Source organism: Ovis canadensis, chromosome 5 (assembly GCF_042477335.2).
Source record: "Ovis canadensis isolate MfBH-ARS-UI-01 breed Bighorn chromosome 5, ARS-UI_OviCan_v2, whole genome shotgun sequence".
NCBI lineage: Eukaryota > Metazoa > Chordata > Mammalia > Artiodactyla > Bovidae > Ovis > Ovis canadensis.
In genome coordinates this window covers 17,916,304-18,059,825 of record NC_091249.1, presented here as the reverse complement: position 1 = coordinate 18,059,825, position 143,522 = coordinate 17,916,304, and the positions used below count along the sequence as shown (strand labels likewise).

Here is a 143,522-nt window from a genome sequence, read left to right as displayed (position 1 = left end):
ACCAGATGTGATGATCTTCATTTTTGAACACTGAGTTTTAAGCCAACTTTTCCACTCTCCTCTTTCAACTTCATCAAGAGGCTGTTTAGTTCCTCTCCACTTTCTGCCATAAGAGTGATGTCATCGGCATATCTGAAGTTATTGGTATTTTTCCCGGCAATCTTGATTCCAGCTTGTGCTTCATCCAACTGGGCATTTCACATAATGTACTCTGCATAGAAGTTAAATAAGCAGGGTGACGATATACAGCCTTGACATACTCCTTTCCCAATTTGGAACCAGTCTGTTGTTCTATGTCCAGTTATAACTGTTGCTTGTTGACCCGCATAGAGTTTTCTCAGGAGGCAGGTAAAGTATTCCTATCTCTTAAGAACTTTCCATAATTTGTTGTGATCCACATAGTCAAAGGCTTTAGTGAGTCAATGAGGCAGAAGTAAATGCTTTTCTGGAACTCCTGTAGTTTCTCCATGACTCAGCCAAAGTTGGCAATTTAATCTCTGGTTCCTCTGCCTCTTTGAAAACCAACTTGCACATCTGGACATTCTTGGTTCACATACTGCTATCAGTTCAGTTCAGTTCAGTTCATTTTAGTCACTCAGTCGTGTCCGACTCTTTGCGACCCCATGAATCGCAGCATGCCAGGCCTCCCTGTCCATCACCAACTCCCGGATTTCACTCAGACTCACGTCCATCGAGTCAGTGATGCCATTCAGCCATCTCATCCTCTGTCGTCCCCTTCTCCTCCTGCCTCCAATCCCTCCCAGCATCAGAATCTTTTCCAATGAGTCAACTCTTCGCATGAGGTGGTCAAAGTACTGGAGTTTCAGCTTTAGCATCATTCCTTCCAAAGAAATCCCAGGGCTGATCTCCTTCAGAATGGATTGGTTGGATCTCCTTGCAGTCCAAGGGACTCTCAAGAACCTTTGCCAACACCACAGTTGAAAAGTATCATTCTTCGGCGCTCAGCTTTCTTCACAGTCCAACTCTCACATCCGTACATAACCACTGGAAAAACCATAGCCTTGACTAGATGGACCTTTGTTGGCAAAGTAATGTCTCTGCTTTTGAGTATGCTATCTAGGTTGGTCATAACTTCTTGCAAGAAGTAAGCGTCTTTTAATTTCATGGCTGCACTCACAACCTGCAGTGATTTTGGAGCCCCCCAAAATAAAGTCTGACACTGTTTCTACAGTTTCCCCATCTATTTCCCATGAAGTGATGGGACCAGATGCCATAGCCTGACTCAAAAAATTTTGAGCATAACCTAGCTAGCATGTGAAATGAGTGCAATTGCAGGTAGTTTGAACATTCTTTGGCATTGCCTTTCTTTGGGATTGGGATGAAAACTGACTTTTCTCAGTTCTGTGGCCACTCATGAGTTTTCCAAATTTGCTGACATATTGAGTACAGCAGTTTCACAGCATCATCTTTTAGGATTTGAAATAGCTCAGCTGGAATTCCATCACCTCCACTAGCTTTGCTCATTGTAATGCTTCCTAAGGCCCACTTGACTTCACAGCCCAGGATGTTTGGCTCTAGGTGAGTGAGCCAAGTCATTGAGACCTTTCCTGTATAGTTCTGTGTATTCTTGCCACCTTGTCTTAATCTCATCTGCTTCTCTTAGGTCCTTACCTTTTCTGTCCTTTATTGTGCCCATCCTTGCATGAAATGTTTCCTTGATATCTCCAATTTTCTCAAAGGCATCCCTAGTCTTCCCCATTCTATTGTTTTCCTCCGTGTCCTTTTTTTTTTTTTTAAATTTTTTGGTTTATAACTACCTTTTTATTTTATTTTATTTATTTATTTTCTTGTATTGGTTTTCCCATACATCACCATGTATCTGTCACAGGTATACACGTGTTCCCATCCTGAACCCCCCTCCCTCCTCCCTCCCTGTACCATCCCTCTGGGTCATCCCAGTGCACCAGCCCCAAGCATTATTCATTTAAAAAGGCTTTTTATCTCCCCTGCTATTCTCTGGAATTTTGCATTCAGTTGGGTATATCTTCTCCTTTCTCCCTTGCCTTTTGCTTCTCAGCTATTTGTAAAGCCTCCTCAGATAACTACTTTGCATTCTTGCATTTCTTTTTCTTGGGGATGGTTTCCATCACCAACTCCTATGCAATGTTAGGAGTCGCTGTCCATAGTTCTTCAGGCACTCTGTCTACCATAACTAATCACTTGAATCTATTTGTCACTTCTGCTGTATAATCACAAGAGATTTGATTTAGGTCAGACCTGAATGGCCTAGTGGTTTTCCCTATTTTCTTCCATTTAAGCTTGAATTTTGAAATAAGGAGTTCATGACCTGAGCCATAGTCAACTTCAGGTCTTGTTTTTGCTAACTGTATAGAGCTTCTCCATTTTTGGCTGCAAAGGACATAATCAATCTGATATTCATATTGACAATCTGGTGATGTCCATGTGTAGAGTCTTCTCTTGGATTGTTGGAAAAGGGTGTTTGCTATGACCAGTGTGTTCTCTTGACAAAACTCTGCTAGCCTTTGCCCTGCATCATTTTGTACTCCAAGACCACACTTCCCTGTTACTCCAGGTATCTCTTGACTTCCTACTTTTGTATTCCAGTCCCCTGTAATGAAAAAGACATCTTTTTTGGTGTTAGTTCTAGGAGGTCTTGTATGTCTTTGTAGAATTGGTCAGCTTCATCTTCAGCATCAGTGTTTAGGACATAGATTTTCATTACTGTGATGTTGAATGGTTTGCCTTGGAAACGAACTGAGATCATTCTCTCATTTCTGAGACTGTATCCAAGTACTTCATTGTGGACTCTTTGGTTGACTATGAGGGCTACTCCATTTCCTGTGGCGGGTTCTTGCCCATGGTAGTAGATATAATGGTTATCTGAATTAAATTCACTAATTCCTGTCCATTTTAGTTCACTGATTCCAAACATGTCAATGTTCACTCTTGCCATTTCCTGCTTGACTATGTTCAATTCATCTTGATTCATGGACCTAACAATCCAGGTTTCTACGCAATATTGTTCTTTACAGCATTGGACTTTACTTTCACCACCAGACACATCCACAACTGCATGTTGTTTCCTGTCTGGCCTTGCTGCTTCATTCTTTCTGGAGCTGTTAGTAACTGCCTCTGCTCTTTCGCAGTAGTACACTGGACACCTTCTGAGCTGTGGGGCCCATTTTCTGGTGTCATATCTTTTTTCCTTTTCATACTGGTCATGGGGTTGTCTTGGCAAGAGTACTGGAGTGGGTTGCCATGTCCTCCTCCAGTGGACCATGTTTTGTCAGAACTTTCCACTATGACCCATTGGTCTTGAGTGGCCCTGCCCAGCATGGCTCATAGCTTCACTGAATTATGCAAGCCCCTTTGCCATTACAAGAGTGTAATAGATTAAGGGGTGACTGCAATTAGCCTTGGCAAATCAGTACATTTAAAAGCAGCTGAGAAAGCAACACAAGGCTCAACCGAGATTCATGTGCACAGGAGACATAAAAGGATCTTAAGTTTTCACCTCCATCTGATTCCTAGGCTGAGAGCAAGCCAGATTATTAGTAAAGGACTTCCCTATCACAGATCCAGTCTGTAAAGACTGGGACTGGTGACTAATTTCTTGTTTTTCTCCGTTTTTTTTTTCTTTTCCCAAGGGTAATTGCTTTACAAAGTTGTGGTGGTCTCTATTGTATATCAATAAGAATCGGTTATAATTTTATCAAAGGGCAGACACACTGAATCCATAATCACAGAAAGCTAGCCAGTCTGATCACATGGACCACAGCCTTGTCCAACTCAATGAAACCAAGCCATGCCATGTGGGGCCACCCAAGACGGATGGGTCATGGTGGAGAGGTCTGGCAGAATGTGGGCCACTGGAGAAGGGAATGGCAAAGCACTTCAGTGTTCTTGCCTTGAGAACCCCATGAACAGTATGAAAAGGCAAAATGAGAGGATACTGAAAGAGGAACTCCCCAGGTCAGTAGGTGCCCAACATGCTACTGGAGATCAGTGAGGAAGGAATCAAGGGAAGGAGCCAAAGCAAAAACAGCACCCAGTTGTGGATTGACTGGTGATAGAAGCAAGGTCCGATGCTGTAAAGAGCAATATTGCATAGGAACCTGGAATGTCAGGTCCATGAATCAAGGCAAATTGGAAATGGTGAAACAGGAGATGGCAAGAGTGAATGTCGACATTCTAGGAATCAGCAAACTAAGATGGACTGGAATGGGTGAATTTAACTCAGATGACCATTATATCTACTACTGTGGGCAAGAATCCCTTAGAAGAAATGGGGTAACCATCATAGTCAACAAAAAAGTCTGAAATGCAGTACTTGGATGCAATCTCCAAAACGACAGAATGATCTCAGTTCGTTTCCAAGGCAAACCATTCAATATCACGGTGATCCAAGCCTATGCCCCAACCAGTAACACTGAAGGAGCTGAAGCTGAATGGTTCTATGAAGACCTACAAGACCTTTTAAAACTAACACCCCTGAAAGATGTCCTTTTCATTATGGGGGACTGGAATGCAAAAGTAGGAAGTCAAGAAACACCCGAGTAATAGGCAAATTTGGCCTTGGAATATGGAATGAAGCAGGACAAAGGCTAATAGAGTTTTGCCAGGAAAACGCACTGGTCATAGCAAACACCCTCTTCCAACAACACAAGAGAAGACTCTATACATCACCAGATGGTCAACACTGAAATCAGATTGATTATATTCTTTCCAGCCAAAGATGGAGAAGCTCTATACAGTCAGCAAAAACAAGACTGGGAGCTGACTGTGGCTCAGATCATGAACTCCTTATTGCCAAGGAGTTTCTTTCTTCAAATTGAAGAAAGTAGGGAAAACCACGAGACTATTCAGGTATGACCTAAATCAAATCCCTATGGTTATACAGTGGAAGTGAGAAATAGATTTAAGGGCCTAGATCTGATAGATAGAGTGCCTGAGGAACTATGGATGGAGGTTCATGACATTGTACAGGAGACAGGGATCAAGACCATCCCCATGGAAAAGAAATGCAAAAAAGCAAAATGACAGTCTGGGGAGGCCTTGCAAATAGCTGTGAAAAGAAGAGAGGCGAAAAGCCAAGGAGAAAAGGAAAGCTATAAGCATCTGAATGCAGAGTTCCAAAGACTAGCAAGGAGAGATAAGAAAGCCTTCCTCAGTGACCAGTGCAAAGAAATAGAGGAAAAGAACAAAATGGGAAAGACTAGAGATCTCTTCAAGAACATTAGAGATACCACGGGAACATTTCATGCAAAGATGGGCTTGATAAAGGACAGAAATGGTATGGACTAACAGAAGCAGAAGATATTAAGAAGAGCTGGCAAGAATACACAGAAGAACTGTACAAAAAAGATCTTCATGACCAAGGTAATCACAATGGTGTGATCACTCACCTAGAGCCAGGCATCCTGGAATGTGAAGTCAAGTGGGCCTTAGAAATCATCACTACGAACAAAGCTAGTGGAGGTGATGGAATTCCAGTTGAGCTATTTCAAATCCCAAAAGATGATGCTGTGAAAGTGCTGCACTCAATATGCCAGCAAATGTGGAAAACTCAGCTGTGGCCACAGGACTGGAAAAGGCCAGTTTTCATTCCAATCCCAAAGAAAGGCAATGCCAAAGAATGTTCAAACTACCACACAATTGCACTCATCTCACATGCTAGTAAAGTAATGCTCAAAATTCTCCAAGCCAGGCTTCAGCAATATGTGAACCGTGAACTTCCTGATGTTCAAGCTGGTTTTAGAAAAGGCAGAGGAACCAGAGATCAAATTGCCAACATCTGCTGGATCATGGAAAAAGCAAGAGAGTTACAGAAAAACATCTATTTCTGCTTTATTGACTATGCCAAAGCCTTTGACTGTGTGGGTCACAATAAACTGTGAACAATTCTGAGAGAGATGGGAATACCAGACCACCTAACTTGTCTCTTGAGAAACCTATATGCAGGTCAGGAAGCAACAGTTAGAACTGGACATGGAACAACAGACTGGTTCCAAATAGAAAAAGGAGTACGTCAAGGCTGTGTATTGTCACCCTGCTTATTTAACTTCTATGCAGAGTACATCATGAGAAACGTTGGGCTGGAAGAAGCATAAAGTGGAATCAAGATTGCCGGGAGAAATATCAGTAACCTCAAATATGCTGATGACACCACCCTTATGGCAGAAAGTGAAGAGGAACTAAAAAGCCTCTTGATGAAAGTGAAAGAGGAGAGTGAAAAAGTTGGCTTAAAGCTCACCATTCAGAAAATGAAGATCATGGCATCTGGTCCCATCACTTCATGGGAAATAGATGGGGAAACTGTGGAAACAGTGTCAGACTTTACTTTGTGGGGCTCCAAAATCACTGCAGATGGTGACTGCAGCCATGAAATTAAAAGATGCTTACTGCTTGGATGGAAAGTTATGACCAACCTAGATAGCATATTAAAAAGTAGAGATATTACTTTGCTAACAAAGGTCTGCCTAGTCAAGGCTATGGTTTTTCCAATAGTCATGTATGGATGTGAGAGTTGGACTGTGAAGTAAGCTGAGTGCTGAAGAATTGATCCTTTTGACTGTGGTGCTGGAGAAGACTCTTGCAAGTCCCTTGGACTGCAAGGAGATCCAACAGTCCATCCTAAAGGATACCAGTCTTGGGTGTTCATTGGAAGGGCTGATGCTGAGGCTGAAACTCCCATACTTTGGCCACCTCATGCAAAGAGTTGATTCATTGGAAAAGACTCTGATGCTGGGAGGGTTTGGGGGCAGGTGGAGAAGGGTTCAACAAAGGATGAGATGACTGGATGGCATCACCTACTCAACGCACATGAGTTTGGGTGAACTCCGGGAGTTGGTGATGGACAAGGAGGCCTGGTGTGCTGCAATTCATGGGGTCACAAACAGTCAGACACTACTGAGTGACTGAACTGAACTGAACTGAATATATATAATATCCCTTCCCTCTTGAGCCTCCACCACCTGCCCCCCGATACCACCCCTCTCGACCATCACAGACTGACAACCTGGGCTCCCTGTGCTATACAGCAGCTTCCTGCTAGCTATCTACAGCTATCTGTTTCACACATTGTAGTGTATACCTGGCATCACTGACTCAATGGACGTGAACTGGAGCAAGCTGCAGGAGATGGTGAAGGACAGGAAAACCTTGTGTGCTGTAGTCCATGGGGTCACAAAGAGTCAGACACGACTGAGCGACTGAACAGCGACAATGACAAGTGTATGCACGTCAGTGCTACTCTCTCAATTTTTCTTATCCTCCTTCTCCCACTGTGTCCACCAGACCTCTGGTTTTTTTTTTTTTTAAGTTTTGAAAACAGACAAATAAATATTAAAGAGCAGTTTTAGGTTCACAGCAAGATTGGAAGGAAGATAGAATAATTTTTCACTTATTTTCTACACCAATGTATCATAGCTTCCCTCATTATCGATATCATTGGCCACAGTGGTATGTTTGTTACAAACTGATAAACCTACAGTGACATCCCACTTACTCAAATTCTGTAGTTTACTTTAGGGTTAACTCTTGGTTTTGTATATTCTATAGGTTTGAACAAATATATAATGAATGACATATCTATGGTTACAGAGCAGTTTCACAGCTTTAAACCCCCTGTGCTCTGCCTGTTTATCCCTCCTTATCCCCTAACTGGCAACCGCTGATATTTTTACTGTTTCCATAGTTTTGCCTTTTCTAGAATGTCATAGAGTTGGTATCACACAGTATGAAGCCATCTCAAACTGGCTCCTTTCACTTTGTAATATGCATTTATGTTTCCTCTGCATCTTTTTGTGACTTGATTTCATTATGACTTGATTTTGTTCACTGAGTTTTAAAGCTGAATGATATTCCATTGTCTGAATGTACCATATTTTTCTTGCCTTTTCACCTACTGAAGAGCATCTATATTGCTTACGAGTTTTGGCAATTATTAATACAGCTGCTCTAAATGGCCAAGTGCGAGTTTTTGTGTGGACATAGCTTTCAAATTCTCTTTTGAGCATGACTCTTTGGTCATATGAATAAGGAAATGGCAACCCACTCCAGTATTCTTGCCTGGGAAACACCATGGACAGAGGAGCCTGGCAGGCTACAGTCCACGGGGTCATGAAGAGTCAAGCATGACTGAATGACTAATACTTTCACACTTGGATCATATGGTAAGAGTATGTTTAGTTTTGTAAGAAACTACTAAACTGTCTTCTAAAATGGCTGTCCCGTTTTGCATTCCCTTCAGCAAAATATGAGACTTCCTCTTGCTCCACATCCTCGAAAGCATTTGGTATTGTCACTGTTCTGGATTTTGGCCATTCTAATAGGCATGTGAAGGAACCTCATTATTATTTTAATATACATTTCCTTAATGACATGTGATGTAGAGCATATGATGATCTTTTCACATGCGTATTTGCCATATATCTTCATATGCTTATTTGCCATAAAAGTCTTTGGCCCATTTTAAAAAATCTTATTATTTTCCTACTACTGAGCTTTAACGGTCTTTGTATATTTTGGATAATATCTGATAAGTCCTTTGTGAGGATTTCCTCCCATTCTATGACTTTTATTTTCATTAGATTGATGGTGGCTTTCACAGAACAGACATTAAAAAAAAATCATATTATTTTTGGCTATACTAGGTCTTCATTGCTGCACGCAGGCTTTCCCTAGGTGCAGCAAGCGAGGGCTACTCTTCATTGCAGTGTGTGGGCCTCTCATTGTGGTGGCTTCTCTTGGTGCAGAGCACAGACTCGAGGTATGCTTCGGTAGTTGCAGTACTCAGGGTCAGTAATTATGGCCCGTGGGCTATAGTTGCTCTGTGGAATGTGGAATCTTCCTGGGCCAGGGATTGAACCCATGTCTCCTGCACTGGCAGGTGAATTCTTATCCACTGTACCATCAGAGCAGACATTTTTAATTTGTGATGAAGTCCAACTTTACAATTATTTCTGTCATTGGTCATGTCTATGGTGTTGTATCTAAGGTCATTACCTTACCCAAGGTCGTCTAGGTTTTCTCCTATGTTATCTTTAAAAATTTTACATTTTGTGCTTTCATATAGGTTGATTTTGAGTTGATTTCTGTGAAGGATATAAGATCTGTGTCTGGATTCATTTTATTTGTGCATGTGTGGATGTTCAGTTCTTCAGCACCATTTGTTGAAGAGACTGTCATTATTCCATTGTATTTCCCTTGCTCTTTGTCAAACATCAATTGGCTGTATTTATGTCGGATTTCAAGAGTAAACATCAACATTTTAGAAATCAGTGAACTAAAATGGACTGGAATGGGTGAATTTAACACAGATGTCCATCATATCGACTACTGTGGGGAAGAATCCCTTAGAAGAAATGGAGTAGCCATCATAGTCAACAAGAGTCCAAAAAGCAGTACTTGGATGCAATGTCAAAAATGACAGAATGACCTCTGTTTGTTTCCAAGGCAAACCATTCAGTATCATAGTAATCCAAGTCTATGCCCCAACCAGGAATGCTGAAGAAGCTGAAGTTGAACAGTTCTGTGAAGACCTACAAGACCGTCTAGAACTAAGCCCCCAAAAAGATGCCCTCTTCATTATAGGGGACTGGAATGCAAAAGAAGGAAGTTAAGAGCCACCTGGAGTAACAGGCAAATTTGGCCTTGGAGTACAAACAAAGCAGGTCAAAGGCTAACAGCATTTTCCAAAGAGAACGCACCGATCATAGCAAACACCCTCTTCCAACAACACAAGAGAAGACTCTACACATGGGCATCACCAGATGGTCAATACTGCAATCAGATGGATTATATTCTTTGCAGCCAAACTTGGAGAAACTCTATACAGTCAGAAAAAACAAGGCTGGGAGCTGACTGTGGCTCAGATCATGAACTCCTTATTGGCAAATTCAGACTTCAATTGAGGAAAGTAGGGAAAACCACTAGACCGTTCAGGTATGACCTAAATCAAATCCCTTAAGAAGCAACAAATAGATTCAAGGGATTAGACCTGATAGAGCGTCTGAAGAACTATAGATGGAGGTTTGTGACATTGTACAGGAGGCAGTGATCAAAACCATTCCCAAGATAAAGAAATGTAAAAAGGCAAAATGGTTGTCTAATGAGGCCTTGCAAATAGATGAGAAAAGAAGAGAAACTAAAGGCAAAGGAGAAAAGGAAAGATACACCTATTTGAATGCAGAGTTCCAAAGGATAGCAAGGAGATATAAGAAAGCCTTCCTCAGCGATCAGTGCAAAGAAATACAGGAAAACAATAGAATGGGAAAGACTAGTGATCTCTTCAAGAATATTAGATATAATCAAGGAAACGTTTCATGTGAAAATGAGCACAATAAAGGACAGAAATGGTATGGACCAAACAGAAGCAGAAGATATTAAGAAGAGGTGGCAAGAATACACAGAAGAACCATTATATATTAAATAGTAGTAAAATAGGCAACGCCTTGCAATGCAGGAGACCCTGTTTTGATTCGTAGGTCAGGAAGATTCCCTGGGAAATCCTACGGACAGAAGAGCCTGCCAAGCTACAGTCCATGGGGTCCCAAGAGTCAGATACAACTTAGCAACTAAACTGACCAATCAAAATAAACAAAATAGATAATCAACATACCTTATAGCATAGGAAACTCTACTCAATACTTTGTAATAACCTAAATGGAAAGATAATCTGAAAGAGAATAAATATATGTATAAAGGAATCACTTTGCTGTACACCTGAAACTAACATCTCTTTTAGTCAATTATATTCAAATATAAAGTAAATTTTAAAAATATGCATATGTATTTGTAATAAATAAAATGTTTTTGAACAGTAAAAAAAAAAAAAAAAGAATACACAGAAGAACTGTACAAAAAAGATCTTAATAACCCAGATAACTGCGATGGTGTGATCATTCACCTAGAGCCAGGCATCTTGGAATGTGAAGTCAAGTGGGCCTTAGGAAACATCACTATGAACAAAGCTAGTGGAAGTGGTGGGACTCCAGTTGACCTATTTCAAATCCTAAAAGATGATGCTGTGAAAATGCTGCACTCAATGTGCCAGCAAATCTGGAAAATGCAGCAGTGGCCACAGGACTGGAAAAGGTCAGTTTTCCAGTCATTCCAAAGGTCATTCCAACCCTAAAGAAAGGCAATGCCAAAGAATGTTCAAACTGCTGCACAACTGCACTCATCTCACACGCTAGCAAACTAATGCTCAAAATTCTCCAAGCCAGACTTCAACAGTACTCAAACCGTGAACTTCCAGATGTTCAAGCTGGATTTAGAAAAGGTAGAGGAACCAGACATCAAATTGCAAACATCCACTGGATCATTGAGAAAGCAAGAGAGTTCCAGAAAAAACATCTACTTTTGCTGTATTAATGAGAGGGTAACAGGCAGGAAGGCCAGGATTCTCCAAACGGAGAAAATAGCCTGCAAATGTCAGACATTTTTATCTCTCTTAAGCGGGGGGAGGAAACAAACTAGCGATATTTTTCCTTCTCTATACAAATTTAAAAAGAGGTTTCTCTTAAAATACTGTGCTGCCATAATGACACCTGGTTTCATCTGAAGTTAACTTTTTTCAAACCTAGAGGTAACCAATGCCTTTTTCTTATGAAAATGTTTGTCTTAGGCTATGCCAATGTACTATGCATTTACCCCAAACTCTGTCTTCAAGTCGGTTCCGCCTTTTGGCTCAGAACCTACTTGACAAACCAGTATGTTATACTCAGATATTGTTCCTCTAACCTATGTAAATGAAACTATTTGTATGGTGATCTGCCCTTCTTCAAGATTCAAGTTAATCATTTTATGGCCCAGGATGAACCATTTGGTGCCAAGATTATCCCAAAATGCATCTTATGAGTGAGGGGCCTGGTGCCATTCTGAGTTTTAAGACATTCCTTTCCTTTCATTAACAGACTGCTAGTGACTATATTTCTGCTTTATTGACTATGCCAAAGCCTTTGGCTGTGTGGATCACAATAAACTGTGGAAAATTCTGAAAGAGATGGGAATACCAGACCACCTGACCTGTCTCTTGAGAAACCTATATGCAGGTCAGGAAGCAACAGTTAGAACTGGACATGGAACAACAGACTGGTTCCAAACAGGAAAAGGAATACGTCAAGGCAGTATATTGTCACCTGCTTATTTAACTTCTATGCAGAGTACATCATGAGAAACGCTGGACTGGAAGAAACACAAACTGGAATCAAGATTGCTGGGAGAAATATCAAGAACCTCAGATATGCAGGTGACACCACCCTTATGGCAGAAAGTGAAGAGGAACTAAAAAGTCTGTTGATGAAAGTGAAAGAGGAGAGTGAAAAAGTTGGCTTAAAGCTCAACATTCAGAAAATGAAGATCATGGCATCCAGTTCCATCACTTCATGGGAAACAGATGGGGGAAACAGTGGAAACAGTGTCAGACTTTATTTTTCTGGGCTCCAAAATCACTGCAGATGGTGACTGCAGCCATGAAATTAAAACATGCTTACTCCTTGGAAGGAAAGTTATGACCAACCTAGATAGCATATTCAAAAGTAGGGACATTACTTTGCCGACTAAGGTCTGTCTAGTCAAGGCTATGGTTTTTCCAGTAGTGATGTATGGATGTGAGAGTTGGACTGTGAAGAAGGCTGAGCGCCAAAGAATTGATGCTTTTGAACTGTGGTATTGGCGAAGACTCTTGAGAGTCCCTTGGACTGCAAGGAGATCCAACCAGTCCATTCTGAAGGAGATCAGGCCTGGGATTTCTTTGGAAGGAATGATGCTAAAGCTGAAACTCCAGTACTTTGGCCACCTCATGCGAAGAGTTGACTCACTGGAAAAGACTTTGATGCTGGGAGGGATTGGGGGCAGGAGGAGAAGGGGATGACAGAGGATGAGATGGCTGGATGGCATCACTGACTCGATGGACGTGAATCTGAGTGAACTCCCAGAGTTGGTGATGGACGGGGGGCCTGGCATGCTGTGATTCTAGGGGTCGCAAAGAGTCGGACACGACTGAGCGACTGAACTGAACTGAACTGAGTGACTATATAACATCCAGCTGAAGACTAGCAGGGGGGCACTCTTTCTGCCCCCTTCTGATGCTATGTCAGAAGATTTCTCTATCTCCTTTATACTTTAATAAAACTTTATTAGACAAAAGCTCTGAGCGATCAAGCCTCGTCTCTGGCCCCGGGTTGAATTCTTCTCCTCCGGGGGCCAAGAATCCCAGCGTCTTTGCGTGATTCAACAACAACCTTTCATTGACTACGTCAAATCCTTTGACTCTGTGGATCACAACAAACTCTGGAAAATTCTTCAAGATATGGGATTACCAGACCACTTGACCTGCCTCTTGAGAAATCCATATGCAAGTCAAGTAGCAACAGTGAGAACTGGACATGGAACAACAGACTGGTTCCAAATTGGGAAAGGAGTACATCAAGACTGTATATTGTCACCCAACTTATTTAACTTATATGCAGAGTACATCATGAGAAACGCTGGACTGGAAGAAGCACAAGCTGGAGTCAAGATTGCCAGGAAAAATATCAATAACCTCAGATACACAGATGACACCACGCTTATGGCACAAAGGAAAGAAGAACTAAAGAGCCTTTTGATGAAAGTGAAAGAGGAGAGTGAAAGAGTTGTTCAACATTCAGAAAACTAAGATCATGGAGTCCGGTCCCAACACTTCATGGCAAATAGATGGGGAAACAATGGAAACAGTGACAGACTTTATTTTTGGGGCTCCAAAATCACTGCAGATGGTGACTGAAGCCATGAAATTAAAAAGTGCTTGCTCCTTGGAAGAAAAGCTGTGACCAACCTAGATATCATATTAAAAAGCAGAGATACTCCTTTACCAACAAAGGTCTGTCTAGTCAAAGTTATGGTTTTTCAAGTAGTCATATATGGATGTGACAGTTGGACCATAAAGAAAGCTGAGCACCAAAGAATTGATGCTTTTGAACTGTGGTATTGGAGAAGAGTCTTGACAGTCCCAGTCAATCGTAAAAGAAATCAGTCGTGAATATTCATTGGAAGGTCTGATGCTGAAGCTGAAACTCCAATACTTTGGCCTCCTGATGCGAAAAAATGACTCAATGGAAAAGACCCTGATCCTGGACAAGATTGGAGGTGGGAGGAGAAGCGGATGACAGAAGATGAGATGGTTGAATGGACATCACTGGCACGATGGACATGAGTTTGAGTAGGCTCTGGGAGTTGGTGATGGACGGGGAAGCCTGGCGTGCTGCTGTCCATAGGGTCGCAGAGTCGGACACAACTGAGCGACTGAACTGAACTGATGTGAGATTTCTATCATATTTCATTGATTCCCTTCTTTCACTAAGATGATGCTATATGGTTACTGTAGTTTACACATGCACATCTTGCTTTATTGTGCTTTGAAAGTGAAAGTGAAGTCGCTTAGTCGTGTCTGACTCTTTGCAGCCCCATGGGCTGTAGCCTACCAGGCTTCTCAGTCCATGGGATTTTCCAGGCAAGAGTACTGGAGTGGGTTGCCATTCCCTTCTCCAGGGGATCTTCCCGACCCTGGGATCAAACCCGGATCTCCCACATTGTAGGCAGATGCTTTACCCTCTGAGACACCAGGGAAGCCCCCTACAAGAGAATGTACTTACCATCTAGTGAAAGTGAAAGTTGCTCAATCATGTCCGACTCTTTGTGACCTCATGGACTCTCCAGTCCGTGGAATTCTCCAGGCCAGAATACTGGAGTGGGTAGCCTTTCCCTTCTCCAGGGGATCTTCCCAACCCAGGGACTGAACCCAGGTCTCCTGCATTGCAGGAGGATCCTTTACCAGCTGAACCACAGGGGAAGCAGTTTATTGCAATTTGCAGATATTTTTATTTTTTACAAATTGAAGGTTTGTGGCAACACTGACTGAAGCAAGTCTATCAGTGGCATTTTTCCAACAGCATTTGCTCACTTTGGCTCTGTCACATTTTGGTAATTTTCACAGTATTTCAATTCATTATTAATTCACATATTCATTATGATTATATTTGTTATGGAGATCCCTGATTAGTGATATTTAATATTACCATTGCAAAAAGATTATGAATTATTGGAGGCCCAGATGATGATTAGCATTTTTTAGCAGTAAAGTATTTTTTACTTACATTATTTACATTTTTTAGACACAATGTTATTGCACACTTATAGACTACAGTATAATGTAAACATAACTTTTATGTACACTGGAAAACAATAAAAGTTCATGTGACTTACTTTATTGTAGTATTCAGTTTATTGCTAGGGTCTGTAATATCTGAGACATGCCTGTCGTAAGTCTTGAAGTCAGGTAGCATCAGTCTTCAAACTATTCTTCTCCTTCAACAGTCTGTTAGCTATTCTGGATCTTAAGCCTTTCCATACAAAGTTCAAAATCAGCTTATCAATATGCACAAAATAATCTGCAGTGAGATTGCATTGAATCTATAGATCAATCTGGGAAGGACTGACAACTTGACAGTATTCAATCTATCAATGAACTGAACAAGAAATATTTCTCCATGTATTTAGTTCTTCACTAATTTTGTTCATCAGATATTACACATATTTTGTTAGATTTATACCTTGGTATTTCGTTTTGGTCCGTGAGTTCATTGCTGGTATAGAGGCAAGCAATTGCCTTTTGTATATTAACCACACATCCTGTAATCCTGCTGCAGTTGCTTATTCCACGAGCTGTTTGTTATTTCTTCCAGATTTCCTACATAGATGGTCATGTTGGGGGACATCATCAAGAGGATGTGACTGCTAATTGACCTATGAACAGGAATCAGGTGATCAGAGGCTCCTTAACCTCTCCCCTGTCCTTGGAAGGTACGTTCCACCTACTATTTCCACACCAGCAGCCACTTCAAGGATGCAGCCTTGAGAGAGTAGTGTGTTGTTGAGACCATCTGAACTGGATGTGTGACTAGACCCTATTGTAGGACTTCTCTGGTGGTTCAGTGGTTAAAAATCCACCTGTCAATGCAGGGGACACTGGTTTGACTTCTGGTCCAGGAAGATTCTACGTGCCGTGGCACAACTGAGCCATCACACCACAACTACTGAAGCCAGACCATGTTAGAGCCTGTGCTCTGCAACGAGAAGCCGCCATAATGAGAAGCCTACTCAAGCAACTAGAGAGTAGCTCCCAATTGCCACAACTATAGAAAGCCCACGCAGAGCAACAGAGACCCAGCACAGCCAATAAATACATAAATAAATAATAATTTAAAGGCCTCTTTACAAATTTTTAAGATTGTGGCAGGAGGATGGAAAGACCTACTTGTCTTGAGACTGACAAAGACAAACCTTGTATGTAAGCCCCCTTATTTATTAAAACTGCTTCCTACTAGCCATCCAGCTGCTCAACATAGCTGGATGGCATGCCCGGTGCCCTGGTTGTCCCAATGCTGGTCCTTGTTGAGCGTGTAAACCTTCACTGGCCATGGGATGTCAGTCAATGTGCGGCTAGGGAACAAGGAAAAGACCCTGCTGGAGTGGCTGGGAAGGGGGTCTTGGAAAAGCTGGAGCTGATATTGGAGGACACCCAGGAGTGGAGGGCACCCTGGCCTTACCTCTGCCCACCCTGGAGCCATTCTGCCACCCAGGAGTTGATGTCTGCCCACGGAGCCGATCCGCCAGTGGTGGTGGCAGACCCACCACAGGGAGACCAACGCAGAGGAGAGGCCGGGGTACCGTCCACTCCTAGGTGGTGGATTGGCTCCAGGTTGGGCAGTTTGTAAGGCCAGGGTGCCCCCTCGGATGCTCCTGGCATCATCCAACACTGGCTCCAGCCTTCTCCAGACTTGCTTCCCAGCCACTCCAGTAGGGCCTTTTCTTGACCCCCAGGTACATGTCGACTGACACACTTCAGCCGTGAAGATTTTCACACTCAACAAGGACCAGCATTGGGACAACCAGGGCACTGGGCATGTCATCGAGCTACAATGAGTGGCTGAAAGGTATGTCCCTGTTCAGTTCAGTTCAGTTCAGTCACTCAGTAGAGTCTGACTCTTTGCGACCCCATGAATCAACATCTGTGGTGATTTTGGAGCCCCCCAAAATAAAGTCAGCTACAATGAGTGGCTGAAAGGTATGTCCCTGTTCAGTTCAGTTCAGTCACTCAGTAGAGTCCAACTCTTTGCAACCCCATGAATCACCATCTGCAGTGATTTTGGAGCCCAGAAAAATAAGTCAGCCACTGTTTCCACTGTTTCCCCATCTATTTCCCATGAAGTGATGGGACCAGATGCCATGATCTTTGTTTTCTGAATGTTGAGCTTTAAGCCAACTTTTTCACTCTCCTCTTTCACTTTCATCAAGAGGCTTTTTAGCTCCTCTTCACTTTCTGCCATAAGGGTGGTGTCATCTGCATATCTGAGGTTATTGATATTTCTCCCAGCAATCTTGATTCCAGTTTGTGCTTTTTCCAGCCCAGCATTTCTCATGATGTATTCTGCATATAAGTTTAATAAGCAGGGTGACAATACACAGCCTTGATGTACTCCTTTTCCTATTTGGAACCAGTCTGTTGTTCTGTGTCCAGTTCTAACTGTTGCTTCCTGACTTGCATATAGGTTTCTCAAGAGGCAGGTCAGGTGGTCTGGTATTCCCATCTCTTTCAGAATTTTCCACAGTTTATTGTGACCCACACAGTCAAAGGCATAGTCAATAAAACAGAAATAGATGTTTTTCTGGAACTCTTGCTTTTGCGATGATCCAGCGGATGTTGGCAATTTGATCTCTGGTTCCTCTGCCTTTTCTAAAACCAGCTTGAACATCTGGAAGTTCATGGTTCATGTACTGCTGAAGCCTGGCTTGGAGAATTTTGAGCATTACTTTACTAGCATGTGAGATGAGTGCAATTGTGCAGTAGTTTGAGCATTCTTTGGCATTGCCTTTCTTTGGGATTGGAATGAAAACTGACCTTTTCCAGTCCTGTGGCCACTGCTGAGTTTTCCACATTTGCTGGCATATTGAGTGCAGCACTTTCACAGCATCACCTTTTAGGATTTGAAATAGCTCAACCAGGATTCCATCACCTCCACTAGCTTTGTTTGTAGTGATGCTTTCTAAGGCCCACTTGACTTCACACTCCAGGATGACTCGCTCTATGTGAGTGATCACACCATAGTGATTATCTTGGTCGTGAAGATTTTTTTGTACAGTTCTGTGTATTCTTGCCAGTTCTTCTTAATATCTTCTTCTTCTGTTAGGTCCATACCATTTCTGTCCTTTATTGTGCCCATCTTTGCATGAAATGTTCCCTTGGTATCTTTAATTTTCTTGAAGATATTAGTCTGCTCCTGCTGCTAAGTCGCTTCAGTCATGTCCAACTCTGTGTGACCCCATGAAGTGACCCCCACCAGGCTCCCCCATCCCTGGGATTCTCCAGGCTAGAACACTGGAGTGGGTCACCATTTCCTTCTCCAATGCACAAAAATGAAAAGTGAAAGTGAAGTCACTCAGTCATGTCTGACTCTTAGTGACCCCATGGACTGCAGCCTACCAGGCTCCTCCTTCCATGGGATTTTCCAGGCAAGAGTACTGGAGTGGGGTGCCATCACCTTCTCCAAGATATTAGTCTAGGGTGTCCCAATTTCCCAGACTTGGCCTTGGTTGCTGGGATTTCAGGTTGACCACTTATCAGTCTTGGGGTATCATGAAACTTGGCCTTGCCCACCAGGTCTTGGGGTTCACCAGCTGTCAATCTCTGGCATCTTAGACTTGGCTTTGGATGGCAAGAGTATTGAGTTGACTAGCTTACTCTCCAGGGCATCCGAGAATTGGCTACCAGCATTGGGTTACTGACTCCATTGGCTGTCCATCCCAAACATTTCAGCCTTTTTATATTTGTTTTCCAGTGTCAGGTTGCTGTATCAACTAACTGTGTCCTAGGCATCTTGGTTGTCTCAGACTTGGCCATGAAGAGTGGGTTGCTTGGTAAACCAGCTATCTGTTCAGAGGATCCTGGATTTGGTTTCTCAGTGGGCTGCCAGGTCAACCAGCTGTCCATTTGGGGGTTCCCAAACATGTCATTGGGAGAAGGCAATGGCACCCCACTCCAGTACTTTTGCCTGGAAAATCCCATGGACGGAGGAGGCTGGTAGGCTGTAGTCCATGCGGTCTCGAAGAGTTGGACACGACTGAGCGACTTCACTGTCACTTTTCACTTTCATGCATTGGAGAAGGAAATGGCAACCCACTTCAGTGTTCTTGCTGGGAGAATCCCAGGGATGGGGGAGCCTGGTGGGCTGCCGTCTACGGGGTCGCATAGAGTTGGACACGACTGACGCGACTTAGCAGCAGCAGCAGCAGCAAACGTGGCATTTGGCATCTGCCTGCCAGGTCAACCAACTGTCTACACCTAGATGACTTGGCCTCTGACCATCTGTTCCTCCAGGATCCAAGACTTGGCCTCTAGCATTGGTGTGCCACATCATCCACCTATCTGACCCAGGATGTCATAGACTTAGCCTCATACATTAGGCTTCTGGGTCTACCTGCTGTTAATTTGTGGCATCTCAGACATGGCTTGCTGGGTCAAACAGCTGTCTGTTCAGGGTTTCCCAGGCTTGATCTTGAATGCCAGTGTGCTGGGGTGACCAACTGTTCATCTCAGGCATCCTTGACTTGTCCTATAGCATCAAGCTTGTGGGTTGAACATCTGTCCAACTTAGTGATGTCCATGCATCACTGACTGACCTCAAACACTGAGCTGCCAAGTCAACCTGCTGTCTATTTGTAAGGTCCCAGCCTTGGCCATTATTTTGGTCACCTGATGCAAACAGCTGTCTTATTGGAAAAGACTCTGATGCTGGGAAAGATTGAAGGAAGAAGAAGAGGGCATCAGAGGAGAGATGGCTGGATGGCATCACTGATGTAATGGACATGAACTTGGGCAAACTAGGAGATGGTGAGGGACAGGGAGTGCTGCAGTCCATGGAGTCACAAAGAGTTTGACCTAACTGGATAACTGAACAACAAGCCTTGGCTTAGGGTGTTGACGTACTATGTTGACAAGCTGTCCCTTACGGAGGTTCCTGATTTGATCTCCATGGTTGCAATGCTGGGTCAACTGACTGTCAGTCCAAGGTTTTCTGGACTATGCCTCAAGCACTGAGCTTCTGAGTTGACCAGCTGTCTGGGGTGGCCCAGAGTTGGCTTTGGTTGCCAGACTGCCTGACTGACAAGTTGTTTATTTCAGGCATTCCAGATGTCCCAGATTTAGTCTTAAGGCTCTAGGTTGCAGTCAATCAGCTGTTCTTTTCAGACATCCCAGATTTTGCCTTGGGTGCTGGGGTGACCAAATATTCATCCTAGAAGAGCCAGGCTTGACCTTGGGGGGGTGGTAGCCAAGTCAACTAGTTGTTCATTCAGGAACTTGGCACCAGGCTACTGAACTGTCCAATTATTCATCCCAGGTGACCTGAGCTTGGCCTTGGATTCCAAGCTTCCAGCTCAATTAAGTGTCCATTTCAGACTTTCCAGATTGACCTCTGGTGTCAGGCTGGCAGGCCCACCAACTCTTTGATCCAGGTATCCCAAAATTGGTCTCAGGTACCACTCTGCCAAGTAACTAGCTGTCTTGTTGGGCATCCTGGATTTGGCCTCAAGTGTCACGTTTCTAGATCAACCAAATATGAATCCCAGGCATCCCATGTCTAGTACTCAGACTTGGCCTAGCATACTAGACTGTCAAGTAAACCAGCTGACAATCCTAGGAATCCCCGACTTGACATCAGGCACTGGGCTGCTGGGTTGACTTGTTATTCATCTTGGATGTCTCATGTGTCTTGGAAGGTCCCAGACTTTGCCTTGGGCACTGAGCTGTCAGGTCAAGCTATCAGGTTTCCTGAACTTACCCTTGGACATTGTTGGTCAACCAGTGTCCTGGACTTGGCCTCTAGTGCCAGATTTCAGTTGATCATCTGTATGTCTTGGGCCTCTCAGACTTGATCTTGGGTGCTGGATCATCCAGCTCTTTGTCCTAGGTGTTCTAGACTTGGCCTTGGGCACTGAGCTGCTGTGCCTACCAATTGTTTTCCCCAGGCCTCCCAGACTTGGATTTGGGTGTCAGTCTTCTGGTTTGAAGAGCTGTTCATCCTGGGCACCCTAAACTTAGCCTTGGCCATCAGGTTGCTGGGTTGGCCAGCTCTTTCCAGGGTGTCCCAGACTTGGTCTTTTGTGTCAGGCTGCCATGTCAACAACCAATCTAAAGTCTCAGGCATCCTGAACTTGACCTCTAATACTAATGTGCCAGACCAGCTGTCCTTCACAGGAGTCCTGGAGTTGGCCTCAGGCATTAAGCTGCCGTGTTGACCTTTTTTCTGACCCGATCATCCTAGACTTGGCCTCAAGCACCTGGCTACTAGCTCAGTCACCTGTCTTTCTAAAGTGTTTCAGCCTTGGCCTTGGCCTAGGATGCCTACCTTCTGGGTTGACTAGCTGTCTGTCTGAGGTATCAGTGACTTGTCCTCAGGTTCTGAGTTGCCATTCAATTAACTTCTATAACAGTTGTCTCAGATTGACCTTGGCTGGAAATAAAGATGTTTATAACAAGCTACTTGCAAGGTGCCTTCAGTACACTGTTCTTTCAATGAATTAAATAATACCCATTTTGTAATGCATGTGGTGAAATGTTTGAGACTTGAAATGGTTTTTAAACAGTCACTGAAATCTGCAATCGGTATAGTGTTCCATCAGTAAATGGAAGTGTTATCCATTCTATAATGCCTGTAGTGAAGTATTTAAGGGACTTGAAATAAAGGTGTTTCTAGAAGCTACTTACAAGCTGTGTTCCAAAGAGTGTTTTGTTAATGGAAGTGATATTCTGTAATGTGTGAAGTGTTTATAGAGACTTGAAATTGTTTCTAAACCTAACCCTGACCCTAATTCAAATCCCTAACCCCCAATCCATCTGCAAATCTAAAATCTAATCCAAACTTTGACTCTTATCCTGATCCTAACCCTATGCTCAAAGCCAAAACCTGACCCTGACTTTGACCCTATTATTAATTCTGACCCTAACCTACATCCTGACCCTGACCCCCAACCCAATTACAAACTGAAACCCAAGCACAAACACAAACTCAAATCTTAATCTCAGATCTCAATCTTGATCCAAATTTCAAGACTGACCCTGACTCTAATATCCTACACTTGATCCCTAATCCCAACCTTAGGTCCAACTCTTATCCTGATACCCTTAATCAACCACTCCCATGGGTTATGTTTTAAGAATGAAATTCCATAGGAATCTGGTGGATCCCTGTTCACCCTCTCCTTAATGGGCCATATTCCTTCAAGTATCCTTCCAATACACACAGAGACTTCCAGGTGGGCACCATAAGTATGGGGGCAGAGGAAGGGTAGACACCTGAAGGTGGTAAGAGGAAAAAGAGGTTGGGGGAAGCTCTCTCATGGGGTAGGGACATTTAATCTCCTAGTAGCATGTCCACAGGCCCACAGCATGGGGAGGGGGAGTGATACCAGGCTGATAGGCAGAGGTCCCCCAGGGTTCTGGAATGGGACACTTGTAGAGCATCCTGGACAGGACAGTGCCTGGGGTCTTGTGTCTACTGATATAGGCACTTGGAACTCTTGTTGCTGGGGTCTTATGTCTACTGATATAGGCATCTGAGCAAAATCCCTTAGTGTGGAGGGGATACAGAAATCTTTAGTCTCCTCCTCTATAAGTTGGGTGCATGGAGTGACCCCAAGAGTTCCACTTCCAAGAGAAGTATCTTTTGGACTTGGTCCTTCATTGATGGTCCACTGTGCTGAGGACACTGGCAATCCTCCAAGCAGAATAGCTTGAGGGCATGGGTGGTTGAGGACCAGATGTAATTCATAACATAGTTAAGTCCAGAGACATGACCATCTTTGCTGGAGGCTTGGGGTCCTCATTTGGAAGTGGAGTTAGGTTTACCATCCAGGCTTGGTGAGGCGTCATGAGTGAACTGGACATCCAGGGCCAGAGGAAGCTAATACGGAGACAAGGGAGGACTGAGGTTCTCACCACTCCTGGAGTCTGTGAAGGGCCCAGGGAACCACTGTCTGATGACATCCAAAATTGTGTTCTGTTCTCTGGTTTCTTGTCTGGATTATAGTTAGGGCACTGACTTTACCAGTGGAATGGGCTGTACCCACTGCACTCAACAAAGCAACAGCAGCAGGGATGGGACACCCAGGGTCATTCTGGGTAACCCCAAACTTTGTTTCTGACTTTAGTTGAGTCTTCTCTACATTTTTCTTAGTCAATTTATCTAAATGTTTATCAATGTTTTCATTTCTCCAGAGAAACAAGTTTTAGTTTGTTGAGTTTTTCCATTGTTATGTTGTTTTCTTATTATATTCATCTCTGCTCTTAAGTTTTTAGCCTTACTTTGCTCTTTCTCTGGTTCACAAAGGGCATCTTCTGACTCCTGACACTAGCCAGCCTCAGGGTCACCCTCTCCAGAGTGAATTAAAAACTTCCAGACTGAAGTGGCCCAGTCAACCAGACACCGTGCTCCCAACCTGACAGCCCAAGCCACCTCCAGGCTTGTTTCACCACTGAACCTGTTTTCTGGCTGGGAAGTTCACAGGCTAACCTGGCTTCCCATGGGTTTTACTGCCTTAGGTGCCTTCTGCTCTCTGGGAACCAGAAGGCTAGTTAACTTGAGCTGAGCACTGCCAATGGGCACAGTGCCCTGCCTGCTGCCAGACACTGCCCTCTGTACAGTGCCCTTCACAGTACCACTCACTGCTAGCTGTGCCCACAGGCTGCCCAGAACCCCATTCACCCACTGGGTCAGACGACTGCAGTTCCCTCCTGTTTCACAGCACCTCCCTACGACCTTCCCAGGGATCCTGGTCCTACCTCCCTCCACTTTCTCAGGCTAGATGGAATCTCAGAGATTCTATCAAGGCCAACTGAGAGTGACAGTCTTACCCACTCCCCTTCCCCAGGAGAGGAGAGACCCCACTTCACATACCTTGCTCTTCATCTTCATCCTACTGATGTTGTCTGGTGCCACTGCAAGTGCCAAGCACCAAGGACTCACAAGACCACAGGAGAAGGGGTCAGTGGGAAGATTTCAGAGGAGGTGAGAGAGTAACTGGTTTTTTTTTTTTTTTGTATAAAAGGTGAAAAAAAAAAGTTTACTATTGTAAATAGCCAAAGCTGCACTTGAATATTGTACTAAAACCCCATTTTCTACTATAGCATAGGAGTTGTGATTCTTTTTTTTTTTTTTTTTTGTGATTAGAAAGAGACAGACACTCTCATTCCTCATTCAGTAAGTCTTGCAAGGCCATCAGTTTATTGTATGTGGAAGAAGAAAGAAGCAACAGTTATCCTTCTCTGAAGGACATGTCCACATCCATCTTTCACAGAGATGTTTGTTTCAGTATCATTAAACTGAACAAGGAGCTGAGAAAGCCCCTCAGAACTTGGGAAATTTGGAAGCTGAGGGTATTTTCACAGGCATACCAACAACCACTGAAATGTGGGCATCTTTAAAAGTTAACTCTTGCCAGGATCACTTCCTACCCCAGGACAATGGCTGATTTCTACACTATGGAGAGAGAGCTTTCTGCTTCTGTTATTGAGGTATCTTTTGACCACCAATTAGGAAACTGTTGGTCAAACTCTGCAATTCTGTAAGCCCTAAGCGGAGAAACTTGTGAAAAAGAGAAAACATACAACATGGAAAAGAAAAAGGCAGAGGAAGGTTATTAGCAAACTGAGGGCAGGCAAGATTTTCCATCACCTCACTTTCCCAAGGTCAGTATTTCAAAAAGGCAGAGGAAGGTTATTAGCAAACAAACTGAGGGCAGGCAAGATTTTCCATCACCCCACTTTCCCAAGGTCAGCATTTCACATAAACTGGAATACTCCTCTGACCTCAGGATTCCTTTCCCTGCTTATTTCTTTTCCAGGGAAAGATTTGTGACGTCATTCTACCAGCACTCCCGCTGCCTGTGTACGAGGATGCCCAGCATCCCTGCAAACTTTTAACGCAGAAACGTCCTAGATGGTTTCCAGTCCCATATCAGGCACATTAATGGCTGCTCTTCTCTGCCTGGGGCTTGGTTATATCATGGAGATGTCAACCTTTCCTGTAGGAAGGGCTCAAAGATGCAGCCTGATAGGCAGGGAGGAGGTATACCACCAGGACCAACAATCCATGGACAGCGCACACACAGCTCTACCAATTAAACACGACTGCTTCCAACCTGGATGGGAAACACACATTGCCCTGCACTCACCTGAGTCCCCTCCTGAGGCTTCTCCTAGGACTGGAAACTAAAGGGTTAATGTCGGGCACAGTAAAGGAGCCACTGGGACCCTACACAGCCTTCAGTCTACACTGTCACGGATTTTCAATACCCCCCTCTGAATATATAGGCTTTAAAGGCAAGAAACAGATGAATTGTGGGGCAATTCTGAGTTACCTTTTCCTTTCTGATGGTTCTGTCACTCAGACACACATTAGGGCTCACCTCTGGCAGGCCCTAAAGGATTTGTGTAAGTGACTGTTGAATGCAAGTGGGAGTGCAAGACACAGGATGAGCAAGATAGAGCTCATTCTATGTCTGACGGTTGAACTATACATAATGACCGTAACGGAGTTGATTATTGATGAATCTGGATGGTGCAGAATCAATGTGCAAGGAAAGACGAATACATTCACAGAAATGTGCGCAGTAGTTGTTTTGCAGTGAGTGTGCAAGCATTGTTAGATGGCACACAATGGCTGTGCAGGAGGGGAAGCTGGAAGAGTGAGGGGCATGAGGGGAAGTGGATAACCTGGCCCCAGTGTGTGTGCAGTCTTGCACAATGTGTGTGCAATAATTTTGTAGATGCACACAGTAGTGTGTGAGAATAGAAAAATTTGATGGTGAGCATGGGAGGAGGGTTGTTAGTGCTACAAGAGTGTGCTGGAGTAAAAGTGGGACGCGTGTGCACAGACTGGTGAACTGCACGTGGAGACTATGCAGTGACTCCAGATGGCAAACAGATGTGCAAAGTGACCTGGAAATGAGTCACTGGCTTTTTAATTACACAGTGAGTGTGCAAGGAGATACTGGTGAGTCTGGGTGGGCAGGTAAGAACTGGGCACTGGCTGAAGCAGAGTGACCAGTGAATATGTGAGGAGTGATTACAGTGGTCCATTTTATGTGCCAGTGTGGTTAGGTCATGGTGCAGTTATTTGGCTAAATGCCAGTGTCTGGATGTTGCTGTGAAGGCATTTTTAAACTGTGGTTAACATTCAACTCAAGAGATTTTAAGCACATGACCCTCCAAAATGTGGGTAGACCTCATTAAATCAGTTTAAGATCTTAACAGCAAAGGACCTTGGTTTCCCAAAATTCTGCCTCTAGATTGGATCACAGAAGCCCTGCCTGAGTTCCCAGCCTCTAGACTCAAGACTGCAGTGTCAGCTCTTCCCTGGGTCTGCAGCCTATCATGCAGATTTCACTCACCAGCCCTGGTTCCATTTCTCTGGAGAATCCTGAAACTGTGACTACTGCATATAATATAGGTGTGCAACAAGTGGAAACTGGATGGTACAGGCACATGTGAAAAGAGTGCAAGGATAAATTCTGGACAGGGCAGAATGAGCGCACAAAGAGTGGTTGCTCACTCAGTTTGCACAGTGACTTTAGATGGCCAACAGTGGGTGTGCAACGAGTTGAAGTTGGATGGTGTATGAGGTGTGGACGAGACCCAGGTTCCAGCTGGCCTTTGGGTCCTACCTGGCCCGCAGGGAGACCTCAGACAAGGCCTTCTCCCTCACTGGGTGTGCAGCTGCAAGGGTGGGCTCAGTCTCTGCAGGGGAAAGGTACTGCTGTAGCAAGCAGCAGGGGGACAGACTTCGCCTTGCCCTATTGCCAGGGCCCAAAGAGCACCCCAACGATGTACCTATGACATCTGGGAGACCTGCAGGAAGGATAGCACATGAGGCCTGGAGCTCTGACTAGCAGACATCTCAGGATCCTGCTGGGGAGAAGAGGGTCACAGGCCAGAAGAGGGAAGGGATGCTCTAAACAGTGATTCCAATGTGGGATGGAGACACAGGCCTTGGGTCTGCCTTGGGCCCCAGTCTCTGCCCTACACTGAGGGCCCTCTTCTAGTGGGAGATCTGTGGGCTCATGCAGGGATGTGGTGCTACTGCAGAGGGGGCCCTGCACTGCTGAGGGTGGGAGGCTGTCAGCATGGGTGCTAGCCTTTGCTGAGGGAAGGCTGGTGGGGGGAAGAAAACCTGGCCATATGCCACCCCCACCCCTCAGTCCCCAGCACATTCCTAACCTCCTTGCTCTGGGTCCAAATGACCAATACTTCCCCATGCACTCCCTCACAAGATCCAGTTCCCAGTCCTGGCTGAGCCTCACAAGGAAAAGAAGCCTGGACCTTCTGGACAGGCGTCAGGGCCCCAGGGATGCCAAAAGAGAGCCAGGACACACCAGACCCCTAAGAGCAGGAACTCTGCCTGAGACACTGAAGTGACAGTTCAACGGGGAGGTGACAGATCCCAGGCCACACAGGAGGGCAGAGCTTTATTTCCAGAAGGGATCCTGGAGCAGGCTGACCGCCTTCCGCACTGGAGCCTCCAGCGTCCCCCGAAGACGTGCTTCACCCAGTCCTCAGAGCATGCACTAAAGGCACGTGGTGGCAGCTACAGCCTCTTCCAGCTGCCGCAGTAGTACCTCTGGCCGTGGTGAGAATGTACTAGTATCCACCCTCTGGAAGTCAGGGTGGACCACCACGGACTCCAGCACCTCAGCTATGCGGCCAATGTCAAATGCGGCCTGCTGGGGGCCCAACCCAGTGTCCTCGCCACCCTCTACCTGGCCAGGGCGCATCCCCTTCGCAAGGAGGAGAAGCCTCCTTTCAGCAATGATCTTCAGGAAGTGATAAAATTCTTCGAAATTAATCCCAGAGCAGGACTTCATGATGACCTGGGTCAGAAAGAAACAGCCAGTGAGCTGCTGCTCACTCATAGCTCTGGGCAAGCTCTGCTGACCCTATACTGAGTCTAGGCTACAAAGGGCCCTGACACACAGTCCAGTCCTTGAGGATGTAGAGACACACCTGGGGGTCGGCCAGTGATCAAAGGCGTCTGAGTGCTGCAGCCTGGAAGCCCCAGACCCTCACTCACATAGGTAGGCCTAGCTGCCACTGGGCCCCTAAGACTGCAGCTCTGACCTCAGAGACCACACCTCCCTTTAGATTGCAGGCTGTCCCGGGGTTTTTTCCACACCTTTCCCTGACTGAGGCCTTGGCCTAGTGAGCATATTCTTGCCCCGACTGTGGCCCTACCCAACTCCTACTCCTACATAGCTGTGGCGAGCCTCACTCACCCCGTGCCCCCCTACTGCTCAGACTAGTTGTCCCACCTGGCAGTGGTGATGCCAGTCAGGCATGGTGTCCCTCCACTCAATGACCTCTTGCTGCACGGCACTGAGCTCCTGCTGCAGGAAGTGCCACATATTGGCCAGGTTACAGCCGTTGACCCAGTTGTGGTTGATGGAGATGGTGTCCTCCTGGAAGGGGCAGGGTGCAGGCTGTCCTCATGATCCCACAGGGGGCACGGTCCCCTCCCCCTGTCCTGAGATCTGCTCAGACTTCCTCAGCTGGGAAGAGCCACTCTTGTCTCCCAGTGGGAGCCAGCAGAGAAGAGGGAGCTGGGGCTGGGATCATTCTAATCCACAGTTACTAACCCATAGCGGGGCTCCCCAAAGGCTGGGACAACCCCATGTGTATGGATCCCTTGCCCACTGTCACCCAAGAAAGTAACATGTAAGGGAGGCAAAGAGGCTGGGAGCCGTCAGCAGCGCTGCGTGCAGGAACCAACATGGCTACATGCAGCACCCGTCTTGCCCATGGCCTGCCCCATCCCATACCCAGGCTCTCCCTGCCCACTCTGCAGGAACGCATTCAGGAAGGTGCTGAAGGCAAGGAGAGCTGCTGGGCAGGCCAAAGTGCCCAGCTCAGTGGGGTAAGAGTCCGCCCAGTGTAGTACCGTGGCCTGTTTCCCTGACCCGTCTGGCATAGGTCATGGGGTGTGGAGTGCCATCCTACCAGGTTGTGGACTTGGTGGTGCCACCCACTGGGCACAAATACCATCTCGCCTGCCTCCTGTGTGACCTCCAGTGGCGGGCCACAGCGATCTCGCATGGGGTGCAGGCGGCTATCCAGGAAGGTGGGGGAGGTCACGTCGTAGGGTAGGCCACCATGGCAATCCCGCAGGGCTTCTTCTTGCCCTGGTGGGAAGAAGAACCACTTTTTCCTCCCGCAGATGTTGACGGACCAGCTGAAGGAGCGGAAAATGTCGGCATGGAACGGCGACCTGTGCAAGAGCTCCTGTTGGTGCCATGTGGCTCGGGTGTGGGCTACGCTTCTTCTGAATAGACTGGCCAGGCTCAGAGGCCTCACGGGTCCCCAGTTCTCACACCTGGCCTGTTGAGCCAGGTGGGAGGACCAAACCTCCCCAACCCCAGAACATCACAAAGGAGGTGCAGGAGCTCTTTCCATTTGGCTAACAGGGACCTCTGAGAGGCTTTGGGCAAGAGCCAACAGACCAACAGGAAGGTTCAGGAGAGTGACTGGGGACGAGGTGTAGGACGGTGGATGGGAGCAGACAGGCAGTTACCAAGTGCCGGTGGGCCCCATGTAAACGAAGCGGTAGTCATCCACGTCTAGGGCATCCCAGTACTCGTTGAGCCAGTCAGATGAGAAGTATATGGGCAGGGTGAACACGCCTTCTGCCGAGAAGTCCCTTTAGAGAGTGGCATGAAGCTGCAGCGTAAGTGGCTACAAGCCAACCTCCCAGCACCCACATCCTGAGTACATGAAATACCATGAGAGTTTTGAAATTATGTGCATGACCCTGACCTGCCTTCTGGAGTCAGCACCAACCACCAGGAGTGGGGCCACCTCAGACCATCCAGCCATAGCCCAGCCATCAGATGACTACAGCCCCAAGTGACCCTAGCTGATCCCTACCCAAATGACTGAACCAGAGATGTAAGCAGACAAAATGGCTTTGGGGGTGCTCTGACAGAACCTAGACAACTTGTACAGGCCGTGACCTCGATGTCCAGGGCCCCTTCCACACCCATTCCAGGATTTCAGCCTCTGGCTGAGCTGGGGTTATAAATTCATCATTTGCATCACGGCAGCTACCCAAATTTGGGGGCTTCCACTTTTTTACCCACACCAGTGACCCTGACTATCAAGCAGATTCAAAGCCATAAGCCCAGACATGAGGACAGCTCAGGTACACCAAGGTCCTTTTTGCCTTGTTTCTCCATCCCTCAATCTCCTGGTTCACCCCCACAACCCAACCAATGGGATCCCAAATAAAGGAACATTCCAAACCAGCGCAAGGGAGAGTGCGCATCTATCTCCAGTCATACAACACTGTGGGTCAGAGGCCATGCTACGGAACAGCCTCAGTAGTACCAAACCACTGGTAGTTTCCCCACCACCATGCAGATTCCTCCACTGCCATGCCTCTGCACACTAACAGACGCCTGCTTACCCTTCAAAACCCTGCTCAGATATTATCTCCCCTGTGGCTACCCCTGCCTACATGATGCAGGTCTTCCTCTGCTCTTTTTATTTTTGGGTTGCCCAGGAAAACGCAAGACACTCTGTCAAAACTGAATTTCAAATAAACAGTGAATCAGCTTCTAGGATAAGTATGTAAAAACCACTCATTGCTAATCTGAAGCACAAATTCACAGGACATGAGTGTCTGAGTCTATGAATCCATCTGGGCTGCTGGAATATGAATCCCTGAGGCCAAGGCCAGAGTTTGGTTGCATCTTAGCTTCTGTCTGCCAAGTAAGAAACTGTGTGGCAGGTAGTACCAACGCAAGCTATGAGCAGGATGCTGCTGATGCTTTTCATGGGAATCACAAGGGCCTGAACTCATTTTTTTTGAGTCTTAATTCCTGTGTCAGTGAAACAAGAACTCAATTGTTCACTCATTTATTAAATGAGCACCTACTCTGTGCCAAGGCCCTGTGCCAGAGAGCGGGGGTCTGATTAGGACCCCTTCTCTGCTTGTGAAAAGCATAACCCTGGCGGGGAAAATGGCTACAAAACCCGAGGACCACCTCAGAGAATGGGAACACCACAGAAGGGGTGGGGTTGCCCACATGAGCAAGATGTTTCTGAGGACAACATCCTTCGAGCTCTCCAGGTGGAAGAAGATTGCGGTGGGTGGGGACAAACCTTGGAAGCCCTCATTAAACAGTTGCCACTGCTGGTTAGTGATGGAGATTTTTAAATGGGAGGGACACAGTCCTGCTGGAAAGCTCATTTGGACCTTAGTGAGCCTAGCAGTGGAGTGCAGGACTTGAGGCAGGGCAGTCTGGAGACTGGCAGCAACCAAGGTGAATGACAAGAGGCCCGACGTGGAGAAGTAGATTTGGACACGGGAAGCTAGTCCCAGGGGCGCCTGAGCAGACAGGCAAAGGCTGGGTGCTGCCAGTTAGATGGAGGTAAAGCTGACAAGGAAGGTTCTGGGCAAAACTGACAACGAAGAGGTGGGTAACCACAGCCATATGCACCTCTGCCAAGCCCACATTCTTCACAGCAGCCAAGCCTGTGATGGCATAGTGAGATGGCTATGACTGGAGAGAATGACACTTTCAACCAGGTTGAAGAGGTCACCTTAAATTCCTAAATGGGTTAAAGCCCAGTTCCTCTGTGTGCAGCCAGGGCTCACTCAGAACTGAGAAGCAGTGCTGTGGCCAGCATTCCAGGCCCCTTTACCTGCACAGATGCCAGTCTTTGAGATATAAACAGCCCCGTGAAGAGGAGTAGTTTCCCTGAATGTACTCTTTCCAGTAGCTGATGTAGTCTCTGAGGGGCATGTGTTCTTTGGGGTTGGAGTTGTATTCCTGGACCCCACAGTTTGCAACAGGTACAACCACGTCTCCTGAAAGGAAAGGTTCAGGCACAAGACTTTTCTGAGAGTCCTCCAGCCTGTCCATCCTCCCTGACCCTGTCCGCCCTCCAATTCACTGCTACACCGTCTCCAGTGAATTCTTCTCACGCCCTGCCTCCCTCAAGCCCTCTCTGGCTCTCCTCATCTGTGCCCTCACAGTCTGACTTAGGCCAGAGTCAAGGCCTGTGCTTGCACTCCAGGGTGTTCCTGCGCAGTCCTTACCATAGTTCTGAAGCAGATAATCGAAGTTGGGCTTTCCGCTGGGTGTCACCCAGAGCCTCCTGCTGCCCCAGTCCTCGGTGAAGGCGCTGGAAAAAACACAGGGCAAGTTGGGGAGCAGGTAGCCCTTGAAAAAGTCGGCGTAGGAAAAGGAGTCCGGCTTCTCGATGAAGTCCACGCGGTCCAGTTTTGGACAAACCCTGCTGGGGAGACGCCCCTCGAAGCCTCTGAAGTGGCTCTCGGCGAACACGCGCGTCTCCCTGTCCATCCCGGGCCAGGTTCTGCGGCCGTGGGATGCAGGGTAACCCGGGCTGGGAGTCTGCCGCGGGGGGACGGGGAGTCTGGAGGGCCGCTGGGAACGGGGCACGGCTCGGGGGATGTCGAAGGAGCAGCGGGGACAGAGGGGCTGGTGCGGACGATGGAAACAGCGCTGAAGCCTCCCGCCTGCGGACCCGCGAAGGGCGGAAGCCCGGAATCCCACTTGCGCATTCCCGTCTCTGCTCTCCAAACAGGGAAGAGAAAAAGGAAGTGTTTGCTAAAACTGCTTCCGGAGTGAACGCTCTAGGCGTCCGTGGCTCACAGCCCACAGCCGGCCAGAGAGAAACCGGCGAGGTACAGACAGCAAAGCCCGCGGCAGTCCCAGAGCAGTCAAGCGGAACCAAGAGTCTGCACTCGGAGTTCCTGCCGGAGCCTGAAATACGGCGAGCCAGGCCTTGCGCGCATGCTCGCTTCATGCTGCGGCCCGCACCCGGTACTGGAACGGCCTGTAGCGGCTTCGACCCAGCTTCGGGTACCCCAGGGCTTCAAAGGTTGTCGAACGGTGCTGGCCCCGAGTCTCGCTGTTTTCTCGTCTTCCCAGCGACTCAGGTAAGCGGTGTCTCTAGTCTGTAGCTGGGCTTGTGCCTTTCCGGCATAATCCCTCCTGACGCTACCAGCGAGGCAAGGACTCCTCTTCTTTCCTTCCTCAACCTTCGAGGACTGCGGAAGGTTGATGGGATGTGGGCAGGGCTAACAGAGAGGTACAAGGGCCAAAGGTGGGATCTGAGGGATGCTGGGGGTCTTTAAGGGATGCTGGGGACCTGGAGGGGATGGAGAGGCCCTGGCTAGGGAGATGGTGGAGGCCTAGGGAGATGATGGGGACTTGGAAGGAATGCTGTAATTTGCCGGTGATGGTGGAACCTGGTGGGGATGCTGGGGGTTAGGGGAGTGCTGAGGGCCTAGGGCGATGCTGGGAACATGGAGGGGATGTGTAGACCAAGATAGGATGATGGGACCTGGAGGGGTTGGTGGGAACCTGGGGGGGATGCTGGGGGAATAGCGAGGGTCTGAAGTGGAGGTGTGGGGGTTCAAGTGTGGCAATACGAGGCTGTGCACACCAGCAGACCTGAAATGAGGGACAAAAAAGGGGGACTTGAGTGGGGATGACACGTCAGGGTGTCAGCATGTTGGAGAAACATACGTCCTTCCAACTGAAATCTACCCTTATCAGTATGGAGAGAAGAAAACAGTTTCATTAGTGTGTGAGCAGATACATTTAAGGCATCTGCAAGAGAGTAGAGTTGGGCAGAACGCCACACATTTCACACACAAAAAGCAGAGAAAGAATCGTGAAGCCCTCTGTCATCGCCTTGAGGGAAAAATAGATGCATCTGTGTAGTCTGTGCCTGACGAGAGACTCCTGCCTGGGTTCTGGAGGTCCCTGTTTATTTACAGCTCTGAGTCAGCAGGTGGTGACTGTGCCCTGTAAAATCTGAACACTGAGTCTGTTTTATTCCTGACCAAAAGAAACACTCAAAGGGTAGAGAAGGGGCAGCTTCTTCCCCTTTATTGAACAGTGAAAATGTAATCTTGTTTATCCTTATAGGTGGCATGAGGGAAACTGGGGATATTGGGGCTCTGAGCTTTGGAGAGGGGTTTGGGGGTGGAGACTCTTCTCCAAGGGGTTTAAAGCTTATGCAGGAGAACAGCAAGGATCAGAAGTGGGGTAAGGCAGAGGGGAGGACTAGGAAGAAAGTGAGTTAGGGAGAGTCTGAAGTCCAGGTAGAGGAGGGGTCTAAAGTGGGAGCTGAGAGCACGGGTGAGATGGGACAGGTGGTGGAGAGTTTGTGGTGAGCAGAGCAGTGTGAGGGGTTGTGTGATTCTGCGCGCACTGTGCGCTCTTCCCAGTCTGTCTTACTGTGCCTCACATGGTCAAGCTGTGGAATTCTTCACGGGGCCAGAGTTGGGCAGAAAGTTAGAATGCCTTGGGAAGTTAAAGTGGAGAAAAAGAGTCACCCTTAATGCCATCCGGAGAAGAGCATTTTTTCGTTTCTTGATACGGAGTTATCCTTCCAGGCATGTACTCATTCATTCGTGTTTTTCCTCTATGTCCCTCTCTGTACACACACACACACACACACACACACACACACACACAGAGTCTTTCTTTTTATTTTACATATAAGTGAATGTACATATGTAAGCTTTTGCTGCTTTTAACTTTTTAAAAAAGATTAACAGTTGTCAGTTTTTTTTTTTTTTTTTGCCACGTATCGACTGGATGATCCTTAGTTATTTGATTTTAGTTGTGATAAGTGCAGATCATGGAAGGCAAATAGGAAAAATATGGGAAGCAGAATGTTCATAATTGTCTAAAGATTTGGGAAATATGGTTCAAAGTTTGCCTCATAAGGGAAATATGGAATTCAGAGAGACATTGCCTATGAAGAATTCCAGAATTTCAGCTTCTGAAGCTCTGTGGTTGCGACTAAGTTTTATAAGTAAGGGGACGCTTTAGGCCAGCAGGTCCCCATGCTTCCCAGGATTGCTGGGGCAACGAAACGAGTAGCTCAGGGTAGGAGAGAATGTCTCCTTTCTTGAGCATGTGCCCAGGGCCAGGCATTTTGTCCTGTATTTTCTCTAGTTTGTATGATGGCTCTAGTGTTGACCCTGTTACCACCACTGTATGCATGAGTTTCTGACATAGCTATTGAGAACAGGATTGGGACTGGAACACAGGTCTGTGCTCCTCCAAGGCCGCTAGACAACAGCCCTGGTATCACCTGGGCACTGGTAGGGAATGCACATTCCTGAGCCCCACCCAGACCGGCATCAGATCTGGGAGCATGGCATGCCTTATCACATCCCAGTGACACACCCCACAGAGGACCAGAGGAAAAATAGCAGGAGGGGAGTTTAAAAGTTAGCATTTGTAGGAAATGCAGTGGGAGTACATAAACTCCTAGTTCTAGGCTCTGAGAAGTTCTGAAGACGGTGCATGCCATGTGAATAGGCTGTGTTATTGCAACGAAACACCCCAAACCTCCCAGGTTGAAAGTGGGAGCCTCTGAGGAGTAGGAGGTGAAGGTAATGGAAAAGGCTGACTGCTGGTGCCTGGAGACACTGCTCCCACTGTTCTGACTCTAATCCTCCTTATGGCCAGGAGTTATTGGAAGGTGTGTAAAACGTTGCTTGGTCTGTTACATTGGAAATTAACTAAAAATAGGGTGTTTACTTGATACTGAGTCTGCTCCAGGACGCAGGTCTGATGGAAGTGCTAAAAGAGATCCATTATACTAACTGCAGTGTGCTGTAAGTTCAGCCCCTGTGACCACTCATTTCTTCCCCAAGAGCATCACTGTGTGGATTAGTCTCAGACACTCTTGAGGTGCCTTGGTGTGACCGCCCCTCCCTAATTCAACTCTATCCATAGGTCAGCAGGTGTGTTGTGTTTTCACTGGAGATGTGGGTTCCAGGCGAGGACCAAGTAAGGACTCCAGGAACTTAGCATAGAATGAGGACCTAATTTAGCATACAGAAAGAAGAAGACTGTGCCCAGTGGACACAGCTGGTGTTTTCACATCATATGATTTGTAGCTCACTGGTTCCTTTGACGCACCGGTGTTGTCCCCAAGGCACCCTCCTTGTAGTGTTTGCCTTCTCCAGTGTTTTGACCCAGCTGGTCAACATGTAAACACATTTACAGGCTCTTTGGAATTATCGTGAGTGCTGTGGTTGGTGAAGAGGCAAGGATGCCACTAGAACAGAGACCTGGAGAGGTGGAGTTGGCCATTCAGAGTCCAAAGAGCAGCAGGTGGGGAGCCCTGAGGAACAGAGCAGAGAGCGAGCGAGCCTGTCTCTACTGGGCCGGGTGCTGTGGCTGTAGTCACTAAAGCCTGCCTGACCTAGCTGGTGACTTTGCTCAGGGAACACGGGGAAGGGTTTCAGCAGAAGAGTGACGTTTTCTCGTTTTGGTTTATGGTTTTCACGTTGGCTGCTGGATAGAGAATGCGTGGTGGGGGCAGGATGAAACAAGGAGGTCGGTTGGGAAGTTGTCCGGGAGAGTAGTGACAGCACTGCCTAGTGGTGTGGCTGTGGGGGTGGGGAGTGCAGAGGGCAGGTGTGAGGTGCAGCTGCCAGGACATGGTGATGGACTGAGACGGATAAGGGAGAGGGCATCTATGAGAACTCACCTGGCACTGCCTTCCCTGAAATGCAGGAGCAGATGGAGGGGCTTGCTAAGTTGGAAATGTCTATTAGATGGTCAGGTGGAAATGCCCAGGCAGTACTCAAGTCATAAGAGAGTCTGGGCTGGACAGGAAAGTTTGCCAGGCAGCAGCTGGAAGGTGTATTTAATGCCATGAAACTGTGTTGACTCACTTAAGAACAGAGTACTGATTAAGAGGACCAAGGTTGTGACTGGTGATTCCAGCATTTGGCAGTCAGGTAGAAGAGGAAGAACCAGCAGAGCAGACTGAAAACAGGCTCTGGGGGTGGGGGACCGGGGGAGCTTGGTTCCCAAGAGTCCAAGACATGATGTCTCTCGGGAGGTGGGCAGACGTGTTGGACAGAGGTTAGAGCAGATGTGTGCATTAGATTTGGCCACCTGGAGGCCTGGGCTGAGAAGTGTCCGTGAGCAGCGGGGACAGGAGCCTGTCTGGAGGGGGAGATTCCTGGCTGGTGGCCAAGCACAGGGTCGCATTTGGAGTCTCTTGGAGGAACAGTGCGTAGACTGTGGGGATTGTCTGGCTACTTATAGTCTGCAACAGCAGAATAGTTTAACAGAGACAATGTGCTCACAAAGCTTAAAATATTTACTACTTGGCCCTTAGGGGGGAAAAAAAGCGTGCCCTCTCCTAGTGGTGAAGGGACAGAGAAGTTATTGCTGCTGGAGAGAGAGGGAGTTGGGATCAAGAGGAGTAGAACCTGATCTTTGAGGGAGTGGGGACACTGCTTCCCACAAACTGTGCATGGAGAGAGGAAGGGCAGGCACCCAGGGACAGGTGTGGGATCCGAGCCCTAGCTGAGGCAAAGGGAGGGTGTCTGTGGGGTCATTCTAATGCACACGGGAATGTTGTTCCTTTGGCTTTTCCCCTTATTCGTCATTTATTTTGGTCTGATTGGAAGGCTGCCATGGAAATCTGTTGTAGGAAAAGTTGTGGCCACAGGTTTCTCCTTTTGCTTTTTCCTTGGTATTTGTCAAACCTAAGTACTTTCCTCATATTTCTTCTATATACTACAGGAAAGAGAGGTGTTTTTGCTCTTCTCTTAAACTTTCTTTCCTCTTTTCTCTCTCTTTGAATTTTAGAATAGTTTAGAGCTGCTGTTGTCCTTGGGTCTTTTAGTGATTTTAATGGTTAACAGAGACCCAGAAGGTGAAATAACCTTTCCAGTCATTAAGTTTGTGATGGAGCTGGCATTGGAACTACAGCATGGTTCCTTGGATGCCGCAGTGCCAGACTCAATAATTCTTTGGGGGATTTGTGCATAATCTCAGTGTTCGAGGAATACCTCCCAGAGTACGTACTCAGGAATGACGGCTCAGGTCATAGCTTGTTAATGGGAACTCAGTTTTCATGCTGAATCAATCTCTTAAGAATGGGGAGGAGCAGTAAACATGCTCCAGCCCCTCATCAGCTCTCTTGGGGCTGATGGCGGGCACAGAGTGGCCAGGTGGCGGGAGGCTGTTTCCAGTCAGAAGGTCCAGGGTCCTGCCAGTTTCAGAGCTGGAGCCTGACCAGAGCTGTGAGCACACTTGGTGACTGAGGCCAGAGGCACCTTGTCTTGGACGTGGAAACACTGAAAAACATGGTTAAATTGTTGGGGTTAGTCGTCCCCTAATTCTCAGAGTAAAACTCTTTTCTCTCTTATTCATATCTGAATGACTGCCCAGTGGCTTCACGGCAAGATGGTGCTAGCGGGTTGTGCAGGGGGCTTGCCAGGGTCCTAACTCAGGAAGGGCGGCAGATGTGTCTGTCATAACAAGCTGAAGGTCTGCACCTCCCTTGCTTCCCTGTCCTGTGAGAGGCCCCAGTCAGGCGAGGCTCTGTAGTCTGTTTTATGTCTGTTTCAGAGTGCTTGGGTGACTGTCCTTTCTAGGGAGAAAGGTCTGATGAAGACCCTTTGGGTTTGCAGTTCCTTTGTCCGGTGGGAACCACTGTTTAAGAGGAAAGGCACCCTCCCAACTGCTCTGCCCCTTGCATTCTGCTTCTCCACAATCCCAGCGTGTGCCGGGAGGACGTGTGAGGGAGCTCACGGATAAAGCCCGCAAAGACGATGACACCGGTCTTTGGTACAGAAGGTCAGGAGTTTCAAACAGCTGAGGAGATCTTCGTTAGCTTTCCAGTGACATAAGAGCATGGGTTTCCTGGATCACTTACAGAGCCCTGCCGAGTTGGGAGTATGAGCTTGTTTGTTTGTTCAGTGTGCTTTTAGTGTTGGTCTGGCGTTCATCATCATGTTGGCTGAGAAGATGGATTCTTGGGCTCATGTCTCCTTAGATATGTAGATCATAAGGCTGTTGCTTTCTCAGAATTGACACTCCGAGAAAACACTGGAAGATGCTAATACTCCTGAAAGTATTAGCCAAGCCATCAGTGGACTTTGAATGTCTTTTAAAATTATTTATTTTTGGCTAAACTGAGTCTTCCTTGCCGTGTGTGGGCTCTCCCAGTCGTGATGGGGCTGGGGGCTACTCTTCGTTGCCGTGCACAGGCTTCTCCCTGCAGCGGCTTTTCTTGCTGCAGAGCATGGGCTCCAGGCACAGTCGTTGTGGTGCTCGGGCTGAGTTGCTCGTGGCATGTGGGATCTTCCCAGACCAGGGATCGGACCTGTGTGCCCTGCATTGGCAGGCAGGTTCTTAACTACTGGACCTGCAGGAAAGTCCGGTCAGCGGACCTCTAGAGCTTTTGCCATGATAGGACTGTGGTCATTCATTTGTTGAATGGAGTGCATTGGAGGTGACCTCTGGTCCCCGCAGCCCTGATACCTTTATATTTATTACTTCCAAGCGCCATGTCTTCTTTTGTAGTGATGACAAAATTCTCATCCTTAGTGTGGCAGCTTTCTTCTAGGCTTGTCCTAATTGCAGGTATTAGTAATTAGCAGAGCTAGTAAACTGAACTGCTTTGTAGTTGTAACAGGGCTTGATTGGCACATGCGCATATCTGGGAAGTTTGGGCCAGCCCTTGCTGTTGTGATTAAGAGAAGTTCCAGAATACATTTGGAAAGTGCTTCAGTTTGCTTCACGTAGTTAAATGTATCCCTCTTGTAGTGGAATCAGGTTGTTTTGGCACCTTAATTTTGTGTGTCTACGCACGTCCTCCTTTCTTTTCTTCTCCGCTTTTCCACTATCGTGTTTGTCTCTCTGTTCAGATGCTGTCTGTAGCCAGCTCTGATCAGATAGTGGAAACTGGTGAGACCAAATGACAGCTTCCGAGTATAGTGATGTTTTAGCGGTCATTAAAGAGGCGGGCTCAAGAGAAAACTGTAGACTGTTCACACCTAACAGATGAACTGAGTGAGTTCTGTAGATACTTTGTAGTATTCGTAATCACACTTACAGCGTGTATTAGGTGCCAAGTGCTCGTCTAAGCACCTTTCACATATCGGTTCAGTTAAGCCTCACCAGTGCAGTATGAGATAGGTACAGTTACCTCCATTTAGAGATCAGGAAGTGGATGCAGGAGGGCTGAGTCACGCACGGAAGGGGTCACACGCAGATGAGTGGGAACGCCGGCCATTGTCTGTAGGAGAGGCTGGCGTTGTGGTCTTCCAGATGTACTGCTACCAAGGCAGTGGTTTCAGATGTTTTTGAAATTGTGATACCCAGCTGAAATTTAGTTTTGGTACATCTCTCGTGTGTACGTACATTTATTATTTTTAATAAAATTTTATTTTATTTGTAAATATTTAGTAAATCCTTCATTGAAGTGTTAATGCAGAAAAATTAGCCAATCATAAGAACAGAAAAAGCACAACTCTTGAATTATCACAAAATGAATACACCCAGGGCAATAAGCAGAGCATTACCAGTACCACAGGATCCTCCTCAAGGCCTCCTTCTCCCCAGCAATTGATGCCTGTGTTTGAGCTTTTCGTGTACTTATTTTTAAAATGAGTTAAAGTTTGGGGAAAGTCTTGATTCCCTTAAGTCAGATAGAAACATCTTAGGGTGTTATGAGTTGATAGAGTTGACTTGTGGAATTTACTTCCTAAATACTTATTTTTAATAGAGATTCTGGTATGAAGAACCCGTACCCCAAAGTAGAATGATCTTGTGGCGCGCATCACTGCTGGGAATCAAGAAGGGTCTGAGACTTTGAGGTTTAAGAGTGAGCCTGCCTTAGTTTTGCAGATGTGGAAGGAGACAGGAGGCCCTTGCTCAGAGAGGAAGGGCCTGTTGTGTGTGGCACAGCAGGATTCTTGTGTACAGCTGCCCCCTTTGCCCCTGACTTCTAAGGCCCAAGTGGATGCTGCACATTCTGTGGGTTTGTGTCATAACTTATGTGGGGACTGCTAGCAAACCCGCCTAACCCTTGCCTCAGAGGGGACACTCACTTATTATCCTGGTCAGGAAACAAATCTCTCAGCCAGGAGGAAGACACTGTCCACAGTTATAAGGAAGATACTCTTGGACAGTTTTCATGACATCAAATTTTCATATCAGTTTTTGATATAGTATGTGGAGAAACACCGTGAAGAATTCCCTCTCAATAATGTCCACACCTTGTATGGAGAGCATTAAGCAGCAGGGTGAGGCCAGCCTGAGCGCCGACCACAACTATGCTGAGGGCCACAGCTGGACAGACACCATAAGCCATGAGTGTCTGCTGTGCTCATTCAGTCTCAAGTGTGTCCTGAGTCAGGGTTTTGAGTAAAATACGACCGTTGCCCTTTGAGAGCCTGCGGTCAAATAACAAGCGGTCATCCTACCATTTAACATGTACTGTAAGTGTGCATAAGTTCTGTACGCCTCCGCAAGGTAGAAAGAGGGGAGGAGAGGCCGAGGGCGGGTAAGGCCTCTCTTACTCTGCAAAGAAGATTTCAGCAGCAGCAGCTGGTGTTTTGGAGTACCAAAGGCAGGAGACCAGTTAGATGCCACTACAGTCCAGTTAAGACTTCTTTACGTCTCTTTTTATGCCTGTACCCTGTGAGCTTTGGGTTTTTGTTTTCTCGCGTTAACTCACTGCATAGTTGATGATGCTCTTCCTAATCTCAAGCCACTGCATCTCTTTATAACCGGGACTCTCAGTCCAGTGCAAGCTCTTCAGGCGCAGCTACTCCCTTTTTCGGTGTCCAGCCTTGTGTTGTTTGATGTGGCATGTAGTGCAGTGATTACTTTGAAGAGTCTTGAGTCTTTCGAGTATAACTCAGTGAGGAAGTTTATAGAATTCCAATGGACTCTTAAGCTCTGTGAACCAAGGATGTTGCTGTTTCTTTTCTACTTGCAGCCCAGTGTAGTCATGTTGGGGGACTTAAAACTTGTGGTTTGACCCTGTACAAAGTCTTCATCCTTTCTTGGCCTTATATTCTTTATCTGTATGATGAGAGGGTTGGACTGAGTGTTCTCCAAGGGCTGTTTCAGATCTGTCATTCATGACTTTTAAATGCTTTGATAACGAATTCCCTGCTGGTCCAGTGGCTGGGACTCTGCACTCTCACTGCTGAGGGCTTGGGTTCAGTCCTTGGTTGGAGAATTAAGATCCCACAAGCTGTGGGGCGTGTCCAAAAAAAGAAAAAAATGCATTGGTAAATGGAAGCTGTAGATATGAATAATATCACCTGTCACCTGTAACTATATAAAACCGTATATAAATATGTACATATGATTGTATGGAACTCTATAAAATTAGTTGGGATTACACAGATGACAAAGTTTGTAGGATTATTTTCTATATGAACCTAAACTTATAAAAATGTCAAAAGAAGAGTGTTGGTTTGAACACGTGTAGAACGTATAGCGGTAGAGTCCTCACAGCCAGAGTGGTGTTCTTGTGAGGACTCCTCGGGCAGTCGTTCCCAGTGATTTTCTCCCCTCGGTCGCATCTAGCCACGGATGAGCACTGAGGGTGCTGTGGTGCAGAGCCCCCGGGGACCGTGGTGCTCTGGGACCGCTACAGGCCTGGCCCCAGCCCTTGCTTCTCTTCCGAGTCGGGCGCAGTCTTCATCCTGCCTGTCACAGGCAGTGTGAGAGCCTGGCCCCTGCTGGAGTCTCCTGTGGGCTCAAAACCTGGATCACGCCCTCAGCATCCATGTCCTGCTGTCTCTGGTCCAAGTGTCCAGGTCCTGTTTCATGCTCGTCCGTCCACTAACGTGTGCCCTTTCCTTCAGAGGCAGAGCAACCTTGGCCGTGGTGCAAACCGACCCGGGAACCAGATGAGCAGAGACACCTATGTCCAAACCTGGCCGTGCTCCTATTATTTAGAGCTTGAGAAGCGGTGGGTCCCTGGAAGACTGTCATTAACTCCTCTCTCACTAAAGTTTACGACTGATAAAACCAGAGAGACCCTTGTCAGCTTTCCCCTCTCTGGTATAAATGAGATCAAGAAAGAAACTTCTCATTTTATCTTCAGTTCCATTACCATCCTGGAGAGGGACCACAGCAAGCACTGGTTCAGTTCCTTGCAGCCTAGTCGAAATGCCGTTTTCAGCATCATTGAGCATTTCTGGAGAGAGCTGCTGTTGTCTGAGTCAGGAGCTGCCGCTGAGGCCTCCTCCTCCTCCATGACCAAGGGGAAGGAGCTGACTTGTCTGATGGCCTGTACTCAGAAGCGTCTGGAAGACACAGCCAAAGTCCTCCACCATCAGGGCGAGCAACTCGACAGTATCTCCAGAGGCCTGGACAAGATGGAATCTGATCTGGATGTGGCTGACAGGTAAGCAAACACTGTAATCCTAACCTGACCTTGGGATGGCTGTGGTATGATATCTTTTCGAAACATCATCTTCTATTTATTTCACATTCAGCTTCTGAAAACACAAGCTGTACTCCTGTTCTGGGCAGTTGTGCTGAGCTGACTGCTGAGGGCGTACACATGAGTGAGGGCCAGCATTCACTGAGTGTGCACTGTGTGCCGAGTACAGGTTCAAGTGTTTATGGGGATTACCTCATTCAGTCCCCAGACAAGCCAAGAAGAGCATGTTCCTCATTTTGTCCATGGGGAAACTGAGGCTGAGAGACCAAGTAATTTGTTCAAGGTCACATACACTAAGTTTGTTAGCACAGTTTATCTTAATTTCGTTTTCATACCTGTACAGCAGCAAGGTTTGAGCTAAAGCGTTTTGGCTTCAGAGGCTGCCATCTTAGCCACTGCACCAAACCACTCTCAAGCCTTCAGTCTTGGGGGTCATCTCATCTTCTTAAAAATTGAGTACCCAAAGAGCTTTTGTTTATGTGGGTTGTATATACCAATATATACCATATTTTTTTAAAAAAACTAAGGCATTAAATAATTATTCCCTTAAAAAGTACAGTGATAAATCCATGTCCTCTGTTCAGTCGCTCAGTCATGTCCGACTCTTTGCAACCCCATGGACTGTAGCATGCCAGGCTTCTCGTAACATAACATTTTTTTTTTTATGAAAAATAAGTTTTATAAAGCAAAATGTATAGGGAGAGGAGTGTCACTGTTTAAGATTTTTTGCACCTCTCTTTAAAGTAAAGCTTAGTATAAAACAGCTGGATTCTCATGCCTGCTTCTGTAGTCAGTCTGCTGTGATATCACAAGTCACCTGTGATATCACAAGTCTCTGGAAACGCCACTCTACACTTGTGAGAGAATGAGAGTCAAAAGCTACATAGCATTGTGGTATTGTATGAAGTAATTTTGACCTCCCAGACTCTTTTGGAGGGTCTCAAAGACCACACTTTGAGAAGTGCTGTGCTAACTATATGACCTGTAAAATATGTCAGGGATCTTTGAGTCTAGTAGGAGTAACCTCTCCCTCCCTGATGTCTGGAATTGTTGCTTGAGAGCTCAGGATGAGGTAACAGCCTCATGATGGACCCTGAGTGTGGGTCCTCTGTCTCTCAGACCACGGGTGCATGGCTGCTGTTTGTGAGACCCTTGTTTCTGAGTGACCACACTCTGGAGTCACCACCTGTTGCTACTTCTAAGCCCTGTGTGGTAAAGGGCTTCGTGCTAGAGCTACAGGGAACTGGGCCCTGCTTCTTATTCTTAAGAGGAGGTGCTTATGGTGAATGAGATGTATCATCATCAGACCTCTGTGAGCTTTCCTCATGGGAACAAGGCTAGACATTTTCCCACTCTTGCAGTTCAGGAGTTATACGACTGAGTTGTAACTGAAGTGATGTTGGTCACGTGCAGGCCTAGACTCTAAAAGCCCTCCTACCCAATCTCTAAGACTGTCTTCCCCTTTATCTGCTGGAATCCTCCAGGGCTGGAGGGCGCTAGGACAGGAACATTAGTTAGGTAGAGTTTAGGGCCCCAGGTGGCCTCCCAGAGCAGAACCCTGATCTGAGCCCTCAATTGGACTGCAATGTGAACAAGCGATAGTCCTTTATTGGGGCTAGGCCCTAAAGATCCTGGGAGTTGTTTGTTAGAGCAGGCAACCCTCGTAGACTAACACAACAGTCCTGTAGGAAAGAGAGACACCTATTAAATAGCTTCAACATAGAACATTGAGATCAGAGATTTAGAAGAATGTTCATCTACACTGGAAATCAAAGAAATGTACTCTAAAATAATGGAAATCTAGGTTTTAATGATCAGATTAGTAACAGCTAAAAGTAAGAATTTTGTTGTTCTGTTGCTAAGTAGTGTCTGACTCTTTGCGACCCCATGGACTATAGCAGGCCGGGCTCCTGTGTCCTCCACTGTCTCCCAGAGATTGCTTAAATTTATGTCCATTGAGTTGGTGATGCTATCTATCCATCTCATCCTCTGCCGCCCCATTCTCCTCCTGCCCTCAATCTTTCCCAACATTAGGGTCTTTTCCAGTTACTCGGCTCTTCGCATCAGGTGGCCAAAGTGTTGGAGCTTCAGCTTTAGCAGCAGTCCTTCCAGTGAATGTTCAGGATTGATTTCCTTTAGGATTAACTGGTTTGATCTCCTTGCAGTCCAAGGGACTCTCAAGAGTCTTCTCCAACACCACAGTTCAGAAGCATCAATCCTTCAGCACTTCTCTGGTGGCCCAGAAGGTAAAGAATCTGCCTGCAATGTGGGAAACCCAAGTTTGGTCCCTGGGTTGGGAAGCTCCCCTGGAGAAGGGAATGGCTACCCACTCCAGTATTCCTGCCTGGAGAATTCCATGCACAGAGGATCCTGGCAGGCTACAGTCCATGGGATTGCAAAGAGTCAGACATGACTGAGCGACTTAACACTTTCTCACTTAGCCTTCTTTGGGCTTCCCAGGTGGCACTAGTGGTAAAGAACCAACCTGCCAATGTAGGGGACATAAGAAACGTGCTCGATCCCTGAGTCAGGAAGATTCACTGGAGGAGGGCACGGCAACCCACTCCAGTATTCCTGCCTGGAGAAGCCCGTGGACAGAGAAGCCTGGCAGGCTGTAGTCCATAGGGTCGCAAACAGTCTGGCACAACTGAAGCACCTTAGCACACACACGGGCAGCCTTCTTTATGGTCCAGTTCTCACATCTGACTACTGGAACAATCATAGCTTATGGACCTTTGTTGGCAAAGTGGTGTCTCTGCTTTTTAATACGCTATCTAGGTTTGTCATAGCTTTCCTTCTAAGGGGCAAGCACCTTTTAACTTCATGGCTGCGGTCACCGTCTGCAGTGATTCTGGAGCCCAAGAAAGTAAAAATCTGACACTGCTTCCACTTTTTCCTCTTCTGTTTGCCATGAAATAATGGGACAGAATGTGATAATCTTAGTTTTTTGAATGTTGAATTGCAAGCCACCTTTTCACTCTCCTCTTTCACCCTCATCAAGAGGCTCTTTAGATCCTCTTTGCTTTCTGCCTTTAGAGTGGTATCATCTCCATATCTGAAGTTGTTGGTATTTCTCCCAGCAGTCTTGATTCCAGCTCGTGACTTATCCAGCCTGGCATTTCACACGATGTACTCTGCATATAAGTTAAATAAACAGAGTGATACAGTAGAGCCCTGTCATGCTCCTCTTCCAGCTTTGAACCAGTCCGTTGTTTATGTCTGTGTTGCCTCTTGACCTGCATAAAGGTTTCTCAGGAGACAGGTAAAGTGGTCTGGTATTCCCATCTCTTTGAAAGTTTTCCACAGTTTGTTGTGATCCACACACTCAAAGGATTTAGTGTAGTCAGTGAAGCAGAAGTAGATGCTCTGCTGGAACTCCCTTGCTTTCTCCATGATCCAGCACATGTTGGCAATTTGGTCTCTGATTCCTCTGTCTCTTCAAAACCCAGCTTGTACATCTGGAAGTTCTCAGTTCATGTACTGCTGAATCCTGACTTGAAGGCTTTTGAGCATAACCTTGCTAGCATGTGAGATGAGTGCAGTTGTAGAGTAGTTTGAACGTTCTTTGGCATTGCCCTTCTTTGGGATTGCAAAGAAAACTGACCTTTTCCAGTCCTGTGGCCACTGCTGAGTTGTCTAAATTTGCTGACATACTGAGTGCAGCACTTTCCCAGCATCATCTTTTAGGCTTTTAAATGACTCAGCTGAAATTCCATCAGCTCTGCTAGTTTTGTTCATAGTAGTGCTTCCTGAGACGCAGTTGACTTCACACTCCAGGATGTCCCGGTCTAGGAGAGCGGCCACACCATCACGATTACCTGGGTCACTAAGAGCTTCCTTGTGTGGTTCTTCTGTATGGTTGCCACTTCTTGCTCTCTGCTGTTTCTGTTGGGTCCCTACTGTTTCTGTCCTTTATCGTGCCCATTCTTCATGAAATGGTCCCTTGATATCGCCCCTTTTCTTGAAGAGATCTCTTGTTTTTCCAATTCTATTGTTCTCCTCTATTTCTTTGCATTTCTCATTTAAGAAGGGCTGCTTATCTCACCTTGCTATTTTCTGGGACTCTGCATTCATTGGGTATGTCTTTCCCTTTCTTGTTTCTCTTCTTTCCTCAGCTATTTATAAAGCCTCTTCAGATTACCACTTTGCCTTCTTAGATTTGTTTTTCTTGGGGATGGTTTTGGTCACTGCCTCCAGTACAGTGTTCCAAATCACCATCCATTTTCAGGCACCGTAATTTTCAGGCACTCTTTCTACCAGATCTAATCCCTTGAATCTATTTGTCACCTCAACTGTGTAATCATAAAGGATTTGATTTAGGTCATCCTGGAATGACCTAGTGGTATCCTCTACTTTCTTCATTTAACCCTGAATTTTGCCATAAGGAGCTCATGATCTGAGCCACAGTCAGCTCCAGGTCTTGTTTTTATTGATTGTATGGAGCTTCTCCATTTTTGGCTGCAAAGAATATAATCAAAACAGCAATTGGTATCGTACTTTTGGAGAACAGTTGGGTGGTTTGTAAATCTTCTTTTGACAAGAGACAAAGTGAAAGGATGACCCTGAGGCTGGAAGAAAGTACTTATGATACCTACCCGTATCCCAACAAAAGATTAACATCTAGTTCGTTAAAGGCCAAATGAGAAAAAGACAATTCAACAAAAAAGTTAGGAAAAGTAGTTGATTGGATTTTAGACTAACAAGCCACTATAACAGAGATCCAAAAATATTGTGGTTGATAAAAGCTAGAAGTTTAATATAATGGTCCAAAGGAAGGTAGGTATCCCAGGCAGATATAAAGCTCTGCTTTACCCTGTCACTTGGGGCTGCATGTTGACTAGAACGTCCTCCTATCTTATCACATGGCACCATTACTACATCAGAAGTTGGTGGCATTAGTTATTCCCAGCCAGTGGGGAGCGGGGACAGAGAGGGAGCCCAGGGTGTGCAGCCATGTCTTTAAGAAGATGACCCCAAAATTGCCCTTATCAGTTCTGCTCATATCCTACTGGCAGGGCTTAATCTCATAGCTGCACTTATGAACAGAGAGGCTGGGTGGTCATGAGAGGTTGCTCGGATATTCACTCTCAAAGGGAAAACAGGAGAATGGATAATAGGGGTCATGAGTAGTCTCTGCCACAGTGTCTCGCAATTTTGAAATCCCAGAAGACCAGTGAAAAGGGAGTTCATCATCCCTAGTAATAAGGAAAGGTAAACCAACAAGTATATTAGTGGGTAGCCACAGCTGTTAGTTCAGATGTGGGGTGATAATAACTCTGATTTTTCTGTCAAGAATGTAAATTGGCTCAGCCACTTAGGAGAGCAATTGTCAATACCTGGTGAAGCCAGAGGTGCACAGACCCCATACTGTGACCTTTCCCTTTCAGATGTGTAACTTGGGAAATGTTGGCTCTTTTGCACAGCATGTGTGGACGTGAACTTTCATAAAAGACTCTGGACAGTAGGGAGCAATTAGTCAGTTGTTTCTCAAGGGGATTGGGTATATAAGCTATGTTTTAGTCACAAAATAGACTAATTTTTCATATTAACTGTTATATATTAGATACCAACTTGAATAAATCCCAAAGCACTGTTTGAAAAACAAAGCAAGTTGCAAAGAGATGTGTACAGCAGGATACCATTTATATGATTTTTTAACATGCAAATAATACCGTAGGAAAAATATAGAATTAAAATATGAATACCTGAATAGGAAGGGTGCATGCAGGCACCATACCATGTAGCTCTGTGGTGATTTACCCAGAGAGCAGCTGACTGGTGTTCCTAGAGTGGTGGTCTTGTGGTTCCTGATTCTTCTGGGCAAGGGTCCTTTCAAGCTGATTGTGGTAGACCCTCAGGGAGCCTATTATTTCCAGTATTATTTCTTTGAATTTTTTTTCACCTCAGTTTTTGAAGTGTATTTCTTTTGAAACTCCCCCTTTTTTGTTATCTGACTTCTTGAACTCTGAACTGATCTTCTAATATTGTTCTCATTTTTCTTTTTCCTCATCCTTTCGTTCTGCCCTTTTTTTTTTTTTCCCCAAATTTTAAACTTTTTATTTTGTATTGGGGCATGTGTGTGCCAAGTTGCTCAGTCATGTCCAACTCTTTGTGATGCCATTGACTAGCCTGCCAGGCTCTTCTGTCCATGGCATGCTCCAGGCGTGAATACTAGAGTGGGTTGCCATTTCTTTCTCCAGGGGATCTTCCCAACCCAGGAACTGAACCAGTGTCTCTTACATCTCCTGCATTGGCAGGCGGGTTCTTTGCCAGTAGTCCCGCCTGGGAAGTCCTATTGGGGTATAGCCGATTTAACAGTGTGGTGGTAGTTTCAAGTGAGCAGCGGAGGGACTCAGCCATGCATATACATGTATGCATCCTCCCCTAAACCCCTCCCATCCCGACTGACATATAACTCAAGTAGAGTTCCATATGTTATACAGTAGGTCTCTGTTGGTTATCCATTTTGAATATAGCAGTGTGTACATGACCTTCCCAAACTCCCTAACTATCCTTTCCCCCGGCAACCATAAGTTCCTTTTCTGTCTGTGAGTCTCTTTCTGTTTTGTAAGTAAGTTCATTTGTATCATTTCTTTGTTGTCCTTGTTGTTTAGTCACCAAGTTGTATCCAACTCTGCAACCCCATGACCTGCAGCACACCAGGCTTCCCTGCCCTTTACCATCTTGCAGAGTTTGCTCAAAGTCACGTCCATTGAGACAATGGTGCCATCCAACCAACTCATCCTCTGTCGTCCCCTTCTCACCCTCAATCTTTCCTGGCATCAGGGTCTTTTCCGATGAGTCGGTTCTTTGAATCAAGTGGCCAGAGTATTGGAGCTTCAGCTTCAGCATCAGTGCTTCCAATGAAGGACTGGTCTTTTTTGATTGCACACATCAGGGGTGTCATGCCGTATTTCTCCTTCTCTGTCTGGCTCCCTCCACTCAGTGCGACACTCTCTGGGCCCGTTCACGACACTGCTGATGGCACTATTGCATTCTTAGTGGCTGAGAAGCGCCCAGTTGTGGATACGTGCCGCACCTTCTTTATCCGTCCTGCTGTTGGGGGACATTTAGGCTGTTTCCAAGTCTTGGCTGTTGGAAACAGTGCTGCCGTGAACGTTGGAGTGCACCTGTCCTTTGGGGTCATGTTTTTCTCTGGATATATGCCCAGGAGTGAGATTGCAGGGTCATATGGTAGCTCTACTTTTAGTTTTTTAAGAAAGCTTCGTGCTGTTCTCCCAGAGAAGGCAGTGGCGCCCCACTCCAGTCCTCTTGCCTGGAAAATCCCATGGATGGAGGAGCCTGGTAGGCTGCAGTCCATGGGATCACTAAGAGTCAGACCCGACTGAGCAACTTCACTTTCACTTTTCACTTTTGTGCATTGGAGAAGGAAATGGCAACCCAATCCAGTGTTCTTGCCTGGAGAATCCCAGGGACGGGGGAGCCTGATGGGCTGCTGTCTATGGGGTTGCACAGAATTGGACACGACTGAAGCGACTTAGCAGCAGCAGCAGCATGCTGTTCTCCATGGTGGCTGTACCAATTTATATTCCCGCCAACAGTGTAGGTATTTACATTCCCACTTCACTCTCCAGCATTCATTGTGGATTTTTTGATGATAGCCATTCTGGTATGAGGAGATAGCTCCTTGTAATTTTGATTTGCATTTCTCTAGTAACTAGTGATGTTGAGCATCTTTTCGTTGCCTTTTGGCCATCTGTACGTCCTCTTTGGAGAGATGTCTGTTCAGGTCTTCTGCCCAGTTTTTGAGTGGGGTGTTTCTTTTGATGCTGTTAATCATCATATGCTCTTTGTAAATTTTGGAGACTAATCGCCCATCGGTCACATCATTTGCAAATCTGTGGGTTGTCTTTTCATTTTGTTTGTTGTTTCCTTTGCCATGCAAAACTTTTGAGGTTAATTAGGTCCCATTTGTTTACTTTTGGTTTTGTTTCCGTTATTCTGAGAGAGAGATTGGAAAAGATGTTCCTGTGATTTACGTCAGGGAGTGTTCTGCCTGTGTTTTCCTCTAGGAGTTTCACAGTGTCTGGTCTCACATTTAGGTATTTAATCCATTTTGAGCTTATTTTTGTGTATGGAGTTAAAGAGTGATCTTATTTCACTTCTTTTGCTTGTGGCTGTGCAGTTTTCCCAGCACCATTTGTTGAAGAGATTGTCTTTCCAGCGTTGCATAGCCTTGCCTCCTTTGTCATAGGTCAGTTGACCGTAGGTGCATGGGTGTATTTGGGGGTGTCCTATCCTTTTCCATTGATAAATATGTCTATATTTCTATTTTTTTGCCGGCACCATATTGTTCTGATGACTGTAGCTTTGTAGTGTAGTCTGAAGTCAGGGAGCCTAATTCCTCCAGCTCTGTTTCTCTTTCTCAGGATTGCTTTGGCTATTTGGGGTCTTTTGTGTCTCCATTAAATTTTGAGGTTTTTTTGTTCTAGTTTTTTGAAAAATGCCATTGATAATTTGATAGGGATTGCATCGAATCTTTAGATTGCCTTGGGTAGTATAGTCATTTTGACAATGTTGATTTTTCCAATCCACAGACATGGTATTTCTTTCCATCTGTTTATGTCCTCTTTGATTTCTTTCATCAGCATCTTATGGTTTTTGGAGAATAGGTCTTTTGTCTCCCTAGACAGATTTATTCCTAGGTATTTTATTCTTTTTGTTGTGATAGTAAATGGAATTGCGTCCTGAATTCCTCTCCCGGATCTTTCATTGTTAGTGTATAGAAATGCGACAGATTTCAGTGTATTGATTTTGTAACCCACAGCTTCACCAGATTCGTTGATGAGCTCTGGGAGTTTTCTGGTAGCATCTGTAGGATCTGCTATGTATAATATCATGTCATCTGCAGTGGTAGTTTAACGTCTTTTCCCATTTGGATTCCATTTACTTCGTTTTCTTCTCTGATTGCTGGAGCTAGGACTTCCAAAACTATGTTGAATAAAAGTGGCCAGAATGGACACCCTTCCCTGATCTTAGAGGGGACGCTTTCAGCTTTGACCGTCGGGTGTGATGCTAGCTGTACGTTTGTCGTATGTGGTCTTCATTATGTTGAGGTATGTATTCTCTATTCCCACTCTTTGGAGAGTTTTTTTTTTTTTAATCATAAATGGGTGGTGAATTTTATCAAAAGCTTTTTCCGAATCTATTGAGATGATTATATCGTTTTTATTCTTCAGTTTGTTGATTTGGTGTTTCACGTTGATTGATTTGTGGATGTTGAAAAATCCTTGCATCCCTGGAATGAATCCCTCTTGTTCATGGTGTGTGATCTTTTTAATGTATTGTTGGATACACATTGCTAGTATGTTGTTGAGAATTTTTGCATCTATGTTCATCAGTGATATTGGCCTGTAGTTTTCTTTTTTTGTGGTATCTTTGTCTGCTTTTGGTTAGAGTGATAATGGTCTCGTAAAATGAGTTTGGAAGTTTTCCTTCTTCTACAACTTTTTCGAACCATTTCAGAATGATAGGTAGGTATTAACTCTTATCTAAATGTTTGATAAAATTCACCTGCGAAGCCATCATGTACTGGACTTTTGTTTGTTGAAAGTGAAAGCCACTTAGTCATGTCCGACTATTTGCAACCCCATGGACTATACAGTCCGTGGAATTCTCCAGGCCAGAATACTGGAGTGGGTAGCCTTTCCCTTCTCCAGGGGGTCTTCCCAGCCCAGGGATTGAACCCAGGTCTCCTGTCTTACAGGCGGATTCTTTACCAGCTGAGCCACCAGGGCAGCCCAAGAGGTTTTTTAATCACAGTTTCAATTTCTGGTTGTGTTTATTATATTTTCTATTTCTTCCTGGTTCAGTGTAAGGAGACTGTACCTTTCTAAGCATTTGTCCATTTCTCCCAGGTTGTCCGTTTTATTTGCAAACAGTTGTTCATAGTATTCTCTTATGAGGTAACTTCTTTGTCGTTTCTAATTTTGTTGATTTGAGTCTTCCTTATTTTCTTGGTGAGTCTTGCTTAGGGTTTATCAATTTTGTTTATCTTTTTAAAGAACCAGCTTTTAGTTTTCATTGATCTTTGCCACGTTTTTTGTCTCCATTTATTTCTGCTCTGATCTTTATGATTTCCTTCCTTCTACTAACTGTAGGTTTTGTTTGTTCTTTCTCTAGTTGCTTTAGGCGTGAGGTTGTTTGAAATTTTTCTTATTTCTCGAGGTAAGATTGTATTGCTATAAACTTCCCTCCTGGAACTGCTTTTGTTTCTTCCCGTACATTTTGGACTGCTGTGCTTTTGTTTTCGTGTGTGTGTGTGTGTGTGTGCGTGTGCACGCACATGTGCTTTGTCACTCAGTTGTGTCTGACTCTTTGTGACTCCATGGACTGCAGCCTGTCAGACTCCTTTGTGTAATTCTCTAGGCAAGAGTGCTGTAGTGGGTAGCCATTTTCTTCTCCAGGGGATCTTTCCAGCCTAGGGGTCAAACAGTGGTTTCCCGCATCACAGGCGCATGCTTTACCATCTGAGACACCAGGGAAGCCCTTCCCTTTCTCTAGGTGTTTTTTATTCCTCTTTGATTTCTTCAGTGACCCAGTGGTTGTTGAGTAGCATATTGTTTAGCCACCATGTGTTTGTGGTTTTGAGAGTTTTGTATTTTTTTCTCATAATTTTTTTCTAATCACCTAGTGTTGTGATCAGAAAGATGCTTGATGTAATTTTGGTTTTCTTAAATTTACCAAGGCTCACCTTGTGGCCCAGGGTGTTGTCGGCCCTGGAGAATATTCCGTGTGCACTTGAGAAGAATGCATAGTCTGCTGCATTTGGGTGAAATGCTCTGTAAGTATTAGTTAAGTCCAGCTCATGTAAAGTGTCATTTAAGGCTTGTGTTTCCTTGTTAGTTTTCTGTCTGGGTGATCTGCCCATTGATGAAAGTGGGGTATTAAAGTCCCCCACTGTTACTGTGTCACTGTTAATTTCTTAATTATATTTGTTAGTATTTGCCTTACATACTGAGGTGCCACTATGCTGGGTGCATATATGTTTATAGTTGTTATATCTTTTTCTTAGTTGAACGCTTGATCGTTATGTAGTGTCCTTCTTTGTCTCTTGCAACAGTCTTTGCTTTAAAGTCTATTTTGTCTGATATGAGTATTGCTACTCCAGCTTTCTTACGAATTCCATTTGTGTGGAATACCTTCTCCTATCCCCGTACTTTCAGTCTGTAAGTATCCCTGGATCTGAGATAGGTCTTTTGTAGACAACTATACATATGGGTCTTGTTTTTGTATTCACTCAGCCAGTCTATGTCTTTTGGTTGGTGCATTTAATCTATTTACATTGAAGGTGATTATTGATATATGTGATCCTGTTACCATTTTCTTAATTGTTTTGGGTTTGTTTTTTTTGAAGATCTTTTCCTTCTCTTTGTTTCTTGAGTAAAGAAGTTCCTTTAGCATTTGTTGTGAAACTGGTTCGGTGGTGCTGAATCCTCTTACCCTCGCTTGTCTGGAAAGCTTGATTTCTCCATTAGATCTGATCAGGAGTCTTGCTGGGTAGTGTTCTTAGTTGTAGTTTCTTCCCTTTAATCACTTGGAATATACCATGCCATTCCCTTCTGGCTTGTAGAGTTTCTTTTGAGAAATCAGCTGATAACTATATGGATTTCTTTTCTGTGTTATTTTGTCTTTTTTCCCTTGTTGCTTTTAATATTTTATCTTTGTCTTTAATTTTGGTCAATTTAATGACTATGTGTCTCGGTGTGTTCCTCCTTGGGTTTATTCTTCCTGGGACTCGTGCTTCCTGCACTTGGTTAACTATTTCCTTTCCCATCTTCAGGAAGTTTTCAGCTATTATTGTCTTCAGATGTTTTTTTGGGTCCCTTCTCTCTCTCTTCTTCTGTCACCCCTGTAATGTGAATATTGGTGCATTTAATGTTGTCCCAGAGGTCTCTTAAGCTGCCTTCTTTTCTTTTCATTCTTTTTTTCCCTGTATTCTGTTTTAGGGCAGTGATGTCCAGCGTTTTGTCTTCCAGATCTATCCTTTCGTTTGCCTCAGTTATTCTCAATGTATTGTATATCTCTGTTTGTTCTTTAGTTCTTCTTTGGTAAACATTCTTGCATCTTGTCAATCTTTACCTCCATTCTTTTTCCAAGATCCTGGATCATCGTCACTATCATTATTCTGGATTCTTTTCTGGAAGCTTGCCTATTTCTACTTCATTTAGTTGTTTTTCTGGTAATTTATCTTGTTCCTTTACCTGGGGCATAATCCTCTTTCTTTTCACTCTGGTTAGCTTTCTGTGATTGTGGTTTCTGGAGGCTCTGGGATTGTAGCTCTTGCTGCTTCTGTCTGCCCTGTGGTGAATGAGGATGAGTCTTACACAAGCTTTTAGATGGGAGGGACTGGCTGTGGGGAAAACTGGGTCTTGCTCTGGTGACAAGGCCATGCTGTGCTCCGTAAATCTTTAACCCAGTTGTCTGCTGATGAGTGGCACGCACCCCCTCCTTTTTAGCTGTTTGGCCTGAGGTGGCCCAGTGTTGGAGTCCATAGGCTCTAAGGTAGGGCTCATGGCCACCTGTAAGAGGACTCGGACCAACACGCACCTCCCAGGACTGCTGCTGCCAGTGCCCCTGTCCCTGCGGCAGGCCACCCTCACTCACTCACAGCTAGGTCTGCCTCAGTCTCTTGTGGAGCCACTGCTCCAGTCCCCTGGGTCCTGGTACACACAAGGTTTTATTTATGCCCTCCCAAGAGTGGAGTCTGTTTGCCCCAGTCTTGTGGAAGTCTGTCTCCTTTGTTCTTGGACATAGGGTATCTTTTCTGAGGGGTTCCAGTATCCTCCTGCTGATGGTTGTTCAGCAGCTAGTTGGGATTTTGATGTCATTTCAGGAGAAAATGAGCACATTTCCTTCCACTCTTCCATCTTGAAGCAGTCTCTGTTCTGCTTTTGTTTCTTGAATTTTATCTTCCTACCTTTTATTTCTGTTATCATATTTTTAATTTCCAAGAATTGTTTTTTGTTTTCCAAGTGTTTCTTTTGAATAGCAGCCTGTTATTACTTCATGGATGCCCTATTCTCTTTTTTCTTGGGTTGTTATGGATAGCCTTGTCTTATTTTTCTGTGTGGGAAGGCCTGGGGTGTACAGTGAAATTTTTGGTTCTGCTGAAAGGAGCGTGGTCACAGTGTTTGAGAGCAATGCTTTGTGGTCTGAGAATGTCAGGTTATCTTCCCATGACAGTCCTAGATTTATGCAACCCACTCCAGTATTCATGCCTGGAAAATTCCGTGGACAGAGGAACCTGGCAGGCTGCAGTCCATGGGGCTGCAAAGAGACACAACTAAGCCCATAGGACAGTGCCTTCAGCAATCTTTCCAAAATATGGTCCCTTCCCTTTCTCTCCCCCACGGCCGCCACGTTTCTCTGCCCCTCTCTGCCTCCCTTTCTCTCTCCCTGTTCCCCTTCCTCTTTCATTCTCTTTTTGTACTGAGGGAAGAAGAGTTTTCAGAATTCTACAGATTTTGAAATATAGTCTGGTTAGATTTAAGGTGACTAATGACCCTTATTTCAAATGGTATAGGAGGCACTGATGATGCGGCAGTGGTGATACATAAAATATCATCATGGGCTGCTCATAATCAGATATTCGTAAAAGGCTCTGAGTGACCATGTGTTTGATACCTAATAACTTTTGTTTTTCTCCTAATAACATTTTTGACACGCTGATAGGTAATGAGCTTGACTGGCTGCTCTAACTGCACTGGACGAAGTATGGAAAGGAAGGGATGAGTTCAGGTGCCCCATAGTGACCTGAACACTGCTATATCTGCCCTGAAAGAAAACCTTAGCTCCCAGAGCTGCACAACTGAGATTGCTGAAAATCAGATCCAGAGTGTCGTCCTGTGAGTGACTGAATCATAATGTAAATTGAAATCCCAGTTTAGCATGGTGTCTGCTGTTAAACCAAGAGTATTAATAGGAATGAAATGGGATCCTGAAATTAGAATGTGGACACATGGAAAGGTCCTGATGAAACTGAAAGAATAGAACCCCTAAATTCTGATGAGTCTTCTTTGCCAGTAGAAGCAGCTCTTCCATCCCTATCTGAGGTGATTGACCACACTTTGCCAGGGGAATCTGTAATGGCCTCCCCTGAGGTAACTGCTGTGCAAGACAGCGCAGATTCGCCTCGAGACCTGCCCTCACCGTCCCTCTTTGCTTCTAGGTATATTGTTAGGCTTAAGTCTCAGCAGATCCCGAAAGATGAAGCACAAAGTGTGACCTACAAGAGGAGGTGCACGATACTTTAAAAGAACTACATGATTTTTCTAGTTTTTACAGACAGAAATCTTAAGAATATGTGTGGGGATATCTTGGGTGTGGCTCAATGGTGAGAGGCATATGAAGTTGGAAGAGAGGAATATGAAGTTGGATGTGGCTGAGTTTACTGAAATGGGGGCTTGCTAAACAGAGATCTTAGGTTTGTTGCTGCAGCTCGAGAAGTTAAAAAGGCTCTAATGGCTGGTTGCATGAGATGTGGACTGAAAGGCAGCCTAGACTAAATGAAGTTTGGAGTGCCAGAACTGCCTTGGTATACTCCAGAGGAAGCATCTCAGGGGAAGTATAGGAAGTATACTCAGAGGAAGACTGAGGAGGATTGGAATGGTAGAGTAGGTGTATTATGTGAGATCTCCTCATCTACCCTGACAGGGTCCAAGAAGACACACTTTTCACCTTGACTGGGGGAAATAAGTTTTAAGAGGAGTCCCAGCATCCTTGAAGAACTGTGTGGTTGCTCTTCTCTGCGGGCCAGAAATTACAGTGGGAACTGCTGCCACTGCCTTAAATGAGCAGGGATAATTGGATCTTGGGGTGGCAGGGCTAAGTAGTAGCACTTAAAGACAAGTGGGGGTGGTTACCATAATGGACAGCAGAGTCAAAACAAGCAATCAGAATAATCTGATTCCCAGAGACCTGGGAATCAATTGGCCAATTGATCATGTGCCCCTAGAAGAGAAATAGTTGGGCAGTTGACTCAATTCTTTTTCTTTTTTTGCCTCTTAAAATTTATTTATTTATTTTTAAAAATTTAAATTTATTTATTTTAATTGAAGGCTAATTACAGTATTGTATTGGTTTTGCCATACATCAACATGAATCCGCCACGGGTGTACACGTGTTCCCCATCCTGAATCCCCCTCCCACCCTCCTCCCCATACCATCCCTCTGGGTCATCCCAGTGCAACAGCCCCAAGCATCCTGTATCCTGCATCGAACCTGGACTGGCGACTGATTTCTTATATGATATTATACATGTTTCAATGCCATTCTCCCAAATCATCCCACCCGCTCCCTCTCCCACAGAGTCCAAAAGACTGTTCTATCCATCTATGTCTTTTTACTCGATCTGTTAAGCAGAAGAGTTGTAGGTGATGTGAACAACATCTAAATTGAATTAAAAACAAAGTCATAGCTTCTTAATCGATATCTAGACTTGAACCACCTTGAATGATGGGGAAGGTGGGTCCATCACCTTGTGGAAGAATCTCAGTATGCTATCAAATTGTATACTGCTCATCTTTATCCCAGCTTTCCCCCCGAGAGACCTATGGCATTTTACCAGAGTGACAGTGCACTGGAGAAAAGGAAATAATCAGATTTTCAGGGACTACTAGACACTTGGAGAAGGAAATGACAACCCACTTCAGTACTCTTGCCTAGAGAATTCCATGGACAGAGGAGCCTGGCAGGCTACAGTCCGTGGGGCCTCAAAGAGCCGGACATGACTGAGAGACTCAGCACTTTCACACTAGACACTCGCTCTCAACTAAAACTGATTCTAGGGGACCCAAAACATCACTGTGGTTTATCTAGGGGCTTTTGGAGGTCAGATGATCAGCGGAGTTTTAGCTCAGGTTCATCTCGCAGTGAGATGACCCCTGACCCATTCTGTGGTAATTTTTCCTGGTTCTGAAGTATATAATTGGAATAGACATATTCAGGAACTGGCAGAATCCCTACACTGGTTCCGTGACCTGTGGAATGAGAGATACTCTGGTGGAAAAGACCTAAGTAAAAACCAGTAGAACTGCTTATACCTAGAAAATTAGTAAACCAAAAGCAATTTCGCTTTCCTGGAGGGATTACAGAGATGAGTACCACCATCAAGAACTTGGATAGTAAGTCCTACCCCATCTCCATTCAGCTCACTTATTTGGCTATGGAAAAGAATATGGGTCTCGCAGGACATCTTTACTTAACCAGGTAGTGACTGTAATTGCAGTTGGCATTCCGGATGTAGTTTTACTGCTTGAGCAAATTAACAAGCATACCCTGTGATGCCTGGTGTGCAGCATCTGATCTCGTAAGTTTTTTTTCCATCCCTGTTAGTAAAGACTACGAGAAGCAGTTTTTATGAGCTGACAAGGCCGGCAGCACACCTTCACTGTCCTGCTTCAAGGGTACGCCAGCTTTTCAGCCCTGTGTCACGATTCAGTTCACAGAGGTCTTGATGCCTTTCTCTTCCACAAGATGACATGATGTTAATGCTGATTGTACTTAGTGAGTAAGAAGGAGCAACTACTCTAGACTCAGAAGACATCTGCCTATCAGAGGATGGGAAATCTGACAGAAATTCAAGGGCCTTCTACTTCAGTGAAAGTTTTAGAAATCCCATGGTATATGGCTCACTGAAGTATTTCGTCTATGGTGAAGGGTAGGTTGTTGCCTCTGACTCTTGCTACAACCAAAAAGGAGGTGCAGTGCTTCTTAGCATTTTTGAAGCAACATGCTCCTCATATGGATGTCTTACTCTGGCACGTTTACCAAGTGACTGAGAAGCTGCTGGTTTTGAGTAGGGCCTAGAACAAGAGAAGGCTCTGAAACAGGTCCAGAGCTGCTCTGCCACTTGGGTCATATGATCCATTGGTTTATGATGTGTGAGTGGCAGACAGGTGTGCTCTTTGGAGCCTTTTGCAAACCTTTATAGGGAATTTCTGTACACACCTTTAGGATTTTGGAGCAAAGCCCTGCTGTCCTCTGCAGATAACTACTTTCCTTTTGAGAATCAGCTCTTGGCCTGCTACTGGGCATTAGTAGAGACAGAGCACAGCCACGGGCCACCAAGCTACCATACAAGTTCAGCTGCTCATCTTGAGTGGTTGTTATCTGACTCACCATTCATGCAGTTGGGCATACTTAGCAGTACCCCATCATCAAATGTATCCCACAAAAAGTGGGATACAAAAGATTGGGCTCAAGTAGGCCCTGAAGACACAGGTTAGGATACAGGAGGAGTCGGCCCACACCCATGCTCCTCGCACCCTTTTCTGGTACACTGCCTTCTGTTACCCAACCGTTTGTAATTCATTCCCCGCTTGGGGAGTGCCCTGCAATCAGTTGACTGAGGAGGAAACACTGGGGCCTGGTTGCCAGATATGTGGGCACTACCCAGAAGAGGAGAGTAGTAGCAGACGGTTTCTCTCTGGGTCATCCTAAAGGACAGTGGTGAAGGGAGACCCTCCCAGTGGACAGAACCGCAAGCAGTGCTGCTGGCTCATCTGTGCGGGGAGGCGCAGTCTTGTGTATGTGGTCTTTTTACCCCTGCTTTGCCTCCTAAGAGTGGGCCTTGGGACTAGAGCACTATATCATCAAGAGGCAAAACAACCCCACAACCCATGCCATGCTTTTGGGGGAGTAACTTTCCTTGGTACAGTCTCTACCAGTGAGCTTTTATTCTGCTTAAGCCTGTACATTAATGGTTCTCAAGCATACCCAGTCTTTTGAGTTTTTCAGACTCCATGGGGGAAGGGGAAGGGTCCTTCCACTGTGGTACTGAGGGGTGTGCATGAGCCAGTTGCTGTCCATTGGCTGCTGGAGGGACCTGCTGGCCATGAGGGACCTGTGCCCATTATTGGAACTGATCTTGCTCTGTCTCTTCTCTATGTAAATAAAACTCAGTAAGGTGTTGCTCCATCCGGCGCTTAACTGTGTTGTGTTTCATGCTGACTCCAGCACCACGGTGCTGTGGGGAGGTGTTTGGAGTCCTCTTCTGGGATTAATGATGATAAGTAGTATTCTGGTCAACAGTCTGCTTGGAAGGAGGGATGGCCAGAGGCTGAACTGTGTACTGATTGGTTGTGGCAAAGTGGTTTGGCTGGAGGTTCAGGGACTGGAAGAAACATGATTGGAAACTTGATGACAAGGAGGTCTGGGGTAGAATTGTATGAATAGATCTTTCTGAATGGGCAGAAAGGTGAAGATATGTCCCACGTAAATGGTCACCAAAGCGTCTCCTCAGCAGAAGAAAATTATAGTAACCAAACGGATAGGAAGACCCATTCTCTGGAGCCCAGTCAGCCTGTCTCTCCAGTCCACCCTGTTATTGCCCAGTGGGCCCGTGGCCACAACAGCCATGCCAACAGGGTGGAGGAGGCTGTGTTTGGGCACTGAAGCGTGAGCTCCGCTTACTGAGGCCAGCCTGGCGACTGCCACCGCCGTGCAGCCCAGTGGCAGCAGAGGTCAGCACCGAGTCTCCAGCATGGCGTCTTTCTCCAGGGTGTTGAGTCAGCTACTTGGTGGGTTGATTACAGAGCACTATTACTTATTGTGAATTCTTTGTATATGGCGAGACACTCTTGCTGCTTTAAATTTTTGTTTTTGTCTTTAAGTTTCAGCAATTTGATCGTAACATGTTTCTTTTTTATTCTCCATGGAGTTTGTTGCGCTTCTTGGATGTGTCTATTCATGGTTTTCACCAGATTTGAGAAGTTTCAAATCAAATATATTTTCTGCCTCTTTTCTGTCCATCTGGAATTCCTGTAATACATGTGTTGATCTGCTTGATGGTGTCCCATAGTTCCTTTAGGTTCTGTTCATTTTTCTTCCAGAGAAGGCAATGGCACCCCACTCCAGTACTCTTGCCTGGAAAATCCCATGGATGGAGGAGCCTGGTGGGCTGCAGTCCATGGGATCGCTCAGAGTCGGACACAGCTGAGCGACTTCACTTTCACTTTTCACTTTCATGCATTGGAGAAGGAAATGGCAACCCACTCCAGTGTTCTTGCCTGGAGAATCCCAGGGACGGGGGAGCCTGGTGGGCTGCTGTCTATGGGGTCGCACAGAGTCGGACACGACTGAGGCGACTTAGGAGCAGCAGCATTTTTCTTTTTTCTTTCTGCTCCCCAGACTAGAAAATTTCAAATGTTTGACCTTCAAATTTGCTTATCCTTTATTCTCCCTGCTCAGATCTGCTGTTGACTTCCTGTAGTGAGTTTTTTATTTCAGTTACTGTTACTTTTCAGCTCTAAAATTTGTTTGGTTTCTTTTCATAATTTCTATCTTTTTATTGAGATTCTTTGCTCATATGTTGTTATTCTGATTTCTTTCACTTCTTTGTCCATAATTTCCTTTAGCTCTTTGAACATATTTAAGACAGTTGGTGCAATGTCTTTGACTGATAATTCAAATGTCTGGGCTTTCTTTATTTTCTGTGAATGGGCCATATTTTCCTCTTTCTTTGTATATTTTGTAATTTTCTCTTTAGAACTACACATTCTAAAGATTATGTTTTTGGAACTCTGTTATGGACTGAATGTATGTGTTCCTGAAATTCATGTATTAAGTCTAAACCACCAGTGTGATGGTGTTAGGAGGTGGTGCCTTTGGAAGGTAAAGTTTAGCTGAGGTCATGAGGGTATAGCCTCCAAGATGAGATTAGTGTCTTTACAGAGGAGGAAGAAGCTGGAGAGAAAGTGACTGAAAGCCAGGGAAAGAGCTCTGAGCAAAAACCACATCTGTTGTAATGCTGATCTTGGACTTTTTAGCCTCTAAAACTGTAAGAAATAAATACTTGTTGCTTAAGCTACCAGTCTGTTGCAGCCCAAGCTGACTGATGACACTCTGGAAATCTAATTCTCCTATACCTCAGGGGTTGGTGGTTTTTGCTTGTTGAGGGTTGGAACTGACTTTTTGTGACTACAGACTATTTTTGCAAAGTGTGTATTCCTTGTTAAGTGTGGCCACTGAAGCTCCCAAGAAAGAAAAAATAAATAGGTCTTGTTTCTTTAAATTCCCTCCTGACTGGGGAGCACTTCAGCCCGTGGTGGTAGAGATCTCTGTGCCAACCTCTCAGCAATCGAAAGCCCCAGTCAAAACTCAACAATCTCAGTTTATGGAGGAAAGGTCATTGTTGCCCACCCTGGCTCCAACAGGCCACACTGGGAATACTTGCTGCTGTTCCACAGCTGTGAGCTCTGGTTTTGTGGGGTGGGAGATTCAGTGTCTCTGCATCAACTGCCTGCTGGATGCTGCAAATGTTCTCCTCGACCAGAGTTCCAAGGTAGTTGCTTCAGACAGTTCTGCCAGTTTTATTTGTTTTGCTGGAGGGGCAGACTCCTGCAGCTTCCTATTCCACCATCTTCCCTGTACTCACTAACTAGATGGCTTTTATGAATAGATGATGCCCTTCATGTGACCATTTCATTCTAGAGCAAATTTCGTTGTTTTTCTGTGTTTAGCAGTTTTCAAAGTAATGATTTTGTTCTTTATCATCATCAGAAAGTGTTGTTATAATTTTTAATATCCTTTTGAATTCCTGGATCTAAAAGTATTTGATGAGTTTCAATCCATTGCAATTACTATACTACTGAACTTTAAGCTCTTCCATCTTTAAGCATGTTGTGACATTTTTAATCCAATAATTTAGCAGGTAGTAATATCTAGGATTGTAAACCTTAACTTATATAATCTCAGGTATTCAGGGACAGCTCCTGTCACCTTTTATTACCTTTTAAATATGACTGTTGGGTGAATGGTCTGCAGACAAATTCCAGGAAAAGCCTACACTGTAGAGCAGAAGCAAGGGGAGGCACAGAAGCTCAGAGTCACTGGAGAAAGTCTTGTCAGTGCAGTTGCTGTCCAGAGCCCTGGTTCCCTAATACTCATTTAACAGCCATGCCATTCTTCAGTCAGATCTTTACCACTTCCTCACATTCTGTGGTAAAATAAGGATTACATAATGAATTTTTAGAATTCATAATGTTTTCATTGGGTTCTGTGGGTAAGTAGCATTGTCTCAGTCTTCATATATCGGAATATGCCTTTATTTTACTGACACTCCGAATGGTAATTTGGCTCTTCACAGTTGAGCCAAAAATTAGCTCAACATTTTGAAGATGTTTTCCATTGTCGTCTTTGCATATGTTATTACTAAAGAGAATTTATTGTTCCTTTGTGGCTAATGTGTTTTTCTCCCTATTCTAAATGTTCTAATGTTTTACTGCTGTTTGTCTGTTGTAGATGTTTTAGAACAGCTTTCTAACTTACATACCATAAAATTCACTCATTTTATGTGAACGATTCAGTGATTTTTAGTTACTTTACAGAGTTAAGTGAATGTCACTAGAGTCCAATTTTAGGACACTTCTGTCACCCTCAAAGGTTGCCTCAAGCCTAGTTGCTGTCACTGTTCTTAACCATGGCCCAGGTCACACTAATCTGCTCTCTTTGTGTATTGTATGGATTTGTCTTTCTGGAGAGTTAATATATGCCTGGCTCCTTTCAGCTAGCATTATGGTTTTTGAGATTCATTCATGTTGTAGGATGTACTTTATTACTTTGTACTTCTGGGTAATGCTCTGTTTTGTAGATCTGTCACGTTTTGTTTACCCATTGACTAGTTTTTAGTCTTTTGTGGGGGAGGGCACCACGTGGTTTGTGGAATCTCAAGTCCCCAGACTGAACCTGGCCACGGCAGTGAAAGCGCCGAATCCTAACCACTGGACTACCGTGGGACTCCCTACCCAACGGCGCACGTGTTGTTTCTACTTTGCGGTTATTATTAATAATGCTGCTATGGATACTCATGTACAAGTGTTTATGTAGGTACATATTTTCATTTCCCCTGGGAGAGAAGTTGCTGGGTCTTTGTTTAACATTTTTAGAAGCTGAGAAATTGTTTTCCAAAATAGTTGCACCATTTTGCATTCCTGCCAGTAATGTATGAGAGTTCCATTTTCTCCACATCCTCACTAATACTTGTTATTGCCTTCTTTTAAAATTATAGCCATCCTAGTGGGTGTGAAGTGGTATCTCATTATGGTGTCCATTTTCATTTCCTCACAATAGTGAACATCTTTTCATGTACTTTTTGTTCATATGTATATATTGTTTTCAAGTCCTTTGACCATTTATTATTGTTATTCTAGAGTTATAAGAATTGTTTATATACTCTGGATATAAGTCCCTTTATCAGATATATAACTTACAGATATTTTCTCCTATTCTGTGGATTGTCATTTCCCTTTCTTGATTGTTTTTTGAAATATGAAAATTTTTAATTTTGATGAAGTGTGATATATCTATTTTTTCCTTAATATTGCTTCAGTATTGGTGTCATATCTAAGAATCTCTTGTCTAATCCCAGGTTGCAGAGATTTACTCTTGTGCTTTCTTCTAAGAGTTTTTATAGTTTTAGCTCTTGTATATGATTAATTTTGAGTTCATTTTTGAAAAAGGCATAAGAAATGGGACCAGTTTCTTTTTTTTTTGCCTATGGATATCCAATTGTATCAACAACATTTGTCAAAAAGACATGTTTCCCCACTGAATTGTCTTGTCACCCTTGTTGATAATCAATTGCCCATAAATGTCAAGGTTTGTTTCTGGACTCTGAATTATATTTCATTCATATACATAACTTTAGACCAGCACTATACCATCTTCATTTCTATAGCTTTGTAGTAAGTTTTGCAATCAGGTAATAGGAATCTAACTTTGTTCTTCTGTTTCAAGATGGTTGGCTGTTCTGGGTCCCTTGCATTTTCATGTGAATTTTAGCATCAGCTGGCCAGTTGCTACACAAAAGCCAGTTGGGCTTTGATAGAAATTGGGTTGAATGTATCATTTTGGGAGAGTTTTGCCATCTTAACAATGTAATAATTGATGAATATAAAATTGCATAAGCCAAAATCAAAGAGGACATTAATAGATGGAGAAATATACTGTGTTCATGGATTGGAAGAATCAATATAGTGAAAATGAGTATACCACCCAAAGCAATCTATAGATTCAATGCAATCCCTATCAAGCTACCAATGGTATTTTTCACAGAGCTAGAACAAATAATTTCACAATTTGTATGGAAATACAAAAAACCTCGAATAGCCAAAGCAATCTTGAGAAAGAAGAATGGAACTGGAGGAATCAACCTGCCTGACTTCAGGCTCTACTAAAAAGCCACAATCATCAAGACAGTATGCTACTGGCACAAAGACAGAAATATAGATCAACGGAACAAAACAGAAAGCCCAAAGATAAATCCACACACTGATGGACATCTTATCTTTGACAAAGGAGGCAAGAATATACAATGGAGAAAGACAATCTCTTTAACAAGTGGTGCTGGGAAAACTGGTCAACCACTTGTAAAAGAATGAAACTAGAACACTTTCTAACACCATACACAAAAATAAACTCAAAATGGATTAAAGATCTAAACATAAGACCAGAAAATATAAAACTCCTAGAGGAGAACATAGGCAAAACACTCTCTGACATAAATCACAGCAGGATCCACTATGACCCACCTCCCAGAATATTGGAAATAAAAGCAAAAATAAACAAATAGCCATTAAAAAGAATACATTTGAATCAGTTCTAATGAGGTGGATGAAACTGGAACCTATTATACAGAGTGAAGTAAGCCAGAAAGAAGAACATCAATACAGTATACTAACACATATATATGGAATTTAGAAAGATGGTAACGATAACCCTGTATGTGAGACAGCAAAAGAGACACGGATGTATAGAACAGTCTTTTGGACTCTGTGGGAGAGGGAGCAGGTGGGATGATTTGGGAGAATGGCATTGAAACATGTATAATATCATATATGAAACGAATTGCCAGTCCAGGTTTGATGTATGATACTGTATGCTTGGGGCTGGTGCACTGAGACAACCCAGAGGGATGGTACGGGGAGGGAGGAGAGAGGGGGGTTCAGGATGGGGAACACATATATACCTGTGGCGGATTCATGTTGATGTTGATGGCAAAACCAATACAATATTGTAAAGTAATTAACATCCAATTAAAATAAATAAATTTAAAAAATCAAATGGGACCTAATTAAAATTAAAAGCTTCTGCACAACAAAGGAAACTATAGGCAAGATAAAAAGACAGCCTTCAGAATGGGAGAAAATAATAGCAAATGAAGCAACTGACAAAAAATTAATCTCAAAAATGTACAAGCAACTCCTGCAGCTCAATTCCAGAAAAATAAATGACCCAATCAAAAAATGGGCCAAAGAACTAAACAGTTCAGTTCAGTCACTCAGTTCTGTCCGACTCTTTGTGATCCCATGAATCGCAGCACGCCAGGCCTCCCTGTCCATCACCAACTCCCGGAGTTCACTCAGACTCACGTCCATCGAGTCCGTGATGCCATCCAGCCATCTCATCCTCTGTTGTCCCCTTCTCCTCCTGCCTCCAATCCCTCCCAGCATCAAAGTCTTCTCCAGTGAGTCAACTCTTCACATGAGGTGGCCAAAGTACTGGAGTTTCAGCTTTAGCATCATTCCTTCCAAAGAACTCCCAGGGCTGATCTCCTTCCGAATGGACTGGTTGGATCTCCTTGCAGTCCAAGGGGCTCTCAAGAGTCTTCTCCAACACCACAGTTCAAAAGCATCAATTCTTCAGCGCTTAGCCTTCTTCACAGTCCAACTCTCACATCCATACATGACCACAGGAAAAACCATAGCCTAACTAAACAGACATTTCTCCAAAGAAGACATATAGATGGCAAGCAAACACATGAAAAGATGCTCAACATCACTCATTATCAGAGAAATGCAAATCAAAACCACAGTGAGGTACCATTTCATGCCAATCAGAATGGCTGATATCCAAAAGTCTACAAACAATAAATGCTGGAGAGGGTGTGGAGAAAAGGGAACCCTCTTACACTGTTGTTGGGAATGCAAACTAGTACAGTCACTATGGAGAACAGTGTGGAGATTCCTTAAAAAACTGGAAATAGAACTGCCTTATGACCCAGCAATCCCACTGCTGGGCATACACACTGAGGAAACCAGAATTGAAAGAGACATGTGTACCCCAGTGTTCATCACAGCACTGTTTATAATAGCCAGGACATGGAAGCAACCTAGATGTCCATCAGCAGATGAATGGATAAGAAAGCTGTGTATATATATATATACAATGGAGTATTACTCAGCCATTAAAAAGAATACATCTGAATCAGTTCTAATGAGGTGGATGAAACTGGAGCCTATTATACAGAGTGAAGTAAGCCAGAAAGAAAAACACCAGTATTGTATACTAATGTATATATATGGGATTTAGAAAGGTGGTAACGATAACCCTGTTGCGAGACAGCAAAAGAGACATAGATGTATAGAACAGTCTTTTGGACTCTGTGGGAGAGGGAGAGGGTGGAATGATTTGGGAGAATGGCACTGAAACATGTATCATATGTGAAATGAATTGCCAGTCCAGGTTCGATGCATGATACAGGATGCTTGGGGCTGGTGCACTGGGATGACCCAGAGGGATGGTATGGGGAGGGAGGTGGGAGGGGGGTTCAGGATGGGGAACACGTATACCCGTGCAGATTCATGTTGATGAATGGCAAAACCAATACAATATTGTAAAATAATTAGCCTCCAATTAAAATAAATTTATATTAAAAAATAAAATAAATTTACTTAAGCCTATTTTATCTTTTAGGTTGTTTGTTCCCTCTCTTGTTCAATTTTTTTCTTTATTATTTCTTGCTAGGGGTTTAATTTTTAAAATTACTTCAGAGATAATGTTTTGTAATTTTTCTGTTTTCCTTTTCATTGTTTCCTACTTTTTCTTTTACTTTCTTTGTGTATGATTTATAACTTTTTGAGGTAGAGGCTTAGACCACTGATTTTTAACCTTCCTAAGAAGTTTTCATTGTCTCCTGATTGCAAAATTCAGGCTTCAATTGAAGAAAATAGGGAAGAACCACTAGGCCATTCAGGCCTGGCCTAAATCAAATCCCTTATGATTGTAAAATAGAGGTGATGAATAGATTCAGGGGTTGGATCTGGTAGACAGAGTGCCTGAGGAACTGTGGGTGAACTATGGGTGGAGGTTCCTAGCATTGTACAGGATGTGTTGATCAAAACCATCCCAATGAAAAAGAAATGCAAGAAGGCAAAGTGGTGGTCTGAGGAGGCTTTACAAATAGCGGAGAAAAGAAGAGAGGTGAAAGGCAAGGGAGAAAGGGAAAGATACATCCAACTGAATGCAGAGTTCCGGAGAATATGAAGGAGATACAAGAAAGCCTTCTTAAGTAAACAATGCAAAGAAATAGAGGAAAACAACAGAATGGGAAAGACTAGAGATCTCTTCCAAAAAATTGGAGATATCAGGGAACATTTTATGCAGAGATGGATAGGCATGATAAAGGACAGAAACATCAAAGACCTAACAGAAACAGAGGAGATTAAAAAGAAGTAGCAAGAATACACGGAAGAATTATACAAAATAGGTCTTAATAACCTGGATAACCATGGTGTGATCACCCACCTAGAGCCAGACGTCCTGGAGTGTAAAGTCCAGTGGATCTTAGGAGGCATCAGTATGAACAAAGCTAATGGAAGTTGTGAAATTCCAACTGAATTATTTAAAATCCTAAAAGATAGTGCTGTTCAAGTGCTGCACGCAGTATGTCAGCAAATTGGAAATCTCAGCAATGGCCACAGGACTAGAAAATGTTCGTTTTCATGCCAGTCCCAAAAAAGGGTAATGCCAAAGAATGTTCAAACTATACAGTTGTGCTCATTTCACGTGCTAGCAAGGTCATGCTCAAAATCCTTCAAGCTAGCCTTCAACAGTATATGAACTGGGAACTTCCAGATGTATAAGCTGGGTATAGAAAAGGCAGAGGAACCAGAGATCAAATTGCCAACATTTGTTGGATCATAGAGAAAGCAAGGGAATTCCAGGAAAACTTCTGCTTCTGCTTCACTGACGATGCTAAAGCCTTTGTGTGGATGACAACAAACTGTGGAAAACTCTTAAAGAGATGAGAATACCAGGCCACCTGACCTGTCTCCTGAGAAACCTATATGCAGATCAAAAAGCAGTAGTCAGAAGTGGACATGGAACAATAGACTGGTTCGAAATTGGGAAAGGAGTATGTCAAGGCTGTATATTGTCACCCTGCTTATTTAACTTAGATACAGAGTACGTCGTGCAAAATGCCAGAGTGGGATGAATCACAAGCTGGAACCAAGATTGCTGAGAGAATTAGCAACAACCCCAGATAGGCAGATGATTCCACTCTAATGGCAGAAAGTGAAGAGGAACTAAAGAGCCGCTTGATGAGGGTGAAAGAGGAGAGTGAAAAAGCTGGCTTAAAACTCAACATTCAGAAAACTAAGATCATGGCATTTGATCCCATCACTTCATGGCAAATAGAAGGGGAAAAAGTGGAAACAGTAACAGATTTTCTCTTCTTGGGCTCCAAAATCACTGCAGACCATGACTGCAGCCATGAAATTAAGATGCTTGTTCCTTGAAAGGACAGCTGTGACAAACCTAGAGAGTGAAAAGCAGAGACATCACTTTGCCAACAAAGGTCTGTATAGTCAAGGCTACGGTTTTCCCAGTGGACATCCTTGGATGTGAGAGTTGGATCATGAAGGCTGAGCATCGAAGAACTGATTGTTTTTAATTATGGTGCTGGAGGAGACTCTTGTGAGTCCCTTGAACTGCAAGGAGATTGAGTAGTCAATCCTAAAGGAAATAAACTCTGAATATTAATTGGAAGGACTGATGCTGAAGCTGAAGCTCCAATATTTTGGCCACCTGATGTGGAAGAGGCGACTCGTTAGAAAAGATCCTAATGCTCGGAAAGATTGAGGTCAGGAGGAGAAGGGGGCAGCAGAGAAAGAGATGGTTGGATAACATCACCGACTCAATGAACATGAGTTTGAGCAAACTCCAGGAGATAGTGAAGGACAGAGAAGCCTGGGGGTGTGCTGCAGTCCATAGGGTCTCAAAAAGCCGGACGTGACTGAGCAACTGAATTACAACAAGAGGTTTTCAAATATATGCATTGAGAGAGATGAATTTCCCTCTCATGACTGCTCTGTTTACATTCCACTATGTTTTTGTATATCATGTTTTTAGTTTCATTCACTTCAAATATTTTATAGTTTGCTGGTAGGTGGTGTCTGGTCCCAGTACAGTTGACTTTGGGGCCTACCAGCCTTGGACTGCTGTCTGCAAGAGCTGGCAAGTCCCAGTACTTGCTAGTGTGTGAAGCAAGGACTCCTAGGGCTGGTGCCTGCCTGATTGAGTGGAACCTGTTCCCAGTATAGTTGCCTGTAGGGCCTGGGGTCCCAGAGCTGATTGTTATCCGTTGGTGGGTGGTGCCAGATTCTTGTGTGGCTGGCTGCAGCTCTGTTGGTCCAGGACTGGGGTCTCTGCCTGCTGGTTGTCAGGGTCGTGGCTGTGCAGTGTGGGAGGTCCCAGGACTGTTGGCCACCTGCTGGTGGGTGGAGCCATGTTCCAGTGCTGATAGTCTAGACTCCAAAGAAGTACATCCGCTGATGCACTTGCCAGCTTCAGTATCCTCATGATAGACCCTGACCAGCTCCCATAAATGGCTGCCACCAGCATCTGCATCCCCAGAAGTTTTGGTGGCCTCCTACCTCCCTGGCAGGCTTCTCCAAGTGTAACAGGTAGGTCTGATCTAGACTGCTTTGAAATTACTCCCTCTTTGCTTGGTCTCTGAGCATGTGATACTTTGTATCATTTAAGAGAAGCATTTCTCTTTTCCTAAGCAATGGCACCCCCCTCCAGTACTCTTGCCTGGAAAATCCCATGGACAGAGGAACCTGGTGGGCTACAGTCCATGGGGTCGCTAAGAGTTGGACAGGACTGAATGACTTCACTTTCACTTTTCACTTCCATGCATTGGAGAAGGAAATGGCAACCCACTCCAGTGTTCTTGCTGGGAGAATCCCAGGGATGGGGGAGCCTGGTGGGCTGCCGTCTGTGGGGTCGCACAGAGTCGGACACGACTGAAGCGACTTAGCAGCAGCAGTGGGAGGAAGTAAAGGTGTTCATTTTGTGCCATCTTGACCACTCCATTATATAACATGTTCTTTTTTTTTGTTATTGTTTATGTTCTGAATATACTTGAAAGAGTGCTTCCAGCATTTGGAGGCATCAGTTGAGATGGTCGAATAGTATTGTTCAAAATTTCTATATTCTTACTGATTACCTTTGTCTTCTTGCTGTATCAGTTATGGAGAGAAATTTGTTAAAACCTGCAACTACTTTTAGTTTTGTCAGTTTTTGCTTAATGGATTTTGAAGTTCTGTTTTTAGATACATGCATATTTACTGTCATTAAGTCTTTGTTTTTAGACTGACCCTTTTATTACTATGCACTGTCCCTCTTTTCCCAGTAACATTTCTTGCCGTAAAGTTTATTTCTGGCATGCTGTTTTTTACTGTACTTTTCCAGTCCCTTCACTTTCAGTCTGTTGTGTCTTAATATTTCATGTTGCTTCTTGTCGACAGGATGTAGCTGTGTCTTATTTAGACCGACCGTGTGCCTTTTAGTTAGACAATTTAGTCCACTTCCATCTGGTGTGATTACACATATGGTTGTGATAATTCTCCTGTCTCGTTATTTGTTTCCTGTTCGTTTGATCTGTTCTTTTGTTCCTTTGCTTTTCCTTTCTTCCTTCCACTGTTTTCCTTTCTTAATGACTTTTTAGATACATCTCTTGACGTATTAGTGGTTAAGTTAGAGCTGTGTTGTCCAATATGATAGCCACTAATCACATTAAAATTAAGTTTAAAATTCAGTTCATCATTGCTTTGGCTATATTTCAGGTGCCCAGTAGCCACGTGTCTCCATTGCTGGATTAGGAAATACAGATTACTGCAGAAAGTTCTATTAGATAGTTCTCTAAAGGTTATGATCAGGATTTGTTTTGGTCAAACTACCCCAGGTCAAGAGTGAAAAGAGCAGTGTTCTAGTCAGAAGATGTTTTTGTTGTGTATCTACTCCTGGTTATCTATGCACCTGTAGACAAATGTCCCACTGCTCTTAGCCTCAGTTTTCTTTTTTAAAACATGAGGATAATAATTCCTGCTTTTGCTGCTTCTTGGAATGCTTGTGGAAAAGAAAACTATAAAATGGTAACATTCTTTATAAAGGTCAAAGCAATTTTCCAAAAAGAAAAAAAAAATTAATAACTGATTTTCTGCTTTCTGTGTGTTGTTTGCTTTTTTAGGTTGCTGACGGAACTGGAGTCTCCTTCTTGGTGGCCCTTTAGCTCCAAGCTTTGGAAGACGCCATCGGAGACAAAGCCCAAGTGGGACACCTCCATGGCTGATTCCAAAGCTCTCGGAAAAGAAGGGATAGTGATCCAAGTTCCTGCTGTTATTTCCCAAAGAACAGAATCTCATGTTAAACCAGGAAGACTCACCGTCCTTGTTTCTGGGTTGGAAATCTACAACTCAGATTCTTTGCTCATGCACAGATTCGAAAGAGAAGATGTGGATGATATCAGGGTCCACACACCTTATGAAATTAGCATCCGCCAGCGGTTCATTGGGAAGCCAGATATAACTTATCGTTTGATATCTGCCAAGATGCCAGAGGTTATCCCCATTTTGGAAGTACAGTTCAGCGAGAAGATCGAGTTATTAGAAGTTGCCATGATGCTCAGAAGCACTAGAACCTCTTCCCTAGCAGAGAAAAGCTACTCAGTCTGGCAAGCAGGTGAGTGATCATCAAAACAGTCTGTGCACAAAACCTGTAAAGTCACAGTCACACTCAGCCCACCCATGGTGCATACTGACCACGATGCATCACACAGCAACTGCTGGTTTCAGCTCACTAGCGACTGCCCATTTGCTTGCAAATAAAAATATTTTCAGACCATTTTTCTTGGTATTTACCCTCTGAATATCAGATCACTCAATTTTATCATTTCCTTTAGAGGTGTGGTTTCCAAGCAGGTCAGAAAGGTTTTGGTGACACTTTCAGAAGAAGGAAAGCTCCCAAGTTAGATGTTTTCACCTCTTTCCTCTGTTTGATTTGCGAACCAACACTTTAGGGTCTTAGCTAGCATCATCTCCACCTGCTCTGGTGTGTCTCCACCCGGACCCCACATCACTCTTGGTTTTCTTGGCACTTAGTTGAGGTCTTCCAAGCCCACCTTCCAGATGTGTGTTTGGATGTCAGAATTTCTGATACCTATGCAGCATAGTTTTTGTGTGATTTTTAGCGTCTACAAAGATTGTGGGAAACCTTTGCTTTTCTTGGCAGTGTGGCTTCAGTATCCTCTTGCAGGTCTCTGTGGGGTGTGGAGGGTATAGCTGAGTCTTGCCCCAGGGTCTAGTGTGGATGGCAGGACATGTGGATGGGAGGGTGTCCAGTGGTATCTTGATGGCATTTTTATTTTTTCGATTGTGAGATGAAATGTCAGACACCTTTTAGTTGCTTTTTGGCCTCGCAGATTTCTCTCTGTGGGCTGCTCGTTCTGTTTGTTTTTGTTTTCTGCTAGGCTTTTTTCTCTCTCTGATATAATTACAGGGGCTCATCACTCATTCTAGATAGTCATCCCTCGTTGATTTAGAAACGACAGATACGCCTCCCAGACTGTCAGCCTCCATTACAGAAACCTCTAATCTTGCTATAGTCAGATCCACCACTTTTCCCCATAAGTTTATGTTTGAGCCCTGCTTAAGAAATCCAAAAGTCATAAAATATTCTTCTATTTTCTAATACTAACATTACAGGTGACATTGCTTCCTTGTTATAGTGATTTTTCTAATAAGTAATAATCTTTTCTTATTAACTTCAGTTGTTAGAGTTTGTTTGTAAGAGGTATGTTTGTTACTATTCCAGTTCCTTTCACTTCCTTTTCCTCTTAAGTGATTGATTTCAGTATGTAATCTGTTTACATAAAAGGGCCTAAAAGGGTAGATTGTATCGGCCAACATCAGATCCTGAGCAGAAAGACCCTTCAGGAAAGGCCATCTGCAAGCTCAGTCGTCTGGTTAGCTCCTCTGATAACCCAAGTCTTTGAGTCCTCATCACTGCTGTTTTCCCCTGGGGAGCCTCAGCAGGGAGAGGAGGAAGGAAGGCCTGGCTGGTGGGACCAGATGCAGAGCACTGTGGGCTACTGGTTTTAATAGTGCCGTTGAAGAATCCATCTATACCAGGTGTGATGCCAGGTACCTGTAGTCCTGAAAACCATCCTTCTTGTCATGGAGCTCTACTGCATTCAATTCATTGTTAGGCATGGTGGTGTCAGAGAGAGAACGTGGCACAGAATGTTACAAATGAGAGGGCAGGCGGGAGCCTGTCTTGTGTGGCACAGAACGTCATACTGTGCGAGTGAGAAGAGGGCAAGCTTGCTGGGCCTTGCTGTCACGGAGGACAGACCCCGAGGAAGATGGGATGATAAGCTCTGGCTCTTAAGCATACAGGTGGCAGATGGGGCTAGAGAGCAGCAGGGAGTGAGCGCCAGGGACTGTGCAGCTGTGATCAGCCTTCAGGAGGCTAAGCGACTGCAGATTTGCAGGGCCGCCCATCTGGAAGGGGAACGGGGACCTCTTGCTCACAAACTGAGGCTGCGAGCAGAGAGAATGTCTTTCTTCTCAAGGAAGCTGCAGATATTATGCCTTTAAGGTTTTTCAGCTGAATGAGCCAGGCCCACCAGATTGCCCACCAGGATAGACCCCCTCCCCTAAAGTTAACTGACTGAGAGCTTTCCCCACATCTACAAACACCTTCCCAGCAACAGCTTGACTAGGGTTGGACTGACTAACTGGGGACTATGGCCTCACCCATCCCAGTAACGGATTGTATATATATGGAATGAGCTGAGCCACATCCACCGTGACAGATTGGTTTTCATTTCAGTGCTAACTTTAGCTTCTGAGTGGGATCCCTACAATGTGTCTGAGTCTGGACTGAGCGTGAAGTGCCATCCTCCCCTTGTGAAGCTGCTTTGCCCAGCAAGGCAGGTGTACCTTACAGCTGTGGATTTGGAGGAAGGCAGGGGATGAGGAGTTACATTTGGAAGAAGCCAGCATGCGGAGTTCAGTGAGCAAGCGATATCTCATTTGCTTGGAACTTCACGGAGGTCTTGTCGAGCCCAGGATGAGAACTTACTTCTCACTGTTACCCTTCTTGGTGTTGCACCCGTCAGCACCTCTGTTTTTACTGTTCTGTATGGGAAACAGCAGGAACAGTGGAGATAGAAACCATGACTTCGACATCTCAGGAACGTCTCTCTGTCTCCTCAGTGAGCTATTTTAGTACAATGTGTGGCCAGAAGGTGGCGGTCTAGTAACAGTGGACCAGTGTTTGTTAAGAACCAGAGTCCAGAAGAACTTTCCAGAGACCTTTGTTGTAATGCATAGTGTAGACAGATTGAGAGCCTAGGTGGCCCGGCTGCGACTGGGGGAGGAGGAGAGTCTCCCGGGCTTCAAGGGCTGGAAACGATGCAGGTGGGAAGATTCCACCTTAGGAAAGAGGAGTTGCAAATTGCTGTTTGCTTGCACAGTATCTTTAAAATAATCTTTTAAAGTTTAGAATAGTTTCAGACTTGAGAAAAGTTGTGAGGAGAGCACAGAGTACCTGCGTCTCCTACACCCAATTCCCCTGTTGCTATCTTACGTTAGTACTGTTCATTGTCTGAAGCTGTCTGTATTGATACATCTTTCCTCACTAAATTCCCTGATTTATCCAGATTTCCTAAAGTTCTACTGTTCCAGAATCCTATCCAGGATCCCACATGATATTTTGGAGTCTCATCTTGGGCTCATCTTGACTATTACGGATTCTCAGACTCCCCTTGTTTGATGATCTTGACAGTGGTCAGGTTTGTAGCCTTTTCCCAAACTGGACCTTGTCTCATGTTGTCTCATGACCCACTGGGGTGATGGGTTTGGGGAGGAAGACCACAGAGCTCTTATCATAAGAGCAAGGTCCGTGCATGGCATTCTTAAGGAGTTTTTTGGTCCTGAGTTTTGTTTTTACTGTTTGCTAACTGTTGCCTTCTGAGAGGGGCCTTCTCTGACCATCTAATTTAAGAAGACTGGTTTCCCATTCACTGACCCTGTAGAAATCTTGCTTAGCACATGCATCTCTGTAAAATGGTAAGTAAGCTTCTGGGACATTGAAGTCTCTGCACAGGGCCATTAATGTAGGACCATATTTTGAAGCAGTGGGGTTCTGACCCTGGGACACAGCACCGTGCTTACCGCCAGCAGGGCTCCATGTGGCTTATGGGCCACGGCCGTCAGGGTCTGACCACCGACAGACCCCCACGTGCCCACTAGGACACGAGCACTGTGCTGACTTCAGACAGGCCCTGTGTGGTTATTAGAGCATGATGACTCCTGACTGTCAGCAGGCCCTCAGAGAGCTGCTTGACCCTCAACCCCTTGATCCCTTCCAAGGACCCACAGGTCCAAGCCGTGTGCCATATAATTTTGTAAATTGCAAAGTAAGTTTTTTTAAAATTGTAATTAGTTGAGACTGCTATCTCTCTCCATTTCAGCTTTCTCTCTCTTATACCTCCCGTTACATTGAGGACATGGGGCATTTTGTGTTTTTTTCTGAAAGGGCTTCCTGCTCCAGTTATATAAGCTGCTGGATAGAGTAGGCATTTTCCTGTGTCATCACTGGGGCATTTGGGGCCCAAGGACAGGGAGAAGGGTTTGCTCGTAACCAGACAGACTTGGAGCAGTTTTTCTGCTCGCAGGGCAGGCCCTGATGGTCTTTGCTCTGAACTTGCATTGAGGCGACCAGTTTGTGTCTAATGCACAGAGGTGACTTTTGCGTCTAGTGCTGCCCCTGCCAGCCCGGTCCCTGCTCAGGGCTCCCCCTGATGCCTCCTTGTCCTTAGAAAGTGGGATCATCTGTAAATTCTCATGTAGCTTGAACAGTTTGTGCTTATTTTGTTTAACTATTAATGCTGTTGACTTCTGAAATAAAAACCGTCTTATACTGCATCAAATTAATTTTTTTCAGAAGATATTTCAAAGCATTAAAGTAACTGAGTCAGCAACCCAGGTCTCAGCACACAGTTCTGAGGGTGGCTGAGTTTTGTCCTAGGCGGGACCCTGGTGATGCCACAGCTCATTGTGAGAAACATCTCTGATTAGCATATTCCAGGAAGAAAAGTCCTCAGTTGTGATTTTCTGGTTTTCAGTCCCACTTGTTAAAAATGGAAAAGTAGTATGCTTCTGCCTGTCATGCAGCTGTAGCTGTTGGAATGGAAACCAGGGTGACAGTGAAGGAGCACAGCGCTGGGCGCAAGCGCATGAGTGTGAATCAGACGTGGGCCTTGCTCCCGGAGAACCAGCTGGGGGGAGCCCAGTCCCAGCAGATGCCGAAAGGGACAAATAGCAGTGCAGCACCTAGCGGGCCACTGTCACTGTGTAAGCTGAATTGCGCCACGACAGATGACGGGAGATTGCTGTAATTAATGGAAGGGCTGAGTGGAGAACATGCCTCCAGACTTGGGCCAGGGGACATCTGTCTGCATGGCATGTGCAGTGGGGTGCCTGGTGGGCAGGGCTGGTATGCGGGGTCATGCCAGGGTGGCAGGAACAGGAGTGTGCAGGGTCAGGGAGCAGGCTAGGGAGAAGGGTGTAGGCTGACCGAGGAGTTCGCTTTCACCCGTTAGGCCAGAGAACCACTGTTACATAGACGCATGAAGTGCTCTTGGCCGTCATGTTACCACTGATAACATTTTAAGGTCATGTGCATTAGTTAGCTTTTCCTTTAGGCTGACGATAGTTAGCAGAACACATCCTCTGTTGTCCAGTTTAGCTCTGATGGTGTTCTGTTGCTAATATGTTAGAAAAGTGCTTTTTATTAGGTAACATCTTAGTGACATTTATGTCTTGTAAGACCAACCAACAGTGAGTTGTATGCTGTGGAAAGTTCTCTATTTAATAAGCCCTTAGGAGGATGGAGTAGTGGCACTTTAGAGGTTGTAGAACACGGGTTGTGAAATCAATTTGGTTGATTGCAAGCAGCTTTTATATGAAGAATAGAAAAGCAACGCGAGTGCATGGTATGTACTGAGGTTTTTGTGTTGTGACTCCCAAGGTATATGTGACGGTGTAGCAGTTCTGTGTAGGTTGCACTTCTCACAGGTGTGCACAGTTAAAAGGCAAGCAGTCTCTCATAGGGTCTTCCTTCCCAGGGGAGTGCTCGGGTCTGCAGTGTGGAACCCCTGCCCTTGCCTCCGTGCAGGTTTTGCTTTGCATCAGCTGGTTCCTGAGCTCACTCTATCTGACCGAGACTCTAGTAAATACACTCTCATCCTCATGTCTTCTCTGCTCAGTTAGGGAATTTCAAGGAGTGTTAGTTTCTAAGAGTTTTTTTAAGAAATAAGAATAAGGGGATACTTGTGTACCTGTTGGAGGTGGCTGTTCTTTCCCCCGAGCAGGGACTTGTACAGGTAGCATACCCTAGAGTTACCAGCTGTATTATTCAGGACCAGCAGGAACTGGACCCCAAGATGAATTTCCTTTCCTAACAATGTACTTATCAGCTGCTCTAGGCCACTCTGCCAGAAGGCAGCGCTGCTTACTACCCTGACGGTCCTTGGAAGGAAGTGGGAGTGTCCCATCTCTGCCCTCCCATTCTGCTAAAGCAGAGCAAGCTGCTCAGAGGAGTTGGTCCTGGAATCCAGATGCTGGTTCTCAGACCAATATGCTTTCATCTTTCCACCATCCTAATAAACTGGAGAAGGAAATGGCAACCCACTCCAGTGTTCTTGCCTGGGAAATCCCATGGACAGAGGAGCCTGGTGGGCTACACAGTCCATGGGGTCACAAAAGAGTTGGACACAACTTAGTGACTAAATAATATATACTCCTGGGTAAAAGATCTTTCTTCTCAAAGTCAGTTATAGAACAAGATCCCGAGTATTTACTGTGTTGTACACTCCGATCAGTGTTGGGTAAGGAGGCAGCCCTGGGTTGGGATAGAAGGCAAGGCTCAGGCAGGTCCCACATTCAGTCAGCTAAGCAGAGGCTCAGCCAGGTGAGTTCACCACAACTTACTGCTCTGGCAAGCGCAGAGGCTCTGCACACATAGATGACTGTGAAAACACACTGTCAACCTAAAGAGCTCTGACGGTCTTCAACACCACTTTTTCTAGAGTTCCGAATGTGCTTGTGTTGTTCACACCTTCTGGAAGATGCCTCTGTGTTTGACTTTACATTTCAGCATCTGGACTGATGGACCAAGCCACGCACTGTGAATCCTCCTCAGGGAGCCAGGAAGGGAGGCCACTTCAGCTCCAGACAAGCGAGCCAGTAATTTCTGAGGAAGACACCCAGGAACTGGGACAGGTAACATGCATTCATAGTGTTATATCCTCCCCTGCGGGCAACTTCTCTTTCTTGCCTAAAAACAACTTTCCACTGATTTATGCTTGCCTCTCACCTACACAGAAATGTTGGGATAGCCACCTGATTTGCTCAGCTCCCTGTGGCTCGAAAAAGGAGAATAAAGGCCTTGCCCATTCTGATCCCGTTCATTTTGGGGCGTGCAGATACACATAGCATTCCTGGGCACACAGTAGTCTTGGTTCTTGTGTGTGTGTGTGCACACGTATGCTCTGTGTGTGTGCATGTATGCGTGTGGATACTGTGCACACACATGCAGCACCCGTGTGTGTGCTCTCTGCGTGTGCACTGCCTGGGCATGTATAGTTGAGGGCGCCTGCCCTCAAGTGCTGGACACAGGTTCTTGAGAAGGCTTGCCACTGTTTGTCCAGGAAATTGAAATTTAAGCAATATTTGATAGAAATACTTTCAATTTACCTCCTTATGTTAATGCTGGACAACACAGGGGCCTCTTCTTCCTCCTTTTTTAATAATTATGTAGCAGATACCTAGACATTGTGTCATTTCATTCATAAATATTTCAGTAGCTTTAAAAGAAAGAACTGTTTTAAAAAATCAGCACATATATATGTGTTAGTATACTTATTGGCGTTTTTCTTTCTGGCTTACTTCACTCTGTATAATAGGCTCCAGTTTCATCCACCTCATTAGAACTGATTCAAATGTAAAGCAAAATAAAGTAAAAACAAAAAATCAGCGCAGTACCATACTCACCTTAAAAAAGTGAAAGGTAGACTCCTTGGTGTCATCAGACATCAAGCCAGCGCTCAGGCTTCCCTTAGTTCCCTCACTTAGAAAAATGGGCCACAAGTTTGTTCCCACTGGAATCCTCATAAGGCCCCTGTGTTGCATTTAGTGAAGTGCCTTTAATTCCAACTTTCCTCTGTCATCTCTTCTTTTGCGCTTTATTTGATAAAAAAAAGCTGAATTGTTTCTCTCAAAATTTTGCTACTTGTAAGATATTACTTCCTTGGTCTCCCCACCTCCCAGCAGGTGGTGAGCTGTCTGCTCTCTGCCTTGGCGCTCCTGTAGGTCAGTTTGTAGCTCTAGAGGCTCCATCAGATCCAGGCTCCGTTTTGGAGAGACTATTTTGTTGATGGCACCCCACAAATGTCATCAAAGCCTTGTATGCCTTTTAAACCTGTTTTTAGATAATTTTATTCTGTGTGTCTACATAGGCATAGACTGCTTTAAGCTCAGCTTTTTCCTTTTGGGGGAAAAAAGTGTTCATCTTTTACTGTGGGGTATTTTAAACATACATCATTTGTCACTTTTTCCTTCTGATCTAACTGAATCACTTTTAGTAATGACACGTAGACATGCTGCTTTCTAGCTGCAACTAGCAAAATTTGCAGCTTACTAATCCCTTCTTTGGATAGGCTTATTGACTCCAGAACACTGCAGATCTTGTCTGTCTTGGGACTTGAGAAAGCTTTGTACTGTGAAGGCAAACTTAACCTGTTCTTGTGAAAGTGAATGAGAGTACATATAGGCCTCAGACTGGTAGGATCTGGGTCCCTTCTCTCACTCTCCAACGAAGATGTCTGTGGCTGAGATGAGCTCTCCTGTGTCCCACCGTTGTACTGAGACGAGCAAGAACATGGCTTTTTCATGGGAAATGTAACAATCTTATCTGTTAATTCTACTGGTGGCCATGTAGTTGGAGAGGGCCCTTCCAATTTCAAATAAACAATCTCTGCTGTCATGCCCAGTGTGCCCTTCCCCTAAAAGCTGGATGGATAGAATGGGAGAGATGGAGATGGAGGCACCAACAGCTAAGAGTAGAAGATCCCTCAGTAACCACTGAGGTCACCATTCTTCCCCATGAAAGCTGGTGTCTGTGTGGTTGGTCCTGACTGTCATCAGCAAGTCTCCGTGGGCCCTGTGGCGTCCGTGCTGGGAACAGCAGATGCCGTGGTCATGAATCAGGATGCTGGCTTTGGGGCAGAGGACGTGGTGATCCCTGAGCGGTTGGGCTGGCAGGACCTACCCACAGGAGGGGCGGGACTTTGTGCTGGTTAGCGGTCTCATTCTCCTTCCCTGCAGGGAGAACGTAGTTTCATACGAGGTTGTCTTTTCGAGGTAAAACACATGTTTCATATTTAGAGAAGAATTTTGAGCTGTGTATCTGAAGCTCGGGCATAGGTAGGAATGAGTTAAATTTCTAGGGAAAATGAAAATGCAAGAAAGTCTCCGTCCATTCATCTGTGGTTTCTGCTGCAGATGCTATTAAAGTCATTACGTGAAAATGGATTTTGGTGACTTACAGTGCAGTTGGGGTGCTAGAGAGAAGACGCGCCCTGATTTCCTCAGGGAGCAGCGTGCTCAGCGCAGTGTGCCAGCTCCCTCTGTGCTGGGCCTCTGCAGCAGGCATGTGGGCTACAGTTGGGCCCCATCTGCTGCGTAGCTGTGGCTGTCCACCATCCGCTGTGGGAGGGCACGTGGTGGAGGAGGCCGGGAGAGGAATCAGAGTCCCTCAGAGGGGTTTGGCAGAATCCCGTGAATCATTTCCAATGTCTGATGTGCTAACCTTTCCTGCCTCAGAACTCCTGCTCTTTCGTTACTAACTCTGTGGCTCCCGTGTATTTGATACAGCATTTGGAAGTGATAAGACAAAAACGGCATGGTTCTGTCCTCAGACATTGCACTGTTGTATAAAGTTTCTTCATAACTTTTTAATCTCCACTTCCGTGTCTTGTGCTTGCTGTTTTTTCACCCTTCCTCCGTCTTTCACCAGAGGAGGGATCAGGGTGGAAAGCTGGCCCAGCTCTGGCCTTCCGGTTCATCAGGCTCTTCAGCGTCCCCGGCCGCGGAACAGCAGTGAAGGAGGACTCGCCCTGGGCGCATCGCCATTTCCAGGAAAAAGGGCTGCGCACAGTGTGGGTTCATGGCAAGAGTGGAGGGCATAGTTTTGAACTTTCTGTTTGATTACATTGGGGCATTTAGCTTGCCTACTGTATGTGGTATCTTTATAAACAATAAGTGCAAAACACAAAAATTAAAAATGGAGGTTGATTCATTCAGTCCAGTCAGAAAGTTGGTTTACTGGAAAACTTAGCTCGTCAGCTGGCATGAGGAGAAGAGTTTATTGAAAAGGCAGCCCTGTGGATGCCTGTGCTGGGGAGATGACTGAGGGCCAGGCCTTTTGTCTCTGCGTTGATTAGCCGAGCCAAGTTCCACACGTATCTGCACTGGTAATTCACTGGATCATTCCTGAAATAATTCAAGGCAGGAAGGATGCTGTGGCTCTCTCCTTGCTAACTGTCTTAAGAAACTAGTGTCCTTCTCTCTCTCTATATATATATATATGTTGTGTGTGTGTCTATTTATATTCTTTTTCACATTGTTTTCCATTATGGTTTATTACAAGATAATCTTATTTTCTTTTTCTTTTTTCTTTCTTTTTTGTAGAGATTATAAAATACATTTCGTCTTCAGTAACTCCACCATTCTGGTCTTTTTCCTTGTACTTTTCCCCCAGTTATTTAAATTTGTCCCAATTCATGTCTCCTTTCCTAGTTAGGAAAAAAAAGAATCTTTCATTTCTTGCATAACTGATCTTTAGCCTAAGATAAATGTCTGAATTAGTGGGATTGTATAGCCCTGGCTTCAGTGTATTACTTGTTTATTTGGAGAAGACAACACATCTGGGTTTCCTTGAATAATTGTTAGGACAAAGTCATGAGATAATGAGTGAGGGGTGGTAATCCATGATGCTTCTCATCAGCTGTGGCAGTAGGCTAAACCACACCTCAGAAATGCACATTCTAGAACTGATACTTCTTAGGATGAAGGTGGGAATGGCTAAACTGGTCGGCCTTCAAAAGTAGAAAAGCGGTGGTAATACATTCCACCAGCTATAGGACCACTGGCCAGTGCTGGGAGGGCGTGCCAACACCTTTGTTGGAGTGGGCTCTGTGGAGGGGTCTGGGGAGAGGGAGCTGGACATGTCCACTCAAAGGAGTCTGGATTTTGTCCTATAAGTAACTTGGAATCATTGAAGATTTTTAAATAAGGAGAGACGAGATGGTTTCAGGTTTTTACTCATTCTCCTCAGGTTCTCTTGTTGTTGTCCTCTGCTTTCTTCTGAATCTTTTTCAGACAGTTCATTTCATTGTTAATTATAAGGCACAGTTAGAAGGTTAGTATTTTTATTTATGGTTTTGATACCAATCTGAATATTGGAAATGAAGTAGGCCGTTTATTTAAATATGTGTTACTCTAATTGTGAATTACTAATAAATGTTTCTGACATCATATCCCATGTCATTTCTAAATGTTAAACCATTAAAAGAGGAAGAGGTACCTAGTAGATTTTATTGTCCACATACAGGGGACATTTCAGTGGAAGGTCATGTGGCCTAGGATGAGCCTTGGCCTAGGAAGCTGGCATCCCGGCACTGGCCCCAGCCCTGCCTGTTGTCTCTAGTCCTGGGAAGGCTGCTTCGCTCCCCTGGCCCCAGTCTCCACTTCTGAAAAGCAAAGGCACTGACCTGCAGCGTGTTCCAGTACCTACCATCTAACGCAGAATCTGCCGCAGTGAAAGCAAAGCTGAGCTACAGGAAAACGCCATGCCTTACTTACTCATTTCTGGTTTTCCTGTCTGCTCTGTTGGGTAGCTGGGTCACTGGTAACCGTGAGCGCTGCTTTGACAGACAGGCAGACACGTGGTGCCCCCACTGCCTAGCCCAGCCCTGCTTGCTGTGGTCTCATGTGCCTCCCACTGGCGGCCTCTGTAATTGCCTGGGACAACCAGCTCTTCCCCGCAGCAGCCTCGGGAACCCCCATCGTGCTGGGATGGCCGCCGTTCTAGCAGAGGCCCTTGCTGCTGTCTGCGACAGTGGCTGTTCGTAATGAGAGGGCCGGTCCAAGTGTGTGGCTGTGTGCCCTCTGCAGCTGGCAGAGGAGGCGATGTGGCCTCACTGGCCCTCCTCCACATAGAGGCTGTGGTGTGGGCCTGAGCTGCATGGGGGAGCCGCCTGTCCTTTGGGTCCAGATACCCACGCAGATGAATCTTGGGGATGTATTCTGTACTTTGTATTACCCCTGGGAGCTGTGGATAGGGAAGAAGCTGCCAGATAAGGAACCCTAAGATTTTGTGATTCCAGAATGTACCAGCATCTCAGGGAACAAATTCTAGAGCAGCTGCTTGGTGGTGCAGAAAATAGAACGCCAAGGGGCAAGAAACAGATGGTCAGGCATTTCGTTTTGGAGGATGACTTGTTCACCCTTCAAAACATTTTCCTGTGTTCTTGGTCAGCTTTTGAATGAACTTCAAGTCTTATAATCAAGTGTTTGATTATAATGTTATTGAGTACCTGCCTGTGGAAGGTTATGTATATTATAACCATGTGGTAGAATATGTAGAATAAAATCTTGTCATTTTAACTGTTAAAAATTTTTTTTCTCTGTTTTAAATATATAAATAGTATTAATTACATTCAGAAATGTTTCGCAACCATCACCACTGATGGTTTTATTTCCAGAGCTCTCTTATCACCCCCAACAGAATCTGTTATAGTGAAACAGTAACTCCACATTGCACCTCTCTCCAGTTCCTGGTAATGTCTAATCTTCGCTCTGTCTCTATGAATTTGCCTATTCTAGGACCCTCCAATGGGCTTTCCAGGTGGTGCCGTGGTTAAGAATCCACTTGCCAGTGCAGGAGATGCGGGTTCAATCCCTGGGTGGGGAAGATGCCCTGGAGTGGGAAATGGCAACCCACTCCATATTCTTGCCTGGGAAGTCCCATGACAGAGGAGCCTGACAGGCTACAGTCCATGGGGTTGCAGGGTCAGACCTGACCGAGCCACTGAGTGCAAGCACAGGAGCCTCCTGTAAGGACTGTAATCCTTTAGTTTCGGGCTTTTCCCACTTAGCTTAACAAGGCTGACCCATCTTGTAGCGTGAATCAGTACTTCTTTCCTTCTTATAGGTGAGTAATCTCCTGTTGTCTGGAGGAAACATGCTTTGTGTCGTCTGTTCATCGCTGATGGACACTTGGATTACCTCCAGCCTTTGACCACTGCTGCCATGCCCCTTCACGCACAAGTCTCTGAGTCTGCTTTCGCTCTTTTGTACATATACTTCAGACTAGAATTGCTTGGTTGTAGGATAATTTTATGTTTAGCTTTTCAATTAGCTGCCATATTATTTCCTTGTCGGGGTTATTTTCTTAATTTCTTTTTCAGATTCTTCATTGCTGCTGTACAGAAACACAACTGATTTTTGTGTGTTGACCCTGTAACTTTGCTAAACTTTTTAATTAGCTCTAGCTTTCTTGTGCATTCTTTGAGATAGTCTATGTACAGGATCATGTCATATGAAAATGGGGCTTCGCAGTGGTAAAGAATCTGCCTGTCAAGGCAAGACATGCAAGAAATGTGGGTTGTGAATATCCCCTGGAGTAGAAAATGGCAACCCACTCCAGTATTCTTGCCTATAAAGTTCCATGGACAGAGGATCCATGGGCTCACAAAGAGTCGGACACAGAGGAGCGCTAGCAGAGGCTGCTAGTTACATGTAAAAATAGAGATAGTTTTACTTCTTCCTTTTCAGTTTGGATGCCTTCTATTTCTTTTTCTTGCCTACTTGCTCTGGCTAGGACTTCCAGTGCCTAGCAGTACTGTGTAGCGGTGCTGAAAGTAGGCATTCTTGTCTCCTAATTTGCAGAAGCTTTCAGTCCTTCCCTACTGAGTTTCCTATTAGATGAATTTTTCATAAGTGCCTTTTTAAACAATGTTCCTAAGTTTTTACTTTCTTACAGGCACTTCTGTTTCTAATCGCTACATATGATCTCAGTGATTCATTTCTCTCCTGTCTTGTGCTCCATTTGTATTTCATTATGATTTCCATCTGTCATGCCTTCATGTCATATCTACTATTTTCAAAAATTATTTCATATTGAAGCATAGTTAACAGTGTTGTTTGTCTTAAGTGTGTGGCAAAGTGATTGTTATACATGTATCTGTCCTTTTTCAAATTCACTACCTGTTCACATTGTTGCAGAATACTGAGCAGAGTCCCCTGTGCTGTATAGTAGGTCCTTGTTGATCGTCTAGTTTTAAGTATAGTAGTGCGTACATGTCAGTTCCAAACTTCCAGTGTATCTCCCTTCCCCCCTTCTCCCCTGGTAACCAAAAGTTCATTGTCTAAGTCTGTGTGCTTATTTCTATTTTGTTTATAAGTTCATTTGTATCATTTTTTGAGGGGGGTTCTACATATAATTTTCCACATGGAAAATTCTTAAAGAGATGGGAACACCAGACCACCTTTCCTGCAAAACCTGTATGCAGTTCAAGAAGCAGCAGTTGGAACTGGACATGGAACAACAGACTGGTTCAAAACAGGGAAATGAATATGTCAAGGCTGTATATTGTCACCCTGCTTATTTAATGTCTATGCAGAGTGCGTCATGAGAATTGCCAGGCTGGATAAAGCACAGTCTGGAATCAAGATTGCCAGGAGAAATATCAGTAACCTCAGATATGCAGATGACACCACCCTTATGGCAGAAAGCAAAGAAGAACTAAAGAACCTCTTGATGAAGGTGAAAGAAGGGAGTGAAAAGGCTGGCCTAAAACTCAACATTCAGAAAACGAAGATCATGGCATCTGGTCCTGTCACATCATGGCAAACAGTGGAAACAGTGACAGACTTTATTTTCTTGGGCTTCAAAATCACTGCAGATGCTGACTGCAGCCATGAAATTAAAAGACACTTGTTCCTTGGAAGAAAAGCTATGACACACCTAGACAGCATATTAAAAAGCAGAGGCATTATTTTGCCAACAAAGGTCTGTATAGTCAAAGCTGTGGGTTTTCCAGTAATGTATGAATATGAGAGTTGGACCATAAAGAAGGCTAAGTGCTGAAGAATTGATGCTTTTAAACTGTGGTGTTGGGGAAGACTCTTGAGAGTCCCTTGGACTGCAAGGAGATCAAGCTAGTCAATTGTAAAGGAAATCAGTCCTAAACATTCATTAGAAGGACTGATGCTGAGGCTGAAACTCCAATACTTTGGCCACCTGATGCAAAAATGTGACTCATTAGAGAAACCCTGATGCTGGGAAAGATTGAGAGCAGGAAGAGAAGGGGACGACTGAGGATGAGATGGCTGGATGGCATCACTGGCTCGATGGACATGAGTTTGAGCAAGCTTAAGGCGATGGTAAAGGACAGGGAAGCCTGGAATGCTGCAGTCCGTGGGGTCGCAAAGAGTCAGACACAACTGAGTGACTGAACACCCACCACCACGTATGAACAATATCATATGAAATGTCAAAGAGAGACATTTGTCTTTCCTTGTCTGACTTTACTTAGTATAATAATCTCCAGGTTCATTCATGCTGCTGCAGGTGGCATTATTTCATTCTTTTCAATGGCTGAGTCATATTCCAGTGTGTGTGTGTGTGTGTGTGTGTGTGTGTGTGCGTGCATATACATATGTGTTCCACATCTTCTTTATTCAGTTCCCTGCCAGTGGACATTTAGGTTGCTTCTGTGTCCTGGCTGTTGTGAATAGTGCTGCAGTGAACTTTGGGGTGCATGTGCCGTTTCTTTATTTTTAACTGGAGGATTATTGCTTTGCAAGGTTGTATTGGTTTGTGCCGTGCACCCTCATGAATCAGGCATGAGCATACATGTGTCCCCTTCCTCTTGAGCCCCTCCTGCCGCCCTGCCCAAGCCCCCGTCCTTCCAGGCAGTCACAGCACACTGGACTGAGCTCCTTGTGCTGTGCCGCAGCTCCCTACTAGCAGTCTGCTTTGCGCATGGGAACGTGTAGATTCACTGCTGCTCTCAATTCATCCGGCTCTCTCCTTCCCCTGCTCTCTGCACACATCCGTTCTCGTCGTCTGCATATCTATTCCTGCCCTGTAGATGGGCTCGTCGGTACCATTTTCCTAGATTCCATATACATGTGTTAATATCCAATAGTTGTCTTTTCCTGACTTACTTCACTTTGTAGAACAGGCTCTAAGTTCATCCACCTCAATTCAGCTGACTCAAATTCATTCCTTTTAATAGCCGAGGTATTACCGTTCTGTAATATCAGTGAGCTGTAATATTAATATTAATTATTAATATTAATGAGCTGTAATATTCTATTACATATATGTACAACTTAAAAACCTTTATTTTGTATCGGGGCATAGCCAGTTAACAGTGTTGGGACAGTCTCAGGTGAACAGGGCAGGGACTCAGACATACACGTGTGTGCATCCATTCTCCCCCAGACCCCCCTTCGCGTCCTCGCTGCCGCGCCGCGTGGAGCAGAGTCCCCTGTGCTGCACGGAAGGCCCTTGTCGGATCTCTGTTTTAAACGTGGCAGTGTGTTACCACAACGTGCAGAGTCCCCTGTGCTGCACGGAAGGCCCTTGTCGGATCTCTGTTTTAAATGTGGCAGTATGTCACCACGACGTCCGTATCTGCCAGTGGGCGTCTAGGTCGCTTCCATGCCCTGGCTGTTGTAAACAGTGCTGGAATGAACACTGGGGTTCACGTGTCTTTGTCAGTTGCGGTTTTCTCAGGGTATATGCCCAGTAGTGGGATTGCTGGGTCATATGGATGTCCACTCTTGCCGCTGTTATTCAGCATGGTTTTAGAAGGCCTGGCTATGGCAGTCAAAGAAAAAAAAGAAATAAAAGGAAACCAGATTGGAAAAGAAGAAGTAAAACTCTACTGTTTTCAGATGACATTATACTACACATAGAAAACCCTAGAGATACCACCGGAAAATTACTAGAGCTAATCAGTGAATTTAGTAAAATCACAAGGTATAAAATTAACACATAGAAATGCCTTGTGCTCCTATATACTAACAGTGAAAAATCAGAAAGAGAAATTAAACAACCCCGCAACACCACTGCAACAAAAAGAGTGAAATACCTAGCGATAAACCCGCCTAAGGAGACAGGAGACCCGTGTGCAGACAGCGGTAAGGCCCTGTTGAAAGAACTCAAAGCCACACAAACAGATGGAGAGAGAAGGTCATGTTCTTGGGTTAGCGGGGTCAATATTGTCAAAATGACTGTGCTTTCCAAAGCAGTCTACAGGTTCAGTGCATCCTCGTCAAATCACCAATGGCAGTTTTCACAGAGCTGGAACCACCAATTTTAGAATTGTATCTTTTAGAGTTTTGATTCTTCTCCAGGCATGTGCTCAGGAGTGGGATTCCCGGATCATATAGTATCTCTGTTTTTAGTGTTTTAAGGAACCTCCAAACTGTTCTCCATAATGGCTATACCAGTTTATATCCCCACCAACAGTTGGTGGCGGGGCAGGAGGTTTCCTCAGTGGCTTAGTGGTAAAGAATCCACCTGCCTCAAAGAATTAGTTTGGAAGTATTTCCTTCTTCTTCTTTTTTTTTTTTTTTTTTGCCTTTTGAAGAGTTTCTTCCTCTGCAGTTTTTTGGAATAGTTTCAGAAGGATAGGTTGGGTTTCTTTTATCAAAGAAGGAAGTTCTCTTTTAGTCCCACTTTTCTTTTGTGTGTGTGTGTTTTAAGGTTTTTATTTTTATTTATTTTTTAAAATTTATTATTATTTTTTTACTTTACAATATTGTATTGGTTTTGCCACACATCAACATGAATCTGCCACGGGTGTACATGTGTTCCCAATCCTGAACCCCCTCCCACCCCTGCCCCCACACACCATCCCTCCGGGTCATCCCAGTGCACCAGCCCCAAGCATCCTGCACCCTGCATCGAACCTAGACTGGTGATTCGTTCCTTATATGATATTATACATGTTTCAGTGCCATTCTCCCAAATCATTCCACCCTCTCCTTCTCCCACAGAGTCCAAAAGACTGTTCTATACATCGGTGTCTCTTTTGCTGTCTTGCATACAGGGTTATTGTTACCATCTTTCTAAATTCCATATATATGCATTAGTATACTGTATTGGTGTTTTTCTTTCTGGCTTACTTCACTCTGTATAATAGGCTCCAGTTTCATCCACCTCATTAGAGCTGATTCAAATGAATTCTTTTTAATGGCTGAGTAATACTCCATTGTGTATATGTACCACAGCTTTCTTATCCATTCATCTGCTGATGGACATCTAGGTTGCTTCCATGTCCTGGCTATTATAAACAGTGCTGTGATGAACATTGGGGTACATGTGTCTCTTTCAATTCTGGTTTCCTCAGTGTGTATGCCCAGCAGTGGGATTGCTGGGTCATAAGGCAGTTCTAGTTCCAGTTTTTTAAGGAATCTCCACAGTGTTCTCTATAGTGGCTGTACTAGTTTGCATTCCCAGCAACAGTGTAAGAGGGTTCCCTTTTCTCCACACTGTCTCCAGCATTTATTGCTTGTAGACTTTTGGATCACAGCCATTCTGACTGGTGTGAAGTGGTACCTCACTGTGGCCTTGATTTGCATTTCTCTGATAATGAGTGATGTTGAGCATCTTTTCATGTGTTTGTTAGCCATCCGTATGTCTTCTTTGGAGAAATGTCTATTTAGCTCTTTGGCCCATTTTTTGATTGGGTCGTTTATTTTTCTGGAATTGAGCTGCAGGAGTTGCTTGTATATTTTTGAGATTAGTTGTTTGTCAGTTGCTTCATTTGCTATTATTTTCTCCCATTCTGAAGGCTTCTTTTCACCTGGCTTATAGTTTCCTTTCTTGTGCAGAAGCTTTTAGTTTTAATTAGGTGCCATTTGTTTATTTTTGCTTTTATTTCCAGTGTTCTGGGAGGTGGGTCATAGAGGCTCCTGCTGTGATTCATGTCGGAGAGTGTTTGCCTTTGTTCTCCTCTAGGAGTTTCATAGTTTCTGGTCTTACACCTGCTTTTCTAAGGTTTTTATCATGAAAGGATGTTGGGTTTTGTCCTTGCTGTTTCTGCATCAGTTGAGTTGATTATATATGTTTTTTCTGTTTGTTCTAACAATATGGTATATTGCGTGAATTGATTTTCTTTTTTAAAAATATATTTTATTTATTTATTTACTTTTAAATATAAATTTATTTATTATAATTGGAGGTTAATTACTTTACAATATTGTATTCTAAGTCTGAACCACCCCTGCATTCTGAGATAGATTCTACTTGGGTTCAGTTTGCTACTATTTTAGTATTTTGTGGTTTTATTTTCATTTGTCTTAGAGAGTTTACTAATTTCCCTGTTTGACCCATTGGTTGTTAAAGAGTGTTGTATTTCTACATATCTGTGAGTTTTTTTTTTTATTTTTCCAGATTTCTAGTTTCATTCCACTGTGAAGGTACTTTCTATTACTTCGGTCTTAAGTTGAGGCTTATTTTGAGGCCTGCCATGTGGTCTGTCCTGGAGGATGTTCTGTGTGCCCTGGAGGAGTCTGCGGGTTCCACTGATTCGAGTGGAGTATGCTTTGTACATCTGTTGGGTTCAGATGGTGTTCAAGTCTTCTGTTTCCTTATTGATTTTCTATTGGGATATCTCATCCATTGCCAGCATCTTTTTTAACTTTTAAAAAATAGTTAACTAGTAGTAGGTGGTTTTTGGTTCAGGCTGGAAAGTTGGTCTTAGGCAGTATTTAAATGTAAAATTGAATGAATACATGGACACAGTATTGGGGAAGCTTCATGGCCTTGGGCAGCGTGCTCTGCCCATCCCATCTGTAGCACAGGGCTGGAGACTAATTGTTGGAAACATAGCTTCTCATGGCCAGTAAGTGCCTTTGGCAAGTGAGCTGTGTGGCCTTCAGCAGGCTGCACATTTCCCAGAAAACGTGCTGCTATCACGGTTTACAAAACGGCCCCTGCTTGAGGTTTGCTTTGAAGTGAAGGTGAGGCTGGTACTATATGGAGCAGAATTCTGTTCTAAACAATTTACCAGTGGGGCCCCAAATGTTTGTGACCCAGTCAGCTCTGAAGAACTTCCAAATTAATGCATTTTCTCTTTATTTCATATCCTGAGAAGTCCCCACTGAGGCATTTCCTTCAGTTTATCGAGCATTTCACTTGGTAGGGATTCCATTCCTCTCTTAAAAACATGGTTCTCATCATGGGAAGCTCTGTTTACAGTCTGATAGCAGCTTGGTTCCCAGGACTTCTCTATAGTCGTGGGAGGTGCTTTCCTTGCCCAGGCCGTGAGCTAAAGGGGCCATCTTTGCTGTGGGCCATTGCGGGTGTCTATAACCGCACTATTCAGCAGACTTCAAGTGAGGGCTAACAGATCCCTGAAGACTCAGCTCTCAAAGTCTTGTTGTACAGACACTGCCCTGGTGCATAAGGCAGGTTTCTGCTCAACTCTCTGTGCTGCGAGGGGGTTGTGAAGAGGGGTGCTCCTTAAAAGAGAACCCTTTCCTGCCCCTGTGCATCACAGGTCGCCCTCAAGACCTCAGGGAATACAGAGAGGACAGAGTGGGGCACAGGGGTGGCTTGTGAGTGCTGAATGTGACCGATTGTAGCCTAGAATATTCTATACGCCTCCAGAGCTTTGGTTGAGAGGGAGCCAATTTTTCCCTCTTTGACTTCTCTACAGCATGTTAATAGTCCCAAATGGTAGAACTGCAGACAGCTTGATTTATCCCAGCTCTATTCTTAAATGGTTGCTAGTTTCTTACTGCAAGAAAATGCAGTCTTTCAGTGGGTCAGTGTAATAGCAAGATCAAGGCAGACAGTCTAGCTAACATTAAACTGACTTTGTTCTGTTGTTCAGTCGCTAAGCCGTTTCCGACTTATTTGTTGAGACATCCCCTCACCCCCATGGACTGTAGGCCACCAGGCTCCTCTGTGTATGGGTTCTCAGGCAAGAACACTGGAGTGGGTTGCCGTTTCCTTCTCCTGCTCGTTTTAGGGACTTAAATATACTAATAGTCTAAATCCTGGAGTTTTATTGTGAGGTAGAACAAAGCACTCTCTTTTTTCAGACTATAAGTGAGGCAACAGCTAGCGTATTACAGCTTTGTAGAAACATTAAGGCCATGTCCTGACACAGTGAAAGCACAAGCCTGAGTGTTCCAGGCCCTGCGTACAGCAGAGCTTGGGGCCTCTGATTCCCAGGCCTTCACACCTTGAGAGCTGGCGTGAGGCATACATCTGTATTTTGGTAAGGGAGCCTCCTCTACTGGGTGAGCCATTTTTCCATAATTTATTTTCTTTTTTTATAAACAAAGTGAAAATGGTTGGAACGCTAAAGGATCTCTGTATCTGCTCTTCTGTTGACCCAGATGGTGTCTGTGCCGCCGTTCTGAGGTCTGTGACATTGTAGAGATGGAGGTCACCGTAGCATGTGGCCGAGCAGCAGGTCTTCCTCTTTCAGAGAAGACAGAAACTTCTGCTCTGTCCTGGGGACCATGTGATGCCTCCCACTTCCTGCCTGAGTCATCGCGGCTCTCCCGCTTCCTGGTTCCTGAGGCTCGTGGGTGAGGCCAGCATCCTGCCTGTGGGGAACCAAGCCTCCTGCTCTGGCTTTGTTGAGCGCCTGTGACCCCTGAGCTGAAGAGCATTGAGCATTTCTATGGTGTTTTCTCAAGATGCTGCTCCCAGAGATACTGGCATACATGTTATTTTGTCTTAACTTGTACTTACGTGCACTATATATTTCTTGGGAATTTATCAAAGTTCTCCCTAAAATTCACTGTACTATTAATCACATAATTTCTGTGTAGGTACAAATGTAGCTGGATGATGGCTGGCTGCTGGGTTTATTTATTAGTGGAGCAGAGACTTGGGGGAGAGTCCATTTTGACCCTAGTCTTTGAGTCAGAGCCCAGTGAAGGTTCGTCTGAGAGCCCCGTTGATATTCCAGAGGCTGGCAACATCATGCATTGATGACTAGACAGCTTGTCATCCTGGGCCACAGAAGTAACAACTGTTTTACGGTTTGGCCAGACTTCGTATTCTCCATTCTTTCCATCCCATGTTATATGGAATGCACACGATGCCATTTAATTACTTCAATCCCTTTCTTAAAGGAAAAAGACACTGAACCAATATTCCAGAGGTACTAGTAGTTTGAAGGTTTACTCAGTAATTTTCTTTGCAGACTTAGTAGCTTTAAAGATCTCACTTGTGTTTTTGCAGTATTAATTAATTTCAAGTGCAGTTTTGGCAGAGCAACCAAGGGTCTCAACAGGCTGCGTAGAACGAGTGCTATTTTTAAGACCATCTCAGTGAAGCTTTTTCCAAATGAAACTCAACAGGAACCAGCCTTTATTTGGACTCATATACTCAGTTAAAATGCTCAACTTTTGTAGGCATGTCAGCTGTTCCTGTTCACAAAATAAGTTGTATGTGCCTTTTACTACTGTGTTTATTAAGCAGAGAATCAAGAGTGTAGGTGTTCTTGCTTTTGCCACTGTTTCATTTTGGAAAAAAGGCAGTTGATTCATCCGCTAGAGGAAGCTGGCTGTAGAAGTGTAGGACACACAGCATCTGTCACATGAAGTGGTCCTTGGTGAGAGTGCTGTTGCCTGGCGACACGGGCCTGAGCCGCCTGCAGCGCCACTGGCCACGCGTGGGTCCTGAGCCCTTGAACAGCAGCGGGCCCAAGGTCTCGCAAGTAGCTTGTGAGAGCTTCACATAAAAGAAGAATGCATGTAAAGCCTCTCAGTAATGTTTATTGACTTCATGTTTAAATGGGGGGCTTCTCAGGTGGCGCTCGCGGTAAAGACTCCACGTTGCAATTGCAGGAGACACCAAGGGCACGGGTTCAGTCTGTGGGTTGGGAAGCTCCCCTGGAGAAGGAAATGGTAATCCACTCCAGTATTCTTGCCATGAAGATTCCATGGACAGTAAAGTCTGGTTGGCTGCGCAGTCCTTGGGATTGCAGAGTTGGACGCAACTGAGCACCCACTCACGTGTTTAAATGATAATGTTTTGGGTTATTTGGTTTAAATAAAATATATTATTAATTATACTGTTTACTTTTTATTAGAAAATTTGAAATTTCGAGGATGGCTCTCCCTAATTGGATATCTTTCCATAGTCGCCCAGGGCTCTCAGAGCTGGCACAGGTGCTAAGATATGTGAATTGCCCGCCTATCCCTGACGAGAGCCCTGGCGCCATTTTCTAAGGGTCTCACGCAGTTTCTTTCAGTGTCTCAGTGATGCGATTTCTGAGTCATGGCCGTGACATCTCTTGTCCATGCAGCGGTTGTAAGGGCCACAGCACCCCACTCCAGCACTCTTGCCTGGAAAATACCATGGACGGCGGAGCCTGGTGGGCTGCAGTCCATGGGGTCACTAAGAGTCGGACACGACTGAGCGACTTCCCTTCCACTTTTCACTTTCATGCATTGGAGAAGGAAATGGCAACCCACTCCAGGGTTCTTGCCTGGAGAATCCCAGGGACGGGGGAGCCTGGTGGGCTGCCGTCTGTGGGGTCGCACAGGGTCGGACACGACTGAAGCGACTTAGCAGCAGCAGTAGGAGCTAGACCCCAGGAACTCAAGCAAGTCACCCACCCTTCTCAGCTTCATCTGTGAAACAGAGTTAGATTGAGGATTAACAGAGAATAGTTAGGGCACATGGCAGGGGTCCCCTAAATTCTGTTCTTATTTCAGATAACGGGCGAATGAGAACTGAGAACACAAAACCATATATACACACACACGTGCCTATAGATCATATATCCATGTGGCTTCCCCAGTGGCTCAGCAGTAGGGATCTGCCTGTAGTGCTGGCTCAGTCTCTCAGGCAGGGAGATCCCCTGGGGGAGGAGTGGCTGCCTACTCCAGTGTTCTTGCCTGAAAAATCCCATAGACAGAGGAGCCTGGCAGGCTACAGTCCAAGGGACTGCAAAGCGTCAGACCCAGCTGAGCTCACACGCATATATATACATACACACACTCTAATCCCCAGTTTTACTTTCCTCTGAGAGTGTTTGGATGTTGGGATGAGAAAGCAATATTATCCGCAGTGCTTGTCTAACAGGCACTAATTTGGATTTGGGTTTTGGAGGACTTTTATCATCTCTTCTGAGTTCTGTTTCCTGGTTTTCTGTGTGCACTGTTAATATCAGAACAGAACAGAACAGTTGACTACCTGCAGTGAAGGGAGCATGTGGCTCCCTTGCCGAAAGCCCAGCTCCTGCCATCAGTGCGTGTGCAGACAGCGCTTGTTTACAGCTTAGAACCTGGTAGTCCTGAAAAACAGTTCAGTTGAAAATAGACCTGACCACGTTTTGATGTGATTGACAAGGATGTAGAGGTTGCAAAGAGAGTCGCAGGGTCTGTGTGGCCTAATCACTCAACGTAGGAGAGAGACTTCCTCAAAGGTGTCAGATGGGACGCAGGTGTCTAACAAAGGGGGCCTTTTGTGCAAGTTTCTGGTAGAATGGCCTTTTTATCACACTGAAATGGAGGTAAGAAGGGAGGAACAGCTGACCAGAGAGAACAGCATGGAAGGACCTGCCTGACACGGTGGTGAGTGGTGACTTTTTTATTATGCTGTCTGGGCCTCAGCCACATGAGATCATAGAAATGAGGGATGGAAAAGACCTCCTGTATGAGGTCATCCGGCCCGTCCCCTCCAGAGCTGACTGACCCCACAGGATACTTTCCAGAGCCCTGTCCAGCTTTTCAAGTGACTCAACGCGTGGAGTTTCCACCAGCTCCCAGAGGGCGCAGAAAGGCAGTGTCTCAGACTGCTAACTTGGATCAGGATTCATTCTTCTTTCTCATGACGAAGATGCCTGTGATGATGCTTTGTTTGAAGAGAGATGGGGTAAGTCCTGCCTCTGTCACTGACTTGCGTATAACTGCGGATGACCTCAGCAGGCCTCATCTCCACATCGCCCTCCAAAAAGCGGGGGTGTTTTGCTGGGTTCCTTCAGTCTGAGCGTTCGAAGACTTGGCGGTGGCACCTTACATAGCACTTTATAGTTTTCACAGCTTGTTCACATTTGTGATCTCATTTGAGCCCCACCGTTCTTAGGGAAGGAGTTGATCTTATTCTCCTCCTGACCATCTCCCTGCCTATTCTGTTTCTTGTTAATCAAACGGAGGAGTTCTCCCAGGCAGTGGGTGGTGGGCCAGGTGCTCAGGCATTCCTTTTTGATTCGTTTGACCTCACAGGTACTACTATGCCTTCTGAGACACCACGTGGGTGCACTTTACTCTCCTTGAGGTGTGGCCTCCTTTCCCAGGCCAGGCCTCCTTTCCCAGGCCAGGCCGCCTCTGGAACCCAGAGCTTTCCTGCCCGTGTCTCTGGGTGGGACCTGCGGGGGTAGTGGCTCTCGGGTCTGGAGTGTGATATGTGATCGGTAGGACTGCATTCGGGGTCCTCCTCTGGTGCTTACCCGGGCTGCTCATCGTCAGACCCACCCTCCTGTGATAAAGGGCTTTGCGTGGATCCATAGGCAGGCTGGTCCATCGGGAGTTAGTAAACCGGGCACCAAGGGCTCGTCTTAATTCAGATTGGGCAGTTCCTTCCTTCCCTGAACCTTTCTCTAAAAGAGGAACAGTATTGATATTTATTGCAAGTAGTTGGTCATTAAGATTTCTCTCAAAATCATTTCTTTTTGTTGTCAAAACATTTAATTTTTAAACCCTGGTTCAGTAGGTATATAATTAAAGTACATTTCACAGTGCAACTACTCTCAGATAGAGTTGTTGCTCTCAACTAGTTTATAAAACTATGTGAAGTATGACATGAGTCCTGGAAATGGGGCAAGGAGCTGCCGTCCAGCCTGGGCGACTCCCTTGGTCTGGGACGCCGTCCTTCCCTGTGGCGTCACTGCGCGCTCCTGGCGTCTCTGCGTGTCCTCCTCCGTGTGTGCGCTCACTGGCGCCTCCTTTGCCTCCCTGGAGGACTCCGGGGCCTGCACCTACAGGGCTGTCTCCCAGCACTTCGGAGTAGGCCCATGGGGCTGTGTTGAGTACCTGCTTCATCACCTCTGGCTATTTCTCCTGTTCTGTTCTGCCTTTTGCATTTGTGTGTGAAATATATCAAACATACAGACGAAAGAGGGGCTTGCCTTTCTTTTTAAACTTCGGTTTTCCAGCTTCAGTCTGCAGTTAGGCCCTTGGATGCGGAAAGGCGAATGAGTCAGTGATCAGGTGAGAGCTGGAGCTCAGGCCTGAGTTGTGGCCTCGGGATTCCCGGTCCTGCCCTGTGCCACTACCGTTGCAGGAGTTCCATGTGGATGTGGTAACATTCTCAGCAAGGCGGTCAGCGTCAGAATCGTGGGTTAGAAGCAGCAGTGCCTCAGGGACGTATCTCCTGGGGCTGTGTGGTCAGTCTCCTTGTTTATGGCCTGGAGCAGGGCCAGACAGCAGATGCATCATCTCCCGACAGCCCTACCTCGCTGAAGGTCAGTGCCAGAAAACGGCAGCGCTAAGACCCACAGCCAGGTCAGAGCTGGAGGCTCTGTGCTCAGAGTGTGGTTATCCCCATCAGCTACACATTTTCTGAAGTACTATGAAAATAATGGAAAGATATATTATCTGTTTTTGAGAGCATGAGAAAAGGCAGCCCCTCCTATCATTTGTGCTTCTCTTGCAGATCCTGAGGAAGCTCAAAGGTCTTGCGTTAGACACCGAGACAGAGCTGGAGAGACAGGATGAGGCCTTGGATGGCATCACTGCAGCTGTGGACCGGACAACCTTAACCATCGACAAGCATACCCGACGAATGAAAAAACTGACTTAGAAGAATAGGAAAGCATAGGGATGACTGCTTCTAATGAGAATCACTTCTGAGTGCATTGTTCTCAGATCCTGCATGCTTCCTTTGAGATGAAGACCCTGGGAAGTCATTCCAAGTGCCTGTCCCGGGAGGTGCACAGCTGCCTCAGGATGAAGGGCTGCCAAGAAAGCGGATTGGGGTAATCGTAGCTGCCGCCAAGGGATTCCCTTGTAGGGACCTGAAAGTGCACAGGAGGAGTTCTGCCTACAAATGCAGTGACCTGCCTACCCGCAAGGCCCTCCCCGGCTGCCGGGGGAGTCAGGAGCACACACACTTTGACACAGGCTGAGCCCTACGGGGAGGCCACGGCAGCACAGCGTCTTCATTCTGAGGGTGAGCTGGGCCCAGGCCTCAGGGACCACTTTGCCTGGCCACAGTCCTGGGTCTCCAGTGCACAACTAGCTGTATTTTCATCCTGTCTCCATTCTTGATAACCATAAAAAGGATGATTTATGTCTCTGTGAAAGAAACTGCTTATTTCTAACCCTCTGCCTGTTTGAACACTGCAGGCATATCCTTTGTCAGGAAAATCTCTTCTCCAGAATCACATTCAGTCCTGAGCCTGCCTCTCCTGCATGGCCTGCTCAGCGCAGACCCCATTGCCGTCACGTTGTTCCCTTTTTCTCTGATGGACAGGCCAGTTTCTTTTTGGTTGCACTGTAAGTTCTAACAAAAGCTAAGAGTACACCTGGCACACCTGGAGCTCATCCTGTAGACGCCTGAAATATTCTTTTACTGCTCAGTTTCTAGTCAAACAGGAAAGCAGTACAAATTGCACCTATTTTATTTTTTTATTTGTTATTATTTTTAATATATATTTATTTTAACTGGAGGCTAATTACTTTACAATATTGTATTAGTATTGTCATTTATCAACATGAATCTGCCATGGGTGTGCACGTGTTCCCCATCCTGAACCCCCCTCCCACCTCCCTCCCCATACCATCCCTCTGGGTTATCCCAGTGCACCAGCCCCGAGCATCCTGTATCCTGCATCGAACCTGGACTGGCGATTCATTCCTTATATGATATTATACATGTTTCAGTGCCATTCTCCCAAATCATCCCACCCTCGCCCTCTCCCACAGAGTCCAGAAGGCTGTTCTATACAACTGTGACTCTTTTGCTGTCTCGCCTACAGGTTTATCGTTACATCTTTCTAAATTCCATATATATGTGTTAGTATACTGTATTGGTGTTTTTCTTTCTGGCTTACTTCACTCTGTATAATAGGCTCCAGTTTCATCCACCTCATTAGAACTGATTCAAATATATTCTTATTAATGGCTGAGTAATACTCCATTGTGTATCTGCACCACAGCTTTCTTATCCATTCATCTGCCAATGGACATCTAGGTTGCTTCCATGCCTTGGATATTATAAACAGTGCTGTGATGAACATTGGGTACATGTGTCTCTTTCAATTCTGGTTTCCTCAGTGTGTATGCCCAGCAGTGGGATTGCTGGGTCATACGGCAGTTCTGTTTCCAGTTTTTTAAGGAATCTCCACACTGTTCTCCATAGTGGCTGCACTAGTTTGCATTCCCAGCAACAGTGTAAGAGGGCTCCCTTTTCTCCACACTCTCTCCAGCATTTATTGTTTGTAGACTTTTGGATCGCAGCCATTCTGACTGGTGAAATTGCATCTATTTTATTTTATTTAATTTTTGCACCTATTTTAAATAGTGTTAATTTTTGCTTTTCTGCCCCATTTCTATCCAGAGACAGAAATGTTAGTTTTAGAATGTTGTTTGAAGCTATACATTGATGCCTTTTCACTTGGTTTGGGGTGCCTTAGTGTGTTCCCTGGTGGATCAGACAGTAAAGAATCCACCTGCAATGTGGGAGACCTGGATTCAATCCCTGGATTGAGAAGATCCCCTGGAGGAGGGCATGGCAACCCACCCCAGTATTCTTGCCTGGAGAATCCCCGTGGACAGAGGAGCCTGGCGGGCTGCAGTCCATGAGGTCTCAAAGAGTCAGACACGACTGAGTGACTAAGCACAGCACAGCACAGTGTGTGCCTGGGAGAACCCCTCACGGGAAGACGAGGGGAAAGGAGAGAAGTGGGTGACGTCCTCCCATTCTCACAACAAGCCACGTTCAGGCTGCTTTGAAACAGCATCCCAAGGAGCCCGGCCCGGAGAAGCTCACTTAGGCCTTGCGCGGGTGTTGCTGTGAAGCACCGTTGCTGCAGCCCTCCTGGGATGGCGCCTGCAAGCCCTGTGCTGCCATGGTGCACCACTCCCCTTGTGCACTGAGTCCTGGGTGGTTTTAAGAATTTATTCGCAGTGTGTGTTTTGGGGCTGCCAGGAGGCTTACAGCAGTAGGAATGCACGTTTGGAGGCCACAAATTCAGCACTGAGGTGTGGGCAGTCTGCGACCCTCTGATGTCTCTAGGAGAGGATCGTTTGTGCCACTTCAGGTCACCGGTGCCTCCAGGTATCCCTGGGCTTGTGGCCACATCACCCAGGTCTCTGCCTCCATTGTCATGTGGCCATCTCCCCACATTTCTGTGTCTCAAAACTCCCTGTCCTTTCTGTTATGAGGATCCATCCTAATCCAGGGTCATCCCACCTCGAGATCTTTTTACCTTGATGATGTCTACACAGACCCCATTTCCACATTAGGTCTGAGGTTCCCAGTGGGCATGGATTTTGGGTCACCTAGGGATGCCCAGCCTTGTGACAGCTGATCCATTCCAAAAAGACATGGAAAGTAGCATCTCTAGAAAGTAATGGTCATAAGGGTCTTTCAGTTCTTTTCTTTATTCAGTTTGGTAAACTGTATTCCTAGTCTCTGTTTGTCTTACTTGGTTTGTACTTACTAACCTCCAAAGTGAGAAGTGGGCCTGTTCTCTCGAGGTTTCTCATACCAATGCAGGCGTGTGAAGAGTTGCTCTTGGCCTTTCCTGTGCATCAAGTGATGGGTGAGCTCAGAGCTCATGCCCATTCCATGGGGTCTGAGCCGCATGCCACCCTTTCTTGAGCATGATACCAGGGAAGTCAGGGAGAACAGCAGATGTGAAGGGGTGTCAGCAAGGACAGTTACTGAGAGTTCATGCCTAGAAGCAGCCGCAGCTGGATCACATCCCTGTGGAACTTGGAGGAACACTTGAGGAAAGGTAGCCTGTGCCCTGGGCATGGGCTCCCCAGGTAGCACTAGTGGTAAAGAACCTGCCTGCCTGTGCAGGAGACTTAGGAGAGACGGGTTGGATCTGTTAGTTGGGAAGATCCCCTGGAGGAGGGCATGGCAACCCACTCCAGTATTCTTGCCTGGAGAATCCCATGGACAGAGGAGCCTGGCAGGTTACAGTCCATGGGGTTGCATAGAGTTGGACGCAGCTGAAGCGATTTAGCACATGTGGGCATGGGCAAGTGCAGGTGGGCAGGCTTCACCCAAATACCATAGCTTCTCATAGCTTCGAGGGCAGCCCTGGAAGAGTGTGTCCCCTGGGGTAGAGTACGTGGTTCTCACGATGGCCACGCACTGGGCTCATGCCTGGGACTCAGAAAATACAGACATACACGCACACAGCACACACTGACCTCAGGCCCGGAGTCAGGACATCTGAGGGTGCATGCATCAACTCGATGTCTCTAATGGTCAGGTGACTTCCTGCCGTCAGACCTGCGATCTCTGCATCTAGCTCTGGAGAGCCCTGAGCAGCGGACATGAACACAAATCTGTGCCACTCATGATGCTATTCTGAATACAGGTGGGCACTGGTCAAAGGTCCCCAGCTTAGTCTCCAGCAGCCAGCCAGCCTCTGCTCATCCTGAAAATAGGTAACTCCTCTGGCATCGGGGCCATAGACACCTCGGCTGCTAACAGGCCTCTGGAAAGCAGGCACCAGGACTCTGCTGGTGATCCCCTGCCAGGAACAAGCCCTGAGCTCCGTGGGCGTCACCCTCTCCTTATCCATCAACAGATACTCTTGAGCATGAAGGTGTGTGGCACAGAAGACATTGTACTGTTAGAGGACAATTCTCTGGGCCCTTTCTCACCCATGAATAGCTAAATTGAATTGATGTGGAGACTTAGAGTGTTTTTCTTAAAAAAAAAAGCCCATCAAAGACCATTTTATGCTATTTTTTTTTAAAACCTTGACACCTTCCTGTAGCAGAAAATCCATCTGCCAAATGGTTAGTCACCAAGGCTGAAGCAAAATGGCCAAGAACTCTCTGAAACCAGGAGCTGACTCCTATGGCACACTTCTCCCAGGGGAATAATTCCACCTCCCGCTGCTCCCTGCAACTACGGCGCACTGGCCCTGCCTCCATGTTCTAGACACGGGGAGGCCACGAGGGGGACAGCTGTTGAATGCTCCCAGAAGCAGTGCCTAGGGAAGGGGACGAGCAGGTCGGCTGGTGACCGCTCCTGCCATCCTCAGGCGGCCCAGGTGGTAAGTGTGACGGCTGGAACCAAGTGGATCCTACCAGGTGAGGAGACCCTCTGGAGAGTGGCAGGAAAGGCATACTGAGCCCGCTGTCATCACCACTGGTGTTTGGATCAGGACCTGTTGTGTACTGTGTTTTTTATTTTCCTGCTGTGGAGTTTGTCCTCTAACACTGACTTTGGGGTTTGTGTCGGGGGGTCAAGCTCATGCATGTGAGTGACAGAATCTACCTGCCCTTTAACCTCTGACTGAGGGAATGGATTGTGTTCAGTTTGTTGTCACCCCATAAGGAGTTTGCAGTTCTTAAAACACGTAATTCTGTAAGTTCAGTTTTACACTCTATAAAGGTGGGCAGAATAAGAACCCACATCTAATGGAGCTGTGAGACCCATACTGAGCTGAAATGAAACTGCTTTGACATTTCATCAAAAACGGCTGATTCTTTTGTTTGTTTAGGGCAGAGGTCAGCAGACTTTTTCAATAAAAGACCAGGTAAAAAATACTTCATCTTTCAAGCCATGTGGTATCTGTTGAAATGTCTCAGGTCTGCTGTTAAATGAAGGCAGCCTGGACTTAGGAACAAATGGTCATGCTATGTCCCATCAAAACTACCTGTGAAGTTAGAATTTCATATATTTCATGTGTCCCAAAATGCTATCCTTGTTCTGATTTTCTTTCAACCGTTTGAACATCTGGACATGTCCCCAGCTTGCAAGCCATAGGAGAACAGACTGCAGGCTTCGCACTCACCTGCCCACATGGGTGTGTTCCTTTGAAGCTTCACATCAGGGTCTTGGAGCATTGTCTGGAGGGCATCTCCTTTCCCTCCTTAGCCCCAAACTCAAGCGTGGCTTGAGCCCTTCACGTGGCACTGCTGCTGGCGGCCAGCACTGAGCCCAGGGTTGAGGCTGGGAGGGTTTGGGGTATTTTTGCCATAAAAGATAAAAAGGCAAAAACGGCATAATGAAACATGAAAAGCGAACGACAGAATCTTTAAAAGGTTTTGTTTTGGAAAAATGAAAATGCTAAAAATGATTGAATGCCATGAAAGTGTGTAGATTGACGGTTATATTGTATTTGGGTATAACTTAGAAAGTGATGACACTTCCTTCTTCACAGTCAGTCATTTAAGGATTCAGGATCTTAGGCAGTTGTAAGTTCTCTATGGTATTAAAAAAACCCTGAAATCTCTTGACGTTTTTCTGGAAGTCAAATGAACAGATGAAGGATGCTATTATCAATGTATTGTGTATCATTGGTAGTACATACCTGGACCTATATTTAAATGTTCCATTACATGGCCAGTCCTTATATTAATATTTAACCAGATCATCTAAGCCAGATTCTGTGCCAAATTCCAGCTACATCACATACTCTGCTATCAAATAACGTCACCATTTTTAAGAAACTTACGCTGATGAGGAATCACATAACCGTGTATTTTGGGGTTGGGGGGAATAGGAGGTCCTTGATTCTTCTTTCCCTCCAGCTTCTAATATTGGATAATTTGGTTAGGAAAGCATTAGAGAACAAGCTGCTGTATCTAAATTAGCTAAAGAATCGATAATTAATGCTCTGCAAGACTGTAGTAAATTATCTTTTATGGGACAATTGCCTTACAGCCAATTGTGAGACCAAACTGCTCGCAGCAAAGTTGCTTCCAGCACAGGTTCCAGTCACAGGCTGGGAGACACCCACCGGCTTGTTTCCTGACTCTGCTCAGCTGTTCAGAGCTTCAAAGCCTGCATTGATGGCACTAGTCCCGTTCCTTTATAAGGCAGAAATGGGGGGGTGGTAGAGATAGAATGAGATGGGAAATGGCAGGTAATGTTTTCCCCAAGTAATCTCTGGAGGCTCCAAAACAGCACACACAGATTTTAGGAGAGAAGGAGATAGAAGTCAATCTTAGAGACGTTTTCAAATAACACAGGAAACTTGACTACGGCTTTGGTTTGGGGTTTGATGAAATGCCCTCTTGGAGGAAGCTGTATTGATTGGGATGTCAGCCATGGCTTGAGACCATGCTGCAAGCTTCCAAGGCCCCACTGGCCTCACCTATGGGGAGCCCCCTCCCCTCTCACTGCTCCTGATTTAATTATTAGTTATGGGTTTGAATACAACTTGCAAATTGTAATCAGTTTTCGCATTTGCAGCTTATTTCCACAGCCACATAGTATCTCAAGCTTTTGGCACCCATCTGGAAACAGAACAGCAGTGGGTTTGCCCAGGAAGTAATTTTCCCTGATTCATATTGAAAGTAAAAAGCCACAAGGTTGGTCCTTCAGCTAGTCTGAAGACGAGGGTGGTCCTGCTTCCCAGAAGGACTGCTCAGTCTCATCCCTCAGCCTCCGCAGTGAGAAACAGACTGGCAGGGGCAGAGACGGCATCAATTCAAAGACAGCAGGGGCTGCTTGTCAACCCAGGCGCCACTCAGGGCCCTTGTGCCGTGTCCAGGTGAGGAGATCCCAGCTTCAGGAGTGGGGAGCTGTGAGCACGACCATGGTCAAGGCTGTGTTCTTTGAGTCTGGCTCACGCCCTGGGCTCTCGCTGGGTAGGCAGCCATATTCAGGCCGTCCCACCATGAGCAGCTACTGTCCTGGGGCGCAGTAGTGCCGCACTGTCCCACGTGCTCTCCCACCAGCTCCGAGGCAGCACTGGTTCCTCAGTGACCTCTGGCTTTTCCCTTCATCTTCTATCACAACCTCTGTCCCTCTCTCTCACCCTGGGGAGGGAGGTGTGACCTAGGGAATGGCAACTCATTTCTGCCATCTATGTCTTCTGGAGATTGGAGGGTTAGTAGGTCTAGGGCATGTTCCCTAGAATGAGTAAAGGGCAGGGTGCAGAAACCCAGCTATCCATAAAGGAGGATCGGGCCCTCCCAGGATGCGCAAACAGCCCAAGCCTGCTGCCCATGCCCCTTCCTCCATACTCAGGTGGCTTCCCCCATGCAGTGGCTGTTCTGATCCCGCTTCTGGTCAATGGAGCTGGTGCTGGGATTAATGAGGCTGGACTCTTTTTTTAGAGGCTCGGGACAGATGCCCTGGAAAGGAGTGGCAGGTGGGGTGCAGGCACTGGGTTCTGCTACCATGGAAGGTGAGGACAAGCAGAGAATGCACAGCCTTGTGAAGTCCCTTGTATGTAGTTGTTTGGGCCTTCTGCATTTTCCAGTGGAAGTGATGCTCTAGAGGGCGGTTTGTTTCCTAATGTGACGGCAGCATAGAGATACACAGTTTGGGAATGGAGGTTAGGAATGAAGATGATGGAAGTGGGTCAGAAGGCGAGACCAAGGATCCCATTCCGAAGTGCCCAGTAAGTGGTTTGTCTGTGACTCAGACGCACAAGCCTGCTGGCTTTGCAGAGTGCTCACAGAAGTTCCCCAGAGAGGAGCTGTTTATCTTTCTGACAAGTGAGGAAACAAATACCTAACACCCACCCAGGGTCTGTAGTCAAGGCTCTGCTGAGATCCTGACTGCCCAACAGGAGTGAACCCACAGGAAGAACAGTATGGAGAGAAGGGAAGTGTCCCAGCTCACGGGGTGTGGTCTGAATGAACCAGGATTACTTACAGATTCAAACCCACCCATTTTATGCCTTATGTCACAGAAAATTGGTTTCTTTTTGGAAGCAGTAGCTGCTTGCTAAACTTAGAGACCACCTCTCTTCCCAACTGGCTTATTCATGTAGAACATTGCTTCAGCACAGGAGGGTCACAGAGGGGGTTGAAGCAATAGCTGGGGAGGCAACAAGATGCCTTCTTGGTCACTCACTGTCCTGTCAGCTTAACCCAAAACGAGGAGATGCCTGAAGCTGCAGCCTCGCTTGCCCTGTGTGCTTGTTGGAGTGGTCTCATAAGAAGAGACACCGTGCATCTTGCTCGAGCCTGCTCTGCCCTCTGGATCCTGTGAGGCAAGTACTCTGCCCTCTTGGCCTCATAAACTAGCCTGAGGCTGCTCACAGATCCACCCACTCCTGCTTGCTCAGCTCTCCCTTGTCACACTGCCCAGCACAGGAACATCGTCATGGGTGGGGTGCTGTCACAGTCCACAGACCTCAGCGTGGGTGGGGTCTCCGCATCACCCGCCCTTCACTCACAGACCTCACAGCATGGAACAGGATCTCCCCATTACCGGGCCTGTCTGCAAACTGTACGAAAGAGTAGATGGAGGTGTATGGTCTTCTGGGGCTGCTGTAGCAAAATACCCCAGACTGGGTGGCCTGAAACAACAGAATTTGAGCTCTCTCAGTTCTAGAGTTCAGAATTCTGAAATCCAGGGGTCAGCAGAGGCCTGGTCTCCGCAGAGGCTCTAGGGGAGGATCTTGGCCTCTCCACTTTCTGAAGCCACATTTCTCCATTTCCACTGCATCTTCCCGTTACCTCTTCCTCTTCTGTGTGTCGGCCTCAAAATTCCCGGTGCTTCCTTCTTGAAAGGACACTTGTCAGTGGATCTAGCATCCACTAAAAATTCCCATATGATCTGGTCATCTCAAGATTTGTAACCTAACTGCATATGTAGAGATGCTTTTTCCAAGTAGGTCATATTTACAGGTTCCTGGAATTAGGACTTCAACATATCTTTTGAGGGCAATAGTTCAGCCTATTATAGTCTGTCCTATGTTCCTCCTAAATTCACATTCATCCCACATAGAAAATATATTCGTCCATCCCAACATCTGCAAAAGTCTCAACCCATTACATAACAGCTCTTCATCCAAAATCTCATCTAAATATCATCAGCTCTGATCTCATCATCTGAATCATTCACATCTAGTATTGGTGAGACACTTGGTACGGTCCATCCTGGGGCAAAATTTCCCTCCATCTCTGACCTGTGAAGCCAGAAAACAGATCATCTGCTTCTAAATACAGTAGTGGGACAGGCGTATGATAGCGATAGGCTGTTCCTACTCCAAAAGTGGGAGAGGTGATATGGAAGTTAGGAAGGGTCACTAGAGTTCCTGTTTCCTGTCTGGCATGAGAGGAGCTGGGAAGTCACTTCTCCATCCTAACAAGTTAAAAGCTGAACAAACTGAAAAGAAACAACCCTTCTTATATTTATTAAATGAGTTCACAGGGTAAACTTCCTAACTCATTCTATGAGGCTAGCATTTCCTTAATACGAAACCAGACAAAAGTATTACAGGGTACCAATACATGCAAAAATCCTCAGCAAAATGTTAGCAAACCAAATCAACAATGCATAAAGTGATTATACACAACGACCAAGTGGGATTTATCCCATGTTTGCAAGGCTGGTTCAACATTTTAAAAAGTCAATATAATCCATCATATCAACAGATGAAGAAAAAATCACATGGTCATGTCAATAGATATAGAAAAACCATATGATAAATCCTGTACTCATGATAAAAAAATCTTCCAACAAACTAGGAACAGAAGGGAATTTTCTCAACTTCATACGCAACATCTATGAAAAAATCTAAGGAAATACTATACATAATAGTGAGAAGCTTGACGTTTTTCTGCTAAGATCAGGAACAAGGACAAAGTGTTCCTTCTCACAATTCCTGTTCAACATTGTTCTGAAAGTTAATGCAATGAAACTAAAAAAGGAAATAGAAAGTATAGTGATTGGAAAGGAAAAATAAAACTATTTTTGCTTGCAGAGGTTATGATTTTCTATGTAGAAAATCAGAATTGACCGAAACAAATAAACTGCTGAAACTAATAAACAATTATAGCAACGTTGCAGGATACAGTGTTAATATGCAAAAGTCAATCACTTTCCTAGATACCATTGATGAACATGTGAAATTTGAAGTTAACAATGTCATTTACTTTAGCACAGCCCCCCAATATAATACTTAGGTAGAAATCGAACAAAATATATATAAGAGCTCTATGAGAGAAATTACAATATACTAATGAAAGAAATTAAAGAAGAGCTAAATAGACTCTATGTTCATGGATAGGAAGAGTCACTATTGTTATGATATCAGTATTTTCCAACTTGATCTATAAATTCAATGCAATTCCAATCAAAATCCCAGTAAGTCATTCTGTGGATATCAGCAAACTGATTTTACAGTTTATCTGGAGAATCAAAAGACTCAGAATAGGCAACTCAATACTGAATGAGAAGAACAGGGTCTGAGGACTGACTCCAAGATGCCTATAATGCGATAGTCATCCAGACGGTGTGGTATTGTTGAAAATAAAGACAAATCAATGAAACAGTAGAGGGCCCGGAAGTAGATTCACCTGAATATAGTGAGTGAATCTTTGACCAAGGAGCAAAGGGGACACAGTGTGGCAAACATACTCAACAAATGGTGCTGGAACAGCTGGACACCCACAGACCTTGTTCACAAAAATTTAACTCAAAATGGATCACAGGCTTACATGTAGCACACGAAACTATACCTAGAAGATAACAGGAGAAAAGCTAGATCTTAGGAAAGAGACACCACCAAAGTCATGATCCATGAGAGGAAGAATGGATAAGCTGGGTTTCATTACAATTTAAATCTTCTGCTCTGGGAAAGATACTGTCAAGAGAATGAGAAGTCAAGGCACGGACTGGGGAAAAAAAAACATTTGCAAAAGACATACCTGATAAGGACTGTGATCCAAAGGACAAAACGAACAAAAAAAACTGTGGTACATCTAGATGATGAAACGTTACTCAGCATTAAAAGAAATGAGCTGTGCACTATGAGGTGACATGGAAAAAGCTTAAATGCATATGAACTAACTGAAAGAAAATCTGAGAATATACGTACTATATAATTCCAACTATATAATGTTCTGGAAAAGGCGGGACCAAGGAGGCAGTAAAAAGATCAATGGTTCCCAGGGATTGGGGATGGAGGGGAGAACGGGATGGATAGGCAGGGCACAGAGGATTTTTAGGGCGAAACCACTTTGTATGATACTGCTAAAACATAGGGTTATGTTTGTCAAAACCCATCGAATGTATAACACCGAGAGGGAACCCTCACGTGAGCTTTGGATGACAGTGACGTGTCAGTGTAGGCTCACCGCCTATAACGGATGTGCCCTCTGTTGTGGGATTGCGGCGGCAGGAGCCGCTGTGTCCGGGAGGCCAGGGATTACTTTCTCTATACCTTGCACTCAGTTTTGCTGTGAACCTAAAACCGCTCTAAGAAACAAAGACCACTGGAAAAAAATAAGGGAAAGAGGGAAGGAGATAAAGGAAGGAAAGAAAGCAATCTCTGGTCCAAGCAGTACTAAACTCCAGCGAGGCAAATCCCACTCCGTTTCAAGGCCCAGCACTCTTCCCTTTTTTTTTTTTTTTTGTATGGTGCTATTGACTTTGCCTTTTTATTTATTTATTTGTGTGTCTGTGTGTGTGTGCTCTTTATTTTTTATTTTTTTACTTTACAATACTGAACACGCCAATAGCTCAGGAGCTCTATCAGCCTGTGTCCTGCCTCTAGAAGTTTAGAAGTGCAACAGCCCTTTTTTCCCTTCATCCTTTTCAGTCCCAGCTGGCAGTGCTTCTGCTGGTTGACATTCTCAAAACACGTGTGGGTCTCCCGTGTTTGTCATGGGAATCCACACCACAGACAAGAAGATCCCTCCATTAGATCTTTCCCGGGTAACCCCCTCTCTGTTCCTTGCTTCTGCTGAGATGGTTGAGTCACACCCTTAATCTCTTCAGCCACCCTCGGCTTTCTCCCTAGTGGATACCTTCCTCACCACGAATCTTCTAATTTTATCCTCTTTTGCTATCTGAACAGGCTGAGAGTTCCCCACATCATCAGATGCTCATCATTTCTGTTTAACAGGTCTTACTATAAACAACAAGGAGGTACCCGGCTGCACCTTCGAAACTTTGCTTAGAAATCTCCTCGTGTTCGTTTACAAGTTCTGCTTTTCACCCAACAGTGGAACACAGTTCAGCCGAGTTCTCTGCCACTTTATAGTAAGTTTCCTTCAGTTTCCAATAACATGTTACTCATTTCCTTCTGAGTACTCACTGGCAGAGTTTTTAACCTCTGTATTTCTACCAATAGTCTCTTCGAGGCAGTTTACGCTTTTTCTATCATGCGTCTCTAAACTTGTCAAGGCATTACCTAATTCTAAAGCCACTTCCATATTTTTAGGTATTTGTTGCAGTGGCGTACCACTCCCAAGTAATACAATCTGTGTTTGTTTCCCAGGGCTGCCATAACAAAGTGCTACAAACTGGGTGGCTTGAAACAACAGAAATTTCCTCTTACCGTTTTGGAGGCCAGAATTCTGAAATCAGGGCGTTAGCCAGGCTGCATCCTCATATGGGCTCAGCTGGGGCTCTTCCAGGCTCATCCAGGTTGCTGGCAGAGTTCGTCTCCTTGTAGCAGTGAGACCGAGGTCTTTGTTTCCTTTCTGGCTCTCAGCTGGGCTGCTCTGAGCCCCTAGAGATGACCCATGTTCCTTGTCCCATGGCCTCCATCTTCATACCAGCAGAAGCAGGCCAAGTCCTTTTCATGCTGTGAACCTAGGACTCTTCCTCTACAACCAGGTAGAGAAAAATACTTTTAAAGAAAGTCATGTAATTGGGTCAGGCCCACATGGATATCTTCCTATCTTAAGGTCTGCTGATCCTATCTACAAAATCTCTATGGAGCAACACCTTATCAGTGTTTGATCAAATAGCTGGGTGAGCCTGTGTGAACACAGGGCAGGAATGTTGAGGGTGTCTTAGGATCCCCCTGTCTGTTTCCTGCATCCAGGAAAGCAGTGGTGCAGCCCTCATTCCTCACCCACAGGGCTGATGCATCAGCTCACAGTGCTGGTTCTCCTTTCTGTCTGTCTGTAGGACTTCTGTAAGTTACTTCCCACCTCTGAAGATTCATTTCTGCATCGATAACATGGATTCTAAAGCCCCACTGTTACAACCAGCCAGAGGCCCTGGCCTAAGCCATTACCTCCTATCTGCTGATCTGTGAGACTCCGCCACCCCTGGTGGCTGTGAGATGTCCTCACAGTGGCTTCAGGAGCTAGGAGACAGCGAACAAAGGGCTTGGTGAAGACACTCCTTTTCCAGGAGGTCTTTAGTGCTGAGGTCCTGGGAGAAGTCCCCTTCCTCTCCATCACACATTTGAGGAGACAGAAGGAGTATGAGGAAAGCAATCATAAGCTATGGGGAGGAAACCCCCTCACCCTCTCAGCCTGGTGACCAGGTGCCCTCGTCATCGCAAAAGGAACCTCTTGCTGTGGTTCCAGCAGGCTATTTCCAAGGTGACAGCCAGACCAGAACCTGCAGCGGGCCAGGGCGGTGCAGCAGGGGCCTGAAAATGCGAATGGCCCGCTGGACACCAGCCCATCTATGGAAATGTTCCTGTTTGTTCCCCACATGCAGCATGTTTTTAGTTTGATGGTTTCTATTGTGGTGCCTGCTGTTTGCAGCAGTAAAGTCAGGAGAGACAGGAAGTAATAGTGGACCCAGGACCCCCACAGGGTGAGTAGGGCGCTGTCCAGTCACCAGTGACCAGTGGAGTAGGCGTCTGAGAGGGGACGTCACGGTTTGCTGCTGTTTGTGGGCGCAGCGTGCCCCCTCGGCAGGGGCGTACAGGGAGACGACAGCGAGAAGAGTGAGATGAGTGCTCGATGGAGCGCTCTCTGCTCAGGCAGGGTCCCTCCACCCTCTGCACACTGTAGATGTGTGGCTGAGACAGGCCGGCTAATGCTGGCCAAGTGTTTTTGATGCTGCCCACTTGGAGAGCAAACTCAGAGCACCCTGCCCTCTGGGGCTTGCATCTTGTCTGTTTTGAAAGCAGGGTCCCCTGAGTTTAGTTCCTTTCCACTAGGGACATTAAGCATTTCTGACACGTTCCCATCACTGGAGGTGTTCCGGAACCCAGGGCACTCCTGACAGTGCTAGAGATGGTCTCGCTTTTTTTTTCCCCCTGAGAAATGGCCATAGGGACCTGTACACCATGTAACGTCATGTAATGCTGTGGCCCAACAGCCCATCTTACTGCCTGCTTGTTACAAGAGGGTATTTGTTGTTCAGTTGCTGTGTCCTCCACTATCTCCTGGAGTGTGTTCAAAGTCATGTCCGTTGAGTTGGTGATGCTCTCTAGGTAACCTAAATGCCCATCAACTGAGGAACAGATAAAGATGTGGTACGTATGAATATTACTCAGCCATAAAACAGAACAAAATTGTGTTGTCTGCAGAGACGTGAATGGACCTGGAGGCTATCACACAGAGTGAAGTAAGTCAGAAAGAGAAAAACGAATACCATGGATTAACACATATATGTGGAATCTAGAAAAATGGTATTTTTGTTGTTCAGTCGCTAAGTCGTGTCCGACTCTCCGTGGCGCAGTGGACTATGGCATGCCAGGCTCCTCTGACCCTCACCATCTCCCGGAGTTTGCTTGAACTCATGTCCTTTGAGTCGGTGATGCCATCCAGCCATCTCACCCCTCTGTCATCCCCTTCTCCTCCTGCCCTCAATCTTTCCAGCATCACAGTCTTTTCCAATCAGTCAAGAGGGTCCCTGACTCAAATTGCTCATCTTTAAACCTGAGACAAGTCTGGCCCTCCTGGCTTGTCCTGAGATCAGGAATTTGTTCAACAAAAACCCTTTGGCTTCTGGGAGGGAAGAGAGGCTCTTCCATCCATGGAGAGAAGGGGCGAGGTCAAAATGGGGCAGAGATCATCTGATGGCTCCCAGGGCACTAGGAAGCTCCCTCCGAACGATGCAGAATGGAGAGAGCAAGCCGGGGTGTCTGAACTGCTGTGCGTGACAAGGACTCAGTGCAGTTGACAGATCTTGTGATGAATTGACTGACTGCACGGAGCAAAGCTCACCTGTCCAGTGCCTGGGAGACTTTCTGGAAATTGCAATGAAGCGCATCTCTGGAAGACAGAGAGGGAGACTCTCAAGCCCTCAGGACTACAGTCTTCCCTCTCCTCTTTGCACCAGGAGTACAGGAAATCCATGTGGGGGGGCAGGAGATCGGGCAGGTAGCTTGCAGCTTGTTGGCATTCGGGGTGAGCCCCAAGCAGGCCCAGAGGTGATGCTGGAGCCCTCATTAGGATCCGGGTGTATCAGCTATAACTGCCTGCAGCTGGGCTTCTCCACCCTTCCAGTGGGGCCTCCCAGGGGTCAAATAGGCACCATTTGCACCCATAAGGGCATGCCTGGCACACAGTTTGTACCAAAACCCATTTAGGGTCCTGGCTACATGAAGTTCAGATGGATGATATAGGGGAGAGCTTCTGAGGGGTATGCCACTGGGAGAGGTTACTTTTTATTGCTCCACGCCTTAAGCCTTCAGCTTGGGTGTGTCTCTGAGCAGGGGAATGGTGAGCATGCAATGGCAGGAGTGAGGAGGCAGAAAGCAGAAGGCCTGGGATAGGGTCCTGGGGAGAGGGCAGGATAGGCATTCCTAAGGCCCCTTCCTATAAAGAAGACCCATTGCCTGGGACAAGCTCCGCCACAGGAGGATGGGGAAGGACTCTGCACTTGGCTCCCACCTCTGACCAGTCTCTTATTTTAGAAAGAGGGCCAGATATTTTGTGCGTTTGCATGACTGAAGTTGCTGTGCTCCTGGCATGACTAAATTGCAGACTCTCACCAAAAGCAGATGTTTATCTCCAGATGCCATCCCAGCCAGCACATGGCCTGAATAAATAAATAAATTACTCTGCAATTTCAGAAGAAAGCGTGCCTGTCAGTTTTGGTTTTTGGTAATTTTCAAGGAAGAAAGTTCCAAAACAAAAATCTGCTTAAATTTGGAAATGATACCTCCTTCAAAGCTTAATTCTTTCCTTATGTTCAGAGTCTGATAAAAATTAGGTACAGTCTGAGGCCTATTTTAATACAGTCCTGCTATCTGTATAGTGCTAACAGATCCAGATGAAAATTTTGTGCGGGGAGTATTAATATTTTCCTCATTCATACGTTGAGCTCTATCATCTCTGCTTATGAGCTTGCCTGGGTCTCCAGACCACTGGGAAGGTTGAGAGTGAGCTTACAGCCACAGCGAGGCAGAAGGGGCCGAGCAGTGTGGGCTGAGCGATGGACGGTCAGTGGCAGGGGATTTGGGCATGGCAGAGGGAGGGCATCCAAGTGGAGAGAACAGGTGATAGAAGGGGCAGCACGTAGTGCCGGGGTGGCATCTCCCAGCAGCTGGAGTCTGAAGGTGGGAAGGGACGACACACTGAGCTCCCTTTCTTTAGGAGGGAGGTCTTTGGTAAGCAGCAAAGGATAGGGGGAGGGGGAACAAAGGATCCGCAGCCTCCAGGCACCAAGCTTAGGCAGGGAGACAGGGTGAAACCCTGACGGTGTTCTGGAAACAGTGCCTGAGGTGACGCAGTGGTGCCTGAGCACACTCTGGAGCCCTCCCGACAAGCATGTCTGCGTGGAGGCTGCCCACAGCCCAGGCAGACGTCAGCTGACCGAAGGAGGCTCCCGCTCCTCCCCGAGGGCCCCACCTCCTGACGAGCCCCGTGGCCTCGTCAGCCTCTGACCTCCAGCCGCTCAGGCCGTGGTCAGGATCTGCATAGGATACTGACCAGCAGCCCTACTCAGCGTTGGCTTCTTTTCCTCCTTGTTCCGGAGCTGGGTTTGGCCTTGGGATGCATGCCTAGGGCTGTCCAAGGACGCAGTGGGAGCAGCCTTGTGAGGTGGAAGAGGAAGGGCTAGCCTGGCTCCAGGGCAGGGGAGCCACTGGGAGAGAGTGCTCTGACCTGTAGCTCACCAAGCTCCCTTGGCGCTGTTGCTGTCAGTGTTCCTGATCCTGGATGAAGACGCACCACAGGACAAGCGGTGTGGATACATGAGCGTGTGTGTGTGTGTGTGTGTGTGTGTGTACACACCACAGGACAAGCGGTGTGGATACATGAGCGTGTGTGTGTGTGTGTGTGTGTGTGTGTGTACACACCACAGGACAAGCGGTGTGGATACATGAGTGTGTGTGTGTGTGAGGGTGTGTGTGTGTGTACACACCACAGGACAAGCGGTGTGGATACATGAGCATGTGTGTTGGGTGGTGTGTGTACACTATGTGTGGAGTCAGATATGTGCAATGGAGGGTGTGTGAGTGGATTTGGAGGTGTGTGTGCAAGGATATGTGTGTGAGTTTAGGCGTGTGTGCATGTGTATGTGCGTGAAAGTGAAAGTCGCTCAGTCATGTTAGACTCTGAGGCCCCATGAACTATACTGTCCATGGCATTCTCCAGGCCGGAATACTGGAGTGGGCAGCCGTTCCCTTCCAGGGGATCTTCCCAACCCAGGGATCAAACCCAGGTCTCCCACACTGCAGGTGGCTTCTTTACCAGCTGAGCCACAAGGGAAGCCCAAGAGTACTGCAGTGGGTGGCCTATCTCTTCTCCCGCAGATCTTCCCGACCCAGGAATTGAACCGGGGTTTCCTGCACTGCAGGCAGAGTCTTTAGCAACTGAGCTACAGGGAAGCCCTACACGTGCATGTCTGTATGTAGATGTGTGTGCAAGAGTTGGCTGTGTGTGTGCATGTGAATGAATGTACACATAAGTATGTACATGGGTTTGGGTGTGGGGTCTATGTGCATATGAAGGCGCTGGGTGTGACTGTGTGCACATGAAGGCGCTGGGTGTGACTGTGTGCACGTGTGTGTGAGAGTCTGGGTGGGTTGGGAGCCTGGCCCCGGCTGCCCCGTGCCAGGGCAAGGAGTTCTGCATCCCAATAGCTGAGGTCAGCCGTGCCCCATCCTGTCATCAGGCAGCACCTCCCCAAGAAGATGTGCACAGCCCTGGGCAGGGATAGATCTGGGGCTGTCTACTCCGAAACTTCCCCTCTACCACCCACAGCACATTAGTCGCAACATCTGAATTAGGAAATGTGGGTATTCTCAGCCAGGGCAGTAAAGAGACTGGTGCTCGTTCGGGTGGTGTGCCCAAGACCCCTCGCAGCCACCGCTCGCAGCTGCACATGGTGTCCTAGGGAGATGGAACCCATGCCTGGGCAGAAGTGCTGCCGTCTGAGGGGCTGGACTGTGGTCTCCACGTGTGTGGCCAGCTCTTTCTCCTCGCCCACTCCAGACCCAGCATATGGTGCGTGTGCTCTGGGTGAGCCCCGGCTTCTCATCCAGGTGTGTGGTCCTTCCGTCTGACTGCTGAAGCCTTCCTTTTGGTGACAGCCAGGTTGTGCTGGCGCTAGTAAGCATCATGCCCTTTTTCATCCTCTGTGATTCCCCGTGCAACAGTTAACTAGCACCGCCTCAGCACAGGGTGCAACAGCGAGTGCTAGGACTGCGTCACTGCAGCCAAGGGGCCCGCCAGTGTGAGTCCCAGGTCGCAGCGTCCTGTCCCTGTGAAAGATCAGCAGCCTATGCCCTATCCACTAGGCACTAGACAGTGCTCCTTTCACCACGTTTGGGGCCACCCTATGACCTTTTTACTCTTCTCCCAGTCTTCTGCTCCAATCAAAGACCCTGCACCTTTCACACACTTGGGAGAAGCTTCCCAGCATGTGGGACTTTAACGTGTCATCCTGGGACCTGAGGGACCCTAGTGAATGCACTGTCCACATAGTCCCCCTGGAGGGGCACAGTGGTAAAGAAATCATTAGCCAGAATGACTTCACAGAATTCAAACCTCCCACCTGCGTTTCTCAAGCAAGGCACACCCTCTGTGGGCATGCTAGTTTCCTGCGTTCTCCCTGCTCCACCCCAGCTGCTTCCTCCCTCCAAGGGGAAGGGACTGTGTCCTCATCAGAGCACCCCAAGGGTCAGCTAGGAAGGGCACAGGGTGTGCACACCACGGGGCTCCCTTCAGCCCATCTGCGGCTGGCTTTGAGAGGCCCGAGGCCCCAGGTGATACCAGGAGCCCTGTTTTCAACACACCACCCAGGGAAACTTGGGGCGAGTGGTGAAAGACTGAAGAGGCTGGGTCAGATGTGGAATTTCTCCTGGAAGGACAGGAGCTGTGGCACCCCAGGTTTTCTGCAGGCCAGCAAGAGTCCATCTTCCTCAGTCCATAGAGTGAACTGGCCACAGGCGGCCCAGGGCCTCGCCATGGTGAGAGTCAAAAACATACAGTCTTAGCCGAGAAGAAGCATGGGGCCGACAGCCGTATCATCCTATCCTCCCGCCCCCCGAGGCGGCTGCCACTCCGAGCTGCTCAGGCCAGTTGAGAAGCAGGGATGGGAGAAGGGAAGGTCCAACGAGGCAGTTACACTGTGTCACCCAGGCCCAGGCTCCGGTCGAGATGGTGACCGCTACAGGTGGGCCTCCACCCAGCTCCTCGCTTCAAGGGGCGGCAGGACACTCACACCTGCGTCCCTCAGACCCCGTCCTCCCCGAGTGCTGTCAGCTCCTCTCCAGGTCATTGCTTCAGCCCGTGCAGTGCTTTCTCACAGCCAAAGCAAGGCTTTGGGCCAGGTTTCCACTGAGGAAAGGGAGGCTGCTGCCCACCCTCCTTTCCTAAGCCTGGCTCATCTTCTCTTTGAGTGACGGACAACACTGCAAGAGCTGAAGGAGAGGCCGCCCAGCAGGGTTGAGGGGGCAGAAAGGCACCCGGTTTCACCCCCACCCTTGGCAGCGCTGAGGCTCCGCAGAGGTGGAGCGAACTGTCCCAGGGCGGCCCAGGGCCTCGCCGTGCTGAGAGCCAAACACACAGTCTTACCCGAGAAGGAGCATGGGGCCGATGGCCTCTGAGTCCACCCTCTGGGCACCGTCCAGTCCACCGTCCCGCCCTGGTCAGGCGCTGCTCCCAGCCCTGGTCCTGTGTCTTCAGGCCTTCACTGCAAGGGGCCAAATAAGTTTCAAAAAGGGAAACCAGCACTAAAAAGTAGGAAAATTCACAAATACAGAACCTGCAAATAATAAGGGACCACGATAACCAGATAACGTACCAGTCAACAAATTATTGGTTTGTGTTTACTTTCTCTCAGAAAGGATCATGCTGACTTAAAATAAAAACATGTATATGGAACGCTTAAAACTGGAAAAAAGCTTAGGAAACTCTGTCTTGTGGAGAAGGAAACAAACCAGGGAACTGGGTGAAGTCACCTCAGGAGGCTGGGCCAAGGCCAAGTGGGCATGTAAATACCCACTTTTGTCATATCTCTGGATGGATGTGGGCAAGCTGAAGAGTTTATGGGAGAAATGGTTTTTTTTTTTTTCCACCTGCCACCTTCCATGCAGAGCTGTCTGGAGTCTTCCTTTAAGGTGCTAACTGCGTGCTGCTTTTCTGGAGCTCTCTTGGTTCTTCCGTGACCCACAAACATTGGAACTAAATGTGTGCATGGATTAGGGATGGTTCCATGGTCCTTGCAAGTGTTGGGTGCTTCTTGCTGACTTTTGTTATTTGTAATTAAAAATACAAGGAGCTGTGTGGAGCTTTGCAACACAAGTTTTCCTTCCCTGGAGCTTCTGGATCAGTGTTTTGATATTGCACGGCAAACTTAAAACACTGAATTTACTGTAAAACCAACAAAATAAATTGTAGCTGAGACTGGCCCGAAAACAGCCTCTTCCTTGACTACCTCTGTGAAAGTCACAGTTTAAACATATGGTGGTAAGTGCATCATTAGATTTATTTGAAATCAAGCTTGAAATCCATAACCTCCTCTCTGGGATTGTTCCTCAGTTGCAATTTTTATCTTATTTATGAGCTGACTATTAAACACTAATTCCCGAAGAACCATCTGCAGTGGTAACCGTGCAGACACGTTCTCACCAGGTACCCTTGCAGGGTGGGAGTCTGCACACCTCCTCTCCAAAACTGATGTTTGCTTTTTAGTACACCTTGGAGCGATATTCTCAAAACCTATGTTAGCAGATATTCTTTGTGAAAGGAAAGAAGAGGGGAAATTTATGCTGGAAGAATAGTTTTCTTCCCTAGTTACTTTTTAATCTTTATAAGGACATGGAGGTTATTTTCAGACCAAACTCTGACTTGTGGACACAGCTAGAGTGTGTGAGTCTAGAAACCCATGCTCCAAGGACCGTAAGAACCTTCTGGCCACGCATGCCCTGGGGAGCAATGGCCACCGTGGGCTGCTGGCCAGCTTCCTGTCTTCCTATGATGTCATGAACATTTGTAATGTTGTGCAATGTTTCTGTGTATTCAAGCTTTGGTCACACGAACTTTCTTCCCTTGGAACTGGGCCCAGAAGGAGGAGGCTGTGTCTCAGTGGCCTTTGGTGGCCACTCCATGGAAGCAAGCCTTCCATCACACAGGCTCCTGGAGCACGTGCTAACTCACTTAGATCAGTGTGGGAGAGTTGCTCGGGGACTTCATCCCCAGTAACTCAGATGTAATTACACAGTTATTTCTTCACATGTGCGTTTGTGTGCGCACACAGAGGCATACATACCCAGAGGCACACATGTGCAGGCAGACTCAGGCACGGGATGCTCATGGAGACACACACATGGAGAGACCTGCAGACACACACAGAAACGTGCAGACACACGCAGACACATGGAGACCTGCAGGCACTTGCAGGCAGGCACGCACACAGCACATACTCCGTGCACCTTGCTGTTTAGTTTTGGGGCAGCTTGTAAAGGATGCATAAAATATCTCACAAACTAAATAAGTTACAAGAAAGAACATTTGGGGAAAGTATAATGGCATCAGATTGGAGGTAGGAACAAGTTAACAGAAAGCATCACTCACCGTGTGCCTGGGTGAGGCCTCCTGTGTGATTATCCTGCATGTCACAGGTGAGAAGCTGCATGCCCAGTCACCTGTCCTGGCATCTTTAGATGGTGTCTCCCTGTGGAGTACAGGCCCCTCCATCAGGAACCGCCCCACCCCCACCCCAAGCCCTGCTGGAGCATGGCACCAAGCAGTGCCTGGCACATGTCGGAGTCGCTTGGTGAGAGAACAGGATTCCTTCCCGAGGGCTCTGTGGGTGCACTTTGCTCCCATAGCCTGTGTCTGGTGTCTCTCGTGTCCCAGATGCATATGGAGGCTTTGGTGTTAACAAAGGCCATTGGTGGAGCATTGTGGGCTGTTCTCTTGGGCCCAGATATGGTTTGGAGATCAGAGAAGGTATTTTAAGGAGGGATGCGGGGGAGCTCATGTTAGGACGCCCCCTGTGTTGCCATCTCTGCCCTTTTTGTTCAGAGCAATGATTGGTAGCCAAGAGACCTGTCCCAGCTGGGCAGCCCTGTGCCAGGCATTTCCTTCCCTCTCCAGGCCTTCCCAGCCTGGCCATCTGGTTAGTAAGGGCCAGCTACTTCTTGGACCCTAAGTGAGCTTGTTTTCCTGATCAGGCCAGCCTCCACGCTCACACAGGAGGAACAGAGACCACAGGTAGGACCTCAGACCAGAACAGGTACAAGTTCTCAACTGGCGGAGGCCATCTGACAGCCTGGAAAATTATCGTGGAAGAGAAGAAAAACTAAGGTAGCTGCCTACCTAGTGAACAGGCTTCTCATGGGGCAGGTGCCTGATGAGGAGCCCGCCAGGGTCTCTCTAGCAATCATCCTGTCTGAGACTCCCCTGTTTGTTTAAATCCTTATCTGTCCTCACCCAACAACTGCAGTGTAAAACCCATAGGATCTGAGACTTTCTCCAAAATTATTGATATTATTGATGACTGAGTTGGAGGCTCCATCTCAGGTGCACATAGGGTCTTATCAGCAGCCTGAGTGAGGAGGAGCAGCCCAGGTGAGGTGGAACAGGCGGTGAGACAGAGGCCCCAGAAGAGGAGAAGGCCCAAGGCCTGCGCGCGTGTGTTTCACTCTCTGAGCAACAGCACGCTGAGCTGAGTCACGGCTGTAGCCCCCCAGGGGCAATTTGGAAGTGCTCAGCTGTCACTTTGGTTGTATCCATCCAAAGCTCATCAAACACTCAGTTTCCTTTAATTAGGACAAGAGCAGATCCTGTGAATCTTTCCCAGCCTCTCCAGTGGCCCCCGCGGAGTTTAATCGAGCTGATTGTGGTCTCTGTTACTACTACATACTTGACTCTGCTGCAGGAGAGAAGCAACCAGTGACAATATGGAAGCAAAGGGGTGTGGCTCTTCCAATAAAATTCCATTTATGAAACAGGTGGCAGCCAGATGTGGTCCATGAGCCATAGTTCATCAGCCCTAGTCCTAGATCGCCTCATCAGTTTACACACACCCTTAGATCATCCGGAAACAAACACCCTTCCCACACCCTCACAGTCCTCTCCACTTGCGCCTTCTCTAGCCTCCCAACCGCCGCCCGGGAACCTCCCCCTGTAGACGTGCTCCTATCCCTGTCATTCACGGATACCTAAGATCTACTGTGAGGTGCTTGGAGGTTCCACTCATGACAGCTACCTGTGATGTCTTTAGAAGGGACTGAGCAACAGGATCAGGATGGGCTTGCTCCTGCACAGAGGTGCACGCTCACAGTTGGGCTCTCTGCAGTGAGGAAGGGGAGGCCTGGGGGCTCCTGACCAGCGTGGGACTCTGGGTGCTGACCAAGGGCTGCAGCCCTGGATGCCCATGAACTGCTGACAAACTGCTGGGATGTGACAGGGCTTGCAGTGGGTGGCAGAGGGGCCTTGGCTCAGGAAGACATGCTGGAACTTCCCTAGTCAGAGACAGCAGGGGAGGCCAGGCCCAGGGACTGGGAAGTCACCTTGAATCCCAGTTCCTCTTGGCAGAATCCAGACTCAGGTCCCCAGATACTGGAGGGGCACCCGGTGGGCTCTATGGGGGCAGAGCAGCAGCAGTAGAACCTCAGAGTCTGAGCTGTAGTCTGGAGGAAAGAGGGAAGGGCCCAGGTCCCGCCTGTTCTTCATGCCTCCTCTGACCTGGGTGATGGATCCAGAAATGTAATTTGGAAAAATCCTCATGACATCACTGTAACTAGACAGGCCTGCTGCTCCCAGGAAGGGTGGAGCTGCCCTCTTGTCCCCTGGGGTGGGCCAGGACCTTTGGGGCCATCAGAGACGACTCACAAGAGGGCCAAAGGCCCACAGCCAGGCCCAGCCTTGAGTTATGCTGCTTCCTAGGTAATCGTGCCTGGGTTCTGCAGTGGCGGTGCGGGGGGCGGGGGGGGGTTCATTTGTTTAGGTAACCCCTGGGTTGGCTGGGGCTGACATATGCATCACCTCCTTAACTTGCCCCCTCTTGCTGTTGGAGGGGTTCCTATGTCCCAGGCTGATTGCACTCCCTCTGGGCAGGAATGGGACTCCTGAATGAATGAGAGGGTGGTGCATGAAAGAGAACCAACTGTACCAGAAGGAAAGTGAAAAGTGAAAGTGTTAGTTGCTCAGTTCTGTCTGACTCTTTGCAGTCCCATGGACTGTAGGCCACTGGGCTCCTCTGTCCATGGAATTATTCAGGCAAGAATACTGGAGTGGGTTGCCATTCCCTTCTCCAGGGGATAATCCCAACCTGGGGATCGAACCTAGGTCTCCTGCATTGGAGGCAGATTCTTCAGCATCTGAGCCACCAGCTGGAGAGAGGCTCAAGTTTGCTCCAGGCAGTTAGGAGCTGGGATCTCCCCGGTATCCCCAGCATCTCATCCTTTGGACCAGTGGGTCTTGCAGCCCTAACTTGGCCACGATGTTCCACCCAGGCCCTGCCTCACTCTTGACTGGGTTCCGCACACCAAGGATGCTAAACTCATCAGCCCCTCTTGGCCCTGCCCCACCTAACCAGAGACCCCTCCCAGGCAGGGCCCTATCTCTCTCTACCAGCAGTTCCTGGCCCCCTGCTCCTACCCTCTCCTGCTATAGAAGCTTGGCCAAGACCCCAACCTACCTGGACAGCTCCTTCTCTCAGAGCTTAGCTCAGATTGTTCCTTCGTGTAACCCCCTGGCCCACTGGACCCCAGAGTCTCATCCCCCAGAAGGCTTGAAAGGAGGTGGGCTGCTGTCTAGGGTCTCACTCAATGCTGCTGCCTCTGGCTCTGTATCATTTCTTGAAAGTCTTGGGAAGTCCCGAATGGTAAGATACTCAAAGTGTCTGATTTCACATATCCTCAACAGACTTCAAGAACAGGAGCGGCAGGACCTCTTCTTACTTCTCTGGAGTAAGCCTGTCTTAGCATCCAAAGTGGGCTACCTGAGGGCAGTGGTGGTTTTCTGGGTACCCTTCACTTAGAGAGTCAGTTGAAAGAGGAGGCTGAGCAGCAGCACCCAGCACAGCACCAGGAGCTTCTGGGTCATGAAGGAAAAGGCTTCAGGGATGTAGCAAAGATGGCAGAGAAGGGAGTGACGCCCTCCAGTCCCTGAGGCCCTCCAGTCCCTGAGGCTCAGCCCTTCAGAGTCTAGGGCTCAGGCTGGCCCCACTCCCTTCACATGGGTTTCAAGGTATAAATACAGATTCCTGAGCCCCACAACAGGCCAGGGCCAGAACCCTTGTTGGGACCTAACAAACGCCATGATAGGCTTCAGGGACTAAGGTAGGACTCACGGGAAAAGCTGAGTCATTGCCCAGTGAGGTCATCCCTGCAGATGCCAGGAATTGTCTAATCAGCATACTCCCTGTAGCCTGGTTTGAGTTTATCAGGACGTAAAAGACATCCCCCTGCAGCCAACAGCCAATTAGTAGATACCAGGAAACCCCTGCAGCCAATAAAGATTAGCCAGTTAGTGAATACTAGGAAACTCCTGCAGCCAATCAGCCCTTGCCAACTCTCTGTTCTAAAAACCTATAAATACTGCTGTAAATCTGGGCTCGGGGCTCCTTGCTCCATTCCACTGCATTGGATGTGGCAGGAGCCCTAGCTCGAGCTAGAAATAAAACCCCTTCATGCTTTTGCATTGGTGTGGATGTCTTATTCTCTCAGTTTTGGGGACTCGGACTCTGGGCATAACATTTGGGGGCCCGTCTGGGATCTCTTTAACTGGGAAGAATAACACTCTCCTGGTAGAAGGGGTTTCCTCACTAGGAGGAAAGATATTTGAACACTGGTGTTAAGTCTGGTTAAGTCCAGCATAAGGCCGAGGCCCAGCATACACACTGGAAGGCAGCTGGCTCTTGTTAGGCCTAATCAGAGATGAATTAGTCGTCCTAGCCAATGTAAGAATGAGGCCCAGTGAGCACGCAGGAAGGCAACTGGCAGCCAGCATAAGACCGGGGCCCAGCATTCACGCTGGAAGGCAGCTGGTTCTGTGAGGGATTGGGAAGGAACATCTCTCCCGACTCCAAATCTGGTGGGCAGTGGACGCCCTTTGGTGAGATAACATTGGGAAGCAAGACAGCAGTAACCCGGGAGAGAGAGACCTAGTTCTGTGTTTTCGGCCAATATTTGTCTGTCTTCTGTCTGTTGCCTTTCTTTGTGTGCCGGCGCCATTTTTTTTGTGTGTGTGTGTGTTCATTGTGAGCTCCGTCATTATGGGTCAAAGCTCTTCCACCCCTTTGTCTGTAATGACTGACCATGAAGATCGGGAGAGTCAGAAGAAGCCGATGCTCCAGGATCCTCTTTATATCCGAGCCTGATTGACTTAGACACTGAAACCTCACCTCCCCCATATATGCAGCCACCCTTGCCCCCGCAGTTACCGCAGGTGTCGTCTGTAGAACAAAGGAGGGACCCAGAACCCTCGGCTCCGCCATGGGAAGGGGGGCCGGCCCAAGGAACTCGTGGAAGGACTCGAAGGGGCGGAGACTTGTCTGAGGACGGAAGCCGGGAGGCTCCTTCATCCACTGTGCAAGCATTCCCTGTCCGGGTGGGGCCAGCAAATCCCGGTGGGGAGCGAACATACCAGTACTGGCTGTTTTCTATGAGTGATTTATATAACTGGAAAACTCAAACCCTTTCTTTTTCCGAAAAACCCCAAGGTCTTATTGATCTCTTAGATTCTATCTTGTTTACTCACAATCCTACTTGGGATGACTGTCAGCAGCTGTTGCAGGTGCTCTTCACCGTGGAGGAACAGGAGCGAATTCTATTGGAAGTATGAAAATATGTTCCAGGAGTGGATGGAAGACCCACCACGCAGCCCCACCTAATCGAGGAGGGGTTTCCTTTAATGCAACTGAACTGGGATTTTGAACGCGCTGAAGGTAGGGAGCATCTCCAAGTGTACCGTCAGACTCTGATGGCTGGCCTCTGGGCAGCCACCAGGAAACCAACGAATTTGTCTAAGGTAAATTTGATAAGGCAGGAGCCAAATGAGAGCCCGGCAGCCTTTTTAGAGAGGTTAATGGAGGCTTTCAGGCAGTATATGCCCATGGACCCTCAGGCTGATGAGTCACGCGCAGCAGTCTTGCTAGTCTTTGTTAATCAGGCAGCTCTGGATATCAGGAGGAAGTTACAGAGGATAGAGAGGCTGGGAGAACAGTCAATACAGGATCTGGTGAGGGCAGCTGAGAAAGTGTTTAATAACAGAGAGACCCCTGTGAAGGTAAAGCAGTACCCTATGAGTCAGGAGGCCCGGCAAGGAATCACGCCACACACAGCGCCTCCTGAAGGTAGGGATTCTTAAAAAGTGCCGGTCCCCATGGAATACTCCCCTGCTGCCTGTGAAAAAGCCCAGGGGAATGGACTTTAGACCCACCCAAGATCTTCGTGAAGTCAACAAACGGGTGAGTGACATTCATCCCACTGTCCCTAACCCATACACCCTCCTGAGCGGCTTGCCACCAGACTACATCTGGTATACAATCTTGGACTTAAAAGATGCCTTTTTCAGTTTGCCTCTGGCCCCCCAGAGCCAAGAGATCTTCGCATTCGAATGGACTGACGAAGACAGTCAAACTGTAGGGCAGCTGACCTGGACTCGCCTTCCACAGGGATTTAAAAACTCGCCAGCATTGTTCAATGAGGCTCTAGGTGAGGACCTCTGTGAGTACCGGACTAGCCACCCCCACGTTGTCCTGTTGCAATATGTGGATGACCTCATGATGGCCGTTACCACCAAGGAGGTATGCCTAGAGGCCACAGGCGACCTCCTTCAGACTTTGGGGACATTGTGGTACCGGGCGAGTGCAAAGAAGGCCCAAATTGCTAAACAGGAAGTCGTTTACTTGGGGTACAAAATAAAACAGGGGCAAAGATGGGTGACTCAGGCTATGAAAGAGACTATTTTACAGATCCCCGAGCCAACTACTCCTCGGCAAGTGAGGGAGTTCTTAGGGACTGTTGGGTACTGCAGGCTATGGATCCTGGGGTTTGCTGAAAAGGCCTGGCCTCTATATGAAGGAAGTAGAGAAAATAAGAACTGGACTTGGACTGAGCCAATGAGGCAGGCGTTTCAGGAACTCCAGCGGGCATTGCTAGAAGCCCCGGCCCTAGCTCTCCCTGACTCGGCTAAGCCATTTCAACTGTTTGTGGATGAAAAGCAAGGAGTGGGAAAGGGAGTCCTGACACAGCAATGGGGACCTTGGAGGCGGCCTGTGGCATACCTCTCTAAATGGCTGGACCCAGTAGCTGCTGGATGGCCGCCCTGTCTCTGTATCATCGTGGCCGCTGCTCTCCTTGTCCATGACGCTGACAAGTTGACTTACAGACAGCGTCTCCTGGTCTACACTCCCCAAGCCATAGAAGGGATCCTCAAACAGCCACTGGGTAAGTGGATTTCTAATGCTCACTTAACCCATTACCAAGCCCTGCTGTTAGATGCTCCACAGATACACTTTCAGACACCTTGTTTTCTGAATCCTGCTACTCTCTTGCCCATCCTGGAGGAGGATGGGCCTCTCCATGACTGTGTTGAAGTATTGGCTGAGGTAACTGCCATACGAAGAGACCTCAGCGACATACCATTAATGGACAGTGAGCTGATATGGTTCACAGATGGGAGCAGTTATATAAAGGATGGGCAGAGAAAAGCGGGGGCAGCCATAGTAGATGACACTGGGAGGGCTGTCTGGGCTGAGGCATTGCCCCCTGGAACATCCGCCCAAAAAGCAGAATTGATAGCTGTGACACAAGCACTAGAGAGGGCGAAAGGAAAAAAGATCACCATTTACACTGACAGCCGGTGTGCATTCGGCACCGTGCATATTCAAGGCCCTATATATAAAGAACGGGGGTTCTTGATGGCAGAGGGGAAAAAGATTAAGAACCTACCTGAAATACGCAGACTCTTGGCAGCGGTCCACTTGCCCCAGGTGGTGTCCATAGTACCTGTCCCAGGACACCAGAAAGGAGCAGATGCCAGGGCCCGAGGCAACCGTGCTGCCGATGCAGCAGCCCGTGAGGTGGCCGCTGGGTACTGCCAAGCTCACGTGCTGGCTGTAGGATTACCACCGCCGGGGATGGGGACTCTCCCCCCAAGCCCCATATACTCCCCCTCCGATTTAAGCTGGATGGAGGATAACACCTACTGCCCTGCGGGCAAGGACGGATGGTATCGGGACCAGGATGACAACCTGTTGCTTCCTGCCGACCTGGGCAGACATCTCTGTACCCATTTACATCAAACCACCCATTTGGGAGAGAAAAATACTTTGACGCTTCTACAAGCAGCGCAGCTGCAGTTTCCCCGACTAAAGAAGACCATACAGGACATAGCCCGCACCTGCAAGGCCTGTCAGGTGATGAGACTGGGAAAAGGACAGCACACGGGTGTAAGATACCGGGGGGAAAGGCCGGGACAGCACTGGGAGATAGATTTTACAGAGGTAAGGCCAGGCAAGTATGGCTATCGTTACCTGTTAGTTTTGGGTGATACATTTTCTGGGTGGGTAGAAGCTTACCCCACTAAAAAGGAGACAGCAATAATAGTGGCTAAGACGCTCCTAGAAGAGATAATACCTAGGTATGGGCTGCCGGCATCTATTGGCTCTGATAATGGACCTGCATTTGTGAGCAAAATTGTTAAAGGACTGGTCTCAGCCCTGGGGACCAAATGGAAGCTACATTGTGAGTACAGTCCCCAGAGCTCAGGACAAGTAGAAAGAATGAATTGGACCCTAAAAGAAACTTTAACAAAGCTGGCAATAGAGACTGGTGCGGACTGGGTAACCCTCCTTCCCTTTGCACTTTTTCGGGCGCGCAATACCCCCTATAAACTAGGTTTGACTCCCTTTGAAATTGTGTATGGAAGTCCACGCCGCACCCCCCCCCCAATTTGTTCAGTGTTTGAGGGAAAGACTAAACCATCTCTCTCGCTATGCACGTTCCAACAAGAGATGCTGGCTTTAAGTAAAGTGCATAAACGTATCTGGTCACTGATATGAGAAGTTCATGAGGCCCAGAGTAAAGGAACAATCCCGTCCCATGATATGGGCCCGGGAGACTGGGTCTGGGTTAAGGGACACCAGTCAAAAACCTTAGAGCCAAGATGGAAGGGCCCCTATGTTGTTCTCCTTACCACCCCCACTGCCCTAAAGGTGGACGGAATTGGACCCTGGGTGCACTGCAACCACGTGCGTCGTGCCACCCCAGAGGAACAAGAAAAGGCCCAAAGAGAATGGAAGGCGACGCCGCATCCCACCAACCCCTTAAAAATGAAGCTCGTCTGCCAGCTGGCCCCAGACAAATCCCCCTGACTCTCCTGTTGGTGACCCTCCTTTTCCACTCCGGAACTGCTGGTGCTAACCCACATCAACTTGCTAAGATCACCTGGACGCTTCGTAATGGACTAACCCGTGAGGTACTCAATTCGACTACTGGAATCCCCCCAGTACTTGGTGGCCAGATTTATTCTACGACCTTGGACCTTTGTAAAAAGAACATATCAGTACAGTTCGAGTGATGATGCTGAGACAACAATATCAGGCAATGTCTCAGAATGAAGAGGAGGATTCCTCTCCATGATCAAAGGACAGGGGGGAATGTTGGGACCTAACAAACGCCATGATAGGCTTCAGGGACTAAGGTAGGACTCATGGGAAAGGCTGAGTCATTGCCCAGTGAGGTCATCCCTGCAGATGCCAGGAATTGTCTAATCAGCATACTCCCCATAACCTGGTTTGAGTTTATCAGGACGTAAAAGACATCCCCCTGCAGCCAATAGCCAATTAGTAAATACCAGGAAACCCCTGCAGCCAATAACGATTAGCCAATTAGTAAATACTAGGAAACTCCTGCAGCCAATCAGCCCTTGCCAACTCTCTGTTCTAAAAACCTATAAATACTGCTGTAAATCTGGGCTCGGGGCTCCTTGCTCCACTCCACTGTGTTGGATGTGGCAGGAGCCCTAGCTCGAGCTAGAAATAAAACCCCTTCATGCTTTTGCATTGGTGTGGACGTCTTATTCTCTCAGTTTTGGGGACTCGGACTCTGGGCATAACAACCCAATGGGTCCCAGAGACCTGAATGTGTAGCCTAATGATTCTGAGGCCTGTGACATGGGAACCTCCTTCTCCAGAAGCAAAAGAACCTAGCTGCTAAGACCCATCCCCTGAAGAAAGACCAACAGAAATATTCCTTGTTCCATATGACCTGCACAGCCAGGGAGTGGTTGCCCATCATGGCAGTGTGCCGTGGCCATGGGCTTCAGCACTGGGGTCAGGGTAGAGTGGGCTAGAGGACTCACTTGCAGTAGGGGGTGGAGGGTGTGGCCTGGGGCTGCGGGGAGCAGTGGAGGAGCCAAGGGAGATTGCTGGGAAGGCCACAGAGGGGCCAGGGTCCTGGGAGAGGAGGGCGCCTCAGGGTGCTGCCCAGTGTGGACACCTCTGAGCTCCCCTGAGGGTTGGCCCACAGGCGCTAAGACAGATAGCACTGAACTTCTGTGGGCCAGCTTACCTGCCTGGGGTGGGAGGTGGCTCCTGGCAGGCCCAGATGGGCCTGACGCTGGGTACAGGAGCCAAGGGCTTTCAAGGCCTGGGCCCCACCCTCAGGCAGCAGTCTGGTGTCCACTGGAGGAAGCCAACGCTAAGGGAAAGCTGTGCTGACACGCTCCCCTCTCCATTCTGCCCCCTGGCTATCTACCCTACGCTAGGCAGTTGTGGCCTGGCCCTGTCTGACTCTTCTCCAGCTCCTCGCCTGTGGGGTCTGGGGTGCAGAGGTGTTGGTGAGGCCAAGGTGCTTGGGGAGAGGTTCCACTCCTTCTGGGACTCTGGTCCAAGCTGAGAGGGCTGTCAGCAGTCTTTTTGAGGGGACCACTGCTGGTCCCCTCGCTCCTGCAGGACAGTTTCTGTTCTTCTCTGGTGCTCTCTCTCTGTGTACCCTGTCTTGGTCACCCCAACTACCCCACATGCCCTTACATTTCTTATTGAGGTGCTCAGTTCAGTTTCTCACTCATGTCTGACTCTTTGCGACCCCATGGACTGCAGCACACCAGGCCTCCCTGTCCATCACCAACTCCTGGAGCTTACTCAAACTCATGTCCATCGAGTCGGTGATGCCATCCAGCCATCTCATCCTCTGTGGTCCCCTTCTCCTCCTGCCTTCTCTCTTTCCCAGCATCAGGGTCTTTTCCAATGAGTTAATTATTCGCATCAGGTGGCCAAAGTCTTAGAGTTTCAGCTTCAGCATCAGACCTCCCAATGAACACTCAGGACTGATCTTTAGGATGGACTGGTTGGATTTCCTTGCAGTCCATTTTGTATAAAATGAAAGTAACTGTTTTTAGGTAACCATTTCAAGGTCAGTAGTATTTGGTGCATTCACAGTCTTGTGAAGCCCCATCTGTATCTAGTTCCAGAATGTTTTGTTACCCCCAGATAAAACACCAATAAGCGGTTTCTCCCTCTCCCTTTGCCCCTGGTCTCTGGCGGCCACCAACTTGCTTTCTGTCTTTGTGGACCTGCCTCCTCTGCACATTTCATATAAATGGAATCAAATAATATGTGGCCTTTTGCACCTGCTGTCTTTCATTCAGTACAATGTTCTTGAGATTCATCCATGTTATGGCATATGTCAGCATTTCATTCCTCTGTGTGTGTGTGTGTGTGTGTGTGTGTGTGTTAGTTGCTCAGTTGTTTCTGATTCTCTGCAGCCCCATGCACTGTAGCCTGCCAGGCTCCTCTGAAATTTTCCAAGCAAGACTACTGGAGTGGATTGCCACTCCCTTCTCCAGGGCACCTGCCTTACCCAGGGATTGAACCTGGGTCTCTGGCATTTCAGGCTGCTTCTTTACCACCTGAGCCATCAAGGAAGTCCTTTTACGGCTGAATGATATTCCATTGTGTGTTTTATCCGTTGGTGGAAGCTAGGCTGTTTTCACTCTTGGCTATTGTGAGTAGTGCTGCTGTGAACATGGGTGTATAGGTATGTGCTCAGGTCCCTGCTTTCAGTTCTAAGACTCCATCACCTAGGAGTGAAATTGCTAGATCATATGGTTATTCTCTATTTATCATTTAGAGAAACCACCATGCTGGTTTCCACGGTGGATGCACTGCTTTACCTTCTCACCAGCAGTTACACAGACTCCAATTCTTACCCATTCTTGCTGACACTTATTACTTTCCTCCTTTTTTTGTATCTCAGCAGGTGTAAAGTAGTATTTTGTTATGGTTTTAATTTGTATGACCCTAACCCTGCTTATTTAACTTATGTGCAGAGTACATCATGAGAAACACTGGGCTGGAAGAAGCACAAGCTGGAATCAAGATTGCTGGGAGAATTATCAATAACCTCAGATACGCAGATGACACCACCCTTATGGCAGAAAGTGAAGAGGAACTAAAAAGCCTCTTAAAGGCTTAAGTTGGCCTAAAGCTCAACATTCAGAAAATGAAGATCATGGCATCTGGTCCCATCACTTCATGGCATAGATGGGGAAACAGTGGAGACAATGTCAGACTTTATTTTCGGGGGTTCCAAAATCACAGATGGTGATTGCAGCCATGAAATTAAAAGATGCTTACTCCTTGGAAGAAAAGTTATGACCAACCTAGATAGCATATTCAAAAGCAGAGATATTACCTTGCCAACAAAGGTCCATCTAGTCAAGGCTATGGTCTTTCCAGTGGTCATGTATGGATGTGAGAGTTGGACTGTGAAGAAAGCTGAGCACCGAAGAACTGATGCTTTTGACTGTGGTGTTGGAGAAGACTCTTGAGAGTCCCTTGGACTGCAAGGAGATCCAACCAGTCCATTCTAAAGGAGATCAGTCCTGGGTGTTCATTGGAAGGACTGATGCTAAAGCTGAAACTCTAGTACTTTGGCCACCTCATGCGAAGAGCTGACTCATTGGAAAAGACCCTGATGCTGGGAGGGATTGGGCGCAGGAGGAGAAGGGGATGATAGAGGTTGAGATGGCTGGATGGCATCACGGACTTGATGGACGTGAGTTTGAGTGAACTCTGGGAGATGGTGATGGACAGGGAGGCCTGGCGTGCTGTGATTCATGGGGTCGCAAAGAGTCGGACATGACTGAGCAACTGAACTGAACTGAACTGAATGACTGATGATAATGAACTTCTCATCATGTGCTTGCTGACCATTTGTTATATCTTCTTTAAAGTGTCTGTTGACGTCTTTTGCCCTTTTTTAACTGGGTTGTTTGTCCTTTTGTTGGTGAATTGAAAGACATCCTTTTAAATTCTGCATACAAGACTCTTTTCAGATATATGATTTGCAAAGATTTTCCCATTCTGTGCTTTGTCTTTGACTTTATTAATAATATCCTCTGATACACAAAAGTTTATTTTGATGAAATCTTATTTTTCTTTTATTATTTATATGTCATACCTAAGAATTCATTGCCAAATCCCAGATCATGAAGATTTATCCCTGTGTTTTCTCCTATGAGTTTTATAGCTTTACACCCATGATCCATTTTGGTTAACTGGGTGGGTGGTTAACTGAGATTGGGGTCCAACTCCATCCTTTGTGTGTGGCCATCCAGTTGTTTCTGCATCATTTGTGGATGAGATTCTTCTTTACCCTAAATGATCTTTGTATTTCTGGTGAAATCCATTGGCCATAGAGGCTTGGTGTGTCCCTGGACTTGCAGCTCCATCCCTTTGGTCCTATGTCTGTCCCTGTGCAATGATCTGCCTTGAGTTTGAACCACGGCTGTTCCCTCAGCCTCACCAGGACTCCCATTCTTCCTGGGTATCTGGGTCCTGAGCTTCTGCTCAGCTTTACCTCTGATTCACTGACCCTGCCTGGACCTCAGTCTTCTGTCTGCAAGAAGAGGGGTTAGACTTGCTTCCCTCTAAGTCTATTCCAGCTGTGGCCTGAGGGCATCTGTGCTGGCTCTTCTCCACCACGGTTGCCTGCGTCCATCCCGAGTAGTGCCCCGCTATGAGGGCACTGAGTTCTTCTCCCCCTGCCCCTCTCCTCCCGCCTTCATGCAGCTGGCCCTTTCCTGAGCAGGGCTGGGCCTGGGTCCCTGCTCCATGCACATGACCCAGAGCACAGGTCCAGCCACCCTCACCCATGACCATCCACTTCTTGGTTGGAAATGTGGCCCCATCAAAGCCCTGGGGCTATGGGGACACCCCAGCTCTGGGAATGCAGCACTTGTTGGTGAGCCTGTGTGCATACATAAGGCTCAGTTCTGACACCCACACCCATGTGCTCAGCTCCCAGCCCGACCATTTCTGTGGTCTGACCTCGGCTGCTCACCCTGTAGTGGAGGGTGACCTAGTGCCATGAGGGGCTGAGCCCATCATTTCTACTCCCATCTGGGCCTGAGCCCCTGGGGAGATGGCAGTCAGGCTAAGTCACTACAGATTAAGCCAGGCAGGTTTTTTTTCTGGGTAGAGTTATATGTCTGGAACACTCCTGTCCTCAAGAGGCATATGGGGACAGATAATCACTGCTATAGGGGCTCACATGAGAGGCTTGGCATTGCACAGTGGAAGCTCTTAGAAACTGGACCCTATGGGCTTACCACAAGCTGACCAGATAGAGAGGACAAGTAGGGTATGGGAGGCAACTGAAACTCAAAGTCCAGAGAAGGAAAGAGGATGGCTTGTATGGGAGAAGGTGGGCACAGAGGGTCTTGCCAGAGCACAAATGAACCTGAATTCTTGTGAGTGTCATCACATGTGTGTAAGTGGGCCTGTGCATGTGCAAATGCATGCATATGTGTAAAGTGTGCTTATTTGCAGGTGTTTGTGTGTGATCGCATGTGTGTGGGTGTAATGTCTACATATGACTGCATGTGTGCAAGCATGCCAGAGTGTGTTCATGCAGGTGAGTGCATCCACGAAAATCCTCACGTGTGTACGCTGAGTATTGTGTGCACTTGACTGCCTGTGTGCCATGGTGCCCACACGTGCAAGTGTGTTAGTGCGGGTGAAGCTTGTGGGAGTGCAAGTGTGTGAGTGTGTTGTACAAGTGCCATACAAGTGCATGTGTGTGCATATGCAAGTGTTCATTTGTTTGCACATGTGTGAGTGCAAGGGTGTGAATGTGTGCACAGTGCACACATACGAGCATGTGTGTGCATTCCCAAGTGCCTGCCGTTGTGTCCAGTATGGACCAATGCGCTAGATGGTTAATAAAGGGTAGGGGCTCCAGCAAAACCCTCCAGGTGTACATCCTGCAACGTCAGTGAGGCCTTCTAGGGTGTGGAGCAGAATCGCTATGGGTTGGTGCAGACAGACTCCTAGGAGTCGGGGGGTGGGGACCAGGGTCAGATGGAGGCCAAGAGCCATGGTCCAAATAGTAAGAAGCACCTGCCCAGAGCACAAGTGAAATGGGCAGATAGGTGGGTACCTGAGGGAAATGGTGATCCTTAGTTGAACGTCAAGAGGTCTCAGGACTTGGGAGCTAGAGACCCTGCCCTGCCAGGTTCTGAGTAATCTGGAATCACAGAATGCAATGCCTAGGGTGGACATGGGCCTGAAGAGTCCCACTCAAGGAGGGGTCCTGACTGGCTTGCATTGTGCAGTATGGTGGGCCAGGGCCAACCCCACCTCCTGAGTCCCTGGTGGTGTCAGCTAACGTTTGGGCCACTCCTTCAGCACAGCCTGGATGGCTCTTGTCTCCAGAGTCCTAAGCCCCACGACCTCCCAGGGTCACCAGTCACCCAATCTGTGCTGCCTCAGGTCCTCCCCTACAGCTACGAGAGCCCTGATGCCTGAAGACAAAAGGTCCCAGGACCTAAAACAGTCTCCAGCTCTCTCTTCCGTGAGACCTAGTGCAACACCAGGAGGCCATGGGGTCAGAAAGCCCTGGGGTTGTGCCCCCGGAGGAGCAGCATGCTTGGCCAGATGCAAGCTTCATTTCCTATTGGAGAGAATGAATACTCATGATAGTTTCCCTTGTGGGCCTCAGAAGGCCTCTGCTCTCTTGGAGGGACATGCCAGGGTCAATCGAGGGGCTGAGAGCCAGGGTCAAGTGCCGGGGTCCAGCCCCGGTGGATCCAGGGTGATTCGAAGGTGGGGACGGAGTCGGGGTCTTTGGAAAAATACATATTTAATCACAGATATAGAAAGATTAGAAATGGATAGTGTAGTAGGAAGATTAGTGGAGAAAAAGAGGCTGAATAACTTGGATTACGTGGAATAGCATCCATGCTCCAGATGGGAATTCAGCCAGAAAAACGGGAGCAAGAAAGAAGCGACATGGGGGAATCAGTCTTTCCGGAAACTGATCCGATTTCTTTATTTTTCAGGGTTGTTTATATACCTTTTTGTTATACATAGGGGTGAATAGAGAGTCACGCGGGGGTCAGCAGACCTGACCCTTGTCACAATCAGGTGCTTCATATAAAATTATACAAAGGTCTTATGAGTTTCATCATCTTTTGGCCATGAGGTCTGCTGACATTTTATGGCTCTGTCTGATACCGGTCAGTTAACCAGAAAACTTATTTTTCCAGGGGTGATTTTTTCTTAAATCAATCAGGCGCCACCCTCCAAATAAAGTTGCATTCCTATAGGGTGAGGGTGTAGTGAGTTACAATCAAGAAAGGAATTTACTTAACCTAAGGTTTAACATGATTAATCTTAAAGGTTAATACTTATTTTTCTTATATGCTAGTTATATTCATTATAAAGGCAGGAATATGGAGATTTAGCAGCAAATATTGGCTCAACAAATGTAAACCCTTCACCAATGTTCCCCTTAAGATCTATTTTGTTTTAAGATGGAGATAAAGTTACATTTTTGCATAGCAAGGACACAGTGATTTATAGTGATTTATAACAAAGTACAGTGATCTATAACAAAAGAGAAGATTCATTAACTCAAAAAGTCTAGTATTGCTAACATCAAAAAACTACTATATTTCCTTTTCTATATTCCAAATACATTGATTAATATATTCCCAGGTGCCTAAGGATATGGAGGCCTGATGGCAATCATTGACTCATCAATGAAAAAAGCCCTATGCTAATACTCCAAACTCTCTGCACTGTTTATGGCTGAGAGGCTGTCACACAAGCTAGTCTGTCAGCAGAGAGGTTTGACCTGAGACATCCTTGTCACACCCAGGGCAGGGAATCAGCAGTAATTATTGGCATGACAAATGAAGAAAAAACCCTTCACCAATATAATTCCTAATCATCCTACTAATATTATACTAATGATCTTCTAACTTCTCTAAAGAGTCTGTATTTAGAAAGCTTTAAAACATCCCGTGCCTCTCACAGTTGGGAGGCTGTAAACAATCACATGCGGCTGGATGAGCCTGATCAGGCAGGCCAGAGAACCTCCAGAGTTCGTAAGTTGAAACACTTTTGTCACGCCCAGGAATTTTTATTAACTGGAGCTGCAAGTTAACTCCTTCTCTGAGAGAAATGGTTATGGGGGAGAGCCCCCCATAAAGTACTCTGGTTTTGGGGGTAGATGCTCGGGAACAGGGGGTTTCCTGAGGCTTGATCATGCCTTTGCGTATGCCAAGCTTCCTTCCTCATGGCCTTTGCCATGGGCGGAGTTCCTCACGCTGGCCCCCAACAGTCAAGGCACTAACTGCCCCTTCACGGTGCCCCCAAGAAAAGCACACAAGGTACAACCCCTGTACCCACACACAGTTCACACATGTGTGTAAAGCATGACCACAATCCCTGCTGTGCACTATGGCATGTCCTGAGGACCAGCTTCCCTAGGGTCAGTTCTCTGTCCCTTTAACCTTCACCTGTACAATGCCAAAGAGCCCCCACAGCGGTATGGGAAAGACGTAGCAGCCTCCAGGCATGGGGGGCAGGGAGCTCTGCAGCAAGCGAGGACACTGGCTCCTGGTCATTCCAGTCTGGGTGTCCTGGACAAGAGAATGCCCCGTGGCTTGGCCAGGCTGGGGGCAGACACAGGCCAGGTGGGTAGAAAGGGGAAAGAAGGCTGGGGCAGGTGGAGAGGCGGGGCTACAGCAGACTGTGTGCAGAGCTGAGTTATAACTCTATAGGCACAAGAAGGGTGGGCTTCCAGGGCTCCTGGGGCAGCTTCTGCCCTTCCTTCTCACTGGGTGGGCCCTCTCAGAGTAAGGGGATGGATATATATCTCTCACAGCAGAGGACAGGGCAGTGTTTGGTTCCTGGAAGGGGGGCAAGCATCCCAGCCTCTCTTCAGGTCAGTTCAGTCGCTCAGTCGTGTCCGACTCTTGGCGACCCCATGAATCGCAGCGCGCCAGGCCTCCCTGTCCATCACCAACTCCCGGAGTTCACTCAGACTCTCGTGCATCGAGTCAGTGATGCCATCCAGCCATCTCATCCTCTGTCATCCCCTTCTCCTCCTGCCCCCAATCCCTCCCAGCATCAGAGTCTTTTCCAATGAGTCAACACTTTGCATGAGGTGGCCAAAGTACTGGAGTTTCAGCTTCAGCATCATCCCCTCCAAAGAAATTCCAGGGCTGATCTCCTTCAGAATGGACTGGTTGGATCCCCTTGCAGTCCAAGGGACTCTCAAGAGTCTTCTCCAACACCACAGTTCAAAAGCATCAATTCTTTGGCGCTCAGCCTTCTTCACAGTCCAACTCTCATATCCATACATGAGCACTGGAAAAACCATAGCCTTGACTAGACGGATCTTTGTTGGCAAAGTAGTGTCTCTGCTTTTGAATATGCTATCTAGGTTGGTCATAACTTTTCTTCCAAGGAGTAAGCATCTTTTAATTTCATGGCTGCAGTCACCATCTGCAGTGATTTTGGAGCCTCTCTTAGAGCTGTAAAAAAGGTAATCAACAGAAACCTTAATTAAATAGTCAGGAGACCAGAAGGGGGAGCTCTTGTACCCTACAACTCTTCTTTCTTGGCATGGACTCAGCCAAGGAAAGATCATAGACTTTGCTTACTATAGCCCTCCCAAGTCCTTTCCCCCTCTATAAAAGTGTTCTCCTGCACTAGCCATACAGGGACTTGCATGACATGGTTTCAGACCATAAAATTCAATTCTCTGCTGATTCCAAGTAAACATATTTTTGCTGGAGAAATAACTGATGGTCAACATTTTGGTAGCCCATATGGGGGTGGAGAAGGCTCCAGAGCTGGGAAGCAAACAGGTGCAGGACCCCACTGTCACTCATGGCTTTTCTTACTGACCTTGGGGTTTGAAGATACATCTTTCTCCTGGATCCAAATTCATGCTCTCTGTATTTTGAAGCTCTCCAGTTTTCATTTGAGATCAATTTAAAGTTTTATCCTTTCTGGTTAAGGCCTGTTCTGTGCATGAGTACTCATTTTTGGCATCATGTGCTAGCCTTCAACAAATTCCCTTTGGAACAGGGAATTTTTCCCCTGGAACTGGCTAGTCTTCAACCCATTCCTTTGGGAATGAGGTGGGGATGGGTAGGGGGAGAGTGGGAGGCTAATTCATTGGAGCTGTGCCAGTTCAGCCTTTGGCCCATTCATTTGTGATAGGGGTTGGCCAGAGGGAACTGGGCTAAACCTTCAGCTTGGCTCCTTCAGGCAAAGCTGTTTCCTTAGAACTAGCTGGTATTAGGCCTGCAGGCCATTTGAGTTGCAAGCTGCCTGATCTATCTGAACTGTTTAAACTGTTTGAACTGTAAGCTGTTAGAACTGTAGGCTGTTTGGCCATTTGAAAATCATTCTTCCATTCTAGGGAAGAAATCCTAATAAATGGGATGCTTAGTTCAGTTCATTTCAGTCGCTCAGTCATGTCCGACTCTTTGAGACCCCATGAATCGCAACACGCCAGGCCTCCCTGTCCATCACCATCTCCTGGAGTTCACCCAGACTCACGTCCATTGAGTCCGTGAAATGGGATGCTAGTTATCTATATATTTTGAGCTTGTCCCCCTGACACAGGGACTTGGGCTAATTTTATGTTTAAAAACCACAGTCCTTCCTTCACAATTCTAACTAAATGGACCAACCTAACCAAGAAAATTTAGAACATTAATAACCATTATGGGAAAATTTGAAGTCCCCAAAATTAATTTTCTTAAAACCAAATTAGACTACCATAGCTCTAAAATTTTCCAAACTGAATGGAATGCCTATTTCGATTGGTACTTTGAGGCCATCCTCTCAATTCTCCTATCGTAATTCTTTCACCAAATTTCCCTTTTCTCTGAAACTCTCTCCACTCCCCTTTCCTTTGAAGTTGTTAGAATCTGTTCCTTTAAAATTAAGCCTTCTGAGGACCCAGAGGCTAAATCCTTAATTTCTTGTATTCCCTAGACTAAAGCCTAACTGTGAATCATAGTTAAGGAATTTCTCAAAGTAACCAAAAATCCTCAAATATTTTCTGAGGAATTTAATATAGTCATTCAAACTTACCAGCCTGGTTTCTCTGACTTACATTAGCTAATTCATGTGCTTGTCATTGAGGGTCAGACACAGCAATGGTTGAGAACTGCTAACTGGGAAAACCTTGAAAAGGCTCTAGTATTACAACCAGGAGCTCAGCCTGCTAACACTCACTAGGCAACTTCATCAAATAATTCCTAGGGCTTTTCCAAAGCCTTTTGATTGGAATAAAAGTCAGGCTTGAACACAAATATCTGAAGAACATCTTCATGACTATTATAATTTACTTCAGATTATTTTTAAAGAAAATTCTGGTCTTCCTTCAGATGTTGATTCTATGTTTGTTAATGGATTGAATCAAAGTCTTTCTTTTCTAGTCAAATGAACCAGGACAGAATGGGAAACTATACCTATCCACCTTTAGCTAATCTGGAAAACAAACTTTACCACACTGTAAATGAGTCACCTAAAAGGAAGACAGCTTCCCAGCTGGTGCTAGTGGTAAAGAGTCTGCCTGCCAATGCAGGAGCCTCAGGAGGACGCAGGTTTGATCCCTGGGTCGGGAAGATCCCCTGGAGGAGGAGATGGCAACCCACTCCAGTATTCTTGCTGGGATAAGCCCATGGACAGTTGTCCACTGGGTCGCAAAGTGTCAGACATGACTGAAGTGACAGCATACACGCACGATGTTGGAAAGAGATTGTTACAAATTTAAGGCTTCAGGCTCCTGCAGCCCTTTAACCAGTCTTTCCAACGTCCCCTCCAGTTCTCAATGACAACATTGAAGGAACTACAGAGGCACTTCCTGACATATCCTCTTAATCAACTTGCAGAAATACTTCTTCAGATTAGGAATGTGTCTGTTTCAGTCCTAACGGTCACGAGAACCACACTCTCAGTGCTCAACCTACTACAATAAAGCAAAACAGTTTAAAAAGAAGGGATCTCTAATGAACCACTACAGGTTCCTGTTAATGAACCTAGTGCTTTCTGCTTCAGTTCAGTTGCTCAGTCGTGTCCGACTCTTTGCGACCCCATGAATCACAGCACGCCAGGCCTCCCTGTCCATAAAGCACCATGAAAAATCCACACCCTTTTCTCTGTAGTTTCTCTGCCCCTATCTATTTATTAGGCCAAGACTTTTTTTTTTTTTTACTTTTTATTTTGCATTGGAGTATAGCCAGTTAACAATGTTGTGATAGTTCCAGGTGAACAGCAATAGGCTGAGACTTCTTAAAGAAGTATCATGCTGGAATTTTCTTGAAAAAAAGAGAGGAAATAATTCCAGAATTTGGCAGCAGTCATCAAAGTGGTCAATCAGGTAAATTAAATGACCTTTTGACACCTTTTATTTGCTCTGTCTCTGATGGCGGAGCTGATTCTTTGTCAGTCA

At 46.3% G+C, this 143,522-nt stretch overlaps 2 protein-coding genes across 5 annotated transcripts; one reads left to right on the top strand and one right to left on the bottom strand.

Moving 5' to 3' along the window:
• Nucleotides 1-24,270: 24,270 nt before the first annotated feature.
• On the bottom strand, nt 24,271-32,808 carry JMJD4 (jumonji domain containing 4). Of its 4 annotated transcripts, none has more exons than XM_069590523.1 (6): nt 32,172-32,808; nt 31,775-31,940; nt 29,643-29,768; nt 29,072-29,339; nt 28,387-28,533; nt 24,271-27,948 (listed from the first exon to the last, which is right to left on the bottom strand). In XM_069590523.1, the coding sequence occupies exons 1-6, from the start codon at nt 32,434-32,436 to the stop codon at nt 27,646-27,648; spliced, it is 1,275 nt and encodes a 424-aa protein (XP_069446624.1). In that variant the 5' UTR covers nt 32,437-32,808; the 3' UTR covers nt 24,271-27,645. The 4 variants fall into 4 exon arrangements, with proteins under 4 accessions (XP_069446624.1, XP_069446625.1, XP_069446626.1 ...); XM_069590524.1 differs by having other exon boundaries at nt 29,072-29,303; nt 32,172-32,689; XM_069590525.1 differs by lacking the exon at nt 28,387-28,533 and having other exon boundaries at nt 32,172-32,689.
• On the top strand, nt 32,251-101,786 carry SNAP47 (synaptosome associated protein 47). The gene is made up of 5 exons (XM_069590479.1): nt 32,251-33,035; nt 42,759-43,303; nt 73,620-74,110; nt 80,594-80,718; nt 100,205-101,786. Exons 1-5 carry the CDS (start codon nt 32,463-32,465, stop codon nt 100,349-100,351), a joined length of 1,881 nt encoding a protein of 626 aa, XP_069446580.1. The 5' UTR covers nt 32,251-32,462; the 3' UTR covers nt 100,352-101,786.
• Nucleotides 101,787-143,522: the final 41,736 nt, after the last annotated feature.

Coding starts and splice junctions, on each gene's coding strand:
- JMJD4 (XM_069590523.1), bottom strand. CDS start 32,436: ATGGACAGGGAGACGCGCGTGTTCGCCGAGAGCCACTTCAGAGGCTTC. Junction 31,941..32,171: donor TTATCTGCTTCAGAACTATG/GTAAGGACTGCG, acceptor CTTTCCTTTCAG/GAGACGTGGTTGTACCTGTT. Junction 27,949..28,386: donor ACTGGCATCACCACTGCCAG/GTGGGACAACTA, acceptor TTTCTGACCCAG/GTCATCATGAAGTCCTGCTC.
- SNAP47 (XM_069590479.1), top strand. CDS start 32,463: ATGCAGGGTAACCCGGGCTGGGAGTCTGCCGCGGGGGGACGGGGAGTC. Junction 33,036..42,758: donor TCGTCTTCCCAGCGACTCAG/GTAAGCGGTGTC, acceptor CCTTTCCTTCAG/AGGCAGAGCAACCTTGGCCG. Junction 43,304..73,619: donor GATCTGGATGTGGCTGACAG/GTAAGCAAACAC, acceptor TTGCTTTTTTAG/GTTGCTGACGGAACTGGAGT.